We start from the raw sequence: 122318 nt of genomic DNA, 5'->3' as shown, positions 1-122318 counted from the left end.
CATGACTCTCATTACAGCCTCCTGGTGCTGTGTCCCATGATTGTCACCACTGCCTTCTGGTGCTGTGTCCCATGACTGTCACTACTGCCTTCTGGTGTTGCGTCCCATGATTGTCACTACTGCCTCCTGGTGCTGTGTCCCATGATTGTCACTACTGCCTCCTGATGCTGTGTCCCATGATTGTCACTACTGCCTCCTGGTGCTGTGTCCCATGATTGTCACTACTGCCTCCTGATGCTGTGTCCCATGATTGTCACTACTGCCTCCTGGTGCTGTGTCCCATGATTGTCACTACTGCCTCCTGGTGCTGCGTCCCATGATTGTCACTACTGCCTCCTGGTGCTGTGTCCCATGACTGTCACTACTGCCTCCTGGTGCTGTGTCCCATGATTGTCACTACTGCCTCCTGGTGCTTTGTCCCATGATTGTCACTACTGCCTCCTGGTGCTGTGTCCCATGATTGTCACTACTGCCTCCTGGAGCTGTGTCCCATGATTGTCATTATTGCCTCCTGGTGTTGCGTCCCATGATTGTCATTATTGCCTCCTGGTGTTGTGTCCCATGATTGTCACCACTGCCTTCTGGTGTTGCGTCCCATGATTGTCACTACTGCCTCCTGGTGCTGTGTCCCATGATTGTCACTACTGCCTCCTGGTGCTTTGTCCCATGATTGTCACTACTGCCTCCTGGTGCTGTGTCCCATGATTGTCACTACTGCCTCCTGGTGCTGTGTCCCATGATTGTCACCACTGCCTTCTGGTGCTGTGTCCCATGATTGTCACCACTGCCTTCTGGTGCTGTGTCCCATGATTGTCACCACTGCCTTCTGGTGTTGCGTCCCATGATTGTCACTACTGCCTCCTGGTGCTTTGTCTCATGATTGTCACTACTGCCTTCTGGTGTTGCGTCCCATGATTGTCACTACTGCCTCCTGGAGCAGTGTCCCATGATTGTCATTATTGCCTCCTGGTGTTGCGTCCCATGATTGTCATTATTGCCTCCTGGTGCTGTGTCCCATGATTGTCATTATTGCCTCCTGGTGTTGTGTCCCATGATTGTCATTATTGCCTCCTCCTGTGTTCCACGATTGCTACTACTGCCTCCTGGTGCTGCGTCCTATTTTTTGGTGGTGTTCCATGACTGTCATTGCTGCTTCTTGGTGGTGTGTCTCATGACTGTCACCACTGCCTTCTGGTGCTGCATCCACTGACTGTGGCTGCTGCCTCCTGGGGCTGAGTCCTTTGATTGTTACTGCTGCCTCCTGGTGCTGTGTACCATGACTCACTACGGCCTCCTAATGCTGTGTCTTATGACTGTCTACTGCCTCATCGTGCTGCCTCGCTTAACTCATTAGTGCCTCTGGGCCCTGCGTCCACTTGTCATCATCACTGTTCCTTGGACTTCTGCCACTGTCAATTCTCACAGTGTGGGAAATAAAGGAAAATATCTTGGATAAATTTCTTCCCACCCCCTCCTCCTCCTCCTCTCCCCTGCTACTCGAGCTTCACCAGTTTTTTCAGTCTGAAAAAAGAAATATTAGGCAATTTGTTGAATTATTCCTCTGTTTACTCGATCTAAAAGTAGAAAGGAATTTAGACTATCCCTCACTTCATCCCGGTTCCCTTATACCTCGATCCCCGTTCCATATTTCCCAATAACCCATCCCTAAGCCCCCGACCCGAACCTTCCAAACCCTCCATCCTTCGTCCCTCAACCCCAGTTGACCCTACCACACAACCCAGACTCATAAAAGCAAATTCACCAAAACTATAAAGACGGCTAGGTGGCATAATTGTCCAAAACGCATTTCACAACCGTGTGATTAATAAGTCCCGCTATCCATCAAACATGCTCCCTCCACAGCCTTTATATTTTTCTAGGGTAAATCAAAGTCTTCATCACTTGTTTTTTGGTTATCATAATATTCTTATAAGTTATTCTATATCATAAGAAATAATATATAGTGTAAATAGGATGTATATCGAAGTTTGGAAGACCATTCTGGTTGGAGCACAGATTTTTTTTCTTTGGTTCCTAATCCTCTTCTGTTACATCAGATATTATCAGACATATCAAACAAATATATCGAACAGCTTTGAAAATTTAGATTGTATGCAAAAAGGTATTCTTATATATTTCGGCACAATTTCCTAGTTTCGTCACATCCGATAAGTAACTTCATCAGAAGCTTTCTTCCTCTCCAAACCTCAAACCTGGTAAATACACTTATTTAATGACATGCACAGAAATGGGATATGAATTTTGAGGAAATTCGAACAAAAGTCTCAATAATCTATGTAGTTCTTTAAAAGAAAGCTGATGATGGGATTAATACATTCCACGATGATATATGGAACAAATGGCTCTGAAACGGTAAATGTGAGATTAAGCGTTGTAAAAGTTTATGATAGACTAGGAAAATTCATTGAATGGAATTTTTTTGGAAACTGATGATGAGATTGATAAATTCTACGATGATGAATATATGAAAGGACAATGAAACAGGATAAATGTGAGATTAAGCGTTGTAAAAGTCTATGAAAGACGTGGAGATCGATTCGCGTAGAAGACCTTCCCCAGTTTTCCTTAACCGCCGAAATTTACTTTATTGTCCATGTTTATTTTTCTATTTAGATCCAAGTGCTCACTCGCCAAATTTCTGCATTTTATGTACGTAAATGTGCCCCATTAAACGAGCCAGTTCCAGCAAATATACATGAGCATGTGGAAGAAGGCAAAAACGCCTTCACAATAGTGACATATTTCGACTTTGAGCCATGAAAGCACGTAAATCTCGGCTGTTAAGGGAAGATACATGATCAACGTTTAGGGGCACCACGGAAATATCGTATGGATTTGGGAGAAATGCATATCAATGATGTTCCTTTACTTAACAAGGCAGATTTGAACAGGGAAGTGTGACGTAGACCTTGATATATGATCTAAATTGAATGAGAAATAGTGGGGAGGGTCATGGTCAGCAAGGATAAATATGGGGCAAAAATGTGAAAACGCTTTTAGAGATTATCATAAACCGAAATAACCTTACTTTAATAACCTGGAAAGCCAAAATTAACCTTATAGTATATTTTGACTGCTTGAAAAACATATGCTAAGGTGTTTGAACGCATTTGATTGTCCTAGGGTTTGTTTGCCATGTTTTATGAGTGTACCTTTCCCCACAGCAAGCAGCATGTGTAGTGGAAGGATGAAGACAATCTCTTTGGTATATTTCCTTTATGACTCTTCAATAAAGGTTAAATTTGTACCTGAAGGTATGGTTTGGTATGATTTTCATAGTTTCTGTTATTTCTTGTATTGTTTCATTTACCTGGCATTTTCTGAGATCATTATTGCGCGCCTCTCACTATATATATATATATATATATATATATATATATATATATATATATATATATATATATATATATATATATATCGTAAGATAAAGGTCAATATTCAGATCTCACTCCCCTGGTCTTAATCAAATCTTAAGTATAAGGAATTCACTTATGATGCGTTTTTAACAAATTCCTATGTATCAAGTTACCTATCTGGAACTTTAGTTGATTTTAATTGGTCCTTTTCATATCAACAGGTATTCGCCTTCGAATCCAAACTTTCCTTAGCTTCATAGTCCTCCCTCAGTCGTCTTTATACTCTTAATATTAATTCTTTTCATACTGTTGCAATGCATATTTCCCAAACCCTCACATACATGTGCTTCCCTGACCTGAAACTTTGTCCTCGTGAAACTGGATGCTTGTCATGGATCCCTCCTTTCTTGCAGGTCTTTACCAATAATTTCCCCCTCCCCCCCAAAAAAAAAACTTACTAAATTTCCCACTACTTCAATATGCACATAATTGAGGGGAGCAGCGAAATATGAGCCCCGCAAAATGTATACATTAAAATGTTTACGTCATATACTGAAACGCTGGATCGGTGAACATAATCTTAAATGATAGCATAACTGTTGTCCTAGTGCAACGATGGGGATCAATATTCTGTAAACTTTTATAATGTATTTATCGCCAACCGAAGAAATAAATTCATTAGAATCCAAAGAAAAAAAGTTGAAATCCCGATTCATTTTCGGTGTCCTTTGTATACACTTTGTATACCGTTGTGCAAAAAGAAGGAAAGTTTAAGATAATTCTGTATTCACAACCATAAAATGGTGATTGAAATTGTTAAAAAGATATGGGTGTCAATAACCGTAAATTTTTGTAGAAAAAAAAATTATACATTATACACTTGTTCAACATTTGTTCGATTTAGTACGACCAAAGTGTATTTACAAATGAGATAGGCCAATAAATGAAGAGATGATAAAAAATTGAAGACAATTTAAGATTTTTTCTTTGGATTACTTTATGTACCATCGCGGACTATAATAATTGCTGTGTGGTTTATCTGATATAAGAATACACTAAGATATGATAGACATATTGACCAGAAATTACTAAATAGCTAAGAAAATTGAGTAATCAACTATGCTCTTTATCCGAAAAAATTTACGAAATGCTGAAATTGCTGACTTCAACTGATCAGCTGGGCTAACACAATAGCAGCTGTTTGTCGCCCAAACCTTCGTTCTCCTTGTAAGCAAAATTATTGAATTTTCCTATTACGATGATAGATATTTAGTAGAGGTTTTATATCATTAAAATGAAAAGCCAACATCTTTTATTTGTTTTTGCTGATAATCTAACGATAAAGAAAATGATCTAGCCTTTCAATTGACTATGCCCAGCGTTGCGCGTATTAAGTCTTCGTTTGGGAATGCAGTCGTTACTTTTCACAAGTATTTGCATTAGTTTATGAATTCGACAGCGAGATTTTGAACATCAGACGTGGAGGGTAAAGGTCCAGGAGGATTGTGATATACGATGCATAAGGTAAACCGAGGTGATAGTCTCGCAGTGAAAGAAATTGGTTTTGTTTACATGCAGGCCAGCCTTCCAGCTGTCGCGGGTGGAGAGCGTGAGGTAAACAAGTGACGAGCGATGGGATGCTCTCAGCTTCCTGCTTGGCCTGTACCTTCTAATTTCTGCCAACAGTTTTACGTTTTTTTTTTTTTTTTTTTTACTATTACTGTTATTCTAAGTGGCATGCTTGATCTAGAGGTAGTTCGTCACAAGTGTACGTGTATAGTTATGTTTGTGTCCCTGGATTGTGTTGGGTAAGCAGTCGTTTCTTTATGCGACTTCGTTGTAATTGGAGGGAAGGTTGCTGCTCAGTTTGTAAGTAAGTTTATATATATATATATATATATATATATATATATATATATATATATATATATATAGTGACTTGAGTTTTGAAAGTGATTTAACATATCCAATAAGCTCAGTGTTGTTCTTTGTACAGTTTACATTTTAGTCTTGTTTATTTATACTAATAAGTTATAATGGTAAGTTTTAAGACTTTGGGAAATCCTTATTTGTCCTGTAAGGTAATTACTATTTATTATGATATTAGTAATGTAAGCATGTTTTACATTGTTATAAATGTAACATCCATATAGACTTTAAGGTCGCTCAGGTAACAACATATGAATATTATAGAATTAACATCCTTATAGACTTTAAGGTCGCCCAGTGAACAGCATATGAGTATAATTGGAAGAAATGCTTCACCGTTAGCAGCAAGTGGAATGCATTATAACAATGTCATGTAATTTGCTGTTCTTTTTTCTTAACTTATGACCATGGATTATTATTAAGTCCTGTAGGTATGACTTTGTGATGAGGGAATATGTGAGGTCCGATGGTATATATCTTTCAGTGTCATATAATTTACGAAATTTATCAGAACACATAGATAACCCATCTAAATGTCATTGGGGGAACGAGATTATCTAACTTTTCATTGATTATTTTTATGCCACTTCGTTTGTGGATTAATTGACCTACCATATAGAGGAATTACTGTAGGTGTGCCCCCTTATATATCTATCTATCTATCTATCTATATATATATATATATATATATATATATATATATATATATTTAAACGGCTTAAGGAAAATTGTTATAATGCAAAAGATAAGAAATGTACAAGGGGGAATAAATATATTTGTGTGTGATAGATAAGTTTAGTGGGGAGAAAGATAAGTTTAGTAGGGAGAACTTTGAAGTTCAGGGGAAAAGATGAGTTATAGAACCTAGAATTACAAGGGGGAATAAATGTATTTGTGTATAATAGATAAGTTTAGTGGGGAGAAGGATAAGTTTAGTAGGGATAACTTCGAAGTTCAGGGAAAAAGATGAGTTATAGAATCTAGAATTTACTGAAACATTCCTAGAAATCAACAGAATGTATGAAAACTTCACCTGACATCCCCTAAGTCATAATTTATCAGATTTTTTGTGTGTTATAGTCAAAATGTGCTAACAGTTTTGCTAAGCTATTTCCTGCCTTGTATAAAGAATATGCAGTGCACCTCCCCGTGTATGTGTAGATGTATTCAGTAACAAAAGTTCATATGTTGAAACATAAGAATAGCACTTTTTTCGAATATTAGAAATGATGTTAATGCTAGGTATATGAAGTTAGAGGAAGTATTCATAGGTTTTGTTAATTGTAGAAGTAGTTTTGCTTCTTAATCTTAATTGACCAGATTTTCTCAAGTAGGCTGAAGCAGTCATCCAGAAGGAAACACTCAGTATTCAAAGCTCCTATGTTATTTATTAAATAAATGAACAAATAACATTCTTATCACCAGAAGTATATGCTTGAACGCCACTGTAATTGTTACATTATTCTAAAAGTAAATAAATTTTCAGTAGGTAGTGTTTATATGACAAAAGAGCCTGGGAGCCTTTGAAATACATCACTGGATGTTAGGCACCTGGTTCCCTTATAATAGACTTGAATTACTTATGGAAAGACTGCTTTCTTTTGTCAGTTTATCTGACTATACTGGCCAGTATAAACAAAAACTCAAATGTTTATCTCACAAATATTTCATTTATGTCACTTATCATTTGCCCCAAGTACTGTGTGTCATGTGAAAGTTGGTTTATACACTTGTCATCATACCAAGTCAGTGTCCATAAAATCACTCCACTCAATTTAAAGACAAATCAGTATTATGAAGTAATTCAGGAGCATCTTCCTGGCCTTCTAAATCTCACTATAAGCCTTTCATTTTCCTTTCTAGAAAACTCAAGAGAATGTGGTGTCATTGGCATAGTGGAAGGATGACTAAGTGAGGGTAGAAATTATTGTGCACTGTCATCTCAGCAACCACCCAAGCTTGGCAGACAGGCTTAAGATAGAGGTATGAAACTGGATGCTTGAATTTATATTTAAAGGAGTTGCTTGTCTCTTGTGAATATCAGTCTAGAGGAGAGAAGGAGTTAATTACACTAAATCACTCCACAAACTTTAAAGACAAATCAGCATTGTCAAGTAATTCAGGAGCATCTTTTTGGTCTTTTAAATCTTACTATTACCCTCACATTTTCGTTTCTAGAACACCCACAAGAATGTGGTGTCACTGGAATAGCCAAAGGATGACTGAGTGAGGGTAGAAATTATTGTTCACCGTCATCTGCAACCACCCAAGCTTGGCAGACAACCTTAAGATAGTCATGAAACTTGATGCTTGAATTTATGTTTAAAGGAGTTGCTTTCCTCTTTTGAATGTCTGTCTAGAGGAGATGAGGGTTAATTGCACTAAATCTGCTGATAAGAAATCCAAGGCTGTGGGGACCTACCCTGGGTTTAGGGTAGAAAGCCTCAGAAGCCTATACCAGGTACTGTGATTTAAATCCAAGGGATGATATTTATTACCTAATAATCATTAACCAGATCCATTAGTAGTGTGGGGAGGGGGGGGGGGGGCTGTGAATGAGAAAAAAAATTGGGTTTAAAGGTATCAAGTATATATTAAACGGAATAAGATGATAGAAACTATATCAGTCTTAAATGCTGGATGGCCATTGAAATTACTCATGGGCAAAAAAAGATGGTCTTGAAATTTTTAGTTTCATTATTGAAATGAAAAAATTGCCAGTAACTGTTAATGATGGGTTCAAGAAAAGAGCATATATAAGTTGCTTTAGTTAATTTTTAATGCCTTGGGTGAGGTGGTGGTGTAGGAAGCGTGGGGTGTAAACCTCTGATTGAAGTTCAATTTAAGTTCGGTGTAGTATTATCACTGTTTATGAAAAAATACTTGTAATTGCTAAGTATATATAGAAAGAAGTGGGGAATGACTGAGTCTCATTGCCCACATTCAGCAAATGATGCTTTTCATTATTTATGGTTACTATTTACACAAAATTATATGTACAATTACACACATTTACATATATTGAGGGAATAATTGGTGTACATGGGGTGTTCAGGGTTGTAAATGCTTGGCAGTATACAGATGTCTGAATGTAGATAGATTTTTCAAAATAAGCCCATAAGAACTAATGCTCATGTGATGACTTTTGGTACTTGCTATGTATGTTATCACATGTTATCTTTCAGGGTTTAAGGGGTAAGGTATAGCAGATTAGAAGCTAAGGAATATGAAATATGAAGGATGGTAGAGATGGCTCTTAAGAATGGGGGAGAAGATAGGGCTTAAAGTGATAATATGAGAGTTTAAAAGCTAAAAAACCTGATAGTAATTAAGGCTATAAGTAACCAGAAACATAACAGTATTTTAGATAATAATGTGATACAGTATAAACTTGAAAATTCATAAAAGGGAAGGCCATTAGGAATAGAGAAAAAGATTTTGATATAGTTTGTATGATAAAAACCACCAAATTTATGAGGGCTTTGAAGTGCAGGGAGGTTTTTTTCTAAGTTTTGATTTAAAAAAAGAATACAGGGAGGGCTATAGGAAGAGGTAAAAGTTGGTTTGACAATATGAAAGACAAGCTTAAAAAACCTGATTGTGATAAAGTGTATAAAGAATGAAAGATGCTATGTTTTAATTAAGAAAAGAATGAAGTTCCCACCTTAAACTGTACTAGTTAATTGAAGATGCAGAGGTTCACTGTTACTATTGTCAATTGACAGTGTACTGTATTGTTTCCTGCCCTTATTGAAATTGCCAGTAAATATTTGATTTCACCCCTGATTTGATTATTCATGTGGGTAATCTTGTATACAGGGCTGGCCCTAGCCTTTTAGGGTCTCTCAGCTGTCTTTTGTTGTTCCCTCCAGTTTTCAAAATCTCCTGCAATTCATAAACCCTGTGTGTGTGTGTGTGTGTGTGTGTGTGTGTGTGTGTGTGTGTGTGTGTGTGTGTGTGCAGGGGGAGAGCCCTATGAAAAATATGAAAATTTATGGTGTCTGGGATAGCTTTTCCTGATTTCTGAAGCCGGCCCTGTAATCAGCATGACTTGGGGTTTCTAGTGGTTGGGGCCCTATTGTCTGAGAGTTCTTAGTGTTTAAATGCAAGTGGATAAAAGTTGGCTTTTAATGGGAGGTGGGAGTTATTCCTTAGACTTTAAGTTGTGTATCATAGTTAAAACAAAAATAGAGGAGTTTTGTAGACATCAGGTATAATTAATCCCCCCCCCCCTAAAATTTAGATCCTTCAGCCCAGTTGAAGGCATCCCTGTATTCCATAGTAGGAAATCACATGAGCTGGTTGTGCCAGTTTTATTTCATTTGTGCCATGAAAATTGTTAGATATTTTTGCACTTACCCTGAAAAATAATGGAAATAAAGATTTTTGTAGTTTGGAGTACAGTATTTCAGTATGTAAAAAAATCTGCAGAAATAGTGTTTTGACAGTAATTCATGAAACTATTTCAGATTGAACCTGATACTGCCAGGATGGAGGATATCAAGAATTTTAGTAACATAAATGGAAATCAAATGGAGCTGTTGCTGGAATTTGATGAAGAAGAAGCCAGTCTCATAGAGGAAATGGAGCGACAAGAAGCACCACAGATAGCAAGGTCAACAAGTCGTGAAAGTCTGATACAGTTGGAAGGTGTTGATGCTAATGTGCAGAAGGACCTTGAGCTGACTGAATTTCCAGAGAATAGGGTAGAAAATGGTGCTGCAAGCTCCTTGGAAGATGATAGATCAGTTGAAAATTCAGTTGATGAGCATTTAGAAAATACGAAGTGTCTAGCTTCATATGAACATTCAAATAATGCTGAAGGTGTAGATTCACATCAAGAAAACTCTGAGAGATTTGTAGAGAATTCCCTAAATTCTAGCAAAGAAAGCACTGAAAAGAAAACTCTAGAAGATAATGAGGAATCATTAGATGAACCTTTAACACAGTGCTTTCTTGAAGGAGTTCAGATCTTAAGATTGGATATGTCCGAGAGTGAGCTTCTCTTTGCAAAGTCTGCTGCAGCTCTGAAATCTCAGCCTTTCCAATCTGTTAGCATGATGCCTGACATTGTTCATTCTCAGAGTCAGTCATCTGTAGGCAGTGAGGATCCAGTTTCAGGGCCTGTAAATGTAGGTGCCACATCAGGAAAAGATCCTGAATTCTTGAACTGTAATAGTACCAGTGATGAGGAAGAAAGATATTTAAGGTGCATTCTGAACACACAAAGGGAGGAGTTTGTGAAAAGTACCTCAGGCACTGAACGTAGAACTAAGATTAAAACCAAAACAAAGAAGAGTTTATCTACGAAGAAAAGGCAAATCACAAAAGACCAGATTACAATAAGACCTACCAATGATTGCAGTTCTGTACCAGCCAAAAAGAGGAGATTGGGTACAGTGGGCCTCCAAGAAGCTAGGGTTGTTAACTTCCATTGTGTTCAATGTGACTTTAAGTGAGTGGACTTTGTTAATTGTACGCTGCATGCTCTTCATGTATGTTAAATGATGTTTTCTCGCTGCTACCGTCTCTTATCTCCCATTTTCAGTACCTTTTACCACCATCCACTGATGTAGATACTACCCACTTTCTCTTCATTTTTTTAGCTCTGTTGTGTTATTTATAATGATGGCTCTGCTTTTAACCCATTCATGTCATTATGGCTGCTGTCCCCCCCCCCCCCCTTCTGTTTTAAGAAAAATTAGAAAATAGTATTTTACTGACTTATAGCATTGTGAATTACTAAGGATCATCCATGTATATGAGTCTGAATAAACTCAGGTAATTTATTGCTCTATAAATGCTAATAACGATACAGTAAATGCTCAGAAATATATGGATTGATGTTTTGGAGATGACAGTGAAGTAGATGTGTCTTGGCATGGTAAGAATATAATTAAGGAGATGGAGAGTTAGGTGCACAGGGGAGGAAGAAATAAGAGGGGGAAGTAAGAATAGCAATAAGGCTCTGAATCCTTAAATGGTGAGGTATGTTTGTATTTCTTGTCCTCATGTGCATAAAAGTAAAGGATTTCCTTGTGAAATAGATTGATATGTATAATTAAAGGAAAATGCACAAAAGTAAGATAAGTAAACTTTATGGTAAGCTAACTGTGATACAGTGGAATGCACTCCAGACTCACTCAGCATGTGAGTATTTGAGATGGTTGATTGTTTAAGTGCTCAAAATTTGCATTAGACTCATCCTAAGAAGAAAAATGTGCAGAAGGTCCACACTATAAGAAGGAACACTTTTTATGCTATAATACACTTGTGGTTTTTTTTTTTTTTTTTTTTTTTTTTTTATACTTTGTCGCTGTCTCCCGCGTTTGCGAGGTAGCGCAAGGAAACAGACGAAAGAAATGGCCCAACCCCCCCCATACACATGTACATACACACGTCCACACACGCAAATATACATACCTACACAGCCTTCCATGGTTTACCCCAGACGCTTCACATGCCTTGATTCAATCCACTGACAGCACGTCAACCCCTGTATACCACATCGCTCCAATTCACTCTATTCCTTGCCCTCCTTTCACCCTCCTGCATGTTCAGGCCCCGATCACACAAAATCCTTTTCACTCCATCTTTCCACCTCCAATTTGGTCTCCCTCTTCTCCTCGTTCCCTCCACCTCCGACACATATATCCTCTTGGTCAATCTTTCCTCACTCATTCTCTCCATGTGCCCAAACCATTTCAAAACACCCTCTTCTGCTCTCTCAACCACGCTCTTTTTATTTCCACACATCTCTCTTACCCTTACGTTACTTACTCGATCAAACCACCTCACACCACAAATTGTCCTCAAACATCTCATTTCCAGCACATCCATCCTCCTGCGCACAACTCTATCCATAGCCCACGCCTCGCAACCATACAACATTGTTGGAACCACTATTCCCTCAAACATACCCATTTTTGCTTTCCGAGATAATGTTCTCGACTTCCACACATTTTTCAAGGCTCCCAAAATTTTCGCCCCCTCCCCCACCCTATGATCCACTTCCGCTTCCATGGTTCCATCCGCTGACAGATCCACTCCCAGATATCTAAAACACTTCACTTCCTCCAGCCTCTCACCATTCAAACTCACCTCCCAATTGACTTGACCCTCAACCCTACTGTACCTAATAACCTTGCTCTTATTAACATTTACTCTTAACTTTCTTCTTCCACACACTTTACCAAACTCCGTCACCAGCTTCTGCAGTTTCTCACATGAATCCGCCACCAGCGCTGTATCATCAGCGAACAACAACTGACTCACTTTCCAAGCTCTCTCATCCCCAACAGACTTCATACTTGCCCCTCTTTCCAAAACTCTTGCATTTACCTCCCTAACAACCCCATCCATAAACAAATTAAACAACCATGGAGACATCACACACCCCTGCCGCAAACCTACATTCACTGAGAACCAATCACTTTCCTCTCTTCCTACACGTACACATGCCTTACATCCTCGATAAAAACTTTTCACTGCTTCTAACAACTTGCCTCCCACACCATATATTCTTAATACCTTCCACAGAGCATCTCTATCAACTCTATCATATGCCTTCTCCAGATCCATAAATGCTACATACAAATCCATTTGCTTTTCTAAGTATTTCTCACATACATTCTTCAAAGCAAACACCTGATCCACACATCCTCTACCACTTCTGAAACCACACTGCTCTTCCCCAATCTGATGCTCTGTACATGCCTTCACCCTCTCAATCAATACCCTCCCATATAATTTACCAGGAATACTCAACAAACTTATACCTCTGTAATTTGAGCACTCACTCTTATCCCCTTTGCCTTTGTACAACGGCACTATGCAAGCATTCCGCCAATCCTCAGGCACCTCACCATGAGTCATACATACATTAAATAACCTTACCAACCAGTCAACAATACAGTCACCCCCTTTTTTAATAAATTCCACTGCAATACCATCCAAACCTGCTGCCTTGCCGGCTTTCATCTTCCGCAAAGCTTTTACTACCTCTTCTCTGTTTACCAAATCATTTTCCCTAACCCTCTCACTTTGCACACCACCTCGACCCAAACACCCTATATCTGCCACTCTGTCATCAGACACATTCAACAAACCTTCAAAATACTCATTCCATCTCCTTCTCACATCACCACTACTTGTTATCACCTCCCCATTTACGCCCTTTACTGAAGTTCCCATTTGCTCCCTTGTCTTACGCACCCTATTTACCTCCTTCCAGAACATCTTTTTATTCTCCCTAAAATTTACTGATAGTCTCTCACCCCAACTCTCATTTGCCCTTTTTTTCACCTCTTGCACCTTTCTCTTGACCTCCTGTCTCTTTCTTTTATACTTCTCCCACTCAATTGCATTTTTTCCCTGCAAAAATCGTCCAAATGCCTCTCTCTTCTCTTTCACTAATACTCTTACTTCTTCATCCCACCACTCACTACCCTTTCTAAACAGCCCACCTCCCACTCTTCTCATGCCACAAGCATCTTTTGCGCAATCCATCACTGATTCCCTAAATACATCCCATTCCTCCCCCACTCCCCTTACTTCCATTGTTCTCACCTTTTTCCATTCTGTACACAGTCTCTCCTGATACTTCCTCACACAGGTCTCCTTCCCAAGCTCACTTACTCTCACCACCTTCTTCACCCCAACATTCACTCTTCTTTTCTGAAAACCCATACTTGTGTATATGTATATATTTTGCTCTACATATCTAGTAATGGTCCAATTTTCTACAATGATCATCTTTCATTGTAGTATTTTCAGTCAAAAAAATGCTCCGATTAGTTGGTACTGACCCCTTATAAGAACACCTTATTTCATAACAGGTTTATTGTAAAGCCAGTAGGTCTTCTTAAAGCGCTACTCATGTTTAAGCAGTGTATTACAATGTTTTAGCATATAAAATACCATAAAACAGAGAATTAGAGAGATGTATCATATAGGAATTCAACTGTTTGTTTATGTTCATAGTGTGCATAAGTAAGGTGTATGCACTGATGATTGCATAAAGATGGTGTAAGCACTAAAGCTTGGTGGGTTTTGTGGCTTTGGGGTGTTTAGTCTTGCAGAAAAGTGTTGTTTTAAAAGAGGGGGGTAAATTCAGCAACTTGGTATAGGTATGTCATAGGCCTTGAATGCAGGAGAAATAGAGATTGTAGATGTGGTGAAAATAGAAGTTTAATTCATTGCCTCTGTCTTAAGAAAAAAAATCTGAGATGTATGTGAAATGGTCTTGGATAAGTATCTACAAAGTGAACTAGACCATTCAACATGTGATGATTATATACACCTACAGGCCATGGCCTTCAGTGGCCTAACTGACCAGAGGAGCAATATGATGACCTCCAAACCTTTTTATGGTATAAAGCTATATGTAAGAAATCCCAGAGCCATGGTTTTAGTGCATGTCAGAGACTTGGTGATTTCATATGGGGTAAGATAACAACGCAGAATGGCACTACTGCTGACTCAATTTATTCCATAATGTACATGATTAGGTTCGTGTGTCCTCATATAGTACAGTTTCATTGTGTTTCATCTTTTATGATTTAACATATTGCCTAATATGATGATACAGTTTTCATGGTTCTTATTACCTCTATAATTTCAGATGTCCTTTCAAGAAAGAAAACATTGACGAAATTGTTAAACACATCACTCCACGAGAAAGGTTCAATCAGCTTCATGAAATTCCTGTTAAGTTAAAGAATTTTAGGGAGAATATAAAATTAAGCGTAATGATTGCTAAGAACAAGGCTAAAGCATGGGTAAGTTTTGTGTTTGATGTTATGATTATGTATATGTTTGCTTATTTATGTATGTGGAGAGGGAACTTTCATCTGTCTTTCAACTTTCTAAATTTTTCAGTGATATCCACATCTACTTCATCTTTGCTGAGGTTAGTCTATATTTCTAAGACTCTGGTAAAGAAATGCTTTCACTCTTCCCTGACTTCTCTCGCCTAGCTCCACGTCAGATCATCTTGTTGCAGAGTCTGCACTGACTTAAAACATGTTCTCAATTGATATCACTCTCACTCATTGGAATGTATTGGGGGTTGCCATATATTCCTCATCTTTTCTCACATGGTCTCCAGGTTGAGTGATTCCCTCCTCCTTTACGACTCAGTTTACTCAATTTTAGGTTCACATTCTTTTTGCGTTTTTTTTGGGCCTACTGCACTTTTATATAACTCTTTGTGAGGAGACCAAATTGTTGAATATATGCTATATTTATCTTTCTAAACCACATTTTTCGTGTACTATGCTTTAAAGATATTTTAACATTGACCAAGTTTGCCTATTGTGATTCTCCATAGATAGTTTTGGCTATAAAGTCAGCTTGATGTCAACTCTGCATCCCTTTCACTCTGTGATTCGTGTCATTTTCCCTCTTAGTCATTGTCTAAATCTAATCCATCCCTTTTCTCATCTTCATTTATTTCTCTTTATTAATCTATCATTAACTTTATTTCCAATGTTTATAGGGTGGATCATGTGCATACATCCTCTGTAACTCAATGCTTATCCATAACCTATGGCTTATGTGCTGAAGGTAAACATTGACTTATATACCCATTGATTCCCTTCATATTTTTCTCGTATTCCGAGTTGATAGATTAAGTGTGACAAATTTCTTCATTCACATTCCTCTACACTCAAAATACATCCATTGTATTTGTTCCTCCACCATCCATGAAATATTATCTGAGATATCTCTTGGTTAGGGGAGAAAGAATACTTCCCATGTATTCCCCACATGTCTTAGAAGGTGACTAAAAGGGGCAGGAGCGGGGGGCTGGAAACCCTCCCCTTCTTGTATTTCAATTTCTAAAAGAAGGAGTCAAGTGGGAGTGCTCATCCTCCTCAAAGGCTCAGATTGGGGTGTCTGAATGTATGTTGATCTAACCAAGATGAGAAGAAAGGAGAGGTAGGTAGTAAGTTTAAGGATAGAAACCTGGATGTTCTGGCTCTGAGTGAAATGATGCTCAAGGGTAAAGAGGAAGAATGGTTTAGAAAAGTCTTGGGAGTATATTTAGGGATTGGTGAGAAGACAAAAGCTAAGGAAGCAGTAGCATTACTCCTGAAGCTGGAGTTCTGGGAGTGAATGATAGAGTGTGAGGAAGTAAATTCTATATTGATGTGGGTAAAACTGAAAGTAGATTGAGAGAGATGGGTGATCATTGGTGCTTATGGACATGGTCATGAGAAGAAAGATCTTGAGATGGCAAGTATTTTGGGAGCTGCTGAGTGAGTGTGTCAGCAGTTTTGGTGCACGAGTCCAGGGTAGTAGTGATAGATGATTTAAATGCAAAGGTGAGTAATGTGGTAATTGAAGGTATAATTGGTGTACATGGGATATTCAGTGTTGCTAATGGAAATGGTGAAGAGCTTGTGGATTTGTGTGCTGAAAAAAGACTGTTGATTGGGAATACCTGGTTTTAAGAGAAAGATGTACACATATATATGTATGTGAGTAGTAGACATGATCAAAAGGCATTGTTAGAGTACATGTTTAGTAATAGGCATGTATAAGAGAGACTTTTGGATGTTGATATTCTGAGAGGGGCAGCTGGTAGGATGTCTGATCACTGTCTTGTGGAGGTGAAGGTGAAGATTTGTAGAGGTCTTCAAAAAAGAAGAGAGAATATTGGAGAGAAGAGAGTGGTGAGAGTAAGTGAGCTTGGAAAGGAGACTTGTGTGAGGAAGTATTGAGTGTAGAATGGCAAAATGTGAGAGCAGATGATGTGAGCGGAATGGGTGGTGAATGGGATGTATTTAGGGAAGCAGTGATGACTTGTGCAAGAGATATATGTGGCATTAGAAAGGTGGGAGGTGGGAGATTAGAAGGGGTTGTGAGTGGGAGGATGAAGAAGTAAAGTTGCTAGTGAAAGAGAAAAGAGAGGCATTTGGACAATACTTGCAAGGAAGGAGTGCAAATGACTGGGAGATGTGTAAGAGAAAGTGGCAGGAGGTCAAGAGGAAGGTGCAAGGGCTGCAAAAGATGGCAAATGAGAATTGGGATGAGAGAGTATTATAAACTTTAAGAAGAATAAAATGATGTTTTGGAAGGAGGTAAATAACGTGCAAAAGATGAGAGAACAAATGGGAACATTGGTGAGGGGGGGCAAGGAGGAAAGTGATAAAAGGTAGTGATGAGATGGATTATTTTGAAGGTTTGTTGAATGTGTTTGATGATAGAGTGGAGTGGCAGATGTAGGGTGTTTTGGTAGGGTTGTGGTGCGAAGTGAGAGAGTCAGAGAGAGTGGTTTGGTGAGGAGAGAAAAGATGGCGAAAGCCTTGCGGAAGATGAAATCTGGCACCGTGGCGGGTTTGGATGGTATTGCAGTTGAATTTATTAAGAAAGTGGGTGACTCTGTTGTTCATTGGTTGGTAAGGATATTTAGTGTATGTATGGATCATGGCGAAGTGCCTTAGGATTGGCAGAATGCATGGATAGTGCCATTGTACAAAGGCAAAGGGGATAAAGGTGAGTGTTCAAACTACAGAGGCATAAATTTGTTGAGTATTCCTGAAAAACAGTATGGGAGGGTATTGATTGAGAGGGTGAAGGCATGTACAGGGCATCAGACTGGGGAGGAGCAGTGTGGTTTCAGAAGTGGTAGAGGGTGTATGGATCAGGTGTTTGAAGAATTTTTTTTTTTTTTTTTTTTTTTTTTTTTTTTTTTTTTTTTTTGTGCTGTCTCCCGCGTTTGCGAGGTAGCGCAAGGAAACAGACGAAAGAAATGGCCCAACCCACCCCCATACACATGTATATACATACATCCACACACGCAAATATACATACCTACACAGCTTTCCATGGTTTACCCCAGACGCTTCACATGCCTTGATTCAATCCACTGACAGCACGTCAACCCCGGTATACCACATCGCTCCAATTCACTCTATTCCTTGCCCTCCTTTCACCCTCCTGCATGTTCAGGCCCCACTCACACAAAATCTTTTTCACTCCATCTTTCCACCTCCAATTTGGTCTCCCTCTTCTCCTTGTTCCCTCCACCTCCGACACATATATCCTCTTGGTCAATCTTTCCTCACTCATTCTCTCCATGTGCCCAAACCATTTCAAAACACCCTCTTCTGCTCTCTCAACCACGCTCTTTTTATTTCCACACATCTCTCTTACCCTTACGTTACTTACTCGATCAAACCACCTCACACCACACATTGTCCTCAAACATCTCATTTCCAGCACATCCATCCTCCTGCGCACAACTCTGTCCATAGTCCACGCCTCGCAACCATACAACATTGTTGGAACCACTATTCCTTCAAACATACCCATTTTAGCTTTCCGAGATAATGTTCTCGACTTCCACACATTCTTCAAGGCTCCCAGAATTTTCGCCCCCTCCCCAACCCTATGATCCACTTCCGCTTCCATGTTTCCATCCGCTGCCAGATCCACTCCCAGATATCTAAAACACTTCACTTCCTCCAGTTTTTCTCCATTCAAACTCACCTCCCAATTGACTTGACCCTCAACCCTACTGTACCTAATAACCTTGCTCTTATTCACATTTACTCTTAACTTTCTTCTTTCACACACTTTACCAAACTCAGTCACCAGCTTCTGCAGTTTCTCACGTGAATCAGCCACCAGCGCTGTATCATCAGCGAACAACAACTGACTCACTTCCCAAGCTCTCTCATCCCCAACAGACTTCATCCTTGCCCCTCTTTCCAAAACTCTTGCATTTACCTCCCTAACAACCCCATCCATAAACAAATTAAACAACCATGGAGACATCACACACCCCTGCCGCAAACCTACATTCACTGAGAACCAATCACTTTCCTCTCTTCCTACACGTACACATGCCTACATCCTCGATAAAAACTTTTCACTGCTTCTAACAACTTGCCTCCCACACCATATATTCTTAATACCTTCCACAGAGCATCTCTATCAACTCTATCATATGCCTTCTCCAGATCCATAAATGCTACATACAAATCCATTTGCTTTTCTAAGTATTTTCTTTGAAGAATGTGTGTGAGAAATACTCAGAAAAACAGATGGATTTGTATGTAGCATTTATGGATCTGGAGAAGGCACATGATAGGGTTTATAGAGATGCTTTGTAGAAGGTCTTAAGAGTAAGCTGTTAGAACCAGTGAGAAGTTTTTATGGAGGATGTAAGGCATGTGTACGAGTAGGAAGAGAGGAGAGTGAAAGGTTCCCACTGAAGGTCAGTCAGCGGGAGGGGATTGTGATGTTCTCATGGTTGTTTAATTTGTTTATGGTTGGTGTGGTTAGGGAGATGAATGCAAGAGTTATGGAGAGAGGAGTGAGTATGTAGTCTGCTGGGGATGAGAGGGCCTGGGAAGTCACTCAGTTGTTTACCGATGATACAGCAGTAGTGGCTGATTTGAGTGAAAAACTTCATAAGTTGGACTGAGTCTGGAAGTGTGTGAAAGGAGAAAGTTAAGAGTAGGTGTGAATAAGAGCAAGAATACTAGGTTCAGCAGGGTTAAGGGACGAGTTAGTTGCAATGTAAGTTTGAATGGAGAAAAATTGGAAGTGAAGTGTTTTAGATATCTGGGAGTGGACTTAGCAGCAAATGGAACCATGGAATTGGAAGTCAAAGGGTGGGGTAGGGGGCAAAGGTTCTGGGAGTGATGAAGAATGTGTGGAAAGAGAGCATGCTATCTCGACAGCAAAAATGGGCATGTTTGAAAGAATAATAGTTCCAACAATATTATATGGTTGTGAGGCATGGACTATAGATAGGGTTGTACGGTGGAGAGTTCCAACAATATTATATGGTTGTGAGGCATGGACTATAGATAGGGTTGTACAGGTGGAGGGTGGATGTGTTGGAAATTAATTGTTTGAGGACAACATGTGGTGTGAAGTGGTTTGATCGAGTAAGTGATGAAAGAATGAGAAAGCTGTGTGGTAATAAAAAGAGTGTAGTTGAGAGAGCAAAAGAGGATGGTTTGGACATGGAGAGAATGAGTGAGGAAAGGTTGACAAAGAGGATATATGTATCAGAGATGGAGGGAAGAAGGAGAAGCAGGAGACCAAATTGGAGGTGGAAGGATGGAATGAAAAAGATTTCGAGCGATTGGGGCCTAAACATGCAGGAGGGTGAGAGGCATGCAAGGAATAGAGTGTATTGAAACGATGTGGTATACTGGGGTTGATGTGCTGTCAATGGACTGAACCAGACATGTGAAACATCTGGGTAAACCATAGAATGGTCTGTAGGGCCTGGATGTGGATAGAGAATTGTGGTTTCGTTGCATTACACATGACAGAGACTGGGTATGAATGAATGTGGCCTTTTTGTCTGTTATCCTGGCACTATTTTGCTTACACAGGGGTGATGATCCTGTTTCCTGTGGGGTGGGGTGGCGCCAGGAATGGATGAAGGCAAGCAGGTATAAATATGTTCCTGTGTGTATATGTATATGTACGTGTATGTGTGTGTATGTATATATGTATATATGTGAGTGGATTGGTCTTTCTTTGTCTGTTTCCTGGTGATCAAGTACAATGATGAAACTAGATAATCCCTTGCCCAAATCGGTTCTCACTGCATTTGTCTATCTTCTGGAGCTTATTTTTTTGATGGGGTTAGTTCACAGACAGAGATACTGTTTAAGGCCACTGCCTTAATTAATATGTAATAGAATCATTTCAAAATATTTTCTTACCTGTAGTTGTTGATATATAGTATGGTGACTTTAAAGATATTCTTTCATTTCTAGTTATGATTTTTTTTTTCAGGTTCGTTTATCTAGTCGCTTACAGTGCATCAACTGCCACCAGTACTTTCCATTGGATGTGGAAGGTTGTGAGCAAGTTGTCATACACTACAGTTGGTGTCAGGAATTATTCTCAAGAGAAAAGTTTTTTTCATGCCCCTATTGCAATGACTTAGTCCACCGAGGCAGTATTAAGAAGCATCTTGGCTTGAAATCAAAGAGGCAGTGTACAAAGAATGTGGCTGTGACCCTACAGTTAATGTCATGTGTTTGTAAATGGTATGCTGAAAGGCACCGGCCAGTTTGTATTGTATGCAATGAGAAGTGCTGGCCTTATTTAGGTCACAGAGCAGAACTGCACCCTGTATGTGAAACGTGCAGGTTCAATATAATCAGTGGAAACACAACAAAACTGAGAGATCGGGATTTGGCCGGATGTGCAATATGTGGTTGGCAATGCTCTGAGAAATTTGTAACTTACTGGGCTAGTGAACTAGAGTCTCTTTTTATTGGAGAACACTGTATAAGTAAGTTGGAAAGTCCAGTCACACAGAAGGCAGTTGAGATGGCAAATATGAAAGAAGCCAAGGTCAGGAAACTTTTAGAGACAGCTGTAGCATCTCCTGATATACAGAAGGAGCATTCTAAGGATATGTCATCAGATGTTGCCATGAGTGCAAAAGAAAGCAGTGGCAGCACTTCTTCCAAAATGTATAAATCATCAGAAAATGTTTATGAGAAGGCCCAGACTGATAATACTGATTCTGATAATGTATTATGTTTAAATGAGTGGAGTAGCAACAATGATAGTCAGTCTTTTGTTTTCTCCAATACATCTAAGTTACTGAAGAGTGATGGCTGTTTAGTAAATCAGACTACAGAAAAGGATATTGGCAGAATTATTGGTAAAAATAGAACAAAAGCACCAGTGACTAAGACTATTTCAAAGCAAATAAAACCAACACAGTATGATCTTCCAGCCCCCACTCGAGCTACCACTGGTGGTTTCATTCCAATAACAGGCTCTTTTCAGATTAATAACAAATCGAAATTACCTTTTGCATCTATAGCTTCAGTTAAAGATAATCCTAGTGATGGTAAGACTCTGGTTTCTAAGGCTTCCATAGACATTGATGAAGTTAAAAGCATTGTCCAAAGTGGTGTACCATATACTCTTCTCTTGCCAGATGATACTCCTAGAGTTCTATTTAGGAGATGTTTACCAAAGATAACAAGTGATGGTGTAGAAAGCCCCAAAACTGTTTTTAGACCAATTAAACCTCATCCTGAAATTACCTGTAAGTCTGAGGATAATGATTTATTAAAAGCAGTTGTTATGCAGTCAAGAGAAAACCCTGTATGTCATTCAGGAATTGCTAAAATGACTCTCTCCACCAGATCTGAGTCTAAAGGAATTGATCCTTCTAATGAATCTTCTAATCAGTCAAATCAAGTTGGTCACAGTTGTAGCACATCATTTCAGGTCAGCATGAAAGCTCAACAACCTAAATATATTATAAAGTATGCTAGTACATTAACAGATTCTAGTCAGAAGAACAGTGATCACCATGACAATAAAAAGAGCCCTTGCATAATTATCAAAACTTCATCAAGTACAATGAAGACCGAAGCTTATAATGAATCAAATCAACCATGGGTGGCAAAGATAATTAAAACTCCAAATGATGTATGTAGTGAGAATTGGCAAGGAAATGGTAAGGTATTTGAAAGAAAAAGGGAAAGAAAACCTATGATGAAGGTAAAACAAGATAATGAAATTGTGAATTTGGACTAGTCTTTTTTTTTTTTTTTTTTTTTTTTACTGAAATCACCATTGCTTTGCTCATGCTGTACATATTGGATGATGAGAAAAATTATCTTTAGATTTATAGTACAAAAGTAATATGTTAGTTTTTGTCTAAGAAGGAACGTTTTGAGAATTGTAATCTTGAGACCACTTCAAATTGTACATGGATATGATGTATGGAATTTAATGCATTAAATTTGATAAAACTATATGGAAAAATGAAATTAACCACTTCAAGTAGGAAATAGTGTAAGAACAGTACCATTGTTACCTTCGAGTTCGACATGTGCTTGTAATTATGCTTTACATGTGTATCTTCACCAGTGCACAAAAAGGAAAACAATCTCGTCGAAGAATTTCTCACTTAAGGATTTCATCAGTGTCCTGGCACTGGGTGTAGTGTAACATTGAAGCTGCAGGAGCTCCATATGAGGGGTCCTGGGGTTATATGGTTAAAAAAAGAATTAACCAACTTCAACAGATGGAGCTGTATTGAGTATTGATATCAGTATTGGTGTTGAGCATCATGTGTACAGTGATGTAGTATGTTTGTAAGTGTTGATCCAGTGGCAGGAAAATCTGACATTTAGAAAATAGTGAACATTTTTGAATTTCTTTATAATTTTACATTTTGGAATATATTGTAATTTCATAATCATTTTATAGTATTATATCTTTACTAATTTCTTTCTTTGATATGTGCATGTGTGTTTATATAAATGCGTATCTATTTTTTTTTTGGTTATCTAATCATTCCATGACATGGGTTGAATTTGTTAATCTTTTATGTGGGAGGGGTTTCTGTATCATTTTAAATCTATGATGGGGTAGAGGACTCTTGAGTATGCATGAGTACTTTGTATTCAAGTTAGCTGGCAAAGTTTATAAGATGTATGTGCAATAGTGATGAGAAGTGGTAGTTATACCTAAACATGCTGAAAATGTAATATTTTTGAAACTTCATAAATTCCACTTTGTAATTTTTATCATACCACTATCACTGTAAGCATGATATTGTCTCCTTTGGCACTGTAGCCTTTATATGGCTATTGATATGTTTTTGTAACATTACTTCCTGTATTTTCAGACATGCATACATAGCTTTAGGTCATTTTCATATTAAGGTTAACATGCCCTGTTATCCAAATATTGTTTCATAAAAATGAAATTTGCTTTTTAGTTCCCATCTATGAAGTGGAGTAACTGCTGTGCTACTCTGGGCATCCCTGTCCACATGAATGTGTGTCCCATACCTTGGCTATATATTAGGCCTTGCATCAGTTTTTTGTCAGTATGTAATGTATGATCATGTAATGTATGTGTAGATGCATGTTTATGTGCTTGCAACTGAGTATAGTGCAACTTGGGAACTGAAAGGAACCCTGGATAGGGGAAGGGTCTTCTAGAGAAATGCTGTTTATTATTTCACAAAGAAAGAACAGAGAAAGGAGTCAAGTAAAATTTTTTTTTGGAGGCCCAGTTGTCCATTCCTGATGCTATTCAGGGGTTGTGGGGCCTACGAGGTGAGTCTGTTATTGTTGATGCATATGACTGTATCACATAGAGAGAGCAATAAAACCCATTGCACTTACCGAGGACCGAGGTTGGGTCTTGTATAATTCTTAGCAAATACATCTTTTCTACTAAGGCATAGCAGGATTCTGTATTAATGAGATTTCAATGTATTTTTTAGGTGGTTGGACAATTTATTTAATGGAATGACTAGTTTTTGAGGTGTTACCTGAAAAAATTGTATTTTGTTAGCAGTATTTTAAATGGTATTTATGTTTGATTCATGTGACAATTTTTGAGCTATACTTATACTCTGTGATAGTTACTTTGTTTAAGTAACAATCTTTTTATATTAAACATTGGTGATATAAGATTTAAAATATTACTAATAGATATATATATATATATATATATATATATATATATATATATATATATATATATATATATATATATATGGAATTTTCAGATATGTGAAAAATCTGAAGGTAATGGCAGTGACCAATCCATGAAAATAAACAATAAGATATCCAATACATAGATATAGTCACCTACATCATTTATTGAAGTTCATAAGGCCCAGATATGCTGGAGTTAAAGAAAAGTGGTCATTTCTCAGATTAATTCATTGGTGTTTGGAGGATTAACACCACTCTTAGGATGGGCAAGCAAAGTTGTGTTCTGGGATTAAGAGCGTAGTTGTAGTATGTGAGTTGATTAAATTGTATTTTGAGCTGGTGTTGAGGTGTTACTGGTGTGTAAACCTAAGGTAAAACCTGAATTATCTGTGACTGGAAATCCTTGTCAGTTTTACGGTCTAGAGAAAGTGCACACTATTGTAGGAAAAAAACCAGGTTTATTTGCATACACTCATGTTTTCATGACAATACAAACATATATGCACCTTGCCAAATACAAATATGTATGCTAGATCCTTCCATTATCAGAGCCACCTACTGATGTTACATGGATGATAACATTATGGTCATATCCATCTAAAGGGTAAGGATACTGAGGCAAAATACCCAGCACCTGGAAGAAGGGATGTAAAATGTTAACATTGATAGGGTGCAATCTCCACAAAAAAATCTACGATTACAATTTAAAATAAGGTTTCATGCCTTAGTTTTTATATGTAGAACAAAGTCTATTACAAACTATTGTGGGGATATCAATATGGTACAGTTTTAGAAATTAGACTATAAGATTTGTTGCCTCAGTTGTGGTGTTGAGATGGAAGGATGCAATTGTTGCGTATTGTCCTTGGGTTTAGTGATATTTTTGCCTCTGCTCTGTAATAATTTTTCTGTACCTGGGACAAACCATCAGATTTAAGAAGTTGTCCCAGGAAGAAAAGACCCATTTTCTTAACTTAATATTCATGGACAGTGATAAAACCTCACAAAGGCCCCCTCTCACACTCAGTGTAATCACTTGCTGGCAGAATCTGATAATATTCAAACTAGGGTGAGAAGGTCCCTGAGGACACTGAAGATATAACCTCCTTGAAGATGGCTACTCACTTTGGTGTTACTACCTACATATGAAGTGTGCTGCCACACTAACTCTGCAATAATCCAAAGCAGGTACATATTTTGAACAATGAAGTAATATAAAGAGAATGGGGATGGAAGTGGTGATAATGGAGGATTTCAGATACAGGAAAATGCACTGGGAAAACTCAGATACCCATGGAGATTCATGGAAACAAGTTTCTTGGATTGAATTTCTCTGATGAGCATGTGCACATAAAGTATAGAAAGGCCTTCCAAACTCCAGCAGTTTGTGTTTATGTTGCTCTGAAAAGACCTTCAGAAAGGTGCTGTTTATCTCTGATAATACAATCTCATAAATAAACTCACTCCAGAGGAGTCCATTTTTTCCATGCTATAGATTGTAGTACTGCCTTGCAGCTGCAGGAACTCCTGGAGATTAGTTTTGAAGTTATATAGTCATACCATATAAGAATTGGGTGGATGATCGCAATTTGTACTTACTTCACTGCAGTATGGATATAGAATAAATGAATTTTGATGTTCTTATTGGAAAGTGATCATGTATTGTGCTTTTAGAAATATGGTAAAAGAGGGGGATAACTGGGCCTTCAAGACTCAAATTGGAAGATGAACAGACTAATGTTACAAAAGTTTCTGTGAAATATCAGTAAAGAAGTTAAAAATAGGTACCCCATTAACTAATTGAGGAAAAGGATCACAATTAAGAGATATGGTTTGACAGGAAGCCATAAAGCAACAGAGCACAGATATTAGAATGAAAGGTATATAGATTATGCAGCCAATGAGCATATGAAAGATACAGATTAGGGAATGAGTACTTAAAGGTAAGGATGAAAAAAGATTTGAATCAGTGTAGGTAAAGCAAAAGACAACCCAAGACTTGTAAATTCTTTAGGAACAAACTCTGTAAGTGAACTGCTGATCAGGCCCTGGGAATTTAAGGGGATAATTCTTGAGGGAAGGTGATGGGTTGAATTATGAAGCTTTTATCTATGGAGGACAATATTGCACAAACATAGTAAGGTAAAAGGAATAAAGTTGTAGCAGAAATAGTAATAGACGAATATGATATAATCCAGGCATTAAAACTCCTCATACTAGGCCCATGATCCTGATGAAGTCTATCCATACGCGGTAAAGGCACTTGAATTATTTGCTTGACCAGTAGAGGAAGGGTTGGTTTTCAAAATGCAGGAGAGGGCAAATGTGCTTATTTTGTAAGACTGTAATTAGGAAAATCGTGCTAAACACTGGACAAGATACCAGAGAGTAAAAGGCAGCAACCTGTTATCAGCAAAAGGTCATGGTTAACCTATCTTTGAGAGTCTAGACATGTTTGACAGGAAGAACTCTTCATCTTAGATAAGGGGAATGGGTGCACTGTGTATTTTGACACTGCACCCTACTTGATTGCTGCAGGCATCGATAAGGAGCGTACTCCTTTGCCGATGAGAACCATTATAGTGAAAGGTAGCAAAAGAAGTGCATCTTGAAATGGGTGATGGGTCATAGGTGACGTGTTGCAGGTCTCTCTTTTGGCCTCCCTGCTGTACTTTGTATGTTAACGACTTACCTGACAAACTGAAATTTTAGCAAAACTTGTTTAAGGTCGTTGCAAAAGTCACGAGAGAAATGGATGATGAGATTCAGCCCAAGTGCGTGCTGGGGAATTGAATAGAGACAGGGAAGGAAGCAGAAGATGAATTACAGGATTATGTGTCAAAGACCTAGGGGTTAACATGTGCCTAATCTATTAGGACAATTGTGAAAGTAGCAATCTGTCCGCTGGCGAATGTAAGAGGCGTTCAAGTATATGGATAAACGCCTGAACTTTGTTCGCTGCTTTGACCAAAATTTGATTATGACCAGCGATTCTGTTATCACGCCTAAAGGAACACAAACTTGTAACACAAGGTACAGGGAAGAGCAACTAAGGTGTTCTCAGAGTTAAGACAAATGAGCAACAATGAGAGGATGAGGGTTAGATGCCCGTTATGGAGGCGAGATGGGGATCTGGTGATATCCATCAACTGTCTACATCGGCTCTTCAAAAGATGCAATACCAGAGTAACCATGGTTCATGTCAAAATATGAGAAAAAAGTTGGAGAGGAATTTAGGAAGTACTGCTCTAGTATAAGGGATGAGGATGGTTGTAGCAAACTAACCACTGAAACAAGTAGGTAGCAACTCGAGGACCCGCCAGGATTAGAAATCATGAACATCTATAATTCAAGGAAAGTCGTCTCATTTTGATACTCCCCCAGGCAATCAGATCCAGGGTTAATTCAAAGAAAACGGATTCACAGATTTAGGGTTCTCCAAACTAGCAGAACCGGGGAGATTTAAGAAAAATCTGACTTCATATTTATGGCATAAAATGTGACATACAATGATAAATCTAAATGTTTAGTGTTGCCCTATTCCTCCAACTTGCAAATCTAAGACATGTTCTGTAACACAGTCCTTGTAATGTTTTCCATTACAATAATACTATCAGTAAGACCTTAAAGAATAGTGGGACAAATCATGCAAAAATTAGGGGTGTTTACGCCGTCAAATGCAAGGCATATATCTATACCTCTGTTGATTAAGCCACACGCAACGTCATTGAATCTGTCTTAATCGTTAATACAAAGAACTTTAATTTGTCCCAAAGCAACTTCAAAGCCCATCCTAGCATTAACCGAATCTTTATGAGAGAACTGACAAACGCGAAAACAAAAAAGTTGTTCAAGACACCCATCTACCCAGGTCAACCCTCGCCACGTGACCCCTTTAATCATTCTCTTTTAACGGTTACTGCCGGTCAAAGAAGACAGTGGTTGGTCTGTACTGGTTGGCGGTAAACGGCGGTACTCCAGTGTGATGTTGGGATTTAAATAACTTTGTTAAGTACTGACACCTGATGAGGTGGATTGTCCTCACGAAACGTGTGCCACACACACACACACACACACAATATATATATATATATATATATATATATATATATATATATATATATATATATATATATATATATATATATATATTCTTTGTCGCTGTCTCCCGCGTTTGCGAGGTGGCGCAAGGAAACAGACGAAAGAAATGGCCCAACCCACCCCCATACACATGCCTTGATTCAATCCACTGACAGCACGTCAACCCCGGTATACCACATCGCTCCAATTCACTCTATTCTTTGCCCTCCTTTCACCCTCCTGCATGTTCAGGCCCCGATCACACAAAATCTTTTTCACTCCATCTTTCCACCTCCAATTTGGTCTCCCTCTTCTCCTCGTTCCCTCCACCTCCGACACATATATCCTCTTGGTCAATCTTTCCTCACTCATTCTCTCCATGTGACCAAACCATTTCAAAACACCCTCTTCTGCTCTCTCAACCACGCTCTTTTTATTTCCACACATCTCTCTTACCCTTACGTTACTTACTCGATCAAACCACCTCACACCACACATTGTCCTCAAACATCTCATTTCCAGCACATCCATCCTTCTGCGCACAACTCTATCCATAGTCCACGCCTCGCAACCATACAACATTGTTGGAACCACTATTCCTTCAAACATACCCATTTTTGCTTTCCGAGATAATGTTCTCGAGATAATGTGTAAATGGAAATATATATATATATATATATATATATATATATATATATATATATATATATATATATATATATATATTTATATATATATTTCTTTTCTTTCATACTATTCGCCATTTCCCGCGTTAGCAAGGTAGCGTTAAGAACAGAGGACTGGGCCTCTGAGGGAATATCCTCACCTGGCCTCGTTCTCTTTTCCCTCTTTTGAAAAATTAAAAAAAAAAAAAACGAGAAGGGAGGATTTCCAGCCCCCAGCTCCCTCCCCTTTTAGTCGCCTTCTACGACACGCAGGGAATACGTGGGAAGCATTCTTTCTCCCCCATCCCCCATATATATATATATATATATATATATATATATATATATATATATATATATATATATATACGTGTGTGTGTGTGTGTGTGTGATCGACTTTATTTGAATGGGGAAATTATAAGAATTCCCATAAACTTATTTAAACTGGAAAAGGACTAATACGAATTGCTAGAAAGTAATAGTTAGTGAATGATAAATGATATTAAATTTCTGTATAACATGAAAATTCAATTCAGCCTTTTCACAATGATAATAAATAGTAATAAATCCAAGTTTTTCGTTCATTCCTAATTAAATTGTATTTCAGCTTCAAGGTACTGGAAAAAAGCTTATCGATCGCATATGTAGATAAATGAAATATAAGATAAGCTGCAAGTATCATATAATAATGAACTAGTGTACTACACGAAATGCCCAAAAATTATCTGAATTTTTGTTCTATTTCTCTGGAACACATCGGCACATCGTTGTTGTGCAAGCGAGTTGTTTTTGTTATTGAAGTGTTGGTTATACACGAGTGTCTTTGTAGAGATTATTATTGATGTTTTAAGGGAAGATTGATTATATTTCGCTCAGGTAGATTGGCCAGCAACAACGGAAAAAGCCCATGTCCCGAGAAGAGTATCTGAATGGTCTAACAAGTTTTATACAGTCTTCAGATTATGCGATTAAGAAGTTTGCCGAGGAGATGGGCTGGCATTGGCCCCTTAGTGTCAGGCGTGAGCCATGGTCACCTCATGTGCAGGTCAGAATAGTGATATGGGTGAAAAAAAATTGCACGTGGTAGTAATTAGGGACGTGAAAGTGTATTTTAGGCCCCTTGGCCTTTTGAACCTTGGTATATTACTTGGAGTGCATGTGTTTACTGCATCATAAACATTACCCTCTTTAGCAGTCAGGATTTATTTTGATATTCCATATTGGCCTTGCGATCTCCAACAGCAAATGAAGTTTTTGTTGATATAGTTCTAAAGTGATCCTTGTTCCTAGGTGAAGCTTCCTATAAGTTCTGTAAATTTTTCACTCCATTATTACTCAAACACCTCATTCTTCTTAATGTATATGTAACTCCCTACTCTCAACTTATCTGTTATTGTTCATTAAGTTAGAATGCCGAAACTCATGCTCTAAACGAGTATTGTATTCTCTAAACATTACTGTAACTCTAAGAATATGATTACAATATGTGAACTTGATAGTGACATGAGGTCGAAGTACACTTCAACGTAAGATTCTATGAATGCAGTGAATCAATTTATGTGGTTTTCTTGACTTTGGGTTAGAATTATTGCTTCACGGAAAGCATTACTTTTTTTTTAGGAAGTTACGATATCAACATTTGACCAAAGGGTTAACACACTTTATCAATTATTTTCTTTACCACAGAGTTATTAGATTTACTCAAACTGTCATATATCTTGCTTTGTGATAAGGTTACTTAGAGTCGGATGGCTTGGTGTTTTTGTTTGGGGTTGGGTAAGGTTGATGGGTTTGACTGTTTTAACACAGTATTCCCCTTTCAAGATGCTGGCTTAAGAGCTCTCGAACAACCCTGCAGGACTTGTGAAATCAAAATTGATCTTTAGGTCATTAGAAATGGTATTTGTATCTTATTATTCACTAAAATTTTCTCTTATCTCTCTCTCTCTCTCTCTCTCTCTCACCCCCCTCCCTCCATGGTGGACAGCTTTGTGGCCCTCAGCCTCTCAGCGTAGCTCAGTCCTCTTGATTCAGGTACCATCTTAAGCGATCTTCTCTTGACCTATGTCAGATCAGTGTGCTTCTTTAGGTGTGGTGAACAGACTTGTGGGGCATGATCCAGTTTTATTCTTCAGTAGTTTACTGAATATTTGTGCGTGTTTATGTGTTTTGCATATGGTGTGGTTGTAAGTGCATTTTCAGGCATTTACTGGCATGGATATTGAATGTATGTATCTCTCTTCTCATTCCTTGATTTATTTTCTCAGGTTGACTGTAAATGTTAATTTTACTGCTGGAGTTTTACTTCCTTTTATTGTGTATGCATTGTGATGAAAGGGATTCATTTGTTTATTATGAAATGTAAGACATGTTATCTTTTGGTATTACAATGTAATGCTGTCAAAATTGAAAATTCTCATAATTTTTTAATCCTGTAATTCAATGCTAAATGTTTCGTACACTGTTGTTGTTTTTTGTTGAATCATCGTAAAGTGTGGAGAGTGATAACTTCATTATAGTACTGATAAAAGAGTTCAACTTAAAGTAATTATCACTTTGGTTAGTGTTTATTTTAACTTGCACACAGCAATCAGACACTCATAAATCTGTGTGGTTGAGCATTTAAGATGTTTAGTGTTCATCTCAACCATCCGTTGAGACCTTTGCTGTTGAACTGGATATGCAGGTTGAACAGCATATTTTCTTTTATGGAAGGGGATACCAGTGATGCTGTATCATATTGTTATTTCATTGCAGCAATCCCAAATTGATATAAGTTTATTGGTTCTAATTTCTTGATTTTGATGTGGGACTGTACTTATTTATTTATTTTTTTGCATCTATTCTCATCATATATATTTTCAGAGTTCTGAGGTTCTTGGGGATGCCTTGGAGTCCCAGAATCTTAATGAATATAGTGATGAGCCACTGTTACCATCAGCTTCTGTACCTTTGCCATCAAGTGCAAACTTCACAATCACTATTGGTAAGAAATCTGTAGGATTACAAGTTTCTCATTTCTCGTCATTGGATGTCTCATAGAAATGATTACTGCTGATATATAACAAACTCATTTCATATATAATATAGACCAGCAGTGTCCAATGGCAAGCTAGCTGTAAATTTATGTAGAAGAATCACTAAGGGTTTAAGAATGCTGAGAAATATTCTTGAACTACAATGCAGGTGATATTTGTTTTCAATTTAGCTGGATTCCACTAATCTCTTGAATGAATTATCATATCATATACTCCTTTACTGCAGTTTCCTTAATAGGGCTAAGTCACATAAGAACTAAAGAGCAGTGACCAGGAATGCCATATTACATGCTGATGAATAATCCCAGACCACTCCTAAATGAGATAATGCATTAGTTGTTATCAAGTTTTCAAGTAGTATGTGATTGAAAGTGCATAATTCATTGATTTTTGTTTTGTTGTACTCTGATGTACATGATATTGTAAAGTGAAGGTCCTGTGCCATGATAATGAAAATGACACGTAAAGTTGCCAGAGAAAGTCGAAGTGATTGAAATTGATTATAATTAAAGCTTGGGAAGTGAGTCAGTTGTTGTTCGCTGATGATACAGCGCTGGTGGCTGATTCATGTGAGAAACTGCAGAAGCTGGTGACTGAGTTTGGTAAAGTGTGTGAAAGAAGAAAGTTAAGAGTAAATGTGAATAAGAGCAAGGTTATTAGGTACAGTAGGGTTGAGGGTCAAGTCAATTGGGAGGTAAGTTTGAATGGAGAAAAACTGGAGGAAGTAAAGTGTTTTAGATATCTGGGAGTGGATCTGGCAGCGGATGGAATCATGGAAGTGGAAGTGAATCATAGGGTGGGGGAGGGGGCGAAAATCCTGGGAGCCTTGAAGAATGTGTGGAAGTCGAGAACATTATCTCGGAAAGCAAAAATGGGTATGTTTGAAGGAATAGTGGTTCCAACAATGTTGTATGGTTGCGAGGCATGGGCTATGGATAGAGTTGTGCGCAGGAGGGTGGATGTGCTGGAAATGAGATGTTTGAGGACAATGTGTGGTGTGAGGTGGTTTGATTGAGTAAGTAATGTAAGGGTAAGAGAGATGTGTGGAAATAAAAAGAGTGTGGTTGAGAGAGCAGAAGGGGGTGTTTTGAAATGGTTTGGGCACATGGAGAGAATGAGTGAGGAAAGATTGACCAAGAGGATATATGTGTCGGAGGTGGAGGGAAGGAGGAGAAGTGGGAGACCAAATTGGAGGTGGAAAGATGGAGTGAAAAAGATTTTGAGTGATCGGGGCCTGAACATGCAGGAGGGTGAAAGGCGGGCAAGGAATAGAGTGAATTGGATCGATGTGGTATACCGGGGTTGACGTGCTGTCAGTGGATTGAATCAGGGCATGTGAAGCGTCTGGGGTAAACCATGGAAAGTTGTGTGGGGCCTGGATGTGGAAAGGGAGCTGTGGTTTCGGGCATTATTGCATGACAGCTAGAGACTGAGTGTGAACGAATGGGGCGTTTGTTGTCTTTTCCTAGCGCTACCTCGCACACATGAGGGGGGAGGGGAATGGTATTCCTTGTGTGGCGAGGTGGCGATGGGAATGAATAAAGGCAGACAGTGTGAATTGTGTGCATGGGTATATATGTATGTGTCTGTGTGTGTATATATATGTGTACTTTGAGATGTACAGGTATGTATATTTGCGTGTGTGGACGTGTATGTATATACACGTGTATGGGGGTAGGTTGGGCCATTTCTTTCGTCTGTTTCCTTGCGCTACCTCGCAAACGCGGGAGACAGCGACAAAGCAAAATAAAAAAAAAAAAAATTTTGTCTAAAATGTTTACAGCTCATATGGGGAGAGCTTTCTCAGTATTCATTGGGATTGTTCAAAGTAGCTGGTTCTGTTCTTGCTTGTATAATATTTATACTTATAATTTGAATGTTATTCTTGATAAGAGGAATGCAACATGCCTTGTGGCAAATGTATAATGTCATGCATTTTCAGTTGTGTTGAGCATGGTGTTGTCTGTCATGCAGTGGAAACAGCATTTTTTGTAATTCCTCCAAAGAACACTGAAGCAGATATGCTGAGCTTGATAGCTGATGCTGAGTTCCAATGAGAGCTTTGCCAGTCTTGATGCATGATTAGAATTAGAGTTAAAAAAAAGATTATCAAAAGAAAAAAGCATTTTCGAAAGATTATTTGAGAATCCCCAAGTTTACTGATCTCTTCTTGATATTTGTCCATAATGTTAAGTTCCTAGGTATCTTAAGAAAAAAATTGCAGTTTAATGGAGAGAATTTTGCATTCACACAGTGCTTTAACTAATATTGATATTATGATGTGCAGGGAGTGACTGGACAAGCTGTCCATGTTGCAGTTATGTTCTTCCCTTTGTGTGATTGATAACTAGCAAACAGATCTGTCCATGGCATTTGACATTAATTATTACAGCTTTTCCATTACAAGAAGAGATATGTTGTTCCATCTTGTAACAAGCAGAGATGAGGAAAAGATGAGATGGAGTGACTATTTTGAAGTAGAATTGAATTTGTCCAGTGGTCGGTTAGCAGATGTGGAGAGTTTTCGGTGTGGATGTGTAAAGTGAGTCATGGCAAGTGTTTTAGTGAAAAAAGAAGAGGTGCTGATTGGTGAAAGCCTTTTGTAAGATGAACTTTGGCAAAGTAGCTGGAGTGTATGGAATCATTTTTGAATTTCTTATAAAAGGTGAAGACTATGTTGTTGATTAGTTAGTTTAGGTTTTCATTGCATGAAGAGGTGCCCAAGGATTGGCATAATGCCTGGATAATGGCACTGAACAAAGGTAAGGGGGACAAAAGGGAATGTATAAAGTACAGAGGTATAAGTGTGTTTACATGGCAATCTCTGTGGGAGTGGTGATTGAGAGGGTGGTTGTATGTGCAGAACATCAGATTGTGGATGAACAAAGTGATTTTAGGATTGATAGAGGATGTATGAGTCAATGGTTTGCTTCAAAGAATTTGTGTGAGAAATGCTTAGGGAAACAGAGGGATTTTGTATGTGGCATTCATTGATCTGGAGAATGCATATGATAGGGTTAATAGAGATGCTTTATAGGAAGTGTTAGCAGTATTTGCTGTAGGAGGAAAGTTACTAGAAACAGTGATGTGTTTTTATCAAGAGAGTAAGGTGTGCATGTGGGCAGAAAGAATGAAGGGTGAGTGGTTCTAGGTAAAGCCAGGTCTGCAGCATGAATTTCTTATTTCTTTAGGACTGTTTGGTCTGATTATGATTCATGGGACAGATTGGAATATGGTAGCAAAGGAAATACAAGCATGAGTTAGGAATTTTATTCCTGACACATATTTCAACCTTGAAGTCATTCTTAGAAAACTGAATGACAGAGTGACACTTCATTTTATTTATACAAACTTTGTGATTCAAGAAATAGGATGGAGCTACATTGATTCTTCTGATTATTCTTCTGCCACTCTTATTTCTTCTGTAATCCCTTTGTCTCAAACTGCCATTTTTGTTGCTGCTTTGACCCTCAACTTGCTGCCTGACCTTGTGTTGATGTTAGGTTTCAAGGTGATTGTATTGATTCCAAAACTTTCGTGGTCCTTTAACCTATGTCATGATGTATCATTCTTGCTTGGCTCCACCAGGGAAAATATCCTTTGTTGTCTCTTTTGGATGTCTAATGAGCTTGTCACTCTAGGATGACAAACATCAGCCTCACCATCAGTTGAGTCCTGTTACAAGTCCACACCCATTTTTCTGAACTATTGCCTGCTGCACCTGCTGCAAGGAACCTTGTTGAATATTCAATTCTTGTTTTCAGTCTGTTCCTCTTCATCTTTACCAGGTTGCTTGTCTTCCTCCCTGATGTTGTAGACATCCTTGTTGATGTTTCTCATATTATTCTGCTAATTTTTGTTGTTGATTACATGGTCATGATCACACCAAGGAGACAGTTAGAAGGTTGAATACATTGCATAAGAAGATACCACAAAAGAAAAACTAGATGGACAATAACCATTTATGGACACCATCATCACAAGAATGGAGGATGTACCAAGATGTTTAGTGTTCTGCAAATGAACTAAGATGACTTCAGTCATTACGAGTCATCTCACAGTGACTGGACAAAGTCAGGTGTGATAGTTGGGTTTTCCCTTTGTGCTTTGAGGATTTGCAGCTCGGGATACCTTGAAGATGTAGCACGTGTAACCAAGGCATTCATGAAGCTAGCCTACCCCAACAGCTTAGAAATATTACTTAAGAATAAGGCAAAGAAAACTGTTGACAGAGACAACAACAGTAAAGAGGAAGGAGAGATAGGAGTTAATGAACAGCACTGTCTTCAAGATTCCTCGCAGCTAATGCTGCAGGGTGTATTTGAGAAAAATGGATATAGACGTGTTGAGAATCAAAGAGCACAGGGCTGATATTATTCCTTGCAGCTAATGCTGCAGGGTGTATTTCGGAGAAACTGGATATAGACTTGTGTTGAGAATCAAAGAGTATAGGGCTGATATTCTTCACCATGTACTTACTAACACATTCATCACCAACATAGACAGTGAAGGACACTTACCCTTGTCGGAGTAAGGCAAGAATTATAAACTAGAGCATAGATGAAAAGACTAGGAAAGCTTTGGAATCAATACAGATCACCATGAAACCTAATGTCAGCATGAGTTCAGGATGCACATTGCTCCCAAAATCAGCAACAGAAATGACAGTGTGTGATTGGAGGGTTACAGAAGAAAGAACAGCTGCCGCAGACCAATCAGAGGATCATTGTAGCTCTACCCTGTTTTCTGAGTTGTGAGATTTGCATAAATAGCATGTCGTCCCCTTGTCATTTATTCGTCAGATGAAAAGTTTTAGGGAGAAATACACGTCAAGAATAAAGTAAACAACTCCTGCTTGTGTATCCTTTGCCTACAGTATTCCCCACATGCTTATAAATATGTTTGGTGAGGGAGGTAGATGAGTAGGGTTTTTGGGAGAGGGGCAGATCTGTAGTCTGTAAGGGCTGGGTAAGTCACTTACTATGTTCTGAAGACACACCTCTTGATGGATTGAAGTGAGAAACTGAAGCTGCCTTCAGGTTTCAGGAGAGTATGTGAAAGGAGGAATTTGAGAGTCAGTGTGTATTAAGTGTAACAGTGGAGAGAGACTAGTTGGAGAATGACTTTGAATGGAAAGAACTTGGAGGGAGTGGAGTGTATTTAGAAACCCAGGAGTGAACTAGGCATCAGATAGAACCAATGGAGCTGAAGTGAGCTGTAGCATGGGTGAAGGGCTGAGGTCTTAGGTTCTTTGAAGAATGTGTGGAAAATGAGGTAACTGTCTTTGAGGGCATTTACGGGTATAGTTAATGGGCCTTTGATAAAAAAAAGATGGAAGAGGATGGATATATTGGAAATAAAATGCTTAAGGATGATATGTGGTGTTATGATGGTAGATCAATTAAGAAGTGAGAGGGTAAGAGAGAGGTCTGTAAGTAAGACAGGTGTGTAAGAGAGAGCTGAAGAAGGTGTTTTGAAATGCTTTGGATAAGTGGAAAGGGTGAGTTAAGAAAGGATAACTAAAAGACTATACTTATATATAAGATTATGTTTTAACCACATAATTTCAGGACCTCTTTCATAGGGCTTTCGAAGCTTTAAGGCAGTTTTATAATTACCTGGAGGGAAATGGTGGGTGCCTTAGGAATGAGAATTTCCTTGTTGAGACTGTACTACTCTTTGTCCACTGGTGATGATACTACCTCTCTGAAGGTGAATTTCCTCTTTAAACATAACTTTATACATAAAAGTGTGTGTGAGAGTTTGTGTTTTGTGATTTTTTCCCCTTTGATTTTAAGAGTACTGTAATTATGTTCAAAATAATTTGCAACTCTAACGTTTCCTAAACAATATTTATCTTTACAGATGCAGAAACACAAAGGGATCTCTTGTTACCATATAAGAGTTCAGGTCAGTGTTCTGTTTTGTTTTGGATAATACTGTAAATGGGTTGTATGTTTATGTATACCTGATCAAGTGACAGTTGGTATAGATGTAACACTTCATATACCTACATATTAGATGTGAAATGAATTATGGTACCAGCTTCTGACCAACATTTTTTCACTTTCTTTTCAGCAGTATGTATCTGGATTCCAAGTATCCTTTTATGTAATAGTTCCCATTGAAGATTCTGTAACCAATGTATGTGATGAAATATTCCAGTGTGAAAGGCCATTGTTTTGCTATATGAGAAATTGTTGTATTCTTAAGCTCTGTAGTTTTTCATGATAAAAGAATTCTTAATATTATTTTCTTATTTTAAAGACTTAGATTTATCAAGAGTGCTTACAATATCCCATTTCTCATAATTTTTTTTTCTAAGCTTCTTGCTAATAATTACAATTCACTTTCTGGGACAACGCTTATTCTGTTTACATATACCATATAGATCTCAAACATTTAGATTAATTCTGTGACTGTAAATACATTACTCACCCCTGAAGTTTGAGGTAGGCTTATAGATATTTTTCTCACCCAGTCTTTGTTATTTTCTCATCACAATGCTATGTGTTTCACAACTCATAACTTTGTTTAGTGTTGTCTTTTTGTTTGTATAAACATTCATGTGCATTCATTTTTTCCTTAATGGTATTCTGTGTATTGTTATTGGTAGCTTGAATTAGAAGTTTTTACAGCATGATCCAGAGCAATACTGCAGATGAATAATAGCCAGGTTAATGAGGAAAGTTTTTATTAGCCACATAAATGCATTTTAGAGGTGATTATGTATGCTAGTCAAGTCCATTTGTATAGTAGAAAATGTTTTTCATTTTGATTTATGTTGAAATGATAGGATAGTGAACTTTGTATTGATGGGTTTAAAGTTGATAAGATAGTACACTTCAAATCCCATTCCTAGGTTTAATAATGGTAAGTAGGGTAAGTAGACTTTAAGTTATTTTGATGATTTTAGAAATGTTTAGTAGAGTTTGAAGTATAATGATGAATTAGTAAATGGTAAGTTAGTTGACTTTGAATATAATGATTAATTAAAGAATGGTAATTTCACAGTCTTAGATATTTACATCAATAAAAATGTATGGAGTTTTGGATTATTTTTAAAGTTTGCTTCTTTGTATATCACTTTGAATGCTACTGAGAATTAATTAAGTTTTTTAACCCTTGGGTCCTTGATATGTAATTTTATGCAGGTTGAGTGGCTCTTGTATATGTGTATTTATGCACTGAGTTTTGTGCCTTATTTAAAGGCAACATGCCAGGCCTGGATGGTTGTTGAGTTGGCAGTGTTCCTTGATATTTTTTCCATGGTCAGTCACTTTCCAACCATGCTAAAGGGAACACATTCTTTCAAACTTTCTAGGGTGGAAATTGAGTGGCTTTTGCTAGCTGTACAGGATCAGGCAGACGATTTTGAATGACTTGATTATTATCTGTCTCTGGATTGTGTGGAGAGTGACTTCTAACCTTTCAGCATTGAAAGTGACCAAAATAAGGCATTAGAAGCTGTTCCTAGCAGAGTTGGGGCCAGTGTTGTCAGTAGACACCGTAGAACTAAAGCTTGTACATTTTTTCATTTTTCTGATACTGTAGTATTATTTACCTTTTTGCATGTGGAAGGTGATCTTATGGATGGTTACTCTTCTGGCACTGAAGATGACCAAGATTAGGTATCAATGTGTGTTCCTAGCATAAATGAAGCCAATGCTATCGGCAGTTGCTCTAGGACTATAGCTTGTGAATTCTTTTGGTATTCTGATGTAATTTGTATTACTAACTTGTTTCTCTCTAAATAAGACACTCCTCCAGAAAAAAAGAAAAAAAATCCTACATACAGTACCTTGCATCTTATTTTTTGATGGCTTGGCATTATTTTTTCCCCAAGATATTCTCCAAAAGATAAGGGATGTATTGTATATGGCAGTGCATCTGATATGGCGAGAAATACAGATTTAACCTCTGAGTTTTAGAGTATAAATCTTAGTTTCCTTTGTTCCGCAAGCACACACAGCCTTTTAGCTGTACAAGTAAACAAGGTATTGTTGACCTGTTTTATGTTTCTTTGTGCGTGATTCCCTGCTTTCAGAAGTATCAGTTACATATATATCTCATTTTTACTGAAGGAATGAATTGTGTTCATAGATGATATTGTCTTTCCTTTCTTAGCCTTTCAAGAATATGCACGTGCATATTGATTCTGGGAAAACAGGCATCATTACATAACCAAATAATCATCATTATTTACCTTACATTCATCTGGGACTGAAGATTGTTCATTTTATCATCTTTTTGGTATTTATGTTATTAATTACCTTTCTTGATAAGAAATTATTTAGTCTCTAGATTTAATCTGTATTATGCAAGAGCATTTTCAATGCATCAGATAGAAACCAGAAATCAGAGAATCTTTAGGGGTTAGGAACCTGTGACCTCTTGGCTTCTGATAAGGTAACAACATGTCACCTATTGCTAAGTCATCCTTTCCTTGGTAGCAGCCCAGTCAGTCATTTTTGAACCCACACTTGAACAATCATTGACCTTATGCATGTCATGACATCATCATTCTGCTTGCTGCCAAGGTGAGTTCTGCACATGACTCTATGATGTTTAACAAAAGGGTAGTGGCAGCAAATGCTCTGATTGTGGACTGGAGTTATTGGAACCAAATTTATTTTTTCCCCCTGGTAAATATTCTCGGAAAAGTTCTTCCCATATTAATTGGTTCTTGGGGTTTCAATGATTCTTATAATTCTGAAGCATGAGACACACCCTTGATGCCAGAAACTTTTTCAGCCATGTAGCTCCCTCAGTTAATGCATAAAACTTTTGTAGACACCTTATCCTTCTTTCAAGAGCCCATTGTTGAAATGCTGGTTTCCAGAATTTACATGTGAATTTTCTCAAACAAATATGCCTACAGTTATATAAAGAGCATTTAACAAAAGAACCTCTACTTAGTATCTGTTCCTCTATTCAAAAATAATTTTGGTTAGTTTGGAAAGTCTTTCACTCTTTGCTTAAAGATTGCAAGTTCCCAGGGGTTTTGGATATTTTTGTGTAGAGTCCTATCTAGCCTTTTTCGTGATACAAATGAGACTGGTGATACCTTTATCTCATACAAGAGTGCCTTACAGGAACCAATTTCTGTGGTTTGGTATAAGTCTCACTGGATCTATGTAGGATATAGTTGGCCTATAATTCTTTCTGAGGAGACTGGTTGCTTTTCTACCACAGCCCATGTGGGAACTGTCAAATTACCCAATCCTTCTATAATCTTAGTATTTTGGCACTGTAATTCCCATTTGTCTTTTATGAAATCCCTCATCCCATTAGCCATAGGCTTGAGAAGATTTCTTGAGATACATGTTTATGGTGACTGTTTTGTGCTGTAATTTATCCTATCTACATTGTTTCTCTAGCCTTACTCCTTATTGGTATACTCTTAGCATCATGGGATTCCCTTCCTCTGGACAGAAATGGAATTTTTGAAGAATGAAAAACTTTTCCTCCGGGTCATAGTCCTGCAAGCATTTTTTGGGTTGTGTCGTGCCCTCCCTTTTCATATGGCTTTTTGAGAAACCTATCCCTTAACTGATGGTGATCACTGACAGGTTTATTTCCATGACCTAAGAAGTATGGATTGGATGCTTGGCACTGACACTTCCTCTCAGTTGGACAGTGAAATCACTCCAGATGTAGGGTCACTGATTGGTCAGGGTAGGCTCGGGTTAGGGCAACTGAGGATTGAGAGAGTGGTTTAGCAACGCGACTTGTAAGAGGCAGTTGCCTCACTAAAAGGCAGGGGCCTGGAGGATCTTGATCCCATGCAATCCTAGGAATTTTCTCAAGCTTGCATTATGCAACTCTGGAGAGAAAGAGCTTTTAAGTTTTCCAGAACTAAATATTTATCTTTGGCCCTAGGAACAATTGTCCAAACTTGAAGGGATAATACACACTTCTTAGTTAAGGAGCTTTTCCAATTCCACTGTATGTTAAATGATTTTTGTATTACCCAGTTGTGTGGAATGACTATTTGCAGTTTTTGTAATAGTAGAACAAATAAACTTCCTCATTTTCTCCCTTAATTTGTTAACATGGTGATAGAAAATGGCTGTAGTCATGATAATCAAAGAATGACACTTTTATATTTCAGATTTTTATAGAACTGCCAACTAAGCCATAATAGATGCAGTATTTGTACATCTGATTCATCAAGAATTATATTATTATTCACTAGCTGGTCCTGATACTCGCCGACCTCCGACTTCTGCTGGGGAGTTGACAACTAATTTTACAAGAGAGGAGCGATTAGCCATGTATGAATACACTATACAAAATGCTGCAGGAGTGGCAACACCTCATGAACTTATTTCAATGGTTTGTATCTTTTTTCTCTTTACATTATTGTTTTTGATATCCTTTATTGTTTTGGGGGAGACTTAATTTAGGAGCTTCTTTATCAAGTTTGTCTTAAGAGGCTGAAGAAAATTTAGAAATCAGTCTTTTCGTATTTTTTCCTCTTTATTGCAGTGACATATTTTGCATGTATATCTCTGACACCTGTTTCTGCTGGAACTCCCATCAGAGATTTGCCCATGGCAAAAGAGTCTACACTTAAGCATCTTTAGATGCCTTCCTCACATGCCCCATTCCACTCATTCTTCCACCTTTTTACTCCCTCTAGTACTTTATCACTCTATTTCCCTATGCCGCAAGTGGTCTTCCTCTCGCACCAACCTCTTTAACCATTCTATCATACACTATCTATCTATATCTTTGACTTTGTTCCTTTTGGAACTCCCTCAAAGGAGTGGCCATGGTAACAGTCTCCCTAACTAAAGAATTCCAGTGCTGCTCCTATCCTGTAGTGCCTCACCCTTGACAGGCCACTGGCAGACGGCAAGTGTAGTGCAGTGTTTGCAGAGGCTATTATACACACTCCTGTAAACTCCTAATCTTGCATTCTTTCCACGTGCTCGAACCATACCTCAAAGTATTATGGCTCACTCTCTCTATGTATCTGTCTGTATCTCTAATGCCTATTCCCTCCGGGAACTTCCATCAAGGGATGGCCACAGCAAAAGTCTCCACTTATCTCTGTTCTTACATGCCTCCCTCACACACACCATTCCATGCATTCTTCCTTTATTTCTCTCCCTCCAGTATTCCTCTTCCTATTTGCCCATGTCACATGTGGTCTTCCACTCACACCAATCCCTTTAATTGTAATATCATACACTCTCCTTGTAAACTCCCAGTCTTGCATTCTTTCCACATGCTCAAGCCACTTCAAAGTATGTTTCACCCTTTCTACCACTCCACACTTCACTCATTTTGCATATTCTACCATACCATATCTCTCATACACCCTTTCATTTCTTTCATCACTCCGTCTAGTCACATCACATGCTCTTCTCTAATAGCTCATTTCCACAATCTAGATTCTTGACCTCAGTGCCTCATTCCACATACATGTTTTAGCTGCCTACTCACTCACTCTTACCATTCTGTAATTCATTGCCTTTGCATTCCCTGCCATACCAAATCTCTTATACACCCCGTTATTACTTACTTCATTCCATCTAGTCATGCCACATGCTTCTCTCAAATGACTAATTTCTACACCTGGATCTTGACCTCTGTGACTCATCCCCTGTCCATGTTTCAGCTGCATAAGTCAGGGTCAAGAGGACTTTGCTGTCCCTTAATACTTTCTTCACTTCCATACTTACACCTGTACCATTCAGTATTTTATTTAAGGACCTAGTGACGTTTATACCCTGTACTACTTTCTCCCCTGTCACACCTTCCATATCACCATACTTACTTAAGACATCTCGTAAATGAATGCTTAAATTTTTGCAGCCCTTTCAGTCTTGCTTTCCCCCTCATATCTGTAATATAGTACACTTTCTTCTCTCTTTTTGTAGGGCTTTGTAAAACCTATACTTTCACTCAAAATTACTTCCAATTACCTATGCTTACATGGTATATGATGTTTGAATATGTATGTTTGAAACTTTTTCAAAGCTTTCTGCATATATTTCAATTATATGTATTTGCTGATTGGAACTTACTTAATGGATCATGCAAAGTTTGGTCATTTTTTTGATAGCTGTTCTTGCATATCATGTTCCTGTCAGTTTGCATTTTCACCTCCCGTGTTGATATGATCAAAGTTAATCAGATGGCTATTTAAGCAGCAATGTTTTCGTTTAATTTTCACAGGATGCAGCATACATCAAATCATGTATACTTATCCTCAGTTCATAGAATTCCTGTGTAGGGATCCAAAAATGTTTAACTATGGTTGTTAAAAAACCTTGAATATGTTCACACGATACTAACTGAACAAATTATGTGTTCCCAGTAATTTTTCTTTTTGTATCTTAAATCACTGTAACAAATTCTTTTCATATTTATTGGTTGTCTTTTGGTTAAGGGAAGCATTATGAGATATTTTCCAAGATTCTTTCAAGTTTACAAGCATTTTATGTTATATTGCAGTTTTTGAAGAAAACATTTTATGGGTTAAAAATACCCTGAACTATTACCTGCAATTTTTGCTATTTTTAGGAGGATACTAGATTTGCTTGGAAACCTCAGTGTAAAGACTATTTTTCATGGGCTTGAAATATTGTTTAGGGATCATTAAGGCCTGATTACTAGTTAAGAAGATTGTGTCAATATTTGTTTCGTGTATATTGGATATCAGAAGGCTAGGGGAAGCATTATGAGATATTTTCCAATATTATTTCAGGTACTGAAGTGTTTGATTATGTTATAATACAGTTTTAAAAGAAAAAATGTTTTTTGGGAGTTAAAAGATACCCTGAACTATTTCCTGCCATTTTGTGGAGGGTACTAGATTTGTTTGAAAACCTCAGTATTAGGACTATTTTTTATGCTAAATATGAATCTGGGAATAATTGGTATACATGGGGTGTTCAGTGTTGTAAATGGAAATGGTGAAGAGCTTGTAGATTTATGTGCTGAAAAAGGACTGATGATTGGGAATACCTGGTTTAAAAAGCGAGATATACATAAGTATACTTATGTAAGTAGGAGAGATGGCCAGAGAGCGTTATTGGATTACGTGTTAATTGACAGGCGTGCGAAAGAGAGACTTTTGGATGTTAATGTGCTGAGAGGTGCAACTGGAGGGATGTCTGATCATTATCTTGTGGAGGCTAAGGTGAAGATTTGTATGGGTTTTCAGAAAAGAAGAGTGAATGTTGGGGTGAAGAGGGTGGTGAGAGTAAGTGAGCTTGAGAAGGAGACCTGTGTGAGGAAGTACCAGGAGAGACTGAGTACAGAATGGAAAAAGGTGAGAACAATGGAAGCAAGGGGAGTGGGGGAGGATTGGGATGTATTTAGGGAATCAGTGATGGATTGCGCAAAAGATGCTTGTGGCATGAGAAGAGTGGGAGGTGGGTTGATTAGAAAGGGTAGTTAGTGGTGGGATGAAGAAGTAAGAGTATTAGTGAAAGAGAAGAGAGAGGCATTTGGACGATTTTTGCAGGGAAAAAATGCAATTGAGTGGGAGATGTATAAAAGAAAGAGACAGGAGGTCAAGAGAAAGGTGCAAGAGGTGAAAAAAAGGGCAAATGAGAGTTGGGGTGAGAGAGTATCATTAAATTTTAGGGAGAATAAAAAGATGTTCTGGAAGGAGGTAAATAAAGTGCGTAAGACAAGGGAGCAAATGGGAACTTCAGTGAAGGGCGCAAATGGGGAGGTGATAACAAGTAGTGGTGATGTGAGAAGGAGATGGAGTGAGTATTTTGAAGGTTTGTTGAATGTGTTTGATGATAGAGTGGCAGATATAGGGTGTTTTGGTCGAGGTGGTGTGCAAAGTGAGAGGGTTAGGGAAAATGATTTGGTAAACAGAGAAGAGGTAGTGAAAGCTCTGCGGAAGATGAAAGCCGGCAAGGCAGCAGGTTTGGATGGTATTGCAGTGGAATTTATTAAAAAAGGGGGTGACTGTATTGTTGACTGGTTGGTAAGGTTATTTAATGTATGTATGACTCATGGTGAGGTGCCTGAGGATTGGCGGAATGCGTGCATAGTGCCATTGTACAAAGGCAAAGGGGATAAGAGTGAGTGCTCAAATTACAGAGGTATAAGTTTGTTGAGTATTCCTGGTAAATTATATGGGAGGGTATTGATTGAGAGGGTGAAGGCATGTACAGAGCATCAGATTGGGGAAGAGCAGTGTGGTTTCAGAAGTGGTAGAGGATGTGTGGATCAGGTGTTTGCTTTGAAGAATGTATGTGAGAAATACTTAGAAAAGCAAATGGATTTGTATGTAGCATTTATGGATCTGGAGAAGGCATATGATAGAGTTGATAGAGATGCTCTGTGGAAGGTATTAAGAATATATGGTGTGGGAGGAAAGTTGTTAGAAGCAGTGAAAAGTTTTTATCGAGGATGTAAGGCATGTGTACGTGTAGGAAGAGAGGAAAGTGATTGGTTCTCAGTGAATGTAGGTTTGCGGCAGGGGTGTGTGATGTCTCCATGGTTGTTTAATTTGTTTATGGATGGGGTTGTTAGGGAGGTAAATGCAAGAGTTTTGGAAAGAGGGGCAAGTATGAAGTCTGTTGGGGATGAGAGAGCTTGGGAAGTGAGTCAGTTGTTGTTCACTGATGATACAGCGCTGGTGGCTGATTCATGTGAGAAACTGCAGAAGCTGGTGACTGAGTTTGGTAAAGTGTGTGGAAGAAGAAAGTTAAGAGTAAATGTGAATAAGAGCAAGGTTATTAGGTACAGTAGGGGTGAGGGTCAAGTCAATTGGGAGGTGAGTTTGAATGGAGAAAAACTGGAGGAAGTGAAGTGTTTTAGATATCTGGGAGTGGATCTGGCAGCGGATGGAACCATGGAAGCGGAAGTGGATCATAGGGTGGGGGAGGGGGCGAAAATTCTGGGGGCCTTGAAGAATGTGTGGAAGTCGAGAACATTATCTCTGAAAGCAAAAATGGGTATGTTTGAAGGAATAGTGGTTCCAACAATGTTGTATGGTTGCGAGGCGTGGGCTATGGATAGAGTTGTGCGCAGGAGGATGGATGTGCTGGAAATGAGATGTTTGAGGACAATGTGTGGTGTGAGGTGGTTTGATCGAGTGAGTAACGTAAGGGTAAGAGAGATGTGTGGAAATAAAAAGAGCGTGGTTGAGAGAGCAGAAGAGGGTGTTTTGAAGTGGTTTGGGCACATGGAGAGAATGAGTGAGGAAAGATTGACCAAGAGGATATATGTGTCGGAGGTGGAGGGAGCGAGGAGAAGAGGGAGACCAAATTGGAGGTGGAAAGATGGAGTGAAAAAGATTTTGTGTGATCGGGGCCTGAACATGCAGGAGGGTGAAAGGAGGGCAAGGAATAGAGTGAATTGGAGCGATGTGGTATACCGGGGTTGACGTGCTGTCAGTGGATTGAATCAAGGCATGTGAAGCGTCTGGGGTAAGGCATGTGAAGCGTCTGGGGTAAACCATGGAAAGCTGTGTAGGTATGTATATTTGCGTGTGTGGACGTATGTATATACATGTGTATGGGGGGGTTGGGCCATTTCTTTCGTCTGTTTCCTTGCGCTACCTCGCAAACGCGGGCGACAGCGACAAAGTATAAAAAAAAAAAAAAAAAATGAATCTGGGGTTGAATGTTTGGAGTTCATCGAGGCTTGTAATCATTGATGACATTTTAAGATGATTGTGTCATTATTTGCTTTGTATTGGTCAGGTGTCTGTCAGCTAGGGGAAGCATTATGAGATATTTTCCAGAATTATTTCAAGTATAGAAGTGCTTTCATTATGTTATATTACAGTTTTAAAAGAAAAAATGTTTTGTGGGGCTAAAAAATACCCTGAAATATTACATGCAATTTTTGTTATTTTTCAGAGGGTACTAGATTTGCTTGAAAACCTTGGTAAAAGGACTAATTTCCATGCTGATTACAAATCTTTGATTCAAATAATGTTTGGGGGCTATCAAGGCCTGCAGTGAATTGTTACATTTTAAGAAGATATTGTCAGTATTTGTTTCATATATGTCAGGTGTCTGTTAGTTAGAGAAAACATGAGATATTTTACATAATCATTTCTCGTATAGATGTGTTTCATTTTTTTATATTACTATTTTATAAGAAAAAGTTTTTTGGGCTAAAAAGTACCTGCAATTTTTGCCATTTTTTGGAAGGCAATAGATTTGCTTGAAAACTTCAGTATGAGGACTAATTTTCATGTTGAATACGAGTCTTGGGTTGATGTAATGTTTGGATGTCATTAAGGCTTGTAATTGATGATTCCATTTTAAGATGGACTTGAGATAAAAAACTGATCCAGAGTATTAGGAGAGTGGTCACAACAGTCAGGAATATGGGTAAGGTGGGAGATAATTTGCTCTAAATCATTGAGAATGCAGAATGTGAGGTCTTCAATCCCTCCACCATCCTTGTGGGAGGAATTCATCCATCCCTTATGGTGAACATTGAAATCCCCGAAGTAGAGGGTTTTGGCCTGCGGATGAGAGGATACTACAGCCTGATGGTGGGAGTTGAAGAAGGAGTAAAAAAATTTTAGAAACAGGAGAGCAATAGGGAAATCAAGAAAAGTGTGGAAGTTGGGAAACAGACCTTGAGCCATATAACATCAAAGTTTGGAGACTGGAAGTCCTTGAGGCATGCAATAGGTGTGTTGATGTTGGAATAAGCACAAACAAATTGTGAATGGAGATTATAGGTATTACTTTGGGCACTGCTCTCACAAGCTGTCAGCATGTGCCCCCACCCCCAACATTGGGATATGAGACATGCGGTTGCCTGCTGCTTCCCAGTTTCTGTGTTTAGACCAGCCACTCAAGAAGTGAACATCATGTTTCAAACAGCAAAGCTTTCAAATTCTCTTCCTCCTTTTTCTTTCCTTCTTTGTGTGACCCTTTTACCTATAAGAGTCTGGCTTACAAGCACTTTTGGGGCTATGATCAGTTTATACTCTCTTTTCATTTTATTTCTTTCACCCATATTTGCCTTTGTCATGTCTGTGACAATAAAAAAAATGCCTATTAGGCACTGTGTACTGTTACTTGGTTAGAATATAGTATGAACCATCTTGATCCTGTCTTTAACTGTCAGATTACTCTGATTATATTCTCAGCAGGGAAAAAAAGTCAGAAGACATTTTCTTTTTATCAGACTTATTTATTTATTTATTTATTTATTTTGCTTTGTCGCTGTCTCCCGCGTTTGCGAGGTAGCGCAAGGAAACAGACGAAAGAAATGGCCCAACCCACCCCCATACACATGTATATACATATACGTCCACACACGCAAATATACCTACCTATACATCTCAATGTACACATATATATACACACACAGACACATACATATATACCCATGCACACAATTCACACTGTCTGCCTTTATTCATTCCCATGGCCACCTTGCCACACATGGAATACCATCCCCCTCCCCCCTCATGTGTGCGAGGTAGCGCAAGGAAAAGACAACAAAGGCCCCATTCGTTCACACTCAGTCTCTAGCTGTCATGCAATAATGCCCGAAACCACAGCACCACATCCAGGCCCCACACAACTTTCCATGGTTTACCCCAGACGCTTCACATGCCCTGATTCAATCCACTGACAGCACGTCAACCCTGGTATACCACATCGATCCAATTCACTCTATTCCTTGCCCACCTTTCACCCTCCTGCATGTTCAGGCCCCGATCACTCAAAATCTTTTTCACTCCATCTTTTCACCTCCAATTTGGTCTCCCACTTCTCCTCGTTCCCTCCACCTCTGACACATATATCCTCTTGGTCAATCTTTCCTCACTCATTCTCTCCATGTGCCCAAACCATTTCAAAACACCCTCTTCTGCTCTCTCAACCACGCTCTTTTTATTTCCACACATCTCTCTTACCCTTACATTACTTACTCGATCAAACCACCTCACAACACATATTGTTCTCAAACATCTCATTTCCAGCACATCCACCCTCCTGTGCACAACTCTATCCATAGCCCACACCTCGCAACCATACAACATTGTTGGAACCACTATTCCTTCAAACATACCCATTTTTGCTTTCAGAGATAATGTTCTCGACTTCCACACATTCTTCAAGGCTCCCAGGATTTTTGCCCCCTCCACCACCCTATGATTCACTTCCGCTTCCATGGTTCCATCTGCTGCCAGATCCACTCCCAGATATCTAAAACACTTTACTTCCTCCAGTTTTTCTCCATTCAAACTTACCTCCCAATTGACTTGACCCTCAACCCTATTGTACCTAATAAACTTGCTCTTATTCACATTTACTCTTAACTTTCTTCTTTCACACACTTTACCAAACTCAGTCACCAGCTTCTGCCGTTTCTCACATGAATCAGCCACCAGCGCTGTATCATCAGCGAACAACAACTGACTCACTTCCCAAGCTCTCTCATCCCCAACAGACTCCATACTTGCCCCTCTTTCCAAAACTTGCATTCACCTCCCTAACAACCCCATCCATAAACAAATTAAACAACCATGGAAACATCACACACCCCTGCCACAAACCTACATTCACTGAGAACCAATCACTTTCCTCTCTTCCTACACGTACACATGCCTTACATCCTCGATAAAAACTTTTCACTGCTTCTAACAGCTTGCCTCCCACACCATATATTCTTAGTACCTTCCACAGAGCATCTCTATCAACTCTATCATATGCCTTCTCCAGATCCATAAATGCTACATACAAATCCATTTGCTTTTCTTAGTATTTCTCACATACATTCTTCAAAGCAAACACCTTATCCACACATCCTCTACCACTTCTGAAACCACACTGCTCTTCCCCATTCTGATGCTCTGTACATGCCTTCACCCTCTCAATCAATACCCTCCCATATAATTTACCAGGAATACTCAACAAACTTATACCTCTGTAATTTGAGCACTCACTCTCATCCCCTTTGCCTTTGTACAATGGAACTATGCACGCATTCCGCCAATCCTCAGGCACCTCACCATGAGTCATACATACATTAAATAACCTTAACAACCAGTCAACAATACAGTCCCCCCTTTTTTAATAAATTCCACTGCAATACCATCCAAACCTCCTGCCTTGCCGGCTTTCATCTTCCGCAAAGCTTTTACTACCTCTTCTCTGTTTACCAAATCATTTTCCCTAACCCTCTCACTTTGCACACCACCTCGACCAAAACACCCTATATCTGCCGCTCTATCATCAAACACATTCAACAAACCTTCAAAATACTCACTCCACCTCCTTCTCACATCACCACTACATGTTATCACCTCCCTATTAGCCCCCTTCACTGAAGTTCCCATTTGCTCCCTTGTCTTACGCACTTTATTTACCTCCTTCCAGAACATCTTTTTATTCTCCCTAAAATTTAATGATACTCTCACCCCAACTCTCATTTGCCCTCTTTTTCACCTCTTGCACCTTTCTCTTGACCTCCTGCCTCTTTCTTTTATACATCTCCCACTCATTTGCATTTTTTCCCTGCAAAAATCGTCCAAATGCCTCTCTCTTCTCTTTCACTAATAATCTTACTTCTTCATCTCACCACTCGCTACCCTTTCTAATCACCCCACCTCCCACGCTTCTCATGCCACAAGCATCTTTTGCGCAAGCCATTACTGCTTCCCTAAATACATCCCATTCCTCCCCCACTCCCCTTACCTCCTTTATCAGACTTATACAACAAATTATCTTTGACGTGTTCTGCTTTGGCTTCTGTTAATCAAAGTTTTGAATGCCTGCCTATGTATGCATCAATCTAGATTGATGTTAAGGATGTGTATGTATAGTGAGAGGCTTTCAGAAAAAAGTGCCATTAACTTTTTCTAGTGTACATTGATTTGTGATTTTTGCTTCCCTGTTAATTAGGATTATTTGAATTTAGATATTGGCAATTTCAGGAAGCATCTAATCCAATGGACAACCAACCAAAAGAGCTTTCAGGACTTGAACTAATGAAAGCAATGCGTGATTTCAAGAGACGTCGTCAAGCTTATAGAACGAAAGTTTCAACAAAAAACAAAAGTCAGACTCAGGTAATTTTTCAAAGTTGTATATATAGAAATGCAGTCCAGTGGAACTGATTATTTTGAAACCATACTTAATGGACTGGTGAATTAATTTTGGTCACCCATGGAAAATAGAGAGTATTGTTACAAGGAAGATTTTTGTATGTTAACATCTTTCATATACGGTTCTCTTTTGTGGTCACCTCTGATACACAGTGGTTTGTTAGGGTTTCTGAGTTATGATATTGATACTTTTCATGTAGCTCTCTTCCTTGCATAAATTTTATAATAAGATATATTGATACTTATTACATTCATACTTAAGTTGCTTCCCCTTTTCTAAATGTATTCATGCTTTCTTTGCAGCAGGCTAGTGGCAATATTTACTTTAATTAAAGTTCTCTGTTCATTTGCAGGTTTCAAGGTTTGTTGATTTATTACTGCTTTGAGTGTATAGGGTTATTGTGACTTAAAAGTTCAGAGAGGATTTTGTAAAGATTATACTGATTTTAAATTGGAGTCTAGATTTAGCATGATGTTTCTTTCACAAGAGTACATAGGAGATGCCTTCCATCTTGCTGCTTCTAATTCTTCCCAAATTTGTATGACTTCTCAAGATTATATCATTATCTTTTAGGAACAATGCCTTCTTATTCTCAAGATTATTTGTACCCAGGTCTATTTGCACAGTCATTAGTGAGTTTGTGTAATCATAACTGAACATTAATAATGATACCATAGTCATTAGTCTATGATCCAAGGCTTCCAAACTTTCTTGGAAAACTGAGATATTATTTTCTTTATTTTAGGTTACCCGAGAGCTTATTCACAACATGATGGTGTACCTTGGTGTTGAGGAACTGGAGCATGAAACTGCATACAAACAAGGGGATACTATAGATGTGCCCCAGTCTAATAGTAATCAGAAAAAATCTGTAGAAAGGAAGAATGTTGCACCTATGCTCAGACATTTGCACGGGAAAAAAGATGGAAGAGAGTTTAATAAGTACGATGATCCTAAAAGTCAAAGAGAACATGGAGGTGACTTTTGGAATGAAGGACAAAAAAGGAGAAGGGAACATGAAACAAGCAGATCCAGAAGCACAGTGGAAAATGAAAGGGAACATGGACTAGAGTTTAATAGAGACAAAAGAAAATATAATAAAAGGAAGCAAGATGCAGAATATCACAAGGGGAATCACGAGGATAAAAGATTCAAGTATGAAAGTCGATGGAAAGAGAGTGAAGGAAGAAGTAGGGGAAGAAAATATGATCGATGTAGTGAGAAAGAAAGTAAGTTGAAAAGTAGCATTGACTCTACTTATGAAGGACTGCATGAGGCTTTCCATGTAAAAGAACATAATGAAAGCTCAACAAAGGTAATTGCAAAATTACAGAGAAATAAATATGAAAGTGTCAGGCTTGAAAAAAAATTTGTTTCTCTAAATTGTACCAATAAAAAAATAAAAGAAGGTAATTGGGATAAAATACTGGAAAAAAGAAGAGGTGAGAAAGAAGAGTACAGTGAAGGCAGAGAAATTTCAAGCCACGAGTCTCAAAGCAGTTACAGTGACAAAGATCATAAAGCTCAGTCTTCAAAGGATAGAAGGAAGCAGAAATTAAAGAAAAAGAAGATGAAAAGGAAACATAAGAAAAAACAGAAGCACAAAAAAGACCTTAAACACAGTTGGTACCGATCAGAAAGTGAGGAATCTCTAAGTGATATAGATTACAGATATAAAAGCAAAACAGATGTTCAGGTTAAGGAGAGGAGTTTCTAGGATATTGCATTTATTTAAAATATACCTTTTATAGATGGTAATATAGAGCCACCTGATTATCAGCTAAATTATTGAGGGAAATGTATAGTATATGCAGAATTGATATTTCTGTAGATAGAATATTTTGGGTGTGAAAGGTTTGTGTACTGATTAACTTTTCTCTGTGGGAAGAATTTTTTTTCCATAATTTACCTTTAAACAAAAAAAAAAATCAAGGTACTGTACTAAAACGATGTTGCATATTTCTTTGTTTTTATAATTACAAACGTGGGTAAAATATTAAAGTTTATCGAATAAATTTTCCACAATATAAACTGTACACACTTGGATATAACAAACATTGATATACATTATTTTCTTTGGCTTGAAATTAGTAATTACATTAAAGAATCATGCCAACTATTTAAGAAAGTACAATGGGAAAGTACATAGTTTAGAAGTGTTGTGGATTTCGTTAACGCAACATAAGCATTTCACAAAATGAAGTAAAAATGTAAAGCAGCAATCCTCTTGTATTGGTATTAATTCTTAAACGCAATTACCTTGACCCTCCTACACTAACATGAAGCTACTTTCTGTAGCTGATGTTGCAATTATTGCTGTTATTAGTGTCATTATGTATATGTTTGGCAGATTTATTAACTTAGGAAAATGGCTACATGAGCATTTTATGTACAAAACTCATCATATGTAATAAAACAGAATTCATGTACTTTGAGAATTGATGCTATATGCTATGAGAACTGATGCAGTTTGCAATTCCTCTGCTGATTTTTTCATACTTGATTGCAAAGCATGTCCAAAATATTTCAGTACACCCTTGAGTTCTCTTAACCACACTTTTTACCACATATATCTCAATCAAACCCCATCATATTGTCTTCAGACATTTCATTTCCAACCAATCCACCCTCCTCAATACAGCCTTATAGCCCATGCCTCACGTTCATGTAATATTGTTGAGACTACGTGTTTTTGCCTTCCCAGGTAACATTCCATTCTTCAGAGCTCCCACAACTTTTGCCCCCTTACTTATGACTCAATTCTGCTTCCAGTGTTCCATTCGCTGCCATGTCCACTCCAAGGTATCTAAAACACTTCACTTCCTCTTCAGTTTTTCCTATTCAAAATCACACCCCCAACTAACCTGTTCCTCAACCATGCTTTTATTCACAGTTGCTCCATTTTACTTTTATTCACACTCACTCCTCCACTGATACTTATAGAAAAAAATTCCCATGTGGCCATGTTATTCAATATACTTTTTAACACAGTAAATATTAATGATGTGCAATGTTAGACATTAACAGGCATAAACTGCTTGTAAATGGAACAGAAGTAAGCAGTTTTTTGTGATGCATGAAGAGGAATGTTCAAATACCCTAAGATACGATTTCTTTAGAAAAGACATTGTAAAGTATACAGGAAACAGATCTTAAAATGTGTTTACTTCATTACCTATTCCCACTGCCATAGCAAGACTAACACCAGTTTAAACAGTCCACAAGATGACCACCAGCAGCAGATGAAATTGTGGTTAACACTACACCCTTAGAGTTCCTTAGCTTGTACATGAGGCTTCATAATTTGCATCAAATCTTCCTTAATCACTTTGTGCGGTTGTATAATAAGGCCAAATTCTAAAAATATCCACAAAATCTAAACAATGTAAGTCCTATACAGTGCTCATGAATTCTGTATGAAAACTATCTTTAAAATTACATTATCTTATATACCAAAATATAAACACATCAAGTTGTTACAAAGATTACCTACTTCAAACACCCAAGCAATTTAAATGAGAAAAAAGCATTTCACTGGCCAGCTCGAGACATCTTTTAAAGATTTTGTACACTATAATATTCAAAATAATGAGAACAGCATTCTTCTTAATTTTTCATCTTAATATATGGTCATCTGCTGAGAGCATTATACTACAAATCATTCATTTGAGTGATACAAATGGGAATGACAGGTTTTAAAACATTGAAAGGGTTAGTTCTGTTTCCAACACAGGAAGATACCACTAAAAAGTAACATGTAGATCCTTAAAATTTTGAATACATTCATTACCATTATCCAAGCTTAAATAACTTGGGCATTTTGAAAAATTTATTTATCCTAGTTCTGTCCATATTCAACTGTTTTTGTCATTTTTGCTCATGGGCAAAATTAATATACCTATATTCTTGGAATTTTGTATTCAGCTATCAGCCCTTCCAATTTCTGTGGACTGACCCCTTTATATATCATTATTACCTGTTCAATAAAACTTTCAGCGATTTACTGTAAGGTTATGAAAAATGGAAACCTTACAACTTTGACAAAACTTAACCCACAAAGCCATCAGGTCTGCCTCTGCTAAAATCTTTTTACTCCGTAAACAAAAGTTCTTCACAGTAGTTTCCAATGGCATCTCCTTTTTGTTCTTGACCGTAGTCCGTAGCTCAGAGAGTTATGCACATTCTAAACTTTGTGACATAAACAAGTTGGCACGTGAGTATCTGAAAAAAGTTCAAAATTACTTAAAATTTTTGTCACGCTTTTTCCTATGAAACAGCCACATTACATTTGGTTGAGTAGAGCATAATATACACAAAACACTATTGGGGAATTTTACACAAAATTTATCTTCAGGTTGAGAGTCATGGAACAAAGTCCTGAATGTAAAAAAGAAAACTTACTCCATCATCATATTACTCAACTCTTTAAAATCAGATGGGCTAATACACTACAATTACTAGGTTGTATCTTGACACATAGTAGCTTGGAAATCCAGAATAATATAATTCGATTTGATTACCAAGATACATCAATTGAAAAAAAAGAGATCACAATGTTTGGTCTGATAGTTTGGTAAATGAAAACAAAAAGGTGAAACAAGACTAACAGTATATATATTCTTGGAAACTACAAAAAATTTCTACTGGGTGATGAATTGCAAAATAGTGTTTAGTATCCAATATCAGATCATAGTTATGCAAGGTTCTTCAAAATTTACAATGGAAAATTTGGAACACAAATAATCCCATCGTTAAAGCCTCACTGAAGGCGACTTTTCACTTACAGGGTAACCTTGAGCAATAGCAGTCTGGTAACACCAGTCACAGGTACCGAGGATCATATAAAAGAAGACATGAGCAGGGGAAAGCAAGATAACCACTACAGTGTTTAATAACATGAAGTGGCACATCTACAGAAGTTACACTGCAAGGTAATATGTACTAATGGTTGTGCTGTTCAATTAAATGCAGCAGATGAAGGCATTTTCTTGAACCATGATCATCTACAGTGACCTGTTTAATTCTGGAACATATTTTGTCAACAAGACCTACAAAACAATTTACACACCTTGTGATAGAAGATGGCATGGGTTCTGAGCCACAATAATTGGAGTCCTCAAGGTCTTCTTTATAACCTGGGATGCTGATATTCACCTAAAACGAAATTAAACTTCTACAAGTAAAATAAAACTGGTAAATAAAGTAAATTTATGTCCATTTGCACCAAGTCATTCACCCATCTAAATGATAGGTGGTGAACACATATATCTAAATATTTCCTTGATCCTAGGTACACAACTAAATCTTCAATACAAAGGGGTAAAATTTTAATCCTTTAACTGCAACCAACTTCATATGGTTCTATATGGGAACAGCAGCAAATATTAAAAATGTTTCCAGGTTTAAGTTGCTGCAAGGTATAATCCACATAGAGGACAGTGTATCATTTGCGTTGTTCACTACCAACACTCTACCTGTGTAATAAGAGAACAGCCTGAAACATACAGAACCCCCATGTCTTCCTTTCTTAACTTGAGGTGAGGGGGAATCATCCTAGACATGACAGCCATAACCTCACTCCTCCCATACATTTTTAGTACATGTATTGTATTATTTGTAAATATATTCATGTTACTTAATGCTGTGTTAGATAAGCAGAGTGTGAAACAAAATTAAAGACAAAGAAACAAGACCTCCATGTCATCCCCTTCTATCTTGAGCTGTCAGATTTGTCTGTCCCATCCCCTCTTCCCAACTGCTCTGCACTCAAAAATGTAGTTTTACTAATTTCCGTTAATTTTCTTTTCTATTAAATCATAATTTTTCACTATGTGTGCAATGAAGGTATTTCTGAACCAATTCCACCAATATAGTATTTCTGGTCACACTTATGGTGAGATATTCTTTAAAAACAGTACAAAATTAAGATCCAACTTACAGTTTTTGTAGTTACTGGTTCTGATGGCGTGGTTGTCAAGACTGCTTGGATCCTTCCTTCTGTATCTTCAGTCTTCTGAACCAAATGATCCTTCCCCTCATCATTGTGACAGTTGTATGGTCCATCCCGGAACAGTGACATGTACACTGTCGTCATTACCACCTAACCAGTCACAAGGTTAACAAACAAAAGGTAATATGAAAACCTGCATTTATGAATCCCCAAATATAAACTAATGTCTATATCCCAGCTAAAGAATCCATATTCTTTTTTTAATATTTTACCTATAATTTGTAAAAATGCCTGCATTTTTTAATTCTTTCTGCTGAAATACAAAAAATTATATTTACATGTATTTGAAACAACCTGAAACAAAGCAGACATATGTCACACACTTGTGGGTTTCACATTTCACAAATGATATCTATTAATTGAGGCTAATCTAAGAACTTCATGATAGTGCATACATTTAAACTTCAAAACTAGAGTAAAACAGATTCAAAATATTATGCAGTGACACAATCAACACTGACTTACCAATTAACAAGATGCATTACGATTCCCATCAGTTAAATGCACATACAGTACTAAGATTAAATGTGGGTGATGTCCGCCAAATAAAAATTATGGTACATTTGTAAAATGCCTCATGAAAAAGAGAAAGACAAGAAAGGTAGTATGCAAGGTTTTGCCTGTGTTCTATACATGAAAGGTCTTGATTTGACCTTAAGTGACTGTGGTCTACAATGTTCCTTCTTACTGAATTAGTTGTTTCCTTCAAGTTTTACTAGCCACTTCACTTGAATTTATTCTATGCCCATATTTCATATTTAATTCTCAAACAGAACTCATAGCCATCTCACTTCAGAGTACTTACAGTAATGTGCGACTCCAGTAACACTTCTTAGCCTTTAGTGCCTCACCCTTAACAGGCCACTGGCAGAGGGCAAGTCTAGGGCAGTGTTTGCTGAGGTTCCTACCTAATGTTCCTAATGACTTTTTCTAATGCTTCTACCTTCAACTTCTACATAATGTTTTTACCTAATAATCCAGCCTAAATATCCCTATCTACTATTTCTATCTACTGCTCCTACCATTTTGCTAAAAGGCAGAGCTAGTGGACAGTGGTCACAGCAGGAAAATCTAGTTACGAAGAATGAGCTGTGTGAGTTAAGTGTTGTAAAGTGTCAAATATGACAAGGAGAGATTGTATGTTTGTGGAAAGAAAGCCAGTAGTCCATATGTTAGCATGGCAAAATGAAAAGACAGCTACCAGGGTCAGAGGAGTGCAACTTGACAACCACTTAAGTGCTGGCTCACTAAGCAGATGTCACTAACCCTCCTGATACCCAGATGGGTAGTACTGGTAATATACCTCCATGGTCGTTTGCTGCCTACCAACTACATATAGGTAGTTGATAGTAGCACTCCCCATAAGAAACTCTAGTTGCAAAGAGTGAATTATTAAAGTTTAATGCTGTGTGTGAGATGGAGGGATTGTATGTGTGCGGACTGAATGCCAGCAACCCACATGTGGGTGAGAAAGGAAAAAGATAGTAACCTGGGCCAAAGGTGTGAGACTTGACAGCCACTAAAGTGCTGGCCCACTGCACAGCAATCACTAACCCTCCCAATACCCAGGATGGTAGTACTTGGTTGGTAGCTGCCTACAATGGAAAGAAGAGAGCAGGGTGATCTTATTTACAGCCTTCAAGTTTCTGAGTCAGTTGGATGACACTAATAGATAATTCATTAGACACCGTACTACAGAAACCCAATGCCAAGATGCTGTTTAGTAAAAATGGAAAGAAGTACAGTACAGTTTCAGTGGATGATTGGAACAGACCAAAAAAGGAAACTAAATACTGAGTTTACAATGATTTAAAAAGCTATTTAATATGGGGGGTCCAAGAGTGTCAATATTCACTAACAGGTAATTGAAAAGAAGCGACTACTAACAGGATAGAGAGCAAGCATGGAGGAAGTAGACAGACAATAGCAGATAAAGGTAGGTAGGCAAGCATCCAACTATAAGTATGCCGGCAAGAAAGAAGACAAGCATGCATACAGAGAAACACTAGCAGGCAGACATGCAAACAAAAGTAAAAAAGGAGACATAAAATGGGCAAGACATGCATACAGGAAGGCAACATATATAAAACAAGCAGGCAGGCAGAAAGATATAAATAAGTATATATTATATTATTTTTTATTTTGCTTGGTTGCTGTCTCCCGCTTTAGCGAGGTAGCGCAAGGAAACAGACGAAAGAATGGCCCAACCCACCCACATACACATGTATATACATACACGTCCACACACGCACATATACATACCTATACATCTCAGTGTATACATATATATACACACACAGACATATACATATATACACATGTACATAATTCATACTGTCTGCCTTTATTCATTGCCCTTGCCACCCCACCACACATGAAATAACAACCCCCTACCCCCTCATGTGCGTGACGTAGTTCTAGGAAAAGGCCACATTCGTTCACACTCAGACTCTAGCTGTCATGTAATAATGCACCGAAACCTCAGTTCCCTTTCCACATCCAGGCCCTACAAAACATTCCATGGTTTACCCCAGATGCTTCACATGCCTTGGTTCAATCCATTGGCAGCACATCGACCCCGGTATACCACATCGTTCCAATTCACTCTATTCCTTGCATGCCTTTCACCCTCCTGCACGTTCAGGCCCCAATCACTCAAAATCTTTTTCACTCCATCTTTCCACCTCCAATTTGGTCTCCCACTTCTCCTCGTTCCCTCCACCTCTAACACATATATCATCTTTGTCAATCTTTCCTCACTCATTCTCTTCATGTGACCAAACCATTTCAAAACACCCTCTTCTGCTCTCTCAACCACAATCTTTTTATTACCAAACATCTCCCTTACCCTTTCATTACTTACTCGTTCAAACCACCTCACATCACATATTGTCCTCAAACATCTCATTTCCAGCACATCCACCCTCCTCCGCACAACTCTATCTATAGCCCACGCCTTGCAACCATATAACATTTTGAGGCGTATATATATATCATCCCTGGGGATAGGGGAGAAGGATTACTTCCCATGTATCCTAGAAGGCGACGAAAAGGGGAGGGAGTGGGGGGCTGGAAGTCATCCCCTCTCGTTTTTTTAATTTTCCAAAAGAAGGAACAAAGAAGGGGGCCATGTGAAGATATTCCCTTAAAGGCCCAGTCCTCTGTTCTTAATACTACCTTGCTAATGCAGGAAATGAATAGTATAGAAAAAAAAAAAAATATATATATTAAGAGTACTTCCCACGTATTCCCTGCGTGTCGTAGAAGGCGACTAAAAGGGGAGGGAGCGGGGGGCTGGAAATCCTCCCCTCTCGGTTTTTTTTTTTAATTTTCCAAAAGAAGGAACAGAGAATTGGGCCAGGTGAGGGTATTCCCTCAAAGGCCCAGTCCTCTGTTCTTAACGCTACCTCGCTAATGCGGGAAATGGCGAATAGTTTGAAAGAAAAAAAGATATATATATATATATATATAATATATATATATATATATATATATATATATATATATATATATATTTTTTTTTGCCGCTGTCTCCCGCGTTTGCGAGGTAGCGCAAGGAAACAGACGAAAGAAATGGCCCAACCCACCCCCATACACATGTATATACATACGTCCACACACGCAAATATACATACCTACACAGCTTTCCATGGTTTACCCCAGACACTTCACATGCCTTGATTCAATCCACTGACAGCACGTCAACCCCGGTATACCACATCGCTCCAATTCACTCTATTCCTTGCACTCCTTTCACCCTCCTGCATGTTCAGGCCCCGATCACACAAAATCTTTTTCACTCCATCTTTCCACCTCCAATTTGGTCTCCCTCTTCTCCTCGTTCCCTCCACCTCCGACACATATATCCTCTTGGTCAATCTTTCCTCACTCATTCTCTCCATGTGACCAAACCATTTCAAAACACCCTCTTCTGCTCTCTCAACCACGCTCTTTTTATTTCCACACATCTCTCTTACCCTTACGTTACTTACTCGATCAAACCACCTCACACCACACATTGTCCTCAAACATCTCATTTCCAGCACATCCATCCTCCTGCGCACAACTCTATCCATAGTCCACGCCTTGCAACCATACAACATTGTTGGAACCACTATTCCTTCAAACATGCCCATTTTTGCTTTCCGAGATAATGTTCTCGACTTCCACACATTCTTCAAGGCTCCCAGAATTTTCGCCCCCTCCCCCACCCTATGATCCACTTCCGCTTCCATGTTTCCATCCGCTGCCAGATCCACTCCCAGATATCTAAAACACTTCACTTCCTCCAGTTTTTCTCCATTCAAACTCACCTCCCAATTGACTTGATCCTCAACCCTACTGTACCTAATAACCTTGCTCTTATTCACATTTACTCTTAACTTTCTTCTTTCACACACTTTACCAAACTCAGACACCAGCTTCTGCAGTTTCTCACATGAATCAGCCGCCAGCGCTGTATCATCAGCGAACAACAACTGACTCACTTCCCAAGCTCTCTCATCCCCAACAGACTTCATCCTTGCCCCTCTTTCCAAAACTCTTGCATTCACCTCCCTAACAACCCCATCCATAAACAAATTAAACAACCATGGAGACATCACACACCCCTGCCGCAAACCTACATTCACTGAGAACCAATCACTTTCCTCTCTTCCTACACATACACATGCCTTACATCCTCGATAAAAACTTTTCACTGCTTCTAACAATTTGCCTCCCACACCATATATTCTTAATACCTTCCACAGAGCATCTCTATCAACTCTATCATATGCCTTCTCCAGATCCATAAATGCTACATACAAATCCATTTGCTTTTCTAAGTATTTCTCACATACATTCTTCAAAGCAAACACCTGATCCACACATCCTCTACCACTTCTGAAACCACATATATATATATATATATATATATATATATATATATATATATATATATATGATAGAGTTGACAGAGATGCTCTGTGGAAGGTATTAAGAATATATGGTGTGGGAGGCAAGTTGTTAGAAGCAGTGAAAAGTTTTTATCGAGGATGTAAGGCATGTGTACGTGTAGGAAGAGAGGAAAGTGATTGGTTCTCAGTGAATGTAGGTTTGCGGCAGGGGTGTGTGATGTCTCCATGGTTGTTTAATTTGTTTATGGATGGGGTTGTTAGGGAGGTAAATGCAAGAGTCTTGGAAAGAGGGGCAAGTATGAAGTCTGTTGGGGATGAGAGAGCTTGGGAAGTGAGTCAGTTGTTGTTCGCTGATGATACAGCGCTGGTGGCGGATTCATGTGAGAAACTGCAGAAGCTGGTGACGGAGTTTGGTAAAGTGTGTGGAAGAAGAAAGTTAAGAGTAAATGTGAATAAGAGCAAGGTTATTAGGTACAGTAGGGTTGAGGGTCAAGTCAATTGGGAGGTGAGTTTGAGTGGTGAAAAACTGGAGGAAGTGAAGTGTTTTAGATATCTGGGAGTGGATCTGTCAGCGGATGGAACCATGGAAGCGGAAGTGGATCATAGGGTGGGGGAGGGGGCGAAAATTTTGGGAGCCTTGAAAAATGTGTGGAAGTCGAGAACATCATCCCGGAAAGCAAAAATGGGTATGTTTGAAGGAATAGTAGTTCCAACAATGTTGTATGGTTGCGAGGCGTGGGCTATGGATAGAGTTGTGCGCAGGAGGATGGATGTGCTGGAAATGAGATGTTTGAGGACAATGTGTGGTGTGAGGTGGTTTGATCGAGTAAGTAACGTAAGGGTAAGAGAGATGTGTGGAAATAAAAAGAGCGTGGTTGAGAGAGCAGAAGAGGGTGTTTTGAAATGGTTTGGGCACATGGAGAGAATGAGTGAGGAAAGATTGACCAAGAGGATATATGTGTCGGAGGTGGAGGGAACGAGGAGAAGAGGGAGACCAAATTGGAGGTGGAAAGATGGAGTGAAAAGGATTTTGTGTGATCGGGGCCTGAACATGCAGGAGGGTGAAAGGAGGGCAAGGAATAGAGTGAATTGGAGCGATGTGGTATACAGGGGTTGACGTGCTGTCAGTGGATTGAATCAAGGCATGTGAAGCGTCCGGGGTAAACCATGGAAAGCTGTGTAGGTATGTATATTTCCGTGTGTGGACGTGTGTATGTACATGTGTAAGGGGGGGGTTGGGCCATTTCTTTCGTCTGTTTCCTTGCGCTACCTCGCAAACGCGGGAGACAGCGACAAAGTATAAAAAAAAAAAAAAAAAAAAAAAAATATATATATATATATATATATATATATATATATATATATATATATATATATATATATATATATATATATATATATAATTTATTTATTATTCTTAGTCGCCGTCTCCCATGTTAGCAAGGTAGCACAAGGAAACTGACGAAAGAATGGCCTAACCCACCCACATACACATGTATATATATAAACGCCTGTACACGCACATATACATTTAACTGTATACATACATATACATATATACACATGTACATATATATTATTTTTTTCAGACATATTTGCTATTTCCCCTTAAGCGAGGTCATGTCAAGAACAGAGAACCGAGTCTTTGAGGGAAAATCCTCACCTAGCCCCCTTCTCTGTTTCTTCTTTTGGAAAAGCATAAACTGGAGGGGAGGATTTCCAGCACCCTGCTCCCACCCCTTTTAGTTGCCTTCTACAACATATATCTCAAATGCAAAATTTGTCGACCAAAAAACTTACTACAAAGCCATGCAAGCAGATAATAATGAAACAAGTTTTCTGAAAACCAATTGTATCAACAAGAAATCCTGAGCCAGTTCTTGATGTAAACCTTCCGGCACCAGAAAGTGATGCCCAGAGTCCTGCTATACATCCATGTGTTGCAGCATCATCTGGTAATCCTGCACCCCTGGAAAAGCATTAAGAAGATCATAGCTTTAATATTCAGTTTAAAAAAAAATATATTTCTAGTGCAATGATTGTAATGAAAATACAATAATCTAATAATATGTATTTTAAAAGGTATATCTTTTTTCCATACCTACTTATTGGCTTGAAGGTAATTTTGATCATCACTTACCAAAATATAGTATGCTACAGTCAAAATCTTCCCTACATAATGTACTGATTATAAACTTGTATCTCTTTCTTAACAGGATTCTTTTAACATGTTTCCCCCAATACAGTAGTTAAAATATTGTATGTTTATTCTCTTTCCCCTCATTACTTTGCACTTTAAGTCAGATTTCATCAGCCAGACATATGATTACAAATCAGTTTTTCTTTTAGTCTGGTTAGCAGTATTTTGGGATCCTGTTACTCTGCACTTCTTCCATAATTTTAGCTTCAATGGATAGAGAGATATGATTTCTTGTTTTGCATAATCTAAAAACAAAAACATTAGTGATCCCACCTCAAGTCCTATTCAACAGCTTCAGCTACTATATATGTAATGCTCTCCATCAGTTATTAAAATTTCCCTAGCTTAGCTGTTTTAATATTCAATATCCAGCTATCCTGACCCTAAGCTCTATCCTTTTTTGCTTACTTAGCCCAATCAAACATCATTGTGCATCATTTTTTTTTTGTATTATATTTTGTCGCTGTCTCCTGTGTTAGCGAGGTAGCGCAAGAAAACAGACGAAAGAATGGCCCAACCCACCTACATACACATGTATATACATAAACACCCACACATGCACATATACATACCTATACATTTCAATGTATACATACATATACATATATGCATATGCAATATTCATACATGCTGCCTTCATCCATTCCTGCCGCCACCCTGCCAAAAATGAAATGACACCCCCTCCCCATGTGCGCACAAGGTAGCGCTACGAAAGGACAACAAATGCATTATATTACTTTAGCTTATTTCAAGTTCCTTATATTTCTTTTTGAGCATTGGAAATTCATGGTTTTCAAAGTGTTTTCTTGATTTTCTTATTTGCAGTAGCCCTTCTGATGACATTTATTCAGCATAAGAAACCTCTGGCCTGTAAATGCTTGCATTAGTTTCATTCTTAGAGATATAACTTTTCAATGATATTCCATCTTTGAAGTCCATTTTTATGATATTTTCAATCTTTCTATGCTGTCTTTGTAGTCACTTTCTGTGTGTGTTCAGTGTGTATGTATGTATATGAGGCAACTTTATCCAGAACATTAGTAGGTTGCATTTCAAACTGTGGATACTCTCTACAATTCTATCAAATACTGAATGGCTCAAGAATACTTAAGCTTCATTTATACATAAATTATTTCTTTTAACTAAATTGTGTATAACCAAGCACATCCAAAAAGCAAATTCTAATTATATACTACTAACACAGCTTCTCGCATGGAGTCCACAACACCAGCTACCTGCTGACCACCAATACCGATCCCGTTGAAGACCATTGCTACAATCACTATACCCAGTGACCTGAAAGTGAGGAAAAGGATTATTTTTATTTATTACTTTTGTACTTTATAATGAAGCTTAAAGGTGTCCTGAAAGTGAGGAAAAGGATTATTTGTATTTATTACTTTTGTACTTTACAATGAAGCCTAAAACTATCATCTAAGAACTTCTACCATGAAAGTAATAATCAAACTGCCAAACAACTGGCATTGTGCAAATTAAGAAAAGCTAACATTAAAAAAATTAGGTGTGAAAATATGAGCAAATGAAAAAGGAAAGGGGAAAATCAGTTTTGTCTTTAAAACAAAATTTATCAGATCCCATGGAATGCTAAGTGACTTCCACAAACTGAACCAATGGCCATCACAGACACTTAACTGGAGACCAAAACAGGCATGAATCACTGACCACAATACACTGTTATGAATTACAATGTAACCCTTCCTCCACAAGGTGGTAGCTAATGCAGTTTAAGGCAACACACCTAACTACAATTCTACATGATACATCTTTTTGGAAAGACGTGAAATGTGATTTTTGTAATACTATTATATTATTATTTTACTTTGTCGCTGTCTCCCACGTTTGCGAGGTAGCGCAAGGAAACGGACGAAAGAAATGGCCCCCCCCCCCCATACACATGTATATACATACGTCCACACACGCAAATATACATACCTACACAGCTTTCCATGATTTACCCCAGACGCTTCACATGCCTTGATTCAATCCACTGACAGCACGTCAACCCCGGTATACCACATCACTCCAATTCACTCTATTCCTTGCACTCCTTTCACCCTCCTGCATGTTCAGGCCCCGATCACACAAAATCTTTTTCACTCCATCTTTCCACCTCCAATTTGGTCTCCCTCTTCTCCTCGTTCCCTCCACCTCCGACACATATATCCTCTTGGTCAATCTTTCCTCACTCATTCTCTCCATGTGCCCAAACCACTTCAAAACACCCTCTTCTGCTCTCTCAACCACGCTCTTTTTATTTCCACACATCTCTCTTACCCTTACGTTACTCACTCGATCAAACCACCTCACACCACACATTGTCCTCAAACATCTCATTTCCAGCACATCCATCCTCCTGCGCACAACTCTATCCATAGCCCACGCCTCGCAACCATACAACATTGTTGGAACCACTATTCCTTCAAACATACCCATTTTTGCTTTCCGAGATAATGTTCTCGACTTCGTAATACTAGTTAGCTAAAAGTGAATTGTGATTTCTATAAGGCAAAAAACTAAAGTGTTCCTTTATTCATATTTCAATGTCCAGGCTATAATGACTTTTATATTCATTGCATAGACATACTCAACATTCATTTTTCAACCTTTCCATCCTGTATTCTTTCTGTTTAGGATGCATTCTCACCATTTCTTGGAAAGAATTCTTCAATTTTACCTTCAACTGTGCTCAGAAAAAAGACTTATCAAACTTGTGCTTCAGAGCCTATGTTTTTTTAAGCTAACAGTGTGACTGAGGAAGTTTCATTGTGGCAAGGCTCACCCTGCGTAACTGACTTCAGGGATCTTAACTGGCTTGATAAGAGCTTAGTCAGACTCTATTAAATTCCTTCATGAGAAAGTGATTTGTAAGGTTCTACCCCAAAAGGGATCTTAACTGACTTGATCCGAGCTCAGTCAGACCTATTAAGTTCCTTCATGACAAAGTGATTTGTAAGGTTCTATCCCAACTGTATATTTGTGAAGATATTTATATTTATCATACTTTGTTGCTGTCTCCCACGTTAGCGAGGAAGCGCAAGGAAACAGACGAAAGAAAGGCCCAACCCACCCACATACACATGTATATACATAAACACCCACATACATACCTATACATTTTAACGTATACATATATATACATGCACAGACATATACATATATATACATGCACAGACATATACATATATACACATGCACATAATTCATACTTGCTGCCTTTATTCATTCCCGTCGCCACCCCGCCACACATGAAGTGACAACCCCTTCCCCCGCATGCACGTGAATTAGCGCTAAGGAAAGACAACAAAGGTCACAATTGTTCACACTTAGTCTCTAGCTGTCATGTAAATGCACTGAAAACACAGCTCCCTTTTCACATCCAGGGCCCACAAAACTTTCTAAAAAACTTTTTGTGAAGAATTTACTCTGAACCATAATACACTTACCAGTATTTTCATGCCACATGTACTATTTAGTAACCTTCCTACGTAGGCTACATCTACTACTTTAAGGGCAGTTAACCCCTAACAGCTTTTGTCAAAGCATACCTCTTTCCAGTAATTATTAGTCTTTTCCTCCCTTAAGCATATTTCTTTTAGTCTGTTATTAATACCAATGATTATGTTGATAAAAATGTCATTTTAGGAGTATTCCAGGTATTACTAGTCTTTTGTCATTATCCTTCAAATTTTGAACTAGCTTTCTGTATTCACATATTTCCTCACACCTATCCTTTCTAACACTGTTTCCACGGATAACAAAAAGCAACTTTGGCTCAGTTCCTTTGGATGTTTTCCTGGATATCTGTTTATCTGGCTCAAGTTAATATGCTAATTCTTTACACTATATTTAGTAGGATTCTATGCCCTGGTGCACTAAGAAGCCACATTCAATACCTGTGCCTGACTTTCAAATACCAAAACTAAAAGGTACAGACACTACCATGAGAAATTTAACCCTTAAACTCAAATTATAGCTAGCAAAAAGTTTTCCTAAAAATATTTACCTTTGATCAACATTTGTCAAAGTTTCTAATTCTATTGCATCATCACGAACATACATTTTAAGAGAATGTACCTCCCACCTGAAATCTTACAAGTTTTTGAAAAAGCAAACTTCCAGAATAGCATCCTAAATATATATAAAAAAGGCTATCTCTCTTTCTCAAAGGCAGCAAGGGAAGCAAGGAGCTGGATTACTTCAGTATGCACAATTCTTGGAGGAAAAAAGTCTGAGAATCCTACTTTTTTCAAGTATTCTCCTAAAAACTGGGGCAAAGCAGGCAGCCAGTTTACCTGTTGATAGGTACTCCAGGGAAGGGTCCCAGCAGGAAGAAGGAGGTGAAGGCAAAGCAGCTTGCCAACAGGATGAAAATTTTAACATGACGGTAATGATCGCAAATTAAACCCCATAAAGGTGAAGCAAAACTGTTGACTCCATCCTTTAAGCCAAACAGAACACCAACATACAACGATCTTAGGCCAAACTGTGGGAAGACCAATAATAAAAATTATATGAAGCATCTTATTCCACCTCACTGTTATAACAACCCTTACACTGGTTGGGTGAGCTGCATCGTTCAATATCCTCATGAGTGTCCTAAGTGAGGTAGATGAATTTTCATGGACTTTCCTAAGCATTAAAACTTGTTACCAAATATTTATTATAATGCAAATGAAACATATAAGAAGGTAAGAAAATTTACAAAAACAAGGTATCGTGAAGTTTCTGGGCTGCCATGAGAACTATCTTCATGAAACCTTTCTATACAATCCTATGGGCATTAGGATGCATAAATAATGCCTCAGCCTGAGGTTACAAATGGAATAATACTGCCAGTGCAAAGTATTCCCATCTTCTGCAAGCACGGCTGTTTAAAATCTAAGGACTTAACACAAATATCATACCATGACAGACATTAAATGTCTGACCGCATTTTAAATCATGAGTAAGATCAGTGGGATATTAAGGTCAAGATATTTACAGAGCTATTTAAAACCTCTAAGTAACTGCTAATCATTTTTATGTTAAAAACAAGAAGGTACTAATAAACTGTCTACTACAATCTTATGTAGGAATAGACCAAATGAAGGATGGTGGCATCTTTACAACTAGATTTTTTTCTAAATGATTAAATCTTATTCTTATGGGATTATCCACAACCATATTCTTGCCAAGACAAACTCTTAGACACTTTACAAATATAAACATAAGAAAATTTAGTAAATATGGTTCTTAATTGCAGCTTACATTAATAATTCAGGGCATGCAACACTTGCAGCTTTATTTTGGTTATTATCTATACGTAAGCTTTAATACATTGTCCTTGTTTAAATCTAAATTTAGGGCATGTAACTGCATGACGACAGAACAGTACTTACCATCCTGAGAACTTGTGGCTCCAAAGTTATGGAGAGGAACCCATTGCTCATGGTGGAGAGTATGAAGGTGATGAATGATACCCAGATTCCTTTGATGGTGGCTATCTTCCATAGCTCTATCTCTTCATCACTTTCTTCTGATTTCTTCCTGCTCTCTAACAACCCAAGTAACATAAAAAAATAGATTGCTCTCTGAATTTCTTCAAATAAATATTTTTCTGATATTCAGGTGATAAAATCAAAATAATGTAGGTCAATCAAATTGAGAACATTAAACATTATGATTAATGCCAATACAGTAAAGCAAATGAATGTAGATTCCAATTGCCTTCAATAATATTAACCGTTCCTCTACATAAACCAATGAAATCAGGCTATGCATCTACCAAGATTTATATCTACAGTGTAGCTTACAAAGCTTTATAATGATGTATTGAAGACAAAGAAAACATAAAGCTGGATATCAAATTTTCTATGCTAAAGAAGGAAGATGCTTATGAAACCTTTTGTCAAGTTACCAAGTAGCTACAGAGAGAAAGTAGGGGGGGGAGGATACCTACCTACCTATTAGTACCTACAGCACAATTTTGTTATTAGACTGGACTAACATGTCCATCATGTACCCTGCTTGTTTCACAATAATGTTCTCTATCTATATCTCGAAACCTGTTCTCAACTGGAACTCCCTCTAGGAGGTGGCCACAGCAATACAATCTCCATAACTAGTGAACTCCAATGCCACTTCTTTGCCTTTAGTGCCTCATCCTTAACAGCCTACTAGCAGAGGGCAACTCTAGTGCAATGTTTGCAGAGATTCCTACCTAATATTCCTACTGCAGGGCCACTGAGAGGAATTTTATCAGGGGGTACAAAGTTTCTTTCGGGTCCCCATCCCTTCTCCATTAGTCATCCTGATTTTATCCACTATGGTTTTATGGCATGTGCTTTAAGAATATTTCAACTATGTAGGTTAACACAAAATGTGAATGCTAGTCTTCCAAATATGCAAACATTTTCCGAGATCCCAGGAAATTCTCGGGCCCCATTTTGGACCCCCAGGCCTGGGTACAGCATACCCCCTCCATCCCCCTCTCATTGGCTGTGTCCTACTGACTACTACTACCTAATGCTTCTACCTAAGTGTTCCTACCTGCCAAATGGCAGGGGTAATGCCTAGTTTTCACCTGCAGGAAAATCTAGTTACAAAGAATGAGTTGTGTGAGACAAAGTTAGAGATTGCATGTTTGTGGAAAGAATGCCAGTAGTCCACATGTTGGCATAAAGAAAAGACAGCTACCTGGGTCAGAGGAGTACAAATTGACAACCACTGAAGTGCTGGCTAACTTAGCAGCCATCACAAGTCACTAACCCTCCTGATACTCAAGCGGGTAGTACTGGTTATATACCTCCCTGGTTGTTAGCTGCCTACCAACTACTATAATGTTCTATGTTGCTGAATTTTTTGAGTTGGTCTTCAGTTTTATGTCCTGGCATCTGTAATGGCATTCTTGCAAACTGGTCAATTCTCACATCAATGTTTTTATCATCTGTAATAAATACTTACATCAATCTATCATTCTGCAGATGTCCTTGAGGTAACTTTCATACTCTTACTTTAAAAGGATTATTTCAGACTTAGTTAAGAAGGCACTACTTACACAAGCACTTTTCCTAACATTCAGGTATATTTGTCATCTGGCATCATCCCTCACTCCTGCACAAGTTAATCTCCATCTTACTCAAACAGTTAGTCATCCCACATCAGCCACCCATAAATGACAAAGCCCAATTTGGATAATTCTCTAAAAACCAACAATACATTGTTTCACCACTTACTGACCACAAAACTTAGGCAGAAGATATGAAGCAACGATGGTCATTGTCATCTGAATAGTTCCCATGACAATGAAGGGCAACTTGAAACCACCTACCTCCAACATGGCCCCACCTATCACTGGCCCAAACATCTGGGCCAGATTTGCTGCTGTCCTAGTCCAAGACTGTTGGAAAGGGAGTCAAAGTTTCAATTAACTTTATAAGAATCTCTTGTAAAAATCAAACTTTTATATAAAAATCTTATGTTGACAGTTAAAGTATCCCTGGAAAATATATAAGTATATCAAATTTCACCTCAAATGATTTTTACTGAAAAAACTTAGTACTGTCCTTAAAATGAATTTGGAAGAAAATATCAAGTGATGTACTTTAAATGAAATTCGTTAAGGAAAGAACCACTTACAAAGACTTTGGCCAAACACTGAGGAAACTTTATACCAATGTAAGCAAATGTTGCGGTGTTGACTCCTGAAACTCCTACAGCCTGAACCATACGAATCAGAACTGCAAAGACCACAAAAACTGGCCCAGGTGGAAACCATTCGAGGAACCTGAAGAAAACATGATACTAAGCAATCATAACTCCTTAAAAGGATTTCAAATGATCATTACCATATTCACATCTACATAAGGATCTCTGCAATAAAATCAGACTACCTCTAGAAAAGCAAAATGATACAGGACAGTACCTGCTAATATTTCAGCAAATGTATGAGCATTCCTATATCCAACAAAATTACACAGAATACACTATCACTGTAAGCTTACCCAGCCAGAATACAGCAACCACCACTACAAAAGAGTCCAGCAGAGAATGCAAATTTCAAACCAATGAGCTTAAGCTGTGGACAAAAGAGATTACAATTTAGGTAAACTGAATGTTTACAAAGGTCAGTAACTGAAAATCCTATTAAGAAATCACAAGCGAGAAGTTGGCAATTATACAACTGAAATCCAAGTAATGTTTACTACATCTAAAGATATATCAGATTTCATAGCCTGAAGTCATGAAAATTTCCTACAGTAACTTGCACAAAACCTTGTACCCATTTCCTTAATACTGCAAAACACAGATTTATGTTGCCTGTCTTTTTTTTGGCATTCTTTTAAATCCGCATTTAAAAGTAAAATTGTACTTACTTTTTTGCCAACGGTGGGTGTGAAAAGGAATGTGGTTAAACAATTAGTACCAATGATAAGCCCTATGATGAAGGATGAACATCCCTTTTCTTGTGCCTGTCAAAGAAACAACATATCTAAGGGAACTTAATGAAGCCAGGGTTTCAGATTAACCTCCTTACATCAATTTTACATTTGGAGCATCACTATGCTTTTAAGTCCATATGCCTTCAAAGTTTTAATCCATAACTGTACATCAGTAAAACATGGTTTCTTCAATACTGAACATCTAATCTCTATTGTATTCCACATACTAACATACAATATTTTCTTTTTAACACATTTATCATACCTAGTCGCTGTCTCCCACGTTAGCGAGGTAGCGCAAGGAAACATATGAAAGAATGGCCCAACCCCCCAACATACACATGTATGTACATAAACGCCCACACACACACATATACATACCTATACATATATAAGGACATATACATATATACACATGTACATCCATATTCATATTTGCTGTCTTCATCCATTCTTGTCACCACCCCCTTCCTCTGCAAGTGCGCAAGGTAGCGCTAGGAAAAGACAACAAAGGCCACATTTGTTCACACCAGTCTCCTAGCTGTCATGTGTAACACATAACTACAAGAATACCTCTACACTGAGTTTTGATCTAGATTCACATGGATCAATAGGATCAAGTATACCTAATCTGACAACCCTACTGCTTTCTGCTTTCCCTCCTCCTCCAACTATTACTCTCCATCATTCTTTAATTCCTTCTTCCATCATTTTCTATCCAATTTCTTTTATCTTTGCCTATTCCCTCCAATCCTTCCCTTTCCCTTCAATCATTCCCTGTCTTTCTCCAACCTTCTCCATCACATTCCTTAACTCCCTTTTCCTCTTTATATTTTTCTCTGTAACAATAATCTCTCCATCTGTCTCTTCCACTCCTCCTGTTCTATATGTTCACTTTGGCCAACTCTCATCTTTATCTTAACCTTCTTACCATCCATCTTTCTACAGCATATTCCATCTTAATGTTCAGATCTTTACACAACCATGTCTTCTAGAAAGTTTGATTTTGGATACTTCACTAAATTCCACTAAAAAGGTCCAATCAATTCTCAACCTTTTCTCACGAAAACCTAACCAAAAAATGTTCTTTTCTTAAAAATCTCAATTTACCACTTCTTATATACATCATTTTTCTTTACATTCTATTTACCCATATAAACATGCATCTTGTCAACAAAGGTTGCTACCATTTTTTTTTTGTCTGGGGCCACATACACCTTTTGTGGGTAATATTAGCAAAACTTGAAAGGTAGAAATGCCCAACTACTTCAGGGAGACTTTTTACCCTATTTACTTTTTATATTTATTTATTTTGCTTTATCGCTGTCTCCCGCGTTAGCGAGGTAGCGCAAGAAAACAGACGAAAGAATGGCCCAACCCGCCCACATACACATGTATATACATACATGTCCACACACACACAATATACATACCTATACATCTCAATGTACACATATATATACACACACAGACATATACATATATACACATGTACATAATTCATACTGTCTGCCTTTATTTGTTCCCATTGCCACCTTGCCACACATGGAATAACAACCCCCTCCCCCCTCATGTGTGTGAAGTAGCGCTAGGAAAAACACCAAAGGCCCCATTTGTTCACACTCAGTCTCTAGCTGTCATGTAATAATGCACCGAAACCACAGCTCCCTTTCCATATCCAGGCCCCACACACTTTGCATGGTTTACCCCAGACGCTTCACATGCCCTGGTTCAATCCATTGACAGCACGTCGACCCCGGTATACCACATCGTTCCAATTCACTCTATTCCTTGCACGCCTTTCACCCTCCTGCATGTTCAGGCCCCTATCACTCAAAATCTTTTTCACTCCATCTTTCCACCTCCAATTTGGTCTCCCACTCCTCTTCGTTCCATCCACCTCTGACACATATATCCTCTTAGTCAATCTTTCCTCACTCATTCTCTCCATGTGCCCAAACCATTTCAAAACACCCTCTTCTGCTCTATCAACCATACTCTTTTTATTTCCACACATCTCTCTCACCCTTACATTACTTACTCGATCAAACCACCTCACACCACATATTGTCCTCAAACATCTCATTTCCAGCACATCCACCCTCCTGCACACAACTCTATCCATAGCCCACGCCTCACAACCATACAACATTGTTGGAACCACTATTCCTTCAAACATAACCATTTTTGCTTTCCGAGATAATGTTCTCGACTTCCAAACATTCTTCAAGGCTCCCAGAATTTTCGCCCCCTCCCCCACCCTATGATTCACTTCCGCTTCCATGGTTCCATCCGCTGCCAGATCCACTCCCAGATATCTAAAACACTTCACTTCCTCCAGCTTTTCTCCATTCAAACTTACCTCCCAATTGACTTGACCCTCAACCCTACTGTACCTAATAACCTTGCTCTTATTCACATTTACTCTTAACTTTCTTCTTTCACACACTTTACCAAACTCAGTCACCAGCTTCTGCAGTTTCTTACATGAATCAGCCACCAGCGCTGTATCATCAGCGTACAACAACCGACTCACTTCCCAAGCTCTCTCATCCACAACAGACTGCATACTTGCCCCTCTTTCCAAAACTCTTGCATTCACCTCCCTAACAACCCCATCCATAAACAAATTAAACAACCATGGAGACATCACACACCCCTGCCGCAAACCTACATTCACTGAGAACCAATCACTTTCCTCTCTTCCTACACGTACACATGCCTTACATCCTCGATAAAAACTTTTCACTGCTTCTAACAACTTGCCTCCCACACCATATATTCTTAATACCCTCCACAGAGCATCTCTATCAACTCTATCATATGCCTTCTCCAGATCCATAAATGCTACATACAAATCCATTTGTTTTTCTAAGTATTTCTCGCATACATTCTTCAAAGCAAACACCTGATCCACACATCCTCTACCACTTCTGAGACCACACTGCTCTTCCCCAATCTGATGCTCTGTACATGCCTTCACCCTCTCAATCAATACCCTCCCATATAATTTACCAGGAATACTCAACACACTTATACCTCTGTAATTTGAGCACTCACTCTTATCCCCTTTGCCTTTGTACAATGGCACTATGCAAGCATTCCGCCAATCCTCGGGCACCTCACCATGAATCATACATACATTAAATAACCTTACCAACCAGTCAACAATACAGTCACCCCCTTTTTTAAGAAATTCCACTGCAATGCCATCCAAACCTGCTGCTTTGCCGGCTTTCATCTTCCGTAAAGCTTTTACTACCTCTTCTCTATTTACCAAATCATTTTCCCTAACCCTCTCACTTTGCACACCACCTCAACCAAGACACCCCACATCTGCCACTCTATCATCAAACACATTCAACAAACCTTCAAAATACTCACTCCATCTCCTTCTCACATCACCACTGCTTGTTATCACCTCCCAATTAGCCCCCTTCACTGAAGTTCCCATTTGCTCCCTTGTCTTACGCACTTTATTTACCTCCTTCCAAAACATCTTTTTATTCTCCCTGAAATTTAATGATACTCTCTCACCCCAACTCTCATTTGCCCTCTTTTTCACCTCTTGCACCTTTCTCTTGACCTTCTGCCTCTTTCTTTTATACCTCTCCCACTCATTTGCATTTTTTCCCTGCAAAAATCGTTCAAATGCCTCTCTTCTCTTTCACTAATAATCTTACTTCTTCATTCCACCACTCACTACCTTTTCTAATCAACCCACCTCCCACGCTTCTCATGCCACAAGCATCTTTTGCGCAAGCCATCACTGCTTCCCTAAATACATCCCATTCCTCCCCCACTCCCCTTACCTCCTTTGTTCTCACCTTTTTCCATTCTGTACTCAGTCTCTCCTGGTACTTCCTCACACAAGTCTCCTTCCCAAGCTCACTTACTCTCACCACTCTCTTCACCCCAACATTCTCTCTTCTTTTCTGAAAACCCCCACAAATCTTCACCTTTGCTTCCACAAGATAATGATCAGACATCCCTCCAGTTGCACCTCTCAGCACATTAACATCCAAATGTCTCTCTTTCGTGCGTCTATCAATTAACACGTAATCCAATAACGCTCTCTGGCCATCTCTCCTACTTACATATGTATACTTATGTATATCTCGCTTTTTAAACCAGGTATTCCCAATCACCAGTCCTTTTTCAGCACATAAATCTACAAGCTCTTCACCATTTCCATTTACAGCACTGAACACTCCATGTATACCAATTATTCCCTCAACTGCCACATTACTCACCTTTGCATTCAAATCACCCATCACTATAACCCGGTCTCGTGCATCAAATCCACTAACACACTCATTCAGCTGCTCCCAAAACACTTGCCTCTCATGATCTTTCTTCTCATGCCCAGGTGCATATGCACCAATAATCACCCATCTCTCTCCATCAACTTTCAGTTTTACCCATATCAATCTGGAATTTACTTTCTTACACTCTATCACATACTCCCACAACTCCTGATTCAGGAGTAGTGCTACTCCTTCCCTTGCTCTTGTCCTCTCACTAACCCCTGACTTTACTCCCAAGACATTCCCAAACCACTCTTCCCCTTTACCCTTTAGCTTCGTTTCACTCAGAGCCAAAACATCCAGGTTCCTTTCCTCAAACATACTACCTATCTCTCCTTTTTTCTCATCTTGGTTACATCCACACACATTTAGACACCCCAATCTGAGCCTTCGAGGAGGATGAGCACTCCTCGTGTGACTCTTTCTTCTGTTTCCCCTTTTAGAAATTTAAAATACAAGGAGGGGAGGGTTTCTGGCCCCCCGCTCCCGTCCCCTTTAGTCGCCTTCTACGACACGTGAGGAATGCGTGGGAAGTATTCTTAATCCCGTCCCCAGGGATTTACTTTTTAAATGGAATTATTCATATTTCAAATTAACATATTCTAAAATAATTAATATTCTTTTACATGTCACTAATGATGTGCTTACAATTTTTGGAAGAAATGGAGGGAAGAGGCAGAGAGAGACATAACATGTAAATGATCCCAGAAGAAGCACAAGGAGGAGGAACCACTGCTCTTTTGTGAACTTCTTGTGCAAACTGGCAAGTCTGTCTTCATCCTCATCTTCCTTTTCTTGCTGACATTCACTCTTGGACTTCCTCCCAATAAAATGCCATACGTTCCACTTCAACCGTCTGCAACACCACTGGCCCTTCTCTGAAGGCTCTGTTGTAGTGTTATAAACTGGACCACTGTCACCTTTGTCCTCAACTGTACAGGACCATGACATTTAAGGTAATAGCTGTACATACAAATGAATATTCATTACCTTGAAAGACACACATCTCATTCTGTGCTTCAGCAGTCACTGCACAGTACCAGGAAAATGAATTGGAAATGGTAGTTAATGGGCAAACAACATACTGAACATATTCACAAGGATGCTGAAAGGAGAGATTATTCTAAACAAACAAATAAGTGTTAAGCAATGTAACTTTACAAATGAAGTTCATGTTAGAGTAGAAGACCCATGGAAAAAGTCATGGACAGTTTTGTAAATACATAACCAAAATTATGACTGAAGATGAATATTACGAATGAAGCAAATTACACAGTGTAAAAGGCAGGTGAAGGGATGAATATATGATAATAAATGCATATAAAGTAGTATTGCAACAGGTAAGAGACAGAACATGAAGGCAACATAAAACAATGAATGAAGGAAAGCAAATGCAAGGAAGATCATACAGTACAGCACTTCATATAAACACAAGAGGTACTGAGGAAGCATCAAAGTTAAGAGAGTATAGAGAAGTGATAGATCAGGAGGGATGTTTATGGATGAATGCCATTAAAGCTAAAGGAAAGGTTATGGAAATGGAAAAATGACACATCAAAGTAGTAATATCACGTTAAAGTAGGACAGAACACCATATTACACAATCCAAAGATGCAGACCAATGGCAGAAGCACATATCCACAGAAGATAAAGTACAAGAACGTAATAAATGTGATTAAGAAGTATTCTGTGGTTCCTTTTATAGAGAAAATCAGAAAATATGAGGGAAGAAAAAGTAGTCTACAGTCATCCTGCAATTTCATAGTGCACAAAAAGTGGATGAAAGGAATGTGAAATGTATACTGCACACATTAGCTAAAAAGGTTGTATGACAGAAATAAAATTCAAGAGATGGTGACACATGAGTGTAGAACTCCTTCCCCATACAATAAATACATGATTACATAAACCTAGCCTTCATCTTGCTAAGGAAGTACTATCCAATTCATAGGGAAATGATGTACTAAGGTTTTCAAGGTACATCCTTAAGTTTGTATAACCTTAAAATTAAAGCATATTTTGCACAAAATCCTCTATTATTCAATTCTAAGATTCAACAAGCTACTAGTTTATACAATATATAGGTAGATAGGAACATTTAGGCAGGAGCATTAGGTAGAAACATTTAGTAGAAGTAGCACATAGGAACATTAGGAAGGAGCATTAGATAATAGTTGTCAGCAGGAACAGTAGGCAGAAGCAAACTGCACTCGAGTTGCCTTCTGCCAGCAGCCTGTTAAGGATGGGGCACTAAAGGTTAAGAGATGGCACCAGAGTTCACTAATTATGGAGAGACTACTGTCGTGGCCACCTTGTTGGAGCAGTTCCAGTTAGGAACAGGCATTAGAGATAAAGATAGACAGATAGATATTCTTTATCCATAGTTTCCAAGTGCATATCATAAACAAATTATGGGACAAACTTTAGACCCAGCATTTCACATTTTTTGTTAATATGGAACGATGTGGTATAGCGGGGTCGACGTGCTATCAATGGATTGAACCAGGGCATGTAAAGGGTCTAGGGTAAACCATGGAAAGTTCTGTGGGGCCTGAATGTGGAAAGGGAGCTGAGGTTTCAGTGCATTATCACATGACAGCTAGAGACTGAATGTGAACGAATGGGGCCTTTGTTGTCTTTTCCTAGCGCTACCTCGCACACATGAGGGGGGAGGGGGTTGTTATTCCATGTGTGGCGAGGTGGCAATGGGAATGAATAAAGGCAGACGGTATGAATTATGTACACGTGTATATATGTATACGTCTGTGTGTGTATATATATGTATACAGTGAGCATCAGATTGGGGAAGAGCAGTGCGGTTTCAGAAGTGGTAGAGGATGTGTGGATCAGGTGTTTGCTTTGAAGAATGTATGTGAGAAATACTTAGAAAAGCAAAGGGATTTGTATGTAGCATTTATGGATCTGGAGAAGGCATATGATAGAGTTGATAGAGATGCTCTGTGGAAGGTATTAAGAATATATGGTGTGGGAGGCAAGTTGTTAGAAGCAGTGAAAAGTTTTTATCGAGGATGTAAGGCATGTGTACGTGTAGGAAGAGAGGAAAGTGATTGGTTCTCAGTGAATGTAGGTTTGCGGCAGGGGTGTGTGATGTCTCCATGGTTGTTTAATTTGTTTATGGATGGGGTTGTTAGGGAGGTAAATGCAAGAGTCCTGGAAAGAGGGGCAAGTATGAAGTCTGTTGGGATGAGAGAGCTTGGGAAGTGAGTCAGTTGTTGTTCGCTGATGATACAGCGCTGGTGGCTGATTCATGTGAGAAACTGCAGAAGCTGGTGACTGAGTTTGGTAAAGTGTGTGGAAGAAGAAAGTTAAGAGTAAATGTGAATAAGAGCAAGGTTATTAGGTACAGTAGGGTTGAGGGTCAAGTCAATTGGGAGGTGAGTTTGAATGGAGAAAAACTGGAGGAAGTGAAGTGTTTTAGATATCTGGGAGTGGATCTGTCAGCGGATGGAACCATGGAAGCTGAAGTGGATCATAGGGTGGGGGAGGGGGCGAAAATTTTGGGAGCCTTGAAAAATGTGTGGAAGTCGAGAACATTATCTCGGAAAGCAAAAATGGGTATGTTTGAAGGAATAGTGGTTCCAACAATGTTGTATGGTTGCGAGGCGTGGGCTATGGATAGAGTTGTGCGCAGGAGGATGGACGTGCTGGAAATGAGATGTTTGAGGACAATGTGTGGTGTGAGGTGGTTTGATCGAGTAAGTAACGTAAGGGTAAGAGAGATGTGTGGAAATAAAAAGAGCGTGGTTGAGAGAGCAGAAGAGGGTGTTTTGAAATGGTTTGGGCACATGGAGAGAATGAGTGAGGAAAGATTGACCAAGAGGATATATGTGTCGGAGGTGGAAGGAACGAGGAGAAGAGGGAGACCAAATTGGAGGTGGAAAGATGGAGTGAAAAAGATTTTGTGTGATCGGGGCCTGAACATGCAGGAGGGTGAAAGGAGGGCAAGGAATAGAGTGAATTGGAGCGATGTGGTATACAGGGGTTGACGTGCTGTCAGTGGATTGAATCAAGGCATGTGAAGCGTCTGGGGTAAACCATGGAAAGCTGTGTAGGTATGTATGTTTGCGTGTGTGGACGTGTGTATGTACATGTGTATGTGGGGGGGGGTTGGGCCATTTCTTTTGTCTGTTTCCTTGCGCTACCTCGCAAACGCGGGAGACAGCGACAAAGTATAAAAAAAAAAAAAAAAAAAAAATTATACACTTGGAATAGGCTGTGACTAAAGTAGTTATCCCAACATGTAAGGTCTGAAAAATTAACATATGTTGAGAGTTGAGATAGAAGTTTTATACTGTATAATACTACAGTAGTAGTTTATTGTCAAAACTGAGACCATTTCAAGAAGTTACCTGACACCAAATTCTTTGCATGCCAGACATGAAAAATCTTAAAAGTGCTGCAAAACTTGATTATTATTTTTCAACATCAATTGATGTATGAACAACAGATGTCCACATCTAAAACAAATGATCACTTGTGTATCCCATATTTCCATTGAATATCTCTTTTAAAACAATACTGTCCATCCTAATGCTATTTCCATAATACAGTTGCCAGGTACTACCTCGAGGGGATACTCTACTTCGAGAATATCCAAGTTTCACCCTTAGGGGTGGAACTAAAGCGGAAGGCTTTGCCCAACTCCATCAGGGCAATCCTTTTAACTTTAAACAAACACCTGAGGTGTGCTGTCACTTTTTATTAACAATTTTCGAGCCTGGCTACCTCTGGAAACTGAGCTGCCAGTGAGGATATTACTTTCTAGAGCCACCCTGCCCCACAGAAAACAGCAACGTTGCCCCCTGGGGATGGGAAAGAAAGAATACTTCGCACGTATTCCCTGCATGTTGTAGAAGGCGACTAAAAGGGGTGGGAGTGGGGGGCTGGAAATCCTCCCCTTCAGTTTTTACTTTTCCAGTAGAAGGAACAGAGAAGGGGCTAAGTGAGGATTTTCCCTCAAAGGCTCGGTTCTCTGTTCTTGATGCTACCTTGCTAAAGCAGGAAATTGCAAATATGTATGAAAAAAATAAAACCTCTGACACCTGTTCCAATTAGAACTCCCTCAAAGGGGTGGCCATGGCAACAGAATCTCCATAACTAAAGAACTCCAGTGCCACTTCTTAGCCATTAGTGCCTCACCCTTAATAGGCCAGTGGCAGGGGGGAAGTCTTAAGTAGTGTTTGCAGTGGCTCCTACCTAACATTCCTAATGACCACTATAGAATGCTCCTACCTCCTACTTCTACCTAATGTTCCTGCCTAAATATCATTCAATGAAAAACAATGCTCCAAATCATGCTCTATAACTGTTATTGTATTCCTTAAACACTACCATACCAATGCTGAGCAAAATCACTATATAACCATACTTATTAGCAAACTTGACTACCATAATTACCATTAATTTCTTTTCTGTTTTCAATAGGATTTCTTGATGAATCATTTTGTGGACATCAGTGTCTTCCATGAACAGAATAGGAAAACTCTACATCTATAAAATCTCAACCAAGATCAAATAATATTCAAAGTCAATTTCAAATCATGGAAAAAAGTTAAGATATTACCCTCAACATGGTCGGAGTTAAAGCTGCTGGTGCCTAAATCTGGGATATTTAGGTTGGTCGTGGTAGGTGAGTGGACTGGATGTTTAGGGGTACCATCAAAGTAATCATGTGAAGGCATGCAGTGAAAATCATCATACAAGGTTGGACTGGCAGAATCATCAAAGCAGACACTTAATGGTGATGAGGATGGCCCTGTGCACTGTCTTCCCTCAATCATACATCTAGCCACACTCGTACCCATGTCACCTGTGATAAATGTTGAAATATATATTACCAATTTTCTGCGGCTTGAATTTCGGAAGGGCTTGGGAAATATGCTATTAGGTATGGGTACTGAAAACAATTTAGATGAAAATGCAACAGACTTCATAAAACCATGCACCTATGATAATTCAACAATTTACAAAGTCTATATTACCAAGCTACAAGATCATACTAAAACTGCGGTTAGAGAAAAGTGCCTCCGTAATGAATTAAGTAAATGTTGAAGATGAAACCATAGGTTAGCTTAATGTATTTCCCATTTCATGCAGGCTTTTCTGTTAGTGGATGGCAGAATCTTAATTATGTTCTGGATGCTGTGTATCATCTCAACTTCCATGTTAGGACCCCAGAGAAGTGCACTCAGAACTACGTCTAAGAATAATTCGATTATCATCTTATAAAACTTGAAGCTAACAAGCTATACCCTTACCTAATTGATCACTGTTATTAAGCGTTAACAAGGAGCTCTTGACCTGTATAAAATCACAGTGTGAGACAATGTGAGGTTAAATGAATGCAAATGTAAACTACTGCTCAATTTGCATGGGTAAGGTTATTTCAATACCTAATTACAGCTGTAATATACTAGTTCGAAATTTCAGCTTGAAATTGGCAGCAACTCAGTATAATTACTGCATACAATTCAATAAGGATAAAGGTAAGGAACTGAATATATAGTATAGGGTTTGGAACTTGGAAGAATGGCTACAGTTATACATGACAGACTTTTACAGTAACCTTTCGGTCCAGAATGAAGGGTAAATTTTTGAGAATTTTTTGACACCCTTCATACATCACAACAGGTAAACAGGCAGCAAAGATACAGGTACCAAAGTAATACATGTGCATCCTTCATGTCACTTTATCTTTGTGGAATCTAAACATCGACACTAGGCATGACATGACGGTAATGATAATCACCTTTGGAGGTCACTGTAGGCGCCAGCTTGCAAATGTTCCCTCACCCTACCAGGCGAGTTGCAGTTGTAAGTATCCTTGCCTTCTGCCTCACCTAGGGTCGGCCTTTTTACGTTCCCTTGCAACCAAATACGGCCGTAACGTCACTATGAATGCCAGAAATAATGAGAACAATTTCATGAATCTGAACCAAAATAGCAATTACAGTATTGACCCCCCCAAGCCTTTCTCCTGCAACCAAAATGGAAGCAAAACCAAAACACGTTCTCTACCTTATGTTTAACCACAAAAAAAAACTTATCTATTAACAAACGCGTTTCTTCTGCTTCAAAAATTGCTATTCATGCCCCTTGCCTTGTTCTCGGTGACCGGTGTCAAGTTCTGTGCACGAGCCTAAAGGGATCTTTGAGACCACTGAATCATCGAAGCTTTGAACTATGCCATAAACATGAACTGTTACAGTTTTCTTCAAATGAATCACTTTTTGAGACAAAATTATAAGATCATCCATTTCTAGAGGTGCATCTTAAACCTTTGTATGTATCACTTTATGAAAGGTAAGTAGCACTTCGTAAATAGTGGTTAAAGAACCATACAAACCACTGTATCAAACCCTACGTGAACACAACACAATCCACATATCGAACAGCTCTTCGAACCACAGAATCATCCAAACTTGTCACTGTGAGAATAATCATAAAGAGTAGACAGCAAATCCATTTTAATTTTTATTTATAAATACCTCAGGACCAATTTCTGGAAGTCAATGGTGCTACCCAGGACCTTTCTTTTTTTAATAGCTCATGCAGTCCAAGGCTGCGCTACTTTCAGTAGCAAGGAAATGCAAGACTCCTTGGGAGCTAGTTCTTTGTCGAGACCGTACTCCCAGTGATACAGCTCCGCCAAAATGGCTTTTCACTCGCGGTGCAATCTCGACTGGCGGAGTCCGGTAACACCACAGCCATAAATATATATATATATATATATATATATATATATATATATATATATATATATATAATGTATATGTGTGTGTGTGTGTGTGTGTGTGTGTGATATTTACCATAAAACGGTCCAACGGGATAAGCAACACGCCTGTAATATTTTATTGCTTTATTAAGAACATTATTTTCTTCTGATTTGTAAGGAAGATACCTGCGTATGCCTTAGTTCAGCAATGGCTTATCTTCTGTTCTACTTCGCCTGTATCTGGGAAGCGGATATCTTGTGAGTTCAAATTCGGTGGCAATTCTCGTGGCAGGGAGGGCATCATATAGCTGGCCAGTGAAGTGTCTTGCCTCCGCCACACACACACACACACACACTAAGGGACGTAAACCTGTGACTTAGGTATGAAGATATTGATGTTGTGATCGATGAAGACAGAGGCTAAAGCCCGCCTTTCCAACACCTCCTCCAGCACGGTGCTCTGCCCCACCAGCGGCATCATCAACACCAACATCTGCAGAAAGGACGAGGTTGAGGTCGCCTCCCAGGGAGGTTAGGGCCAGATTCAGGGAAGTGAGTGATATGTTAAGGGAGGTTAGGGCTAGGTTCAGGGAGGTTAGGGCCAGGTTCAGGGATATATGGATCTATTTCTAGGGTTTAAGACAAGAACCAGTGAATCTTCACTTGGAGGTATCATACTGGCTCTAATTTTGACCTTAAGGCCGCTCTACTCACCCTTATCTTGAACTGAAGCTTTAATTACTCTAACACTGAACTTAGCATAACTCTTACTCACCTCAGTTTTGACCTTTATTCACCCTTATCTTGACCTTAACTCTACTCACCCTTGACCTTCAGACGACTCTACTCACCCTGATCTTGACCTTCAGACGACCTTCGATTATCTTAATATTTAGACATGACATCTTCCTTACCCTAATCCTGTTCATGAGTTACCCTTCTTACCATCTCCCTAGCCTCACGATATCATATCTCGCTCTATGGCGGTGCTTTCCTTCTTAATCTTTTGAAGTGTATCTAATCCTTCCTTCTACAGGAGCACAATCCTGACGATGCTGTGGGAGGGGAATGGGGAGCGGCGGGGCCACAAAGCTACCCACCCTGATCTGAACGGTCATAGGGATGGAGTCGAGGACGTCCAGCTCCCCGCCCTGCGTGGAGATGGTCACGAGGTCGAGGTGTGTGGTGGCCAGGGCGGCCGCAGCCAGGGCCCCTGCGTTGAAGCACTGCACGGGCACCGTTTTTCCCAGGTCCCGCTCCTGACGGAGGACCAGACCACATCATCAGGGCCAGGCGTGTAACATTCTTTTCAATTCAAGCGACAAAATGGCAATATATTAATGGCGGAAAGCATCGACAAGTGCCAGTTCATAGCAGAGTTCATTATAACACTTAAGTTTACGTGAACGAAAAATAAATCGTGAAAAAGTTACATAATATGAATTTCCCATAATTAGTACAAACGTCGATCAGAAATATCGATATATAATCAAAAAGTAAGTAACTAGAAAGACAGAAAACAGGATAAAAAAAAAAATGCGAATTTTTAGTAGTGACATGGTAAATGAGTCTTTAGGCAATGCTTATCATTAAATCAAGACATTGTGATCAATTCATGTAAAAATGGAAAAAAAAGGGTTATGTGCAACGACTGCCGATTACAGTATATCTCACTAAAGGAACACTAATATTACTAAATTAATAAAGCGACATATAATCTGTTGAGTATACCCTTAAAATATTAATTTTCTCTGGCCTCCATTCATTCTCTTCTTTAAAGGGTAAACTATGAAAAACTGATCTGCCTATGAATTATCTTTGTACGATTGATTTTGGACTGCAGTAAAATGAGATGATTTTGAAACAAATGTCGGGCAACACGAGCGTAAAACCCTTTCCCCGTAACAGACAAATAGTAATCACAAACAGCCAACATACCTCAACAAGTACGTACTGGAGTAAATGGCTGCCACCTCTCTGGACCCTGGAGAGAATATGAGGCAGGTTCTTGGGCGTATGGCGGATCCACAACAGATCCTGTAGAACAAAAGACTCCTCACTGTTTTGCTTGCTTCATCGAACGCGCCTATACTGAACCAACCTAGCCATGGCTGCTTCACTGAACGCATCCTTCCATCGTCACCCTAACCAAACTCAGAATTTATGACAAGGTTTTCATGTGATTCAATATTTCTAATAAATGTACCGCAGTGATACCTGCATAATCACCTAACACCTGAACCTGTTTCTTGACTTCTACGTTACACGTCTGTAACTGTATAAGGCCTTCTATACTATGTATCTTTAGCTGTACCTCACCTCCAGCAGTATCCTCCTGTAACTGTACTCCGTAATTTCTTATGACTCCCTAACTCAAACCTCCTGTGGCCCTGGTCCTTGACCCACACTTCTGTAGACCTGACCTCCTCGAATGAATCTCCTTTGTCTGACACTTGACCCTGACCTCATGACCCACCCTCGTTTGGCCCTAATCATTTACTCACCTTCCTGTGGCCCTGGCCAGGGGTGGCACAAGCGTTGATGGAGTAGGAGGACCTGCCAACGGCCCTAAGCTTGCGGTACTGGTCAGGGTGGGGCTCCACCAGTAACCCCCTGAACCCTAACCTCTGCTCCAAGAAGAGCGTCAGGGATTTGAACTCTCCGTCACTGGCCCCAATCTCCATGAAGGTCCCTGGCTCCTGCAGGAGGTGGAAAGTAAGAAACTTCGATAAATAGTTATTCCCAAAGTAAACTGCCCCATTAGATTTCCGAACTACAATTAACCGTCGTTATCAGGCCTCTTAAGGTAGTATACACAGGTACAAAATCTAACTTAATCACCAGCTAATCATGAATGCGTAAACATCACATTCAACATCTAGAATATTATCGAAGAGTGAACCGTGGCGACTATACCTTATGGTCTCTGAAGAAGTCATTGACGAACTTGTAAGCCGCACCCCAGCTGCCCATGGTAGACCATGGTGGGTTATCCAAGGGGAAGTCTGGCTTATAGGTCCCCTGTGGGGCTGGGGCGTCCACCCAGTACTTCCTGATGTACCCTATGGCCTGTCTGTCTAGGGACCTGACCGGACCCTTCAGCAAATTAATGAGACACTCTGAGGGTAAAAGCAAATCGTGTTATGGTTCAATGGTCATTACAAATTCTATCTATCTACAACGAAAGGAAAACACGTCAAATGTACAGATGGACTGGGTGGAAATGTAGAGGAACTGAGTGGAATGTGGAGTAATGAAGTGGGTGTGAACACAACAAGGAAGATCATGGAGAAGGAAACACCAAAGACCATGTCAATACTTATCTCCAGAGCTCTGATTTCTTCAAAGAAAAGAGATCAGACATCTGATACAATCTTCCCACGATCATCTAGCAAGTGGAAAGTAGTTAGCAGGTAAATTTAGTCATGCCAACTGAACCTTTAATCAGACGTATGCAAATGGAGGAAAAAATAATCCGGGCATAAAAGACTTCTTTCCAAGTCGCCGAACTTAGTTAATGAACATATCTGCTAAATATTTTCAAATGAATTCTAAAAATATCTCATACATAAACTTTCATTCGACAAAAGCAAAAAACAAAAACAAAAAAACAATAACTCATGTTGGTCCTTCCCTAAAACTATAACGATTCCTCCAACATGGAAATAAAAATGGACAGCTATGGTGTCCTAGTTCACGAGTTATCGATAGGCTCTGATATCTTACCGCCTGTCGCTCCTGCAAGCCTGGTTCGTGCACGACCTTCAAGAAAAGAAACATTTTGTGGAACAGAAAATCAATTCTCTCTCCCTCGACTCTACGGAAAATATGCTAATCCAGCAAAAATGGTTGAAATCTTGACCAACTGGAAAGCTGTTACATATAATGAATCATATAAACGATATATATATATATATATATATATATATATATATATATATATATATATATATATATATATCTTTTTTTCTTTCTTTCAAACTATTCGCCATTTCCCGCATTAGCGAGGTAGCGTTAAGAACAGAGGACTGGGCCTTTGAGGGAATACCCTCACCTGGCACAATTCTCTGTTCCTTCTTTTGAAAAAAAAAAAAAAAAAAAAAAAAAAACCGAGATGGGAGGATTTCCAGCCCCCCGCTCCCTCCCCTTTTAGTTGCCTTCTACGACACGCAGGGAATAGGTGGGAAGTATTCTTAATCCCCTATCCCCAGGGATAGGGGATTAAGAATATATATAAATATATTCCTATCAGACATTCATGATCTAAGGACTCAGCAAATGAATTATATATAGCTTCAGAGAAAGCATTAGACCAATAACTTTTATGACTCTATCAAATCAGACATTCATGATCTAAGGACTCAGCAAATGAATTATATATAGCTTCAGAGAAAGCATTAGATATATATATAAATATATTCCTCACCGTCTTGGCAGTAGTACTGGAGGCCGGCGCCAGCGTGGAGGGCCAGGTTCAGGAGGGCGCAGGAGGAGAGCGCCCCCAGCACCAGGAACTTGACGTACTTCCTCATCACCCACAACACCAGCAGTTCCCTCCGCCTCTCCTTGCTCGTCCCCTGTTGCAAGACACGATCTAAGATCAACCCTGTTCTATGCTTTCTTCGTACAGATGCTAAAATTCATGGCTGGTGACTTTAAAAACCTTTTGTTAACAATAAGGAATACATTGAAATTAAACATGGGTCTCTTGTTGCCGAACATATATAAGATAACTGTGTGCAGATCAAGATGTACATATATTTTACACAGTGTCTTGGAGGAAGGTTAAAAAATATGTTTTCCTACAACATTATAAACCAGAGTCGATCCGTAAGCAGCTAACTTGCAGGTATTGAAGTCAATGGATGAAATTTCGTATATATATTTCACGTGCGTTGTCAAAGTTGCTCTCCATCGCGAGCCGTGCCTAACCTAACACTTGTCAATATCACCCGGATTTGATAGAGTCATAAAAGTTATTGGTCTAATGCTTTCTCTGAAGCTATATATATATTTCATTTGCTGAGTCCTTAGATCATGAATGTCTGATTTACTTAAAAACGAAAAAAAAAATTAATGTAGTACATACATAGATTAATACTAAAGGGAAATCAGAATCGATATATCAGCGGCTGACACATACATATATTCACACTTGTAAGAGTCTACGTCACAGCAATTGCAGATTCTAGGCGTAATAGAGAAATACAGCTGAAATCTTATAAACCTAATTACCATCACGGAGTGTACTTGTACCTGGTTAGATAGTTAAACAAGACTCTTCCTAATAATTTCACTCTCCTCACAAAATTACGGAATTTAGAACATATTTGATGACTTATACTATGGTTACATCTACTCACAGGATTCATTGAATGTGTCGAGGTTTGCAGGTGAACAGTAGTGGGAGAATCCGAATTTAAAACACGTCCATAATAATCCTTTTCCTCCACCACGCTTGCCACTGATGACCGTACGATCTTTCACATAGAAGATACTCCGCAGCCAGACGTACGATATTCATATATTTTCCTAAAGTATTGATTTAATGTTTCTCTCTGAAGATATATTATGCATATTATAAGAATTTAATAAGATGTTGTAGAGTCAATGATTCATTAGATTATATAATGTTTTGAAGTTCACAACTTTGATGAATCGTGGCACAATCCGTTGTCAATGTTCTACCAGGAAAAATAATAAGGAAATATGGACACTTTCCTTGTTTTATGACTGAGGGCGGGCATTCAATATGTGATAGGAATTCTGATATATAACAAAAATCATAGAATCTAACTTTTATCTTGATTGAGGATCCTAAAGCAAACTCTTGACTATGCATAGACTGAAAATGTTGCAGGCTTCCATGCATGTACATGTGAACGTACTTACACACACACAATAACTTTTTGTAATTCATCTTACTGGAATATCTATTTTGACCATATTCTAATGAGAAAACTAACAGCAGCTTAGCGCACGAGATTTACCAACATTCGTATCTAGTTTGCTCAATGATGAGAAATTCAAGTCTGCTTATTACATACAGTCAAGCTCACGATTTGCGAAACGCCATCACGAAACAAGAAATGGCGAAGTATCAAAAAAAATTATATATATATATATATATATATATATATATATATATATATATATATATATATATATATAATTTTTCGCATATCCTAAAGTACATACACATGAATCACAGATAGGTTGATACGTGACAGCTTTATTAGTATTCATCACGTTATTGGGTTAAATGAATATGATTTAAGTTTCAGTAACTAAGACACATGAATCCTTAAAATGACTACCATTTGAGCTACGCTGTTAGTCCAAATAAACAACTTTGGCAAGAGAATGTAGAAAAAAAGGGCATACAAGACACATTAATACTTTAAGGTGTATTTAAGCTACTACATTAGCATTCCAGATCTACAAATACAGGTAAATGTCATGCTCATAGTATAACTCCCATGCACTCTTCATGCCCACCCGATGTACATATATATATATATATATATATATATATATATATATATATATATATATATAGACAGTTACACATACTGTCATTTCATAAACAGCACACACGATAGAGAGCATAGCTAATAGGCGGGTTGTATATAAGGACATACTTCTCATCACTTTGATTTTAAAAGAAAAACAAACACTACAACATTGTATAAAAATAAGCAGAATTTTAATGCTGTACATATTTTTTGTGTACGGAATTTTTCTCTTCGAGAAGTACTGATTCCTAGTATCATAAATTACAGAGTTAGGAAAGTAAAGTACTTTGAGGAATCTCAAACGGAAGGCTGTATGTATAACGTACTAAGTGATGGTTATCTACAACCAAGTTCATTAAGCCATAATTTAACAAATATATGAGATATTCAAACGCTGCATATATCTCTAGCGTTCCAATGTTATTCAACAAAAGGCTGGGGAGTAATAAGGGAATGTGAGTTACGTATAACCATTCTTCAAATATTAGTACTTTCTAGTGTCTTTATTAGTTTTATTTTAGTTTAGATACATACTTAGATATCTAATTGAGAAGTTAGTAGGGCAGAATGACATATGTGTAAATTCTTTTACGCCTCACGAAATCAGATATTCAAATCTACTTTATATATCTATTTTTAAGATGACATGGTCAACCGTACTTCACTTACCCAGCGGATCATACGCCGTAAAAACAGTCATTTATCTTTGATAATGTCACGTATGGTATCTCAGGATTAATGAAGAATTATATCGAGGATTTATAAAGTTAGACAAATGGAGCGACTGTAGGACAGGTCCGTGTGTTGGCCGATGACGAAGAGCATTTAAGATGATATTCCTACACGAATTTGACTTCTTCTTTGGGAATGAGGATATGGATGTTGTATCTGTCGAAGACTTGTGTTAAGCCCCTTGCCTTCCCAAGGTTCTTTAAATAGTCCCATTCTTCGCCAGTCGCCAGCGGGGCCACCACTACAATCATCTGTGGAAGGAGAAACATTAGGCTAGGTGCAGGTATAAGACTAAATAAATTATCTTAAGACCAAAGGTCGAGGGATCTTTTTGCTGACGGATTAAATCTTTAGCTTTTGATCATCATATGTCGGAATTCCACACAGTTTAAACTTAATGACTGAAAGTTTGTTTCCATTTCATATATAAGGAATTATACAAAACTTCTAACTCAAGGGTGTATAGGTATCGGAAAGTATTACTAAAAACCTAGCCGTCTCTCTGTTATTTATCCAGTGGTATCTGTATAAACGTTTAACTAGTACATATATTTATATATCCGTACCTATAGAAAAGCTTGTCGCATCCTCACAAGGGTATCATACACTAACCTGGATTTTGAACTCTATCAACATTCACCAAACATTTAGGCCATTATACCTTCACCCTAAATACAGCCACACACCAACACACTGATAATCTCTGCACTAAGCTATGTCTAGGAACTCTCCTTTACACTCCTAGCTACACAACCTACCCCCATATGCCCCTTATACACCTCGCAAAAACACACCACCCTGGTACACACCCTGAACATGACATTTTTGGGTATGGCGCTGAGGATCTCTAGCTCTCCGCCGTGGGTGGAGATGGTGAGCAGGTCCACCGTCAGGCTCTGCAGCGCCGCCAGCGCCATCGTCCCCGGGTTGAAGCACTGGACCTCCACCATCTGCCCCAGCTCACGGTCCTGCCGAAGGTGTCAGAAGCCTCAGCTACGAGATATTTGAAACAGTTCCGAATCAGTGTCATTTAGGGTCAGGTAGAATCCATTTAGGAGACATGGAGACTTCTGGGGGTTAAGTGAACTACGGGAGGTAATACAAAATCATATTTGTTCATATATGAGGTTGCTGAGGGTCATGTAGAATTATGTAGGTACTTTGAGGGTTGTCTAGGGTCAGCTGATGATGTCTGGGGGACAGAAAGCTAACTAGAAATCATTTAGGTTTAATGAGATCATCTGTACTAACTTGTAATCAATCTCTACCTTGGGTTATGTGAAGTCGAAAAAGATTCATACCAAGTTCATGTGGGTCATCTTTAGCTGTATACCACCCGAGGTCAAGAAGGGTCATAGGGTAGCGTGGGGTTTCACCTCTTTCTTAAATCAAGTGAAGTTATTCCAGGCTCCCTGAGGTTATCTATAAAGTGGGAGTTATTTGAGGTCATTGGCAAACATTTGGGATCAGTTGGGTGAATTATCCCAAGTCATGTGTGGTTTCCCTGGTCATGTGGGGGTCACCCTGGTCACATGGGGCCACGTACAAACGTAAACAAACATACCCACATATGAACACATACACTAGCTTTAGGGGAACGAAAAAGGTTTCACACCCACACACCATAACTTACCTCAGGAGAGACGTACTGAAGGAGTCTGTTGCTACCTTCTTGAACGCGCTGTAGGATCTCGGGCAGGTTGTCGGGCGTCTCCCGCACCCACAATACGTCCTGCACACAAAACACAACTCTTATAGTGCCGTGAATCGCCCTGGATTAATGAGGTCCCTGATAGTCACCAGCTAAGAAATAATTTGCAGGCGTAGGAATCAATGAAGCCTAGTCAAGGTCCATGTAAACAATCTTGGACGATATCGGTGCCCCTCTTGCACTAAATGTGACTAAAATACAGTATCTAACGATTTGAATCAATGATTCCATCAATTGATGAGTTGGAATATGTACTTCCGTTGTTTTTGATGAACATAGGCAATGAGGCGCAATACCTCACCTTCCTGTGGCTGCCTCCGGGGGTGGCACAGGCGTTGATGGAGTAGGAGGACCTGCCGGCAGCTCGTAGCTTCTGGTAGTCGCGAGGGTTGGGTTCCACCAGTAGCCCACTGAAGCCTAGCTTCTGCTCCAGGAAGAGCGTCAGGGACATGAACTCTCCGTCCTTGGCGCCGATCTCCATAAAGGTGCCGGGATTCTGTGGCGAAGGAGAGGCTTAGATTACGATGCTGTGGAAGACTTGCCTACCAAGTTTATGGGATGGTGATATGTTTACGTTTGAGAGTTAGTGAGGTGTTAAACGAAATATTCGGAGATCTATGAAAACCAGTCCTTCATGAATGTCGGAATATTGTGAAATGATATTTTCATGATATTTCTGCCATTCTGATTAATGTTAGTTGGTTGCATCATGAGTTCTTGAAAATTTTGGGTTTCTATAATGAATGCTGTTCTCATGAAGGCTTGATCAGTGAAAGGTACTTTTTTATGAAAAGTTAATAGCTGTGGCTGGTAATTAACTGGAGAGTATGTACAATGGGAACCTTCCTTTACCTTGTAATTCTTGAAGTAATTATTGACAAATTTTTGGGCTTCCCCCCAGTTGCCCATGGTGGCCCACGGGGGATTGTCCAGGGAGAAGCCTGGCTTGTAAGTCCCTCGTGGGGCTGGGGGATCCAACCAGTGATTCCTGATGTGTAGGATAGTTTCCTTGTCCAGGGACTTAATAGGCCCCCTAAGTAGCCTCATCAGACATTCTGTTGGGAGAGATATATGGTTAGCCTTCAGCTATCATCTACCTCTTTACATATATAGGTCCACTTATATATATATATATATATATATATATATATATATATATATATATATATATATATATATATATTCCTCACCGTCTTGGCAGTAGTACTGGAGGCCGGCGCCAGCGTGGAGGGCCAGGTTCAGGAGGGCGCACGAGGAGAGCGCCCCCAGCACCAGGAACTTGATGTATTTCCTTATCACCCACGACACCATCTGCTCCATCTCCCTCATAGTCTTCCCCACCTGCATGAAACGAGTCGTTCTGAGTGTGTGGCAGCTTCTCATGAGAAGATAGATATATATCATGACACACAGTGTGGAGATATCACCAAAAAGTTTGCAGGGACACAGTAGACATCAGTTAAAAACCAAGAGTGTCTCTCTAGTAAAGTATATATTCTCTAGTAGCGCGGTAGTGCATTTTCCTTGAAACTTTTATCTGATCTCAAGTAAAAATCATACACACACACACATGCATATAAACATACTAGATTACTTCACCTAACTTGGGAGGTACCGCCAGGAACAGATAACGGAACCTTCGAGGAAAATTCGTTGTTTTTCCTCCATGTTCCAATTTTCCAAACCGTGGTGATAAACTTTGAGAGAGGAGGGTTTCCAGCTCTTTGCCTTCGCCCCTCTCTGTCACCTTCTGCGCCAGGCAGGGGATACACGAGCATATGTTTTTCTACCTTACCTTCAAGTGTAGATATTCCTTAAAGGATGTATCTGTATCAATCGCATAAAGGATGTGTGATGGATGTCTGTCATATAAGGAGACGTGCTTTATTTCACGAAAGACATATCTAGGTGTCTTGTGTGTTTAAAGATTGCACGAGACTACGCTAGGCACGGGTTCCTGTCTATGACAACTCTCTCTTGAGTGTGCCATTACTGGCACAGGCCGGGGTGTACGTCACTGTAGTGGCTCCTGTAGATGGATGCGTGTGTGTTGTGTAAGTTCTTAACACAAGTGAGTAAAATAATATTCGAGCAAACCCATGTGGCTGAGTTAGCTATAGCGTACTACAGGTTAGTTGCAAGGGGCCCTAACCATAGCTGCATGGTTACAGCTGATCGAATTTTGGCTTTGATAGACAAATTAAGGCGTCTCCCATTAACCAACGCTTGCATAAGTTCTTCACTTGTGATGAGACACATAAGGTTAGAATAATGCCAATAATAAACTTCATTATGACTACTATTGATCTACACATCAGAGTTGCATGACAAGGAAATTTAAGACGTCGCAATATTTTACAAATAAGCTTTACTAGCCACTTCCCATACAAACATGAGCTTTTGGAGCCCCATGATAAAATCTAGGGGAAATATGATTTTACTTATTAAACCATTTATTAAGTATTGGCCATACGGTTTTCACGGATATTGGATAATATTATCTGACATACTGTACGTGTGTGTGTGTGTGTGTGTGTCCATACATAGGAGGAGTCACAGACATGACACATATTTACATTTAAGAAGACGGGGTAACACAAGTGTAAGACTCTCTTCCCGCAATAACACAAATTACAATAACAAATAATAATCACAGATTAAAGAACTGCACGATCCTATATAGTATTGGTTGTATATCACTGATATATATATATATATATATATATATATATATATATATATATATATATATATATATATATATATATATATATATATATAAACTGAACTTACGGATTTCCTCATGTAGCCAGATGAGGTATAGAGGAATTATACCCACAGAATAATAACGAGATGCCCAACAACAGACCAAGCACTGACTGCCAACGATGGCGATCGTGGACGTAGCGCTCGGCCAAGCTGCCCGATGAACAATGATAATGCTATCACTTCGATCCAACTGTGATATTTGTGGTTTATTTTATAGTATATTTCATAAACTGTATATCAGAGTAAATAATTTACTGTATAATCTCATGAGTAATGTTGAGAATATTTTAAACAAATCAAAACAATCTATAAACCTTGGTATTCGCCATAACAGGATAAATCATAAATATCATTTACAGTTTATTTAATTAGAAACATAAGTGTACATCAAAATTATAAATACAATTACTAACGAATTAAGAAAAACTTAAACAAACACATGTATTGAGGAATACAACCATATACTTTTAAATTACTTCAAACCATATTGATGAAAATACTCAGTCACGATGGCGGTACATGGCATCAATATCCACGTGGGAGAGTTGCCCCCGGTCATTGGCGGAGGAAAGTACAGCAGGAAATTTATGTGGGTTGGGTTGTAATCCCTAACAGAATATGAAAATATCATTATTATTACACAGCATGAGTTTACATCTCAAACTATATATCTCTGTTCAATATGATAAAGGTAGTTTGTACACAGAGTAACGAACGAGGTACACAATACATAGTTTCTTGTCTTAACGACAGCTACTCTCAAATAAATAACCTGCAATAAATACAATGAACTGTCTTATATTTCCCCTTGTATATTGACTTTGTACTGTTTTTGAATAGTCATACTAATATGAGGCATACAGATAAGTTCTGATACTCATATGAATGTATCCAAACAAGGTGACGTGACTATTAAGAGAAAGAACTTCATAAGCAAAATGTTGGCAAGACACACATTCGTTGTTTGAGAGTTGATCACAGCCTGATATCAATATTCAGTTTTTATTATGTAGTAATAGAAACATCAAATATTCATACGTTTGACGAGTAAGTTGAGAAAAGAATAAAGAGATGTGAACAAGTTTAATGCACATTAGCTATTCATACAAAACCCATTCGTATTGATTACTCGACTCTTTTTTTTATGCAATTCATTACGTTTTACACAACACACACGATCAGGAAAGAGCCCCACTATGCTGTAGGTACGCAAGGGCCCGGCCTTGTGCCAGTAATGGCACAACTCAAAACACACACAATATGTAATGACATTCGAACATTCTCATCAGCTTTTCTTCCCAGATCAAGCGACCATGGGCCATACACACATCGAGTGTAAGTGCTCTTTCTAGGGACAACGAAACTCTTGAATAATGTACAGGCAGACGAGGAAGCAAAAACCCTCCTTATCTCTATCACAAATCTTGTAATTCACTGTATCCTAGTCGTTCACTGTAACTTTAAGAATGGGATTACAATCCCTTATTCAAAAATACTTCACATGTTCCAGTATTACTTGAGATGATATTGGATCGGTGGCAATATTTTCCATATTCCAATATTATTCTGCAGTAGTTCTGATGGCCATAATTTCCTAAGTACAGACGGCCACTCATTAGGGTGTCGTATATAAATGTTCAAGACCCACATATAAGGTGAATTATGATGCTTCCAAAGCGCGAATCACGTTTCTTCAAAGTTATGTGTATCTGCAGCAACGGTAAAAAGAATGAGCATCATCGAACCTTATAAGAATGAATTTACGATGGTATAATTACGCATAACAACAATACTTTCCCTATAAGTAAGGAATCGGTGCTTTCTCCATTTGATGCTGAAAGTAGCAGCAATAGGCTTTAAGCCTATCAACCGCCAAGCTCAATATGGCCATCAACGTAAGCTACATCTATCAAACGAAAAATATTTTTACAGTTTAAGATGTTTAGGCTAATTCGAAGACCACATAGATTCTCACTGTGCAAGTTACTCGGTTGTTTGGGCATTAGGGCTATCAATTACTAGGGCCAGTGAAGCCGTCAACGCCAAATTACATTCGCTTTATCGCAAACTTGTTTTACATCTTTCGAAGATTAGAATAAATGATAAAGCCAAATATCTGACCCTTAATAGATGCTAGGAGCCATGCTTTATTTTCGTGTTTCGACTGCTGAAAAACATGGGTTTACGCACTTCAGAAAAACCAATTCCTTTCGTCTACACATGTTCTGCTTCCGCCTCGGGAATAAGGATGTGGAAGTTATACTTGTTGAAGACTGGCGTGAGGCCTCTGCTACGGGCGATCGACATGAAAGTCTTCCAGTCTTCCGAGGCGACCAGGGAGACCAACACCACTACCATCTGACAAAAGAACATCGTCCACTTCATCAACAGATTAGAATGCAATCCTCCAAATCCCAGGCAAAGTAGATATTTTTAGTTTTTATCATTAATCACATCAAAGTCTATTTGATTTAAAATGAGTAAATTAACAAAACCTTTCAATATTCACGTAATGAGATTACAAAATCAGTTAGTCAATATCTGTTTATTCTCTCATTATAATCTGCTTATCCAGTTACTCACCCTGAACTTGATCCCGAGGTGAATGGAGGTGAGGATGTCCAGGTGTCCAGCATGGGTCGAAATGACCAGCAGGTCCACTTTAACAGTCTTCAGTGCTGCCAGCGCCATGGCCCCAGCGTTGAAACACTGCACCTCTAAAGTCCTCCCAAGACTGCGCTCCTGCAAGAGGGTCGTCCATGATCACCTCCAGCAATCGAAGGTTAATATAGGCTCTCAAGGCCCAGCTCAATCGCTCTGTCCAACTCGGGTCGTCATCTCGTGCTATTTAAGGTCAACAGAAGCTCTAGTCACTAAGGTCACATGAGCCACACTGGCGTCATGTAAGGTCAATAGAAATTCTAAGGTCAGCTGAGGTCACTTGGATTACCTTGGCCATCTAAAGTCAATGGAATGGAACAAAAAATAAGGTGGGTTTATATAAGTGGAATAAGGCATGGATGCACAGACTCCACTACACTTTAAAATGAATGGCATATAATTTGATACAAGAATTTGGAAAATTTAAGAAAACGATTTGAAGGCTGACATCTTTTAAAACAACTACGCTCTTCTTTGTCGATGAAAGGTTGCTACTGGCCAGTATGATAGGAGAGGCGAAAGGAAATATTAGAAATCTTCAAGTGATTCTAAATAGGTAATGACACACACACACACACACACATACACACAGAGTAAACTCCATCCTCTCTTCCTCCCAGGACGCACCTCTTGTTGTACATACTGAAGAAGGATACTGTTGCCTTCTTGTACGTGGCGAACCACCTCCGGCAGGTTCTCGGGCGGATCCTGCATCCAAAGGACGTCCTGCAAGAAGGACCAACTGGTTATATATCACAGGCAGACTCTGTGCGACATGTCGGGTTGGTATGAAGAAGTATTTCTAGCAATGGCTTGACAGGTATATCAAATGGGATTGTAGCAAATTGGTCGAGTGCTTTGGGCTCTAAAACCTATCAACTGCCAAATAAGGCTTAACGTCAAACTATTACCAATAATCGAATGATTTTGAACACCTTCTTAAGATGGACAACATCATATATGTTATCACTGCTTACGTAGTCCATGTATCAAAGATGAGAACTTGATTTGCCTTTGTTCGCTTAAATGTTCGAAAGGTTTATTGCATTAGAAAAAAAAAAAGAACTTAAGCCCTCAAGATTTTTGGCTGGTATGAACTTTCAATGTGTGAAAAATGTGTCAATGTGTGTAACTGAATGAAGAATTTTGAAAAGAAAATGAATATAGTTTATCACCTAATAGATACAATTTTCTTTAAACCTTGAGATATCATAGAAATTGAATCTACTGAGCTATAAATGGGTGACATCAACAAAGAGATTTTGACGGTTTTATGAGCACCATCATGGTACATATTCACCAATATTCCATTCGGTTTTCTATTCTACATTCCTACCGAATTTCTGAAAGATCTGTTAAGTACAGTAAATCAATTACTGGTATATATTTCATTAGTTTCTCCAGTGCGACTTTGAATAACCATTTTACAATTAAATACATATATTCCAAAAATTATTCAACACTTCATAACACATTTGAAAGCCAAAAATAACATACAAAAGATTCCTATGAAAAAAACTACATTGGCTAGTGATGTATTTAAGTATAAAATGCTTTCCTGGAAAAGCTAAAGAATATAAAATCAAAACAGATATTTACTGTTATGATTGTGTTGTGGTGAGAAAAAATATTGCAATATCGAAATCTACGCTTCACACGATCACGTTTCAACTCTTTCGCCTTTGGACCCGCCGTCGCCAGCAGCACTTGTGGATGACCACAAATTACTTCCTTATCCCAACCACATCGAGACACACCTTCCTGTGGCTGCCTCCGGGGGTGGCACAGGCGTTGATGGAGTAGGAGGACCTGCCGGCAGCTCGTAGCTTCTGGTAGTCGCGAGGGTTGGGTTCCACCAGTAGCCCACTGAAGCCTAGCTTCTGCTCCAGGAAGAGCGTCAGGGACATGAACTCTCCGTCCTTGGCGCCGATCTCCATAAAGGTGCCGGGATTCTGTGGATAACGAATTCGGAAAGTAAAATTTTCATAAGGGTTAGAGAGAGAGAGAGAGAGAGAGAGAGAGAGAGAGAGAGAGAGAGAGAGAGAGAGAGAGAGAGAGAGAGAGAGAGAGAGAGAGAGAGAGAGAGAGAGGTTCATGAAGTAAACTAGATGGAAATATGACGAGTACACAATCAAGATATATGGTAAACTGTGTTGTACAGAAAACTTGAAATTGTTAAAAATTTACTTTCTAAATCCGTCGTCTACCAACATAACCCAAAAAAAACACAACACAAATGTGCCTCTAGTTCAGATATAGCTGTGTTAGACAATAAACAACAATAGTGTGAGATGATACATCAGCGCCTCCTCAGTGAGCCGTAAGCTATCTTCTAACCTTGTACTGCTTGAAGTAGTTGTTGATGAAATGATAACCTTCGCCCCAGTAGCCGACGGTGGCCCAAGGTGGATTGTCCAGTGGGAAAGTGGCCTTGTACATCCCCCGGGGTGCTGGTGCGTCCACCCAGTGATCCCTGATGTACAGTACAACATCTTTGTCCAATGTCTTCACTGGGCCTTTCAACACTCCAGCCAGACACTCTGTTGGACACAGAGAGTATGGTTACTGCTTGGCTGTCTCTCCCTCTGAGAGTCAAACCCCCAGCCTCGCCCGTATTTCCAAAGGTTATGACCAAACGGCTTCTCCCAACAGTCTTGCAGTGGTATGTACTGTGCAATCACTTCGTGTAAAGAAGCTTGCCGCTACGGGCCCTTGTCACTGACAGCCCAAGGTCGGGTGTGCCATCACTAGCACTGGTCAGGTGCGTGGGCTCGGGGTGCCATTACTGGCACAGGTCGACCCATGTGTAACTGTAGTGTTGAGATGTTGAAATGAAGTAATCGTTAGTCATTTTTTGTTTTTCGTGTTATTACCTAAAGACACGGTCCTTTCCCCTTTCCCACCACTCACTCACCGTCTTGGCAGTAGTACTGGAGGCCGGCGCCAGCGTGGAGGGCCAGGTTCAGGAGGGCGCAGGAGGAGAGCGCCCCCAGCACCAGGAACTTGACATATTTCCTCATCACCCACGACACCAGCAGTTCCCTCCGCCTCTCGGTCCTCGTCATCTGTATGTGAGAGGCGAGATGGGGTCACAATCAACTCATCAGCGTCTTAAGTATATAATGTAGTTCAGTGTATACAACAGGCCTACTGTATTGACAAAGATATCAAAATTGTGGAAAATATGAAGTATGGTCAAACTATTCAAGTAAATTAGCCTACCCTATATAAATATGGAGCATGTTTTCTCTGGAAAAATGAAAATATATCACAAAGTTCAATAGAATCTGTCCGTAAACTTAATGATTAACAGAATTGTAGCTAGGACTATCGAATTTAGGTCTAGACAATTGATCATTCTTTAAAAGTCACTGGTATGTCCCCAGCTTGAATGTCTTCAATTTTGGTTTCCCAACTGCAGAGGCGAGCTCTCAAGATGATTCCTAAACTGATAAACAAATCCTTTAAAAGGTGATTAAACTTTAGTCTATTTACCTTAAAAAAAAACGAGTTTTTTTTTTTATCATCTCAGCTGTTCATTACGTGTTGTTGATCATCTCAGCTTTAATACAGGTATTCAAGACTATCAAAGGTTTCGATAATATCAACAAGTTCCTTAAAAGTAGACTCGTCTGATTTCGCTCGTAGCAATAATGATTTACCAGAGTGGATGAGAAGAATATCATAGATACACTTAGAAATAGACGATAAATATTTCGCTTCAAATCCAAGATTCTGGGCAAACTCAAGTTAACGAGGCGATTAACGTTGCTCCGTCTGGGATCCATCACTTAACCCTTGTTTCTGTCTGTAAGCAACTACATCTAACAGGTAATGATATGTTTTCCGTCTTCACGGCTATCAGCTACATCTATAATCTTTTAGTGTGCTGGTCTGGCGTAGGAGTTCTCCATATATTCGACTTCGTAACTGATGACACATATCTACATATGAGGAAACGAACGTAACAAAGCCCGAAGGCAAATCATTTCTGTACACTCAGGATAAAACCAAGATTTATCTTTTGCGGGGGCTGCTCATTTCTGCATCTAATTTCGACTCATCTCGTAATCCCTGAAGTTAAATGGCATTCCATAGGAGCCTATGACGTCTGAATATGAACACTGAGAAATCACAATCCTTCGTCTACTATGAATATATGGACGACACATTACCTTGGCCGACGCAGACTCCATAGACAGTCCACTTCCAACAACAACTTTCACTCTACTGCTTTAAACATGCTTCGCGTGAATCTGTTCCTCCTTTTCCACTCAATTCAGTGGCAGAATTTCGCCTACTTGCACGGGGAATTGAACACTGTAGCCACGCACCACAGAACCCAACATAGGACTTACGTATGACGTAACCTCAATAACGGTTGATGTAGGTACGTCTTACCTGCCAGATGAACGATGATGTCAGAAATGGGGTAATTATCACTACCTTGTATGAAAAAATGATCAATATCCATAGTATCAGGTTGAAGTATGTAGTTAATACCTTCTTTAACTAGTAACTAATCATATCATGATTAATGCAGTAATAGTTGATCAAACTTACAAAAATGTTTACAAAAAAAAAGGAAAACCAGCTTACCGTTTCACATAATTTCGGTAATTTAGGTAAAAAGACACGAAATGGTGGGGTCAGAAGGGCAGATGTTGACGTGGGTGATGGAGCCTCCGGCCTCACACTAGGATAACAAGAGCAAAAATGCCCGGGCGGCTAGACCGTGTATAGTAGTAATTCTGCTGGCTTAAAGGGCTTTAGACTTCCTTGTTCTTAAATCCACCATTAAACACAAAGGCCATATCAATACATTCAGAGCATATAAGGTCGTAGAATTATCTTGAACACCTGAAGAAAATGTTCATTCATTGTCCTTCGAATCTTTTCTTAATAATGTACTTTTCCACTTTCTCGGGTGGAGGAAAAATACAAAGTAAAATATTATCGTTAAATATATGTATATATCTTACCATAAAACCAGTTTACATCTTAAATTAATTTGTTCTCTCTGTACTCTTAGAACAATTGGTTGTTTGGGTATTATTAAGCCAGGGTCATGAAGGCCGTCAACGTAAGGTATATTTACCAACCGTAAATACCTTAAACACCTTGTTCAGGTGTTGAGGGTAATTCTATGACCACATACTACTACACTCTCACTACACATGTGGTCCATGTTAGAACGATTGTTAATACGGACTTAGTAGCCTAATGACCCTCTAAAGGTAGGTAATCGCTAAGGTTCATCATCCATCCATCCATGGAGCATCATGGGCCAAATATACAAGGGGAATGTATGGTCTCAGAATTATCTGGAATCCAACAATAGACAAACTCTTACCATCATGACCTTCCAATTTTGTAATACCTCGCCTATCTATTTTCAGCCGAATAGCTGCCTAACTATAAAATAAATGATTATCTATTTACCCACACACACACACACACACACACATAAGGACGATGTTAAACAGATACATGTATTCTATTTTCTTAATGACTAAAAATACCAAAGGTTTATATTCCAATTTAGATAAGAATTTATTCGCAAAAGAACACGAGTGCCGTACACATACACTGCTCAGTGCCTATATGAATTTGTTCCACCCTTATCTGTCTATGTACACTTCATCACTACATATTAATTCATATTTTCAAATCATTTTAACTCAACCAGTCCTTTCTATCAGTATTACAAGAATTCCTTATCATATAATTCATTCTTCTTTTTATTTATAAAAGGACAGTGTATAACATATAAATATTCAGGAATTACATGAATACACTGTACACGAAAACATAAATGAACAGAAAATATGAAGCCTTATAAAAAAACATATACATTGTTTCGCGGAGAGAGAGAGAGAGAGAGAGAGAGAGAGAGAGAGAGAGAGAGAGAGAGAGAGAGAGAGAGAGAGAGAGAGAGAGAGAGAGAGTAGGGGGTGTTTCGACACATCATCAAACGCTGGAGGGTAGAAATTCTGTCTTGGGAATTTCCAGGAGTCTGGACGTCGAGTACCATCGAGGGTGTAGAGGTCGAGCACCATGAAAGGTGTAGAAGTCAATAGCCACGGAGAATGCGGAAGTCGAATACCATTAAAAGTGTAGAAGTCAAACGCTATGTAGGGTGTGGAAGTCAAATACCATAAAAGGAGTGGGAGTCCATAGCCACGGAGAATGTGGAAGTCAAATACCATTAAAGGTGTAGAAGTCAAACGCCATATAGAATGTGGAAGTCAAATACCATAAAAGGAGTAGAAGTCAATAGCCACGGAGAAATGTGGAAGTTAAATACCGCTGAAAGTGTAGAAGTCAAACGCCATGTAGGGTGTGGAAGTCAAACGCCAAGTAGGGTGTGGAAGTCAAAAGCCATGTAGGGTGTGGAAGTCAAATGCCATGTAGGGTGTGGACGTCAAACAACCATGAATGGTGTAGAAGTCAAATACCATGAATGGTGTGGAAGTCAAACGCCATGGAAGGCGGGAAAGTCAAGCTCCGTGAAAGGTGTAGAAGTCAAGCGCCACGTATGGCGTGGAAGTCAAATGCCATGAAAAGTACAGAAGTCAAACGCTGCGGAGGGTGTGGAAGTCAAGCGCCATGGCTATCATAATTAAAAACTAACGACACCTGTAAGACAACTAATGAGCCCTAAAACATCATCTACAGTAGACGGAACAGATCAAGATCTGCAGAAGGATGGCGGCGAAGACGAACACGGCCGAGCGTCGCATCCTCGATGACACATTAGCGGAGGAGAGGCCCGGCAGGACGACCCAGTGGTAGGTGAACACCAGCGTCAACATCGTCGTCAGGAGGCCTCCCCCGCACACGAACCATACTCTCACACTGCCGAGACGGGATCAGAGAAAACATTACTATTATTACGATAACTATTATAAATCTACATCATCTCCACGTTCCGAACGAATGGGATGGCAATGCCCCAAGAAGGCGAGGTGTCATGCCACAATACATTAAAGCAAGACAGCCATGACTTTAAACTGCCCTCCTCCGCAATTAATATTTGTGAGTTACTAGCGTTGCCATGCCTTTCCTCTCCCCCTATCAAAGCAAGGTAACTACTAAATGACTAGCACCGCGAAGAAGATGAACAGCTGGGCTAGCTATGGGCCGACTGTCACGCTCAGAATTCGAACTCGGGTGGTGCCTGTACATGAATCATGGTCAGCAAGGATAACCGCTCAATCAGGGGAAGCCCATGTGTGTGTGTGTGTGTGTAAAGATTTGCCTGGACCAACTTACCTGAAGGTGGAGTCATCGTGATAGAAGCCATAATATTGTTCGTCTTCGACAGATCTCGTCTGTTTGATGTTCACATCCTTCATAAGGCCAAGTTTCTTCCTCTCCATCTCCTTAACCCTTTCCTCCTCCTCTTCTTTCATCTCTTTCTTTTGCTTTAGCATCTTTGCATCCTCGTTCTCTTTCTTCCTGCTGTTGCTGCTGCTTGGTTGATGAAGAGGACGCTTTGCTTCCCTCACAGGAAGCTTCGAAGTGTCCCTGAGGGTTAAGAAAGCTGCATCGAGAGGCACAAGAGACATCTACATACGCACATATACACGCACACAGTACTCACGAATGTCAATGCACTCCACTCCTGAAGGAGGACCTACCCGTAGTGGTCGGGGAAGGGGAAAAGAGCAACCTGGTCGATGGTCCAGAGTCCTTGTAGTAGATCGATTTGCTCCTGCTGGCGCGGGTCGAGGGGCAGGTCCTGGGGCTCTGGGAGCACCACAACCGGCAGCTCGTAGTGGCGGGCACCCTCCACTCTATCCTAAAGCGGTGGTAAACATTCAGTCGGACACTACACTTCCCTTAGAAACATCGTCATTGCTCAACCGTCATACATTTACTAAGGCTATAACTTGGCACAGAAAATGTAAGACGGCCAGTAGGCTCTGATACCTGATGAGTAACTTTACAAAACACTCCAACTGTCAATGGCACATTAGTTCCCAAGTTCGTGGTACAACATACGTCTAGTGAGGAACTTAGGGATCTTGGAGCTAGTGTCTAAGGCACTGGTTTTGACATAGGCATCAGTTCTGTTGCAGATACCGCTGCTTCTTGTATAGATACTGTTTCCTGTGCCGAAAGTAACTCTATATTTCACGAGGAACATTGCTGGCGCTCAGCCTCCAACGTTACAAAGAAGAAAATCAGGAGTATAGACGTTTCCGTTTACTTTACGAAGAGACAGAAAGCCTCTGCACTTGAGAACCCTCTGCTGGACTATCTAAGGAGACACAGAGAGGCCAGTAACTCTTCCTTGAATATCGTAGAAGGGACAGAGGATACAAGACTCCCTCCTGGGTCATCGTAACATGCACAGAGGTTATAAGAATCCTTTCCTGGGTTATCTTAGAAGGTATAAAGACCTCAAGACTCCCTCGTCAACTTACCTGGAAGAAAAATTGGTTCCAGGAGCCTCTTTTGGACTTACCTGGAAATACGGATGTTCCAAGACTCACCTGGAAGACACGGAGGGTCCAGGACCCAGGTTCCATAGTGCCACATGAGAGGGTCATGAAGGCAGGCTTCTCCACACTCTCTTCGTCCATGTTGGGGTGCACATGATCCTTGGTCCAAAGTTCTGTCATGCCCTGACTACACCTGCAGTATGACATAACCCATTACTACAAGTGAGTGTTGTGTGCTCGCCCTCACCCTATGTTGTTAGCTCAGAATATAATAATCTCTCTCTCTCTCTCTCTCTCTCTCTCTCTCTCTCTCTCTCTCTCTCTCTTCCCTACCTCACATTGCCTCTGGGGTCCAGCATCTGCCCCACGATGTAGAGTGGGTCTCCCGTCACCTCGCTCACGTTCAAGTTGGGCACCTCCATAGGGGTGCCCGGCAGCCTCAGCTTGGCCCGACACTCCGGGGTGACGCTCCGCTCCCCGACATGGAACCACAGCTCCACGAACACCGAACTGGCGCCAGGCATCGCGTATGGCAGGGGCATGTTGGTGCTCAACGCTGACCTGCAGACAATACTGAGTTATAGCTTAAGTTGGTAGGGAAACGGAGATATGAGTAAAGAGAATGGCGTTGAAAACGATTTATGAGGTTATAGGTGATAGTGAGGGGAAGAGATCAATGGGTAGAGAGATATGGGAGGTATGAGGGTCTGAGTGTAGTGAGGACGTACTGCGTGGGTGAAAAAAAATTATTATTTATGGCGACATCTTGTCGTAGGTATTCATTTGGTTGGCAGGGACTGATCTGACGTGGGTCCGTCGTTCCCTGTCCCTCTTATGAACCCTCCTTCTGCATGCAGTGCCCCTTCGCACTGATCTGACGAGAGAGAGAGAGAGAGAGAGAGAGAGAGAGAGAGAGAGAGAGAGAGAGAGAGAGAGAGAGAGAGAGAGAGAGAGAGACTACGATACTACGATACTTCAGGAAAATCTAGACTTAAGAACATAGTCAAGTGGGTTAACATCAGGTGTTATGTGTGTGTGTGTGTGTGTGTGTGTGTGTGTGTGTGTGTGTGTGTGGCTGAATGCCGGCAGCCTAGGTGTATGTGAAGTAGACAGAAAAGACAGCAAACCTGGGCCAATGAGGGGAACTCGTCAACCACTAAAGTGCTGGATCACTGGGGAGAGCAACTTACTGATAGGGAGAGTTGGGATCTTCTGGCCAGGTGGTGGCCCTCAGAGCACGCAGGTGGCCATCTGGGTAGCAGTCGCACGCGGGCCTCGGAGACACCAGGGTTCGAGCTCCACCCACTGAAGACCCAGCCTCGTCCACCTGAGAACATACCTCTACCTTATGTTTGATTTTAGAATATACAAGGGAGATCTACAGCTTGTGAACTCGTCTGCTTGTAGGATGAACCTGTAGCTAATACTTAACAACTTCTCTTCCCCCCTCTTCCATACAAATCTTTCTATGATCAAAACATCGAACTATGACTTCTAACTAGTCTACGTGGAAGTTAGAAGCCTGGTAATAACTTCTAACTGTTTTAAATGGGTGTCATGAGCATCTTAGAGAACCTGGGGTCTTCCACTCCCCTCTCGAAACTCACAATGTCGAAGTCGATCCAGTAGACGAACTCCTGGGTGCTCTTGAAGGAGCGCTCGAAGGGCAGGGAACAACAGGAGTCCGTCAGGTGAAGCTTCGGTAGAACCTGCAGGGAAGGGAAGGTATACGTAGGTAGGAGGTGAAAGCGAAGTACTCCTTCTTCAGGAAAGCGTACGAGAAGGTGCTGCCTTGCCTGCAGCAGTCTACATTTGACTCAAACAATAAGAACCTACTTTGAATATCACATCTCTAATTCCCATTAGTTGTTAAGTCACACACACACACACACACACACACACAAGGGTAGCGATCAATGTCAACATTTAATGATTCGTGTTAATATGGAGAAGCCATATTGCTTTAGCGTTCACTAATCTTTACAAAAATTCACAATATTCAGCTGAAGTTTTACCTCTCGATATTCATTTATCTAACTTTAAAGAATTACATTTATCAACAGTAAACTTTAGGTCTAATTAACTACTAGTTTACCCTGGCGTTTGACTTAGAAAATGTTTTCTACACAGAAAACGGGTTATAGCACCTGCAGATAGCGTAATACCTTGAAGGCGCGGACATGGCCAGGGTAGGTGGTGATGCTGGCGAGGGTGGGGCTGGTGGCCAGCTGATCCAGCAGCTGATGGAAGGCCAGGTGTGACAGCTGTGTCAGGAGGGCGCGGGGCAGGTACTTCTTCAACTCCAGGTAGTAATTGGTCCTTACATGCTCTGTCACCTGTCATGGAGAGGCCAAGGGGGTCTAAATAAAAGCCAGGGGTTCCAATGCTGGGAAGGAGAGGCTTTTAGTCAGAGAGGTGGTCATGGGTTTTAATCAAGCAGGTGAGAGGTTCTAATAAGAGGTGGAAGGTTCGAATCGAAATGAGGGCGGGGGGTCCTATTTGAGAGAAGGATTGTGGCATGAGGTTCATTCCTATGGGGGAAGAGGGTTCTACTTCTAGAGAAGAAAGGATACCCAACCTCTGGCTAACCAGGATCTTACTCCCGCTCCTCAGGTTCCCCTGGCAATATGTTCACTGTTGAGAGGGACGTGTGAGCCTGATAGAGTGGGGATGTCTGCTGGGGTCATGTGGAAGGCTCAGTCTTATGTACTTCACCAATGATGACTTAAAATGTGGCCAGTCCTCAGTAGGGTTCTAGCGACCAGCTTTACCTACCATCGACCTTTGTATGTAGTCTTAAGTCAAGTCTCTTTATAATACCTTGTCTCAGGCATGGAACGTCACCTGGTGTGTGGTGAAAATGTGGTGTTATCGTGCTGGTATGTATGGGTTCCAGTCCATAGCCAAGGAGGAGGGGTGTGGAGCACTGACCCTGACGCGCGTCGGGTGGTCGAGACTCTGGGTGAGGAACTTCCTGGCGAAGAAGTATCGGTGTGAGGACTTCACCATCGTCATCAGGTCCTCCTCCTCTATCGGCGCGGGACCCTGTGGATAGAAGGGGGTTCGACAGCGTCCAGCAGCACTGAGGAGGAGGAGGAGGGAGAAGGGCTTTCACAGGTGGAGGTATATGCTTCAACCCTCATGGGACGTGTTCAATGGTGGTGGAACTCGAGTGGTTGGTTGATGAACAGGAAGTCTAACTCAAGGGAAGTGTTCAGTGGTGGTGGTGGTGTTGTGATTGAGATTGTGGGCAGTGGAAGCACAGGATTACATAAATGAAGAATTTTGCCAACAGAAAAGAATATCATCAAATCAAGAAAGGGGTCTAAACGAAGGACACCTTAAAACAAACATAGTACTTTTAAAAATAGATTCATATAAATCACTTTATTCTGAAGTTGAAGATGATTTTCTGGCAAGATGAGAGAGATGTTAAAGAACACAAAAGTACCGGAACCTCGAGGGAAGTTCTTGTGATCAAGTTCAGTAGTTTCAACCACTATCGTACCGCCTTCCTTCTGGAAACCGAGCTGAATTTCCTTCCAACCAGGAGATGGTTCCCTGCGCCTTAAGGACTATTGGAAGTCCTCCTTTGCTCTTTCCCCTCGACCTACCTGGCCACAGAAGTCTGCGTCCTCCATGTGACGACACAGGTTAATGGTGTTTTGTCCCTTGAAGTGCTTGAGCCAGTGGAATCCCAGGGGACGGGATTGGTTCCTGCCGGGGTGGAGAGAGAGGGAGACATTGAGAGACGTGGCTAGGCAGGCAGGGGTCGGGAGGACTAGCGAGATACGGGTATGGCTTGAGGATCGATGACTTTGAGGTCGTGTGGCTCAAACCTACGTTGCTATAAGGAGATTCAGCCAGAAAGATCCCAATCTATATAGTGTTTCTACTCCTATAATGGGTTCACGTCCGTACAGAGTTAACATACTGACGACTGAGTCTGGGGTACTCTCAGGGATATACTTCCATACGTCTGCTGTTCACACACACACACGGGACCTGGGACTTACGGACGAGTCTTGTGTACTTACACATAGGGCGAATTCATAGTGACTGTGGGGAAGTAGGACTCGTCTGGGATGATGGAGGTCTGCAGGTGAAAGTGCCATCGGTTCAGCACGTCCGAGCGACGCGATGGGGTCAGGGCGTAGTCCACAAGGTCACGGCTCATTATGGACCATTGCGACCTACCGAGAGGGAGGTCATGAGAGGACACGACAGGAAGGAAGGGGAAAAGGGGGACGATGGGGGTTGCGGGTAGAAGTGTGAGAAAAGGATGGAGTAGAGAGGCTCTGTGATGAAAGCGTGATCGCAAGATGTAGTTTGGACATTCCTGGGCAGCCGGAAAATCAGAAGATTGTGTGTGTGTGTGTGTGTGTGTGTGTGTGTGTGTGTATGAACATATATCAACAGGTGACCGTCCAAAGCATCAGCTGACATTCTTTCTTTGACCTACCCGGTGTAAATGGGTATCTCCTCCGGGTACGGCTGACCTCCTCCTCTCGTCACGTTGTAGACGAAGCCCTCACACCCGTGCCTGCCGAGGTCAGCGGTCATGCAAGGTCAGGATGGGTTAGTAAATGGATTGAAGATAAGCTGGTGTCTTGAAACCATGGAAATGTGTAGTAACCTCCTTTGGATTCACGGAGAAGAACTAGATGCTTTGTAGCTAATTGGATGAATACTGAGATCACGTAACAATATCATAAAAATTTGAATGTTTCAGTTATTTTGAAATACATTCTTTTTTTATTTTAAAACAACTTGTTTGTTTACAATATCACTCATGATGATTGCTCGAAGAATGAAGAGTATAACAGATGATGAACAGAGGTTCAGTGGGGAAAAAACTTCATGAAAAACAAAGGAACAGAGAGAACCTGAGTGACAAAGTCTCGGAAAATGAAAAAAAGTAAGAATAATAATTCCAAAAGACTTGACGTTTAACTTGTGTCCACAAAGAGGAAGAGGAGTCAGCAAACACTAGGAAGGATCTCCCAGGCCAGAGGAGGAGGAGGAGGCAGAGGAGGAGGAGGAGGAGGAGCCACAGCGACAGACGGCGGAGGGAAAGGCTTCATGGCACCGTCGTGAGGACGTCATTAACTCACCAGACGTCCCACACGAGACCCTGGTCAGAATCCATGTTCTTGTTCCTGTTGCCGAGGAGCGGCACGAAGCTGACCCCTCTGTAGGGCGCGAGGGCGGCGCTCAAGTCATCCACGTCCCTCAGGGGCAGGTCTGCTCCGCTCAGCTTGACCGCATGGTCCCACACCCCCATCCGCAGCAGCTCCTCGAAGGACTCCAGCTCCGCCCGCACGATGTTGAAGGATCCCCATGACGCCACGAAGGACCGCGAGGCAGGGAGAATCCTGAGGGAGGAAAGGCAGAGGATAGATGGTGTCGTAAGAGGATATCTGAGCATTGTAGGACGTCGGGGGCGATGGAGGGTCTCTCATAAGAGACGTCGAGAGAGTCTTTACTTGTGGTACTAAGGTCACCTTTACCATGACACTGGCTGGCTGGATACCGGAAGAGGACGAGTGGGTGGGGGTAATGACGGAAGTTCTGGAGTTTACTTAACGCCAGAGAGAGAGAGAGAGAGAGAGAGAGAGAGGTGAGTTAGCTCACCTTATATTAGTAGCAGCGGGCATGCGCTTGGCGAGGAGAGCGGTGAGGGTGGTGCGCGTGTCCGCTTGCCTATGGTCGACGTGAATGACGTAGTGGTACTGGGGACGGTAAATGAGCTCCAGCAGCTGCATCTGTGGCACAGGAGATACACTGGTGAGGGACGGGTAATGGGGGACGGGTGGTGAGGAACGGGTGGTGAGGGACGGGTAATGGGGAACGGGTGGTAGGGGACGGACGGTGAGGAACAGGTGGTGAGGAACAGGTGGTGAGGAACGGGTGGTGAGGGACGGGTGGTGAGGGACGGGTGGTGAGGGACGGGTGGTGGGGGACGGGTGGTGGGGGACGGGTAATGGGGAACGGGTGGTGAGGAACGGGTGGTGGTGAACGGGCGGTGAGGAACGGGTGGTGAGGAACGGCTGGTGAGGGACGGCTGGTAAAGTACGGGTGGTGAGGCACGGGTGGTGAGGGGTACCTTACCACGGCTGGCGGGTCCTTGTGGGCTAAGATGATGAAGCCGAGTCGGACGGGTATCAGGGCAGCGTGTGGGTCGGATCGCACGCCCGATAATCGAGTCGCATCGGGTCGGGATCCTTGCTGAGGGAAGGACTTGAACGACAGCTGGAGCAGCTCTGGGGCGGCGGCATCGTTCACCTGCAGGAGTGGACGACGCAGTGTTAACGTCTGCCGGACTCTACGACTGTCGTAGTCTGGTAAAAGAACCCACAAAACACCAGACAAACTCCACCACAACGTGTCAACTACTGAACAGAAACGGCAACATCGGCAACCTGAATTTTCCACCAGTGGCTTGTACCACAGTGCTACTTTTGTGTCCTCCTCCACATCAAACCTGTGCCCACTTCTCAACCTGACTCAGTCCTCAAGACGATCTTTTAAATGGATGGGCGAAACGTCGACAGTTCCTTCAAGGACCTTCTAAACAGGTTTCCTACTGGCATTCACTTAGAAAATAAGGTCTCTATAATCCACGAACAGGCATTATAAAGATCTACTTCCAGGCTCTTTAAAAAGATATTTATATCTAAAAGACACATTGTTCCCTGACCTTCCCAGGGCTGGCGATATAGTTCAAGACCAAACCCTCGAGAACGTAGGGCTTCTCACCTGTCCGGGGATGAGGGCGAAGGGCGGGAGGCAAAGGCCCTTGGATTGGTACATGAAGGAACAGTAGATCTGCTGCAGCTCCACCCGGCACTCCGGCGACGGTACCCTTGGGGAAGGAGGAGAGGGGATTAGTGGGGGGTTGGCGCACCGCAAGGGGGGAGGGGAGGAGAGAGGTGGGAAGGGAAGGAAGGAAGGAGGAGGAAGAGGAGGTGGGGTAGGAAGGAAGGAAGGAGGAGGAGGAAGAGAAAGTGCGACGTAAGGTAGGGAGGACAGACAAGGAACTAACATGTTACTATGCTGGGTTAATGTTAACATGCTCAGACTATAGATATAACTGTCAGGAGACAAAGTTCAATTATCACAAACCGAAACGTAGATCAGAGTTTCATTTACCTGGTGTTACGTCATTTGAGTTTTACCTTATCTACTTCCCGCCTCTCACATTTCCAGCAGAAATATATCATCTACCAGGACCTTTGGTCTGGTCGTCTTACCTACCAGGTCCTCTCACACCTACCAGAGCCCCGTCCCGCTCCACACGTACCAGGGTCCCTCCCGGCATCTCACCTGCCCATAAGGGACCAGAGGGCATGACTGACGTCGACGGGGTCGGGCGGTTCGTTGGGACAGTGGCCGCGGTAGCCAGCCTTGACGGCATCTTTGAGACGGTGGCATGTGCCGTGGAACACCTCCTCCTCCGTCTCCTCCCGGCTCATGATCTCTGTCGAGGTGAAGTCTTCTTTGCTTTCCTCCAGCCGCGACGTGTAGGTCAGGTGGAGGACCTGTGGCCAGAGAAGTCAAATATCATCGGTGTTCCCAGCCAGTCTGACGAACTGGAGGAGCTCAGTGCGTTGGGTCAAGTTCAACATTTCTGGAACAGTTTCGCTGATGCGTATGAACGATTCAGGTCACGTGGCCTGTTGAACAGTGCACCATGTGTTCACTATATGTCACAAGATATTCTAACAAAGTTCTCCCATGTAGTTTTCCTACACCCTGTCTGTCCAATAGCAGCATCCATGTAGCAATATTTGCATCTCAGTCCTCCTGAGTTTTCCGAATCGCTAAACCTATTTCATGACGCCTTTCGTAGCCCAATGCTTCGAAGCGATCCGATCCATCGTGTCTTACTTGTTCGAACCCAAAAACCTTATACCTTACACCATTCCATGTCACTTGCATACAACAGAAACTCAGTACACGTGAGCAGTACACCCTCTCTCCTGCCTTCTCGGTGGAATTCCAGCCCAAGAGATAATCCTTTCAACACACAACTTACAGTTTTAGAAGTGCAGGACTTACAGGAACATGTTGTTTCACATCTCATGAGGAGGAGGAAGGAGGAGGAGGTTTTGTTTGTACTCGTACACACGAGGCAAAAGGCCGGTGCATCCTGGTGTTGAGAGCATCCATCACAAGCGACACACACACCCAGACACACACACACACACTCACCAGGTGCATCCTGCGGCCAGCTTCCTGCACCACGTCAGCGTCGTCGTAGGCGTCTCGTATGGCCGACAGCATCGCCTCCTCCCTCATGCACGTCAACGTCACATACAGATTCTAGGAGGAGGAGGAGGAGCAGCAGAAGAGGGACAGTGATTACGGTAGTAGTATACGGGAAGGACAGATATCAGGAGATCCTGATGGTCATGAGGAAGGTGAAAATTTAAGAAGTCACGTATATAAATAATAAGTGAATAGCAAATCTAACAGACAGTCTGAGCCTCGGCTATGCTAATGTATGTGTGCATTAGACTGTCTATATCTGCAATACTCCAGATGGAAAATTTATGGAAGAATACATAGAAAGATACGACAATACATTGCTATCTAGACACACGATTGAGAAATGACATTGATGAATGAATACTCTCACCTTCCGTTGTCCAGGTATGGGATCCATGTGACAGAGCTCGATGCCAAAGCTAAAGAGACAAGCTTGGTATCCCAAACACCGCTGGAGAGTGGGGCACTTGCTGCTGCCAGTTTCCTCGTCGCTGGCGACACCGTCCTCTGCTTTGACGAGCCAGTGGGCATAGGGCACATCCAGTCCTTCCCCAGGGTGCTTCCCCAGGACGTCATCCCCCAGCAGGAGCAGCATTCGTAGCTGTAGATGATGAGCACGGTGGAGTGTGGCGCTACGATAGTGGGTAGGGGAGGAGGTAGAGGCCGTTGATGGGTTCGTGTGTGTCCCCAGCGGGTGCTGAGGTTGTGTAGAAGTCTAGGTGCGTTGATGGTCGATGTCGGCTGTTCTCTCACCGTGACACTGAGGGGAAAGCTGTCTAAGCCAGTGATCCCCAGCTGTGTGTGTGTGTGTGTGTGTTGGGAGGAGGGAATATCTTGAACCAATCAGGAAGTGTCTTTCTTCTGTACCAGTCTGTAAATAAACCTCACAGAGGCTTCTTAATCTTCTCAATATCTACAGTCATACATATAAATTCTACCCTCTCCCACTACTGGAAAGAGTAGATGAGTCCTCCACTTAATAATATATAAAGAAATGTCATTCAAATAACCTTGCAGACGCGCAGATGTTAACTTATGTCACCTGGGCACTTAGTTTACATATGCACCTGCTGGTATAGCGCCACCATCATGATCACATATTCCTTGCTCCTCAACACCACTACAACACCTTCTATTGCATACCTCTACATACAAAAGCTCCCTGTTCGTTACCCATATATGTGAAGACGGTCCTACACCACTGAACACAGGTATCACTCCATTCAACATCCCTGTACACAAACCCCTTTAACTTTCCTCCTGACACACTCTCTCAACGCTCGATTCATATGTCTTATACAAGTATACATTTCGTCCACCTCCTTAAACATACTTTCCGCTTTATACACAGCACCACTTTAAACGCTTTCTTCTCTACACTTCAACATTCAAAGCCCCTTTTTCTACACCCGTCCGCCCACACCACACCCCCGGAGTCCCTTCAACCTCTCCTTCACTCAGAACACATCTGGTTCACCCCACCTGGGGCGAGACACAGACCTGCCCCATTTTAACCCTTTTTTCCACCTACCTTACCTCTTGAAATTCCAGACGAGCTCCCTCATTCCGGAACCTCATCCCACACTATGCGTCTCACCAACTCCCTCTCTACACCCTAACCCAACGCACATCTTTCTTGCCGACTAACGAACTCCTTCCCTGTCTGATATCACATCCAACACTAACGCTCTCCCAAGATGAACGAACTCGACTCACACGAACGTCTGACACACTACTAAGTCTGAGCAGGCCGCACGAACGCACGCTGTAGCCAACCTCACCTTAGCGATGGCGAAGCCTTTTGGGCAGAGGAGGGCGGTGCGTGGGTGGACCTCTTCCAGGAGGTAGTCTCGTAACACCAGGTCTCCTCCGGCCACATCCTGGTCATACCGGTGCTCCCACTGGGCTGGAATCTTCGACGCTACTTCTGTTACATTCATCCCAGACGCTCCGTCCAGTAGCAGCAGCAGCAACAGCAGCGTCGCCCTCAGGAGCACCACTCCCACTGGGAATCCTCCTAGGGTACTTCTTGCGTTTGAGATTTTCATAAGGACGTCTTCCACACCGGTGGATCTCGAGGTGGTACAGGCGCGCACGCCTAGGAGGGGGACATCCAGTCCTTCCTATGTGGTTGTCTCGGTGAGGAAGACGAGGATGACTTCGACTCAGTCGAGGCAGATGTGCCGGAGGTTAAAGTTCACGATGCCCGTCTCTGTAGAGGATGGTTGGGATCAGCAATGCAGAAGGCGATTAAGCAGTCACGTGTTATGATAATCACAGGTTTTATTCCGACTTCTAAATACAACATCTGACATTACCGACAGATGACACCATTACGTTAAAAAAAGAAAAAGAGAAAGAAAAAAAAACCCTACTACATCTGACACCATCACGTGTGTCTACACTACACAAGCGCCAAACACGACACTAGAGGCCGACACCTACCTTCCTCCGTTTGGAGCCACCTTACCCAGACACAGCCACGCGTCACCTGTCGGAGGCCAGACCTCAAACGCCTTACCCCCCTCGCCTATATCCCCCCCACCCCCTCCCCACATCGTATTAACTCAAAAACCTCTGCCCCCTCCTCCCACCCTAGACCCTCCTTCCTCCTGGTCCCCAACGCTGAATTTAAAACACTTGTGAGCTACTTAGCACACCTGTGGGGTGGGAGGAACGCCAACAGGTGTATGTGTGTGACGGATGGGCCACGGTGACAAATGTTCACCTCGCTTGTTAAAGGCTGCAGTTGCTCTTCACTGGATGCTCCTAGTGCTGCTGTTGTCTATGTACATCCTTCACTAACGACCAGTTGCTAAGGTTCTGTGCATATGTCTCTCAACGTTAGTACTGAACTCTGCTGAAGTCTGTCACCACTAATGTTGATGCTCATGAAATTTCCTTTCTGTTGACGGTGAAATTCTTTTTCTGACACTGATAAGACTGAACTTTGCTGGTCTTTCACCACCAAAATGGATGTTCACTAAGTCTCTCATGGATAGGCCTGAAATTTACTAAAAGTCTCTCACCACTGACAGTAAAGTTCACTACAAACACAGCTTATCTTAATCCTCATTTCTGACGGTAAAATTTCTCTTTGCTGTTGACCATAAATCACGTGGGCCTGAGTTTGCAACCTAGAAGTGTAATTGGCTCACAGCCATCCCAGCAGTTCATTGTCCCTACGGGGTGGTCGTCATGAGCATCTAGCTTAGGATAGGGTATTGTGTGTGAAGTGTGAGGCAAGGGTAAGCTCTTCATTTCTCCATGAAAGTTAGTGGTTAGTTATGGAGTGGTTAGATTGGGAAGGGTCTAGTGCCGTTACAAAGAACTTGATGCCAAGTATACTAAAGTGAGAATGTATGGAAAGTAATTTTGTCTCAGTGTGCATGTGTTAAATGTGGTTGCAAGGAAGCCTGTGATTATTCTAAGTGCTCTGCTGTGTCAGGTCTGCAACATTCATGTATTTGTTTTGACAGGGTTGAGGACCACGCAGGTGAGGCATAGTTCAGTAGGCACCAGAAACACGCAGGGAAAAACAGCACTCACTAGCAGAACTTGTGGTGTTAAAGCCATATTGGTGATCAGAAGGAAGAGAATGGGATTCTAAGGGTTTAAAAAAGTGAGAACTAGGGGAGTTTTATATACCCTGAAGGTAGGGGAATTGAGAGTAATGGGGCAATAGCTATAATGGTTAGAATAGTTTTCTATTATAGAGATGGGGTGCACCAAAGCATACTTCCAAAAAGAAGGAAGTCTGGGCTTTAAGGCAACGATGAAGCAGCTAAGCAAGGATCAGAGTCAGCTTAGTGGCACACTTCATCATGCCATCTGCTTGTCTACATGGAGGAGTTGGGAAAGTACTCCTAACATTCCTAACATCTTGCATGATGTAAGATATAGTATAGGTTAAGTGGGAGGAGATGGGTTGGAGCATTAGAAGCAGAATCATCCCAAGTTGAATTAAGGAAAAACAAGTTACCAAAAAGAGCAGCTCTGTCCGATGCAGACTACGCTATAAATTGACATGAACAAATGAGAATGGAAAGGTTGAATCGGCCCATGTTCTTTTTATGGTTTGCTGCATACTATGAAGAACAGCTTTTCATTAATCCTGAGCAAAAATAAAAGCAAAGTGAGATTCAAGAGAAGGGAAGTTTCATGGCCCAATGCACTTCATACCTAATGCAATAGGCATTACATGAAAAGAATCAAATCAAAACTGTAGGGAGAACAAGCTAATTAAGAATAGATGTGAGACTCCATCCTTGCCAAGAAACGCTCCATTCACGGCTTGAGGCATTCCAAAGGAAGTGAAATAGAGTACCTTTAAATTGTAGCAGAACTATATTTCAGTTACTGCAACTATTTCATGTGGATGATGCTCTTTATTCGAGTTAGTTAATACCTTGAGTTAAGAGATAAACTCTTTAAAGGATGTTGAAGGAAAACAAAAAAGAAAAATTCTTTGAGATGGGGAGCAGAATCAATTTATGTGTCACGACAAAATGGTACAGAACCAGGTCTAAACAAACTGAAGGTGTATTAAGGAATAATGTTCATTAATACCTGGAATACAAAAAAAAAAAAGGTTTCCAAAGAACCTTAGCAAATAGGAAGGAGTGAATCATGACTTTTTAAAAGGCAAACACAAAGGTCTCTTCCATTTCTTCTCTATGGTTGTGATACTCTAAAATTTCACTGCACTGTACAACCTAGGAAATATCAAGTTTATTAACAAGTGAATCACAGTAAATGAAGGCATGAGAAAAATATGTGGGGTAAGGAAGTCACTAGATGGTTAAATGGATGAGTTTTCTGAAGTGTGGTGAACAAGCTGAAATTATGAAAAAATTGGGAAGATGTTTAACTGTAGATAAGAAGGCTGTTATACGACAGACAAGTCCTACAAGACACAGATCACTCACACAAGAGATGGACTGAGGGTGAAACTGGATACATGTAAATTTCTAATGTAACAATCTAAAGGACATTTC

The 122318-nt window shown here is 40.0% G+C and overlaps 7 protein-coding genes across 16 annotated transcripts; 2 read left to right on the top strand and 5 right to left on the bottom strand.

Annotated features, from left to right (window-relative positions):
* Positions 1–2088: 2088 nt before the first annotated feature.
* LOC139747454 (uncharacterized) lies at positions 2089–24908 on the top strand. 5 transcript variants are annotated; one of them, XM_071659838.1, is made up of 5 exons: positions 2089–2216; positions 7170–7289; positions 9776–10761; positions 14929–15085; positions 21078–24908. In XM_071659838.1, exons 3-5 carry the CDS (start codon positions 9797–9799, stop codon positions 22848–22850), a joined length of 2895 nt encoding a protein of 964 aa, XP_071515939.1. In that variant the 5' UTR covers positions 2089–2216; positions 7170–7289; positions 9776–9796; the 3' UTR covers positions 22851–24908. The 5 variants fall into 5 exon arrangements, with proteins under 5 accessions (XP_071515939.1, XP_071515932.1, XP_071515924.1 ...); XM_071659831.1 differs by lacking the exon at positions 2089–2216 and adding an exon at positions 4567–4604 and having other exon boundaries at positions 21078–23071; XM_071659823.1 differs by lacking the exon at positions 2089–2216 and adding an exon at positions 4745–4901 and having other exon boundaries at positions 21078–23071.
* A 5386-nt stretch (positions 24909–30294) lies between these two features.
* On the top strand, positions 30295–55779 carry LOC139747445 (uncharacterized). The gene is made up of 6 exons (XM_071659805.1): positions 30295–30562; positions 32383–32503; positions 38421–38465; positions 42754–42893; positions 52450–52584; positions 53367–55779. The coding sequence occupies exons 1-6, from the start codon at positions 30425–30427 to the stop codon at positions 54336–54338; spliced, it is 1551 nt and encodes a 516-aa protein (XP_071515906.1). The 5' UTR covers positions 30295–30424; the 3' UTR covers positions 54339–55779.
* Positions 54574–86106, bottom strand: LOC139747431 (MFS-type transporter SLC18B1-like). 3 transcript variants are annotated; one of them, XM_071659785.1, is made up of 15 exons: positions 85986–86106; positions 85247–85389; positions 84062–84307; positions 79126–79409; positions 74105–74200; positions 73733–73806; positions 73368–73515; positions 72969–73128; positions 71129–71283; positions 70043–70233; positions 66930–67025; positions 65330–65498; positions 58560–58721; positions 57690–57775; positions 54574–56842 (listed from the first exon to the last, which is right to left on the bottom strand). In XM_071659785.1, exons 3-15 carry the CDS (start codon positions 84300–84302, stop codon positions 56794–56796), a joined length of 1911 nt encoding a protein of 636 aa, XP_071515886.1. In that variant the 5' UTR covers positions 84303–84307; positions 85247–85389; positions 85986–86106; the 3' UTR covers positions 54574–56793. The 3 variants fall into 3 exon arrangements, with proteins under 3 accessions (XP_071515886.1, XP_071515892.1, XP_071515877.1); XM_071659791.1 differs by lacking the exon at positions 85986–86106 and adding an exon at positions 85844–85864; XM_071659776.1 differs by lacking the exon at positions 85986–86106 and adding an exon at positions 85598–85752.
* Positions 86107–86341: 235 nt separating this feature from the next.
* On the bottom strand, positions 86342–91717 carry LOC139746685 (uncharacterized). 2 transcript variants are annotated; one of them, XM_071658130.1, is made up of 7 exons: positions 91576–91717; positions 90639–90789; positions 89129–89331; positions 88717–88911; positions 88151–88249; positions 87313–87517; positions 86342–86705 (listed from the first exon to the last, which is right to left on the bottom strand). In XM_071658130.1, exons 1-7 carry the CDS (start codon positions 91582–91584, stop codon positions 86590–86592), a joined length of 978 nt encoding a protein of 325 aa, XP_071514231.1. In that variant the 5' UTR covers positions 91585–91717; the 3' UTR covers positions 86342–86589. The 2 variants fall into 2 exon arrangements, with proteins under 2 accessions (XP_071514231.1, XP_071514239.1); XM_071658138.1 differs by having other exon boundaries at positions 87313–87471.
* Positions 91718–92503: 786 nt separating this feature from the next.
* On the bottom strand, positions 92504–98745 carry LOC139747424 (uncharacterized). Its single transcript, XM_071659763.1, has 7 exons — positions 97964–98745; positions 96361–96511; positions 96023–96225; positions 95472–95666; positions 95093–95191; positions 94269–94427; positions 92504–93710 (listed from the first exon to the last, which is right to left on the bottom strand). The coding sequence occupies exons 1-7, from the start codon at positions 97973–97975 to the stop codon at positions 93567–93569; spliced, it is 963 nt and encodes a 320-aa protein (XP_071515864.1). The 5' UTR covers positions 97976–98745; the 3' UTR covers positions 92504–93566.
* A 139-nt stretch (positions 98746–98884) lies between these two features.
* LOC139747406 (uncharacterized) lies at positions 98885–104975 on the bottom strand. Of its 3 annotated transcripts, none has more exons than XM_071659750.1 (7): positions 104827–104975; positions 103515–103665; positions 102938–103140; positions 102358–102552; positions 101228–101326; positions 100523–100681; positions 98885–100318 (listed from the first exon to the last, which is right to left on the bottom strand). In XM_071659750.1, the coding sequence occupies exons 2-7, from the start codon at positions 103663–103665 to the stop codon at positions 100154–100156; spliced, it is 972 nt and encodes a 323-aa protein (XP_071515851.1). In that variant the 5' UTR covers positions 104827–104975; the 3' UTR covers positions 98885–100153. The 3 variants fall into 3 exon arrangements, with proteins under 3 accessions (XP_071515851.1, XP_071515837.1, XP_071515844.1); XM_071659736.1 differs by having other exon boundaries at positions 104776–104897; XM_071659743.1 differs by having other exon boundaries at positions 98885–100297; positions 104776–104897.
* A 1071-nt stretch (positions 104976–106046) lies between these two features.
* On the bottom strand, positions 106047–119846 carry LOC139747373 (uncharacterized). Its single transcript, XM_071659617.1, has 21 exons — positions 119767–119846; positions 119103–119533; positions 117692–117922; positions 117265–117375; positions 116377–116591; positions 115810–115915; positions 115162–115335; positions 114685–114815; positions 114165–114425; positions 113513–113593; positions 113088–113243; positions 112665–112767; positions 111982–112095; positions 111216–111386; positions 110658–110759; positions 110241–110377; positions 109384–109611; positions 109102–109243; positions 108244–108404; positions 107876–108130; positions 106047–107458 (listed from the first exon to the last, which is right to left on the bottom strand). The coding sequence occupies exons 2-21, from the start codon at positions 119367–119369 to the stop codon at positions 107269–107271; spliced, it is 3336 nt and encodes a 1111-aa protein (XP_071515718.1). The 5' UTR covers positions 119370–119533; positions 119767–119846; the 3' UTR covers positions 106047–107268.
* Between the last annotated feature and the right edge of the window lie 2472 nt (positions 119847–122318).

This window comes from Panulirus ornatus, chromosome 5 (genome assembly GCF_036320965.1).
Source record: "Panulirus ornatus isolate Po-2019 chromosome 5, ASM3632096v1, whole genome shotgun sequence".
Lineage (NCBI taxonomy): Eukaryota > Metazoa > Arthropoda > Malacostraca > Decapoda > Palinuridae > Panulirus > Panulirus ornatus.
This window is presented reverse-complemented; position numbering and strand designations above follow the sequence as displayed.

What these genes read in the sequence shown, in the direction of transcription:
- LOC139747431 (XM_071659785.1), bottom strand. Translation starts at nt 84,302, where the DNA reads ATGGGTACGAGTGTGGCTAGATGTATGATTGAGGGAAGACAGTGCACA. An exon ending in GGTTGCTGTATTCTGGCTGG is followed by an intron (nt 73,516 to 73,732) that starts GTAAGCTTACAG and finishes TGTTTTCTTCAG; the next exon opens with GTTCCTCGAATGGTTTCCAC. An exon ending in AACCAGTAACTACAAAAACT is followed by an intron (nt 57,776 to 58,559) that starts GTAAGTTGGATC and finishes ATTTCGTTTTAG; the next exon opens with GTGAATATCAGCATCCCAGG.
- LOC139747373 (XM_071659617.1), bottom strand. Translation starts at nt 119,369, where the DNA reads ATGAAAATCTCAAACGCAAGAAGTACCCTAGGAGGATTCCCAGTGGGA. An exon ending in GGTCTCGTGTGGGACGTCTG is followed by an intron (nt 113,594 to 114,164) that starts GTGAGTTAATGA and finishes TGACCTCGGCAG; the next exon opens with GCACGGGTGTGAGGGCTTCG. An exon ending in GATCCCAACTCTCCCTATCA is followed by an intron (nt 109,612 to 110,240) that starts GTAAGTTGCTCT and finishes TATTGTCTGCAG; the next exon opens with GTCAGCGTTGAGCACCAACA.
- LOC139747445 (XM_071659805.1), top strand. Translation starts at nt 30,425, where the DNA reads ATGTCCCGAGAAGAGTATCTGAATGGTCTAACAAGTTTTATACAGTCT. An exon ending in AAACTTCACAATCACTATTG is followed by an intron (nt 32,504 to 38,420) that starts GTAAGAAATCTG and finishes TTATCTTTACAG; the next exon opens with ATGCAGAAACACAAAGGGAT. An exon ending in AAAACAAAAGTCAGACTCAG is followed by an intron (nt 52,585 to 53,366) that starts GTAATTTTTCAA and finishes TCTTTATTTTAG; the next exon opens with GTTACCCGAGAGCTTATTCA.
- LOC139747424 (XM_071659763.1), bottom strand. An exon ending in ATTACTTCAAGAATTACAAG is followed by an intron (nt 95,667 to 96,022) that starts GTAAAGGAAGGT and finishes CCTTCGCCACAG; the next exon opens with AATCCCGGCACCTTTATGGA. An exon ending in CCAAAAATGTCATGTTCAGG is followed by an intron (nt 93,711 to 94,268) that starts GTGTGTACCAGG and finishes CTCCTTCCACAG; the next exon opens with ATGATTGTAGTGGTGGCCCC.
- LOC139746685 (XM_071658130.1), bottom strand. An exon ending in ACTTCTTCAGAGACCATAAG is followed by an intron (nt 88,912 to 89,128) that starts GTATAGTCGCCA and finishes CACCTCCTGCAG; the next exon opens with GAGCCAGGGACCTTCATGGA. An exon ending in TCCAGTACGTACTTGTTGAG is followed by an intron (nt 87,518 to 88,150) that starts GTATGTTGGCTG and finishes TGAATTGAAAAG; the next exon opens with AATGTTACACGCCTGGCCCT.
- LOC139747406 (XM_071659736.1), bottom strand. Translation starts at nt 104,796, where the DNA reads ATGGAGTCTGCGTCGGCCAAG. An exon ending in CCGGAGGCAGCCACAGGAAG is followed by an intron (nt 101,327 to 102,357) that starts GTGTGTCTCGAT and finishes TCCTTCTTGCAG; the next exon opens with GACGTCCTTTGGATGCAGGA. An exon ending in TTCAGTATGTACAACAAGAG is followed by an intron (nt 100,682 to 101,227) that starts GTGCGTCCTGGG and finishes ACCCTCTTGCAG; the next exon opens with GAGCGCAGTCTTGGGAGGAC.
- LOC139747454 (XM_071659814.1), top strand. An exon ending in TGTGTTCAATGTGACTTTAA is followed by an intron (nt 10,762 to 14,928) that starts GTGAGTGGACTT and finishes CTATAATTTCAG; the next exon opens with ATGTCCTTTCAAGAAAGAAA. An exon ending in AGAACAAGGCTAAAGCATGG is followed by an intron (nt 15,086 to 21,077) that starts GTAAGTTTTGTG and finishes TTTTTTTTTCAG; the next exon opens with GTTCGTTTATCTAGTCGCTT.